We start from the raw sequence: 144,179 nt of genomic DNA, 5'->3' as shown, positions 1-144,179 counted from the left end.
AAGTACGATGACCATGACTTCTGTGTGTTGAGAAAAGCTGTTGATAAAACTGTTGAATGGGCCATTTTCAAAGGAACAGAATTCCAAAACATGTTGCTTGAGACCTTATCACAGTAGACAATGATCCATTAATCAGCAATCAGCTGTCTTTCAATCCACAGTCCTTTACTAGCATTCTGTGTGTTTCTGCATTTTATCCACAAAGATATGGTGACAGGGCTGTGAAGCTGTTGAGCTGTAACCATCCTATCTACTGTCAGAATCAGTTCTGTTGCTTTAATAGACACTAGAGATATTTCCTGTCCTCCCTGCTCTCTGTGTGTTCTTTCCAAAGCTGTGTATACACTTAGTGGAAGAGGAAAATCTTTCAAATGCTCACAAATTATCATGTTAAATGCATTGCTCACATTCATATTTATTATGTATAGCTTCCCTTAAACTACCAATCAGAAATGAAAATAAGATTAGTCTATAATGAACTCACAAACTATTTCTTTACTAATGATTGAATGGTCCTTTGATTTTTACCACTGATTACAAATTTGGATGTTACTGTCTATTAACATATCCCAAACCTTGTCAAGTTCATGGTATTTTTTGTTTTAATTTCATAGTTTTATTTATTAACTGAAAAATGTTTAACTGCCTGATTGGAATCCAAACTACCACATCACAGTTCATTCACCAAATTGGCAATTATTTTTTCAATTTACTAGAATTATTTGTGATGAAATGCAATTTGTTTAATCTAGGTTTTCCCCAAAGTGTTAGCTTCTTTTGTCCTAGTCTTATAAATGTTATATTATACCATCAAAATACATGACATATACCCAGAATTCAAGAAAATATGCCCAGAATAAAGGCAGGGCATTGCTGGGACTAGACCCAGGCTTGTAGGGACTCAGGCTAAGCAAGATCATTTTCACTCAGGACTGGATATCTGGATGCAAGACAAGTAGGGACAGTTAAGTGGCCTGATCAGACTGATAAAAGACTGAACACCCAGCTAAGAGGAAAACAACCAAACAAAATTTACCAAGAGGGCTAAAACAGAAGAGTACAGGACATGTGCAAGCCCCCAGAGCCAGACCTGTATGACTGAACTATCTACTCAGAAATCTATAAAGATTTTTTGTAGTTCTATTTCATGTTGATGTGAGCTATTCTCATTCATTTAGGAAATGTTCTTTTTATAGGAAAATGAAGCCTATTTCCTAGGACTAAGCACAATGGTAATCAATTACTTTTGGTTTCTTTTTTATATGTAAATGTATTTATTGATTTTTGGTTGTGCTAGGTCTTTGCTGCTGCATGTGGGCTTTCTCTAGACGCCATGAAAGGCAGCTACTCTAGTTGCAGTGCATGAAGGCTTCTCACTGTAACGACTTCTCTTGTTGCAGAGCACAGGCTCTAGGGTGCGCATACTTCAGTAGTCGAGGTGAGTGGGCTCAGTTGTTGCCACACATGGGCTTAGCTGCCCTGGGGCATGTGGGATCTTCCTGAATCAGGGATCAAGCTGGTGTCCCCTGCACTGCAAGGTGGATTTTTAAACAGTGGATCACCAGTGAAGCCCTACTTCTGATTTCTGAGGACACGACCTACTTAGGGTTGGAATAATTTACTTTCCCCTTTCTCTCTCTTAAAATTCCCTTTTTTAGATTCCCGTGCTGACTGTGACCTGCCTAAAACTCAGACTTTTATAGAACAAATGTTACATCTTTGCATGATAACTAAATTACTAATTTTTTTTCATTCCTTACAAGCAATTCCTTCACAAATATAAGGCTTATATTTTGATTTGCCTTAATATTTAACTATTAATTGTTTTCCAAATATATATTTATTATACATTTATATATTATTTAATATAATACACTGAAATATATATGTATATAGATGTATAAATATATATGTGTATATACATATATATAGTGTGTACATATATATATACACACATATCTGAGTGGCATTACACTCTTCAGATATATTATTGCATTTCTATTAAGTGACTATGTTCATTAGTGTACTTTAACTAATTTATTGTAAAGATGGGAAATGGATGCTCAGAGCATTTTTAATGTATTCAGTCTTACACTTAGTATTAATACCTATGAAATGCCTATTATATCACAGTCCACAGCTTTTTTCACAAAAGCAAAATCTTTTAAAACTATTAGACTTTCAGATATCATTCACTTTTACATTCCACTGATAGAAATGTATAACATTTCTTGAGAGTCATTTGGCAATATGTAGAAAAAGATATAAAAAATTTGGTGAAGCTGTGACAAACTGTCAAATTATATGTCAAGTATTTGACAAAATCTCATGGAGAAAAGTTAAGGAAAAAGAAGCTGACCTCAGTAATCATTAAAGTCTCTACTTTCAAATGTCTTATAAAAAAAAAAAACACAATGGAGTTCAAATGAAATAAGCAAGATTTTTTAAAAGCATTTTTCATAGAAATAGAATGATCAATCCTAAAATTTGTATGGACCATAAAGACCTTGAATACAACCCTGAGAAAGAATGACAAAGCTGTAGGCATAGATTTCAAACTATATTACAAAAGTATAGTAATCAAAATAGTAAGGTATTGGTATAAAAACATATATTTCAATAGAATAGGATATACCACATCATTAATCAGGGAAATGTAAATCCAAGCCACAATGAGATTATGACCTCAAACCTGTTAGAATGGTTGTTATTAAAAAGACAAATGCTGGCGAGGATGTAGAGAAAAGAAAACACCTGTGCACTATTGGTAGAAATGTAAATTCATAGAGCCAGTGTGGAAAACAGTGTGGAGTTTTCTCAAAAAATTAAAAATGGAGCTATCATATGATCCAATTTTACTTCTGAGTATTAATCTGAAGAAAACAAAAACACTACCTCGAAAAGATGTATGTACCCCAATGTTTATTGTAATGGTATTTACATAGCCAAGATATGGAAACAATTTAAGTATCCACCAGTGAATGAAAGGATAAGGAAAATGTGATATACACACACACAGGAATATTATTCAGCCATAAGAAATGAAACCTTGCCATTTGTAACAATATGGATGAACTTCAAAGGTATTATACTGAGTGAAACATGTCAGAGAGAGAAAAAAAATATTGTATGATCTCTCTTGCATGTAGAATTTATAAATAAATAGACTAAAAAATAAATGAACAGTAAACAAACCAAGCTGATACAGAGAATAGATTGTTAGATGCCAGAAGTTGGGGATAGAGGGTAAAAGAAATGCATGAATTGTGTTTGTTTTAGTTTAAATAGGCTGAATAAATAAACAAAAGTAATTAATTTTGTAACATAGCTAATGCAAGAAAAAATCTGGAAGGTAACTAAGAGCAACCTCACAAATATTGGGAGGAATTTTTTATGGAGCTAGAATTTATAGTCTATGGAAGCTAGCAACCAACTGAGCTATACTTATTAGCATATGTAGGATTGGGGGACTTTCCTGGCAGCTTAGCTGGTACAGAATCTACCTTTTATGCAGAAAATGGCAGTTCAATTCCTGGGTCTGGAAGATCCCCTGAAGAAGGGATGGGCTACCCACTTCAGTATTCAAGGGCTTCCCTGGTGGCCCAGATGGTAAAGAATCTGCATACAGTGCAGACCTGAGTTCAATCCCTGGGTTGGGAATCTCTAATGGAGGAGGGCATGACAACCCACTCCAGTATTCTTGCCTGGAAAATCTCCATAGGCAAAGGAGCCTGGCAGGCTACAGTCCATGTGGTCACAAAGAGTTAGACATTACTGAGCAATTAAGCAGAGCACAGCATATGTTGGATTGTTATCCCATTTCTATAACCCAGTCTTTCAACTATACCATATTAAATTTACATAGCAGACACAAAAGTATGATATTAAGAGGCAAAGGGTAAATACAAAGAACAATCATTCACTGAACTTACTCTGTGTCATGCCCAGAGCTAAGCACATTGATGATATTAACACCTTAATTCTACAGAAAATAAGGCAAACTCTAATAGGTGTACACCGATCACATCCTCTTTTCATTCAAGAGGGCACCAAGTTCACCGAATTCAAACAGAAATACATTGGAAAACTGAGATTTGAATCCAGGTCTGCCTCACTCAAAAGCTCAAATTCTTAATTGCTATGCTGTGAATAATTTCCTATTAATCATGATTTATCTCTTATTAATGATAAAAGAGTCATTATATATTTTGGCTCTATGATATTTTAATCTTAAATGTCATTCTGGAAAACAAAATGCCTTTAAAAGCGAAAAAGTGGCTACTTTTTCTAGACTCCAAGGGTATTTTCCTCACTAAACCCCATTTTTTTATATATATATTTGATTATATTGCAATGTCAATTTGATGGACATATGTTTAATTTAAATTATGTGATTGATAACTGTACTACTAAAAAACTAAAAGGATTTAATCATAATTATAACCAAATCCAATCACTCTGCCATTAAAATCTATAATACATTCATGTTATGGTCATCATATTTTATTTTTCCTTGTTTCTTTTTTTCCATTTCTTTCTCTAATTTAAGGCTGAGTGCTTGTCACTTTACCGGCTGGTGTCCAGAACTGATCAACAGTATGGTAACAAACTCTAAATGATACGCAGATTGGACATTGAAATGATGGCTATGTAAATATGGTGCTTTTATTCCTACGTAAGTATAATCTTACACATTTATGAAACGTAAGTTGTACACATCCAACCAAATACAGAAATACATGTTCTTTTAGTATTGTCATTCATACCAATGCTCAGGTAAAGAACACTGCCTGCCTTCCTTTCCATTTATCTAAGTTCTTTTCTTTCTTATGGGTCAAATTCTTATCTCATTCACAAATCTTTTCTAGACCTCTTCTAGTCTAATTAATTGGCACTTAACATTGACTATCTTATATTCTTTCTTAAGTGTTAATAATGATGCTGCTAACTATGCATTACCTTTTGTGAAGTAATTACTGATTACATGTAAGGGCAATTGTTTAATCCCCTTGAGAGATTTGAGAACATCTGCCATTGCTACTTGCCTTTCTTCCTTTTTTAATATTTCTACATATACCAATCTTCCTTTTAATTATCATGACATAAGTTGCAAAAATCAGTGGATATAATTAACATCAAAATAAATTTAGAAATAGATGAGCATTCCTTTCATACATGCTAATCTCATCTTCCTATTTGGCTAACATTTTATAATAAAATCTAATATATAGATTCTACAAATCTTAATTCTACTTAGTCTTCATATCAAGAAATATGAAGTTAGCAACATTCCTCACTTTTCAATATATTATTTATATTTGTGTATATATATTTTTGGACTAATAGAATGTTTATTAATCCAAAATTTTAAATTACTCATTTCTTTGTTTTTGGTTAGTGTAAAAATGTAGGAAAGATTTTTTTCTCAGATGAAAAGCATGCCAGAAAGAATTTCAACAAATATGATTAACAGTTTGAAATATTGGTGTTTAAAGTAGTAAGATTTAGAATTTACAAAATTGTCAATGTTTATTACCTTAGTGGTTGGAAGAGGGTGTTTGCTATGACCAGTGCATTCTCTTGGCAGAACACTGTTAGCCTTTGCCTTGCTTCATTCTGTACTCCAAGGTCAAATTTGCCTGTTACTCCAGGTGTTTCTTGACATAGGACATCACCAGATGGTCAACACCGAAATCAGATTGATTATATCCTTTGCAGCCAAAGATGGAGAAGCTCTATACTGTCAGCAAAAACAAGACTGGGAGCCAACAATGGCTCAGAGTATGAACACCTTCTTGCCAAATTCAGATTTAAATTGAAGAAGGTGGGGGAAACCACTAGACCATTCAGTTCAATTCAGTTCAGTCGCTCAATCATGTCTGACTCTTTGCAACCCCATGAATCACAGCATGCCAGGCCTCCCTGTCCATCACCAACTTCCAGAGTTCACTTAGACTCACATCCATCGAGTCAGTGACACCATCCAGCCATCTCATCCTCTGTCGTCCCCTTCTCCTCCTGCCCCCAATCCCTCCCAGCATCAGAGTCTTTTCCAATGAGTCAACTCTTTGCATGAGGTAGCCAAAGTACTGGAGTTTCAGCTTTAGCATCATTCCTTCCAAAGAAATCCCAGGGCTGATCTCCTTCAGAATGGACTGGCTGGATCTCCTGGCAGTCCAAGGGACTCTCAAGAGTCTTCTCCAACACCACAGTTCAAAAGCATCAATTCTTCAGTGCTCAGCCTGCTTCACAGTCCAACTCTCACATCCATACATGACCACAGGAAAAACCACAGCCTTGACTAGATGGACCTTAGTCGGCAAAGTAATATCTCTGCTTTTCAATATGCTGTCTAAGTTGGTCATAACTTTTCTTCCAAGGAGTAAGCAAGCATCTTTTAATTTCATGGCTGCAATCACCATCTGCAGTGATTTTGGAGCCACAAAAAATAAAGTCTGACACTGTTTCCACTCTTTCCCCATCTATTTCCCATGAAGTGATGGGACCGGATGCCATGATCTTCGTTTTCTGAATGTTGAGCTTTAAGCCAACTTTTTCACTCTCCACTTTAACTTTCATCAAGAGGCTTTTTAGTTCCTCTTCACTTTCTGTCATAAGGGTGATGTCATCTGCGTATCTGAGGTTATTGATATTTCTCCCAGCAATCTTGATTCCAGCTTGTGTTTCTTCCAGTCCAGCCTTTCTCATGATGTACTCTGCATATAGGTTAAATAAGCAGGGTGACAATATACAGCCTTGATGTACTCCTTTTCCTATTTGAAACCAGTCTGTTGTTCCATGTCCAGTTCTAACTGTTGCTTCCTGACCTGCATACAGATTTCACAAGAGGCAGGTCAGGTGGTCTGGTATTGTACTCTCATAAATTCAGCACATTAATAAAAATAAGCTTATTAATAAGCCATAAATAGTGAACTCCCTGGTGGCTCAGACAGTAAAGCATCTGTCTACAATGCGGGAGACATAGGTTCCATCCCTGGGTCAGGAAGATCCGGTGGAGAAGGAAACGGCAATCCACTCCAGTACTCTTACCTGGAAAATTCCATGGACAGAGGAGCCTGGTAGGCTACAGTCCATGGGGTCACAGAGTTGAAAACGACTGAACGATTTCACTTTCATACCTACTTAGCAACATGTTACCTGCTCCAAATATGTTTATATAGTGATGTCCAGTGATCTTATATACTGTATGAGACAAGTTATCCAATAATAACATATTAATTGAAAAGTATCTCTGAAGATTCATTCTGATCAAACTTTCAAAAAGTATTGCATTTTAGAGACTAGTTACCTCACAAGTAATGACAATAGAAGACATGGACCTGCCTTGGGTAAGTTTTTATGTTGGTGGAGAAAACAGATAAATACAAATTTATTCATTTCAATATCTTTATATGACACAATAAAATGTTATTTATTTATATCATTATTAAGTTCTAGTGATTCAGATAATCAGGACCCAGATGAAGTAAGCAGGGAAGTTTCATGTGATGGTGATACTTAACTAAATTTGGTTGTAGAGGAAAAATACATTTTTTCCCCCATACTGTTTTTCCCCCACACTATATTTCCTCCACTATGTAGAGGAAATACACTGCTTCAAATTCCCCAGGCAACAAACTTTGTTTTTTTTTAAATGGCTGTGTTTACTAAGCATCATTTATGAAGCATATATTTTCTGTAAACTAGGTTAGTCAAAATCAGTAAGAAGGATTTCTGATTTCTAGTCCAGTATGAAAGAAGTTTGGAAGTTTCAACTAAATCCTCATAATGAGTAAGATGACAAGCTGAAAAAGCAACAACTTTTCTTAGATTCATAAGAGGAGTGAGTTCACATGGAAAAATATTTCCCCTAAACTGGAGAGACCAGTAAGCGAATATAGAAAATTGCCACTTATAAGAGCAAAAGCTTATTAGAAAAGATTTCTGCAGAATCACTGACAGGTAGATCAGGCCTGGCTATCAAGACAAAATTCAAGACATATTAAAAGGCAAAAACACAGCATGGAGAGACCCCAAGCATCAGAACAAGACTGTAATATCAAAGGGATATTGGGATTACAAGACTAGATACTTAAAGCAATTATGATTTATTTTGCAGGGCAGCTGCAACGATTTGCAGGGCAGCAATAGAAATGCAGACATAGAGAACAACCTGTGGAAACAGTGAAGGAAGACGAGGGTGAGACAAATAGAGTAGCATTGAAACGTATACCTTACATATGTAAAATAGATAGTTGTGTGAATTTGCTGTATGATACAGGGTGCTCAAATTTGGTGCCCCGGGATAACTTAGAGGAGAAAGATTATGTGGGAGCTGGGAGAGAGGTTCAAAAGACAGGAAATCTATATATGCTTTTGGCTGATTCATGGTGATGTATGGCAGAAACCAACACAATATTGTAAAACAAGTATCCTCCAATTAAAAATAAAAAAAATTTTAAAAGGAAAATAAGAGAAGAAATAACAACAACAAACTGATGATCAATGTAAGTGAGAAATCAAAATTCTAAGAATTGTAAAGAAGTGCTAGTATCAAAACCATTGTAACAAAAATTTTAAAAATGCTTTTTATGGGTTTATCAGTAAACTGGACATGGCTGAAAAAAGAATAATGTCTAAGCTTAAATACATTTCAATTAAAAAATGAAAAGAGAAAAAAGACCAAAGGAACACAACAAAATATCCAGGAATTATGGGGCAACAACTAGAGGTATAATATATGCATAATGGGAATATCAGGAGGAGAAAGAGAGGAACAGAAAATAATTTGAAACAATAATCATAGATAATTTCCCCAAATTAATGTCAGACACCACACCAGAAATCTAGGAAGTTCAGATAAGAGAAAACCTACATATCGACATATCATTTAATACAATATATCTTACAATTTTGTCAGTTATACCTGAATACCACTGGATTTTTCTTTTAAGTCCACCTTCACAGTCAATGCCTTCCTGGTGTCTCAGACAGTAAAATAATCTGCCTACAATGTGGGAGACCTGGATTCGATCCCTGAGTCAGGAATATCCCCTGGAGAGGGAAATGGCAACCCACTCCAGTACACCTGCCTGGAAAGTCCCATAGACGGGAGAGCCTGGTAGGCTACTGTCCTTGGGGTCGCAAGGAGTCAGACATGACTGAGCAAATTCACTTTGTTCTTTCTTTCTTTCTTCGAGGTCAATAGGAAATGATCATTTATCATATAACCAAAAACATATGTATATATACAAACATACACATATGGATGTATATATATATGTATATATATACATATATACATATATATATGTTCAAACTACTGCACAATGCACTCATTTCACACACTAGCAAAGTAACACTCAACATTCTCCAACCTAGGATTCAACAGTAAGTGAGCTGAGAACGTACAGATGTTCAAGCTGGATTCAGAAAAGGCAGAGAACCAGAGATCAAATTACCAGCATCTGTTGGATCATAGGAAAAGCAAGAGAATTCCAGAAAAACATCTACTTTTGTTTCATTGATTATGCTAAAGACTTTGACTGCGTGGATCATAGCAAACTGTGGAAAATTCTTAAAGAGATGGGAATACCAGACTGCCTGACCTGCCTCCTATGAAACCTGTGTGCAGGTCAAGAAGCAACAGTTAGAATCAGACATGGAAGAACAGACTGGTTCTAAGTTGGGGAAGGAGTACTCAAGGCTCTATATTGTCACCCTGCTTATTTAACTTATATGCAAACTACATCATGCAAAATGCCAGGCATATGAAGCACAATCTGGAATCAAGATTGCCAGGAGAAATATCAATAATCTCAGATATGCAGATAACACCAACTTTGTGGCAGAAAGTGAAGGGGAACTAAACCCTCTTGATGAAGGTGAAAGAGGAGAGTGAAAAAGCTGGCTTTAAAGTAATACATAGATCAAAGAATATCAAGAGGAACCTTTAAATATTTTATACTAAAGAACGGTGAAGACACAGCTTATAATTTGTGGGATTCAATGAAAGCAATGCAGAGAGAGGATGTTCACAGCATTGAATGCATATATCAGAAAAGAAGAAAGATCTAAAATCAGTGATCCAATAATCCACCCTAAAAATTAGAAAAAGAAGAGAAAATTAAATCCAAAGAGAACAGAAAAAAAAAAAGAAATAATTTTAAAAATTGATTTATGCCTTAATGAAACTCATAAAATCAGTTGAGAAATCAATGAAAGTGAGAGGTAGTTCTAGGAAATAGTCAATAAATAATAATAAAGAAAGAAAACATAAATTATTATTAATAATATCAGAAATGAAAGAGAAAACATCACTACATTTCCCATGAACAAGAAAAAATGATAAAGGTATACTATGAACAAATCTATGTCCACAAATTTCATAACCTAGATGAAATGGACCAATTCCTTGAAAGACATAATCCACAAAATTTAAACAGGAATAAATACATAATCTCAATGGATCTATATCTATCTATTGACTTAATTAATTCAACAATTAAGAACCTTTGAAAACAAAAAAAATCTAACAAATATTTAAGGAAAAATATTATATCAATTCTCTACAATCTGAGACAACTGAATCAGAGATTACTTCCTCATTTATTCTAGGAGCCCAGCGTTATCCTAATACAAAAACAAAAGAAACATCATAAAAAATAGAAAAACTATAAACCCGTATCTCTCATGAAATAGGATGAGAAATGATGCATGAAATAGATGCAGAAATCCTCAGTAAAATATGAGAAAAATTGGATTCGACAATGTACAAAAAGAATTATACACCGTGATCAACTGAGATCCTTGGTATGCAAGACTGAACATTTTTAAAAATCAATTAAAATAATGTATGAGTTCAGTTCAGTTCAGTCGCTCAGTCTTGTCCAACTCCTTGTGACCCCATGACCGCAGCACTCCAGACCTCCCTGTCCATCACCAATTCCCAGAGTTTACCCAGACTCATGTCTATTGAATCGGTGATGCCATCTAACTATTTCATCCTCTGTCGTCCCCTTTTCATCCTGCCTTAAATCTTTCCCAACATAAGGGTCTTTTTAAATGAGTCACTTCTTCGCATCAGGTGGCCAAAATATTGGAGTTTCAGCTTTAACATCAGTCCTTCCAATGAAAACTCAGGACTGATTTTCCCTAGGATGCACTGGTTGAATCTCCTTTCAGTCCAAGGGACTCTCAAGAGTCTTCTCCAACACCACAGTTCAAAAACATCAATTCTGCCATCTATGGGGTCCCATAGAGTCAGACACAACTGAAGCGACTTAGCAGCAGCAGCAGCAGCAGCAGCAGCAGGAGTCTTCTTCACAGTCCAACTCCCACATCCATACATGACCACTGGAAAAACCATAACCTTGACTAGATGAACTTTCATTGGCAAAGTAATGTATGTCTCTGCTTCTTAATATGCTGTCTAGGTTGGTCATAACTTTCCTTCCAAGGAGCAAGCATCTTTTAATTTCATGGCTGCAATCACCATCTGCAGTGATTCGGGAGCCCCCCAAAATAAAGTCAGTCATTGTTTCCCCATCTATTTGCCAGGAAGTGATGGGGCCAGATGCCATAATCTTCGTTTTCTGAATGTTGAGCTTTAAGCCAACTTTTTCACTCTCCTCTTTCACTTTCCTCAAGAGGCTCTTTAGTTTTTCTTCACTTTCTGTCATAAGGGTGGTGTCATCTGCATATCTGAGGATATTGACATTTCTCCCAGCAATGTTGATTATGGCTTGTGTTTCATCCAGCCCAGTGTTCCTCATGATGTACTCTGCATATAAGTTAAATAAGCAGGGTGACAATATACAGCCTTGATGTACTCCTTTTCCTATTTGGAACCAGTCTGTTGTTCCATGTCCAGTTCTAACTGTTGCTTCCTGACCTGCATACAGATTTCTCAAGAGGCAGGTCAGGTGGTCTGGTATTCCCATCTCTTTCAGAATTTTCCACAGTTTATTGTGATCCACACAGTCAAAGGCTTTGGCGTAGTCAATAAAGTAGAAATAGATGTTTTTCTGGAACTCTCTTGCTTTTTCCATGATCCAGAGGATGTTGGAAATTTGATTGTTCCTCTGCCTTTTCTAAAACCAGTTCACATATTGTTGAAGCCAGATTTGCAGAATTTTGAACAATACTTTACTAGTGTGTGAGATGAGTGCAATTGTGTGGTAATTTGAGCATTCTTTGGCATAGCCTTTCTTTGGGATTGGAATGAAAACTGACCTTTTTCAGTCATGTGGCCATTGTTGAGTTTTCCAAATTTGCTGGCATATTGAGTGCAGCACTTTCATAGCATCATCTTTCAGGATTTGAAATAGCTCATCTGTCATTCCATCACCTCCACTAGCTTTGTTCGTAGTGATGCTTTCTAAGGCCTACTTGACTTCACATTCCAGGATGTCTGACTCTAGGTGGGTGATCACACCATTGTGATTATCTGGGTCATGAAGATCTTTTTTGTACAGTTCTTCTATGTATTCTTGCCACCTCTTCTTAATATCTTCTGCTTCTGTTAGGTCCATACCATTTCTGTCCTTTATCGAGCCCATCTTTGCATGAAATGTTCCCTTGGTATCTAATTTTCTTGAAGAGATCTCTAGTCTTTCCCATTCTATTGTTCTCCTCTATTTCTTTGCATTGATTGCTGAGGAAGGCTTTCTTATCTCTTCTTGCTATTTTTTGCAACTCTGCACTCAAATGGATATATTTTTCCTTTTCTCATTTGCTTTTCACTTCCCTTCTTTTCACAGCTATTTGTAAGGCCTCCTCAGACAGCCATTTTGTTTTTTTGGCATTTCTTTTTCTTGGGATAGTCTTGATTCCTGTCTCCTGTACAAAGTCATGAAGATCTGTCCATAGTTCATCAGGCACTCTGTCTATGAGATCCAGTCCCTTAAATCTATTTCTTACTTCTTAAATCTATTGCTTCTTAAATCTTACTTCTTAAATCTATTACTTACTTTCTATACTTCCACTGTATAATCATAAGGGATTTGATTCAGGTCATACGTAAATGCTCTAGTGGTTTTCCCCATTTTCTTCAATTTAATTCTGAATTTGTCAATAAGAAGTTCATGATCTGAGTCACAGTCAGCTCCTGGTCTTGTTTTTGCTGACTGTATACAGCTTCTCCATCTTTGCCTGCAAAGAATAGTATAGTATAGTGAAGTCACTCAGTCGTGTCTGACTCTGGCAACCCATGGACTGTAGCCTACCATGCTTCTCTGTCCATGGGATTCTAAAGGCAAGAATATTGGAGTGGGTTACCAGTTTCTTCTCCAGGGGATCATCCCGACCCAGGGATCGAACCCAGGTCTCCCACATTGGAGACAGATGCTTCAACCTCTGAGCCACCAGGGAAGCCCCAATATAATCAATCTGATTTCAGTGTTGACCCTCTGGTGATGTCCACGTGTAGAGTCTTCTCTTGTGTTGTTGAAAGAGGGTGTTTGCTATGACCAATGCATTCTCTTTCCAAAACTCTATTAGCCTTTACCCTGCTTCATTCTGTACTCCAAGGCTAAATTTGCCCGTTACTCCAGGTGTTTCCTGACTTCCTGCTTTTGCATTCCAGTCCCCTATAATGAAAAGGACATCTTTTTTGGGTGTTAGTTCTAAAAGGTCTTGTAGGTCTTCATAGAACCATTCAACTTCAGCTTCTTCAGCATTACTGTTTGGGGCATAGACTTCGATTACCATGATATTGAATGGGTTGCCTTGGAAATGAACAGAGATCATTCTGTCGTTTTTGAGATTGCATCCAAGTACTGCATTTCAGACTCTTTTGTTGACCATGATGTCTACTCCATTTCTTCTAAGGGATTCCTGCCCACAGTAGTAGATATAATGGTCATCTGAGTTAAATTCACCCATTCCAGTCCAAGTTCACTGATTCCTAAAATATCAGTGTTCACTCTTGCCGTCTCCTGTTTGATCACTTCCAATTTGCCTTGATTCATGGGCCTAACATTCCAGGTTCCTCTTTACAGCATCAGACTTTGCTTCTATCACCAGTAACATCCACAACTTGGATCACCAGTAACATCCACAACTTGGTGTTGTCTTTGCTTTGGCTCCATCCCTTCATTCTTTCCTGAGTTATTTCTCTACTGACCTTCTGTAGCATATTGGCACCTACTGATCTGGTAGGTCAGTGTCCTATCTTTTTGCCTTTTCATACTGTTTGTGGCGTCTCAAGGCAAGGATAGTGATGTGGTTTGCCATTCCCTTCTCCAGTGGACCACATTCTGTCAGACCTCTCACCATGACCTGTCTCTCTTGAGTGGCCCCACACAGCATAGCTTAGTTTCATTGAGTTAGACAAGCTGTGGTCCATGTGATCAGATTGGCCAACTAGCCAATATAATGTATCACAACAGATTAAAGAAAAAAAGTACATGATTATATCAGTAGACACAGAAAAAGTATTTGTCAAAATCCAATACTTATTCACAATAACAATCTCAGTAACCTAGGAATAGAGGGAAACTTTTTCCACATGATAAAGAATATCTAGGATAATGTACAGCTGACATCACACTTAAATGTTGAGAAACTAACAGCTTTTTCACTAAAATAAAGAACGCAGCAGGATGTTCCCTTTTTCTGTCATTTTTCACCATCATACTGGAAGTACTAGTGAATTCAATAAGATAAAAAAAAAGAAAGTAAACAGATTGGGAAGAAGAAATAAAATTGTCTTTCTCTGCATATGATATTATCATACATGTAAAAAGTCCAAAACAATTTATTTTTTTTTATTTTTTTATTTTTATTTTTATTTTATTTAACTTTACAATACTGTATTGGTTTTGCCATACATTGACATGAATCCACCACGGGTGTACATGCGTTCCCAAACATGAACCCCTCCCCCACCTCCCTCCCCATAACATCTCTCTGGGTCATCCCCGTGCACCAGCCCCAAGCATGCTGTATCCTACATCAGACATAGACTGGCAATTCGTTTCTTACATGATAGTATACACGTTTCAATGCCATTCTCCCAAATCATCCCACCCTCTCCCTCTCCCTCTGAGTCCAAAAGTCTGCTCTACACATCTGTGTCTCTTTTGCTGTCTTGCATACAGGGTCATCATTGCCATCTTTCTAAATTCCATATATATGTGTTATATACTGTATTGGTGTTTTTCTTTCTGGCTTACTTCACTCTGTATAATCGGCTCCAGTTTCACCCATCAAATTCTGGAACTAGTAAGCAATTACAGAAATGTTGCAGGATGTAAGGTTGATATAGAAACATCAGTTGCTTTCCTATATATCAGCAATGAACAAGTTAATTTGAAATTTAACACACAATATCGTTTACATTATTACCTTCTGTGCAATTCTTAGTCACTTAGTCGTGTCCGATTCTTTGCGACCGCATAGACTGTAGCCCGCCAGATTCCTTTGTCCTTGGTGATTCTCCAGGCAAGAATACTGGAGTGGTTTGCCATGCCCTCCTCCAGCAGAACTTCCCAACCCAGAGACTGAACCCAGGTCTCTTGAGCCACCGGGGAAGTCCAAGAATACTGGAGTGGGTAGCCTATCCCTTCTTCAGGGGATCTTCCCAACCCAGGAAAAAAATCGAGGTCTCCTGCATTGCTGGCAGATTCTTTACCAGCTGAGCTACCAGGGAAGCCCATGAACATGTTAATTTGAAATCAAAAACAGAATACTGTTTACGTTGGTACCCTCAGAAAGGTATAAGTCTAACAAGACACGTACATGGTTAATATAAGGAAAGCTACAAAACTCTGATGAAGGAAATAAAGTAAGAACAATAATCAGAGAGATATTTTATGATCATGGATAGAAAGAGTCAAAATTGTTAAAGTGTAAGTTTTTAACTTGATGCATAAATTCAATACAATTCTAGTTAAAACCCCAGCAAGTTATTGCTTATATCAACAAACCAACTGTAAAGCATATGCGTGCTAAGTCACTTCTGACTTTTTGAGACCCCATGGACTGTACCCTGCCAGGTTCCTTGGTCCATAGGCTTCTCCAGGTAAGAATACTGGAGTGGGTTGCCACATCTTCCTCCAGGAGATCTTCCTGACCCTGGGATCAAACCTCTGTCTCTTGTGTCTCCTGCATTGAAGGGGAATTCTTTACTTCAAAACCACTGGGGAAGGCTATGAAAAGTGAAAGTGAAGTCGCTCAGTCATGTCCGACTCTTAGCAACTCCATGGACTGCAGCCTACCAGGCTCCTCTGTCCATGGGATTTTCCAGGCAAGAGTACTGGAGTGGGGTGCCATTGCCTTCTCTGGAAAATATTCTACTTAATGTTAAACTCTAAGACATGTCTATATTAGATAGGTCAACAAACAAACATTAATATCAGGTATTTAATACTGAATATTCCCTAGTTCACATGAACCTGGAATTTATTGTTTAATTTAGAATTATTTGATTTGTAAGTGCTTACCTTTTTTTAAAGCCAATTAAATAGAGCTCATTTTCAAATTAACCTCAAAAATATTACCCAGAGACAAAGACATACCAAGACATATTTAGACAGACACAGTGCAAGATCTAGCCTCATTCTCTAAGTTTAGTCATGAATTAGATATTATAATATAAAATTTACTAGTTTACAAAAAAACAGTTGAAATAAATAAAATTTGTAAAGTCTTTTTCCCCTTTTCCCTCAGTCTCAGGACTTAGAGATGGTCTAGATAAGTGTTCCTGAGAGCCCTGGTCTCAAGGCACAGGGAAAGAAAATCAAGTTCTAACAAAATGGCGGCAGGTCTAAGCCAAATGGTGGCCAGACAAAGCAAAATGGCCATCAAAAATCACAACACAGAACACAGAGTTAAAACACACACATATAAAACCTGGCGGTCATCATCAGACACTCCCTTAAATACAAGAATACAGTATCTCAAAAAACCTCCTATAGAAACACAGAACTTCAGATCCAAGTACTAACAGCTTCAAAGACTTCAAAAGGAGGAAAGGAAGCCAGGTTGAAAGAAGAAGGGGGAGGAGGCGGGAAAGGGGGCAAAAGGGGTGGCCTTACAGATGTCTCCTGCCACCTGCAGATACCCAGGCTTTATGGGACTTTACCCTGGGCCTCCAGAGAAGGGAGAACTGGAACTCGGCCCTACCAGAAATCAGACCAGACAAGAACCAGAATTTGAGTTCTCTGCCAAGAGGAGGTGATCAGTCTCCAATCCTCAGCTCAGGCTGAGGCCCTTTGACCAGATTCCTGAATCCAGGACTGGGGGACTAGAAAAATGGGGAAGGATAGGAAGAGTTAGAGAGGAAAGAGAGAGGGAAGGAGAGAGAGGTCAATAAAGTCTCTTGTTCCTTACAGGTCGGGGCACTCTGGCCAGTTGTCCAAAAGGGTCCCAGTTGTGGCCACTGTGTCTGGTCCATTGGCAGGAGAGCTGGCCCCTGAGTGCCCCAAGTGGTCAGGATGTCAGTTGCAATGAAGAAGAGTCCCACCAGGGTCGCCATTTGTTGCAGGAAGGGGAACCCCTTCCAGGGCCCAAAACTGGGCTCTTGTCTAACACTTGAAAATGAATTGTCTGAAGAGACACATCTGCTGACAAAGCAAGATATTTTACTGGGAAAGGGCACCCAGGTGGAGAGAAGTAGGGTAAGAGAACCCAGGAGAACAGCTCTGGGGAAGCCTATAGGGAGAGGCAAAATAATATCAGCCAATGCAATGCTGAAGGAGAACAACAAAGTTGAAGAATTGACATTCCCCAAATTTCAGACTTATTATAAAACTACAGTAATGAAAACAGTATAGTATTGACTGAAGAATAAACAAATAGATCCATAGAACAGAACAGAGAGCCCAGAAGGAGACCTGCATATAGTCAACTGATATTTGACAAAGGAGAAAAACACAAAATGAAACAAAGTCTTTTCAACAAATAGTATGGGAACAGCTGAACATCCAAATTAAAAAAAAAAAAATCTAGGTACAGACCCTATACCCTTCACAAAAACTAGTTCAAAATGAATCACAGACCTGAAATGTAGAAAACAAAACTATAAAACTCCTACAAGATAACAGGAGAAAATCTGTATGACTTTGGCATGGTGATGACTTTATAGATACTAACATGAAAGCCAAAAGATATGAATGAAATAAATGATAAGCTGGATTTCTTTAAAATTAGAAATTTCTTCTCTGTAAGAGACATTATAAAGAGAATGAAAAGATAAGCCATAGTCTGTAAGAAAATATTTGCAAAAGATATATCTGCTTAAACGTTGTTTTCCAAAATGTATAAAGAACTCTTTAAATTCAACAGTAACAAACAATATGATTGAAAAATGGGCCAAGACCTCTGTAGATACAAAAGATATACAGTTGCCAAATAATATGAAAAGATATTCCATATCATATGTCATCAGGGAAATGGAAATTGAAACAACAAAACTTTACTACACACCTATTAGAATGGCCAAAATCAGCAACACTGACAACATGAAATGTGAATGAGACTGCGAAGGAACAGAAACGCATTCATTTCCAGTGGGAATATTAAATGCTTCAGCCAGTTTGAAAGGCAGTTTGGCTGTTTTTTTTTTTTTTTTTCTAATAAAAATACATGTATTCTTGCTATGTGCATGTGTGCTAAGTCACTTCAGTTGTGTTCAACTCTGTGAGACCCTATATGACCCAGAAATCATATTATTTGATATTTACCCAAGACAGGTAAAATCTTATGTTGAACCTGCACATGAATGTTTATAGCAGCTTTATTCATAATCCATCAAAAGCTAGAAACAATCAATATGTCCTTCAGTAAATGAGTGAATAACCAAATTGTGGTATTTCTAAACAATGGAATACTATTGAGTGTTAAACTATCTATCAAGGCACAAAAAGACATGCACATGCATGCCCAGTCATGTCTGACACTGCTACTCCATGCACTGTAGCCTGCCAAGCTCCTCTGTCCGTGGGATTTTCCAGGCAAGAATACTGAGTGGGTTGCCATTTCCTCCTCCAGGGGATCTTCTGGATCCAGGGACTGAACCTGCATCTCCTGTGTCTCCTGCATTGCAGGCAGATCTTTACCACTTGAACCATCAGGGAAGCCCTTCTACGTAACATGTCAAAATATAATTCCACCTATTCATTTTGTGTTAGAAATGGGAATTCCATCCATTTCATTACAGACTTAATTGGATTAAATAGAATGACAACTGGCACATCGCAAATATTAGGTATTCTCTTCTCCCTTACATGGAGGAAACGTAAACGCACATTCAGTTCAGTTCAGTTCAATCGCTCAGTCGTGTCCGACTTTGCGACCTGATGAATCGCAGCACGCCAGGCCTCCCTGCCCATCACCAACTTCCGGTGTTCATTGAGACTCGCGCCCATCGAGTCAGTGATGCCATCCAGCCATCTCATCCTTGGTTGTCCCCTTCTCCTCCTGCCCCCAATCCCTCCCAGTATCAAAGTCTAAGTGAAAAACAAAAGTCCATCTAGTCAAAGCTATGGTTTTTCCAGTGGTCATGTATGGATGTGAGAGTTGGACTATAAAGAAAGCGGAGCGCTGAAGAATTTATGCTTTTGAACTGTGGTGTTGGAGAAGACTTGAGAGTCCCCTGGACTGCAAGGAAATCCAACTACTCCATCCTAAAGGAAATCAGTCCTGAATATCCATTGGAAGGACTGATGTTAAAGCTGAAACTCCAACACTTTGGCCACCTGATGCAAAGAACTGACTCATTGGAAAAGACCCTGATGCTGGTAAAGATTGAAGGTGGGAGTAGAAGTGAATGACAGAGGATGAGATGGTTGGATGGTATCACTGATTTGATAGACATGAGTTTGAGTAGACTCCAGAAATTGGGGATGGACAGGGAAGCCTGTTGTGCTGCAGTCCATGGAGTCACAAAGAGTCAGACATGACTGAGTGACTGGACTGACTGACTAAAGTGAAAGAAGCCTATCTGAAAAATCTATTACTGTATAATTACATTACATGACATTCTATAAAATGCAAACCTATGAAGGCAGTAAAATAAATCAGTGGTACCCAGAGACTGGGGTGGGGGAGGAATGAATAGGTGGAACAAGAAGATTTTTTAGACAGTGAAACTTTTCTGTGTAATGTTACAATAGAGGATATTATAAATTATTATAAATTCATGCAAACCCACAGAATGTAACATACTAAGAATGAATCCCAGTGTAAACTATGGAATTTGAATAATAATGACAAGTCAGTGTAGGCTTATAGATTATGCCAAATGCACCACTCTGGTGAAGGATGCTAATAGAGACATGCATTTGTAAGAGACAGGCTTATGGGAAATCTCTGTGCCTTCTGCTCAATTTTGCTCTGATCCCAAAATTGCTCTAAAAAATAAAGTCTACTAAAAAAATTCAGTAAGATATGATACCTATACTTTAAAAAAGAAATAGCTTTCTATAATCTATAATAGAATGAAACTTGTTTACATATTAGGGGAATAAATTGAAAGCAGTACTATTGTTTTGATGCTATAGATCAAGTCAATTCAGATTAACAATAATATTTGCATTTATATAATTTCATATTTTATTATTATTCTTATGATAATACTTAGAAGTTTTTGACTTAAATTATTATCATCTTCATCTTACAGGTGAAATGAAGCTGAAATGAGCTTCAATAGTGAAGCTCAGAGTATTCAGAGGAAACTAGAAATTTTAAGAGTTTGAATTTAAGTTTTTTGATTCCTGATTTTGTTGTTTTAGCACATATGCCCTGGCCATGAGAAGAGAAGAGTCTAGAAATACCTCTTTAATTTGATCGAGCAATCAAATGAACTCTTAAAAACCAGAGGGCCCAATGGAAATCTATTAATGCACATAATTAGTCAAGCAGCCAACTAGCTTTCTTCTCCCTTGGGGATCCCTTATTCTGTCTGATTGTTTCAAATTCTACTGATATGTTATTGTATGCCATTTTATATGGTCCCTTTGTTTCTTTCACAAATTTTTTGTTAGATGATTGAAAGTAGTTGAAAAAATTAGGCATAACCAAGAAGATCGTGCTGTGAATTTTCACCTTAAAGAATCCCTTTCCTGTTCCCTGGGGGAAAAAAAGTTTTTGAAATATATTCTTGCTGAAATGCAGAGTTGATTTAGTATGCACATGAGTTTCAAAGTGACATCCTGATACCTGGGTGAGAAAAAACATATTCTAAGCCTATCACTCATAAAAATAAATACCTCACTGCTACCGCAGAGGTATGTAATTATTTTGCTACCACCACTCATATTCAGAGGGAGTTAGTTGACCTAAACCTAAAATGTCAAAACACATTCTGTTTTAGCATCAGCATGAACCTGGCATTACACTGCTGAAAGATATAATGTGTTGTTTGGGAGGAATCAGGAAAGAGTAATGCATTATTGCTAATCATGTTTTCTATTTAATCTCATGTTGAAGAGAAACTTGACTGCTGCTTTTGAGCTTCACACACTAGGGGACAAGACCTTGGTAGAAGTTGGAAGCACAATGTGAAAGTCTGTCAAGCATATTCTAGCTTATTTTAATGCATTAATTTGTAATTCATACATCATTACAAAATTTAAAAATCAGAACAATTTCTAGAAAAAAAGAACACAGCAAGAGCACAGGCAAACCAGGGTATGTGGTTTATTCTGACCATAAAAAACACTTTATGATAATATTTTTGGCAAGAGAAAGACTCAGAAAGAAATAGTGACATGATATGCCAACAAAGGTCTGTCTAGTCAAGGTTATAGTTTTTCCAGTGGTCATGTATGGATATGAAAGTTGGACTGTGAAGAAAGCTGAGCACCAAAGAATTGATGCTTTTGAACTGTGGTGTTAGAGAAGACTCTTGAGAGTCCCTTGGACTGCAAGGAGATCCAACCAGTCCATCCTAAAGGAGATCAGTCCTGGGTGTTCTTTGGAAGGACTGATGCTAAAGCTGAAACTCCAATATTTGGCCACCTCATGCGAAGAGTTGACTCATTGGAAAAGACTCTGATGCTGGGAGGGATTGGGAGCAGGAGGAGAAGGGGAGGACAGAGGATGAGATGGCTGGATGGCATCACCGACTCGATGGACGTGAGTTTGAGTGAACTCCGGGAGTTGGTGATGGACAGGGAGGTCTGGTATGCTGCAATTCACGGGGCCACAAAGAGTCAGACAAGACTGAGTGACTGAACTGAACTGATACTTTGGGTAAGCACAGTAACGGGGGGTTCCAGGCTTGTCATAAATTCCTGGAGACCATGCTGGGCATGATCACTATCTCAATCTAAAAATGATTTGTGGCAGCTTAAAGATAATCACATTTTATGTATAATTAGAAAAGTATACAATATAAATAATCTATTTTTCCAACAAAATACAAAGTGCTCTGGATAAGTTATGAAAACCAGATGGTCTTTCTCTGGAAGTCTTTACAAAGTTTGGTTGATAGCTATCTAAAGTATTTCTGTGCAGGCAATTCTGAATTCAGCTGTATCGCTGCATGCATAGGTTTCCAAAAATTAGAATCTGTAGTCAGTTTTAAGTGTCACATCTTGGCCTAGTTTTGTTTAATAGAAATCTATCATACCTCACACATTGCCTAAATTAAGAAAGATGACTTTTCAACATGTACATGGCTTTTATTTATTTATTCACTAACATCTTGCCTTGTTCTGTAAAATATCTGAGGCAACCACATGCACGTACATAATTTTTTTAGTATTAGTATATTATCAGGTTAGTGGAGCAGATTGGTCAGAACTAAAATCAGGCCTATTCCCTTTGTTTCTTATAAATGTAGAATATCAGAGATAATAGTTATTCATTCAGAATTGGAATTGAAATTGGAAAGACAAATTAATCTGGCCCATTTAATAGCACCTTCATGTTTTTACTATATTGATAAATGTATCAAATATATTCAATTTTAAATGAGTTTTCGGAAATCATATCAAACTTGTTTAATGTAATAATCAGAAAACTGAATTAGTGAGACAGGTTAAACTTAGATTTAGTAATGTAGACTAATTTTTGACCTGTTAAAAAGTAAGATAGAACCCATATTGACTTTAGATTGATCATCTCTTTAAGTCTCATAGGTGAATCAGTCTTTTTACATAATACAGTTATTATGGGTTGAACAGTATCCCCCTCAGTGAGAGATGCTCAAATCCTAACTTCCAGTACCTTAGAAGGCGAACTTGTTTGGCAATAGAATCATCACAAATGTAATTAGTTAGGATGAAGTCGCATAGGAGTAGAATGGGTTGTTAATTCAATCTGACTGGTATCCTTGTAAGAAGAGAAGACAGGCACATAGAAAGAAAATGACCATGTAAAGACAGATGCATAAATTAGAGTTATCCCAGTCCAAGGATTGCCTGGACTGCCAGGAGCCAGAAGAGGAAGGTAGAGCATTTCCCTAGAGGCTTCAAAGGGGGCATGGCCTCCAGGGGAGGGACATTATTTAATATGTCTAACTGAATCGATCTTGTGCTTTCATAGACTGTTTTTTTCTTCATGAATTTATCCATTTTCAACAATTTCAGACAACCATAGATGTCCCATCTGTATTAGGGATTATCACCTGTGTTCACTTGAGTTGCATAACTTCTCTTTCAAAATAGTCTTTGCTTTCTAATAGTTACATAAAAGAGAAGACAAACAAATTCAAGAAATTCTGCTCTTGAGAAAATTTATAAATTTACATGCCCCATTTTGTGGAGCCTTGTGTTTCTATATGCACAAATATTAAATATATATTCATGTATAAATTGTTAGTCATATAGTCATTTAGATTGACCAAATTTTATTATTAAAATCTTAAAATTGTGTCACATATATCTCCCTTTGAATTTATCTTTGAAGTAATCTTTGGATTAAAATTTACAGATTTTCCCAAGATCTAAGGAAGCTCCATTCATTGATTATTGCTTTCATTCAACTGTGTCAGCATGCAGCTTTTGGGGGTGGGGGGTTTGCATGTGCATTCAGAATTCCAGCTCTAATTAAAGAAACTAATAGCAGAGTTATTGAAACACACCTGAGCCACATGTATGGGCTTGTGCAGGAAAATTTTTTTAAGCAATTACAAAATTAATTTCTAGCCAGACAATAGGCATCTGGCCACTGTGAGTGGAAGTTTCAAGATATTACAAAATGAAGAAATTGTCAAAATTGGATCGTGTATCTAGCTATAGATTTTTTGATGATATGTGAGAAAGTAGTACTCAATGTTTGCAAAAAAAAAAAGCATATCAACACATTCATTTGTGATTGTCCTAAAAATTATTCCAAGTTTTGGTCATTTTTTTTCTATCCCTTCAAAGCAATGACATAATGAACTCTAGATCTTCTCTTATAAACACAGTATATTCTTTGCTGAGAAATATCACCTTTTGTAGTAGGCAGAATAATATACCCCATGTCCAGACCCTACACACAAAATGATCACCAGGAATCTAAGCGTATGTTACCTTCCATAGCAAAAGGACCTTGCAGATATGATTAGGTTAGAAACTTCAGATAGGGCGATTATCCTGAATTTTCCAGTTGTATCCTTAAAATGAGTCCTTAAAATCAGTAAACCTTTCAAGAGCATGGTCACAGAGAAGGAGAGGTGACTACAGAAGGATGACCAGAGAGATGCAACATCACTGTCTTTGAAGCTGGAGGAAGGGGCCCACAGGCCAAGGAATGCAGGTAGCCTCTAGAAGCTGAAAAAGGCAAGCTAACAATATCTCCCAGAAATCTGTATGAAGCCCTGCTGATACCTTGACTTTAGCCCATTGAGACATTGGTATTTTGGGAGGTGATTAGACTATGAGGGTGGAGTCCTTATGAACTGGATTCTGTTCAGTCACTCAGTCATGTCCAAGTCTTCATGACCCCATGGACTGTAGCACGCCAGGCTTACCTGACCATCACCAATTTCTGGAGCTTACTCAAACTCATGTCCACTGAGTCAGTGATGCCATCCAAATATCTCATCCTCTGTAACCCATTTCTACTCCTGCCTTCAATCTTTCCTAGCATTGGGGTGTTTTCCAATGAGTCAGTTCTTCCCATCAGGTGGCCAAAGTATTGGACTTTCAGCTTCAGCATCAGTCCTTTCAATGACTATTCAGGACTGATTTCCTTTAGGATGGACTGGTTGGATCTCCTTGCAGTCCAAGGAGCTCTCAAGAGTCTTCTCCAACACCACAGTTCAAAAGCATCAATTCTTCTGTGCTCAGCTTTCTTTATAGTCCCACTCTCACTATACATGACTACTGGAAAAACCATAGCTTTTACTAGACAGACCTTTGTCAGCAAAGTAATATGTCTGCTTTTCAATATGCTGTCTAGATTGGGCATAGTGTTTCTTCCAAGGAGCAAGTGTCTTTTAATTTCATGGCTGCAGTCACCATCTGCAGTGATTTTGGAGCCCCCAAAATTAAAGTCTCTCACTGACTTTAAAGTCTCTCACTCATTGTTTTCCCATCTATTTGCCATGAAGTGATGGAACCGGATGCCATGATATTAAATTTGTGAATGTTGAGTTTTAAGCCAACTTTTTCACTCTCCTTTCTCACTTTCATCAAGAGGCTCTTTAGTTATTATTTGCTTTCTGCCATAAGGGTGTTGTCACCTGCATATCTGAGGTTATTGATATATTGGTCCTATGAAAGAGACGAAGAGTTCTTTCTTGGTCATGTGAGGACACAGCAATAAGACAGCCATCTATGAACTAGGAATGGGTCATCAGAGATCAAATCTGCACCTTGATCTTGGACTTCCCAGACTTCAGAACTATGACAAATAACTATTTTCCGTTTAAGCCATCTAGTCTATGATATTTTATTACAACAGCCAAAATGATCTTAGACAACAGATCACCAAAAATCTCCCATTGTAAAATTTTTAGTAAACTGAAATTACTGAACAAAATCTTACAAGTAGACAGACAGTACAATTTACCCCTGTGAAATCGTGGAAGGAACTGAACACATTAAAAGATGAAAATACAGAGTATATATAATTTTGAAAATTCTGTATTTATGATTCAGAATATATCTTATAATTCATGAAAGTGATTTTTTGATGGAGCTTCATTTGAAAATTTATATGAGGGATAAAACAGAATAAAAATTAGTTTCCTAAAAAACTGTGTATGTGAATTTGACAAATCATTTAGATGAACAGTAAATAAGTAAAAACTTAATCTGACAAGTTTTATCTTCAAAAATGTATTTCAAAGAAAGATTTTTCATTGGATTTAAAAGACACTACCTATGAAAATACTTGGTCTGCAATAAGCACAAATTTCAATGTGAAAAAGCTTAGAGTTTGAGAATAGCTTCTACTGAGCAAAATGTTCATCAATCTTGCATGCACCTCTGTACCAGTAGAAAGAGTATTTCCTCAATTCAACATAATCTGATTTATAGAGAAATCACTTAAAGATATAAATATGGGGAATTATAATTAAGCAAGTTATAGGAAAATTAAAGTGATTTTCAGAAAAATGTTAATAACTAAGGATTAGAGATAGAAATGAATTAAAATATATGTATACCAAAAATAATCATGTTATTTCTGATGTACAGATAATCAATATAAAGGAGATTTTTTTTTAACTTGACTTTAATGTACCTGGTACATATAATTTTCATTTTTTAGAAAAAATTTCAATATGAATTCTTTTTAATAAAACTACTTGTAGAGTCAATCTTGTGAACTGGTTAATCTATAGGTACATATTTCAAAACAAATTATTTTTTTCTTACCAGGTTTTACTCTCACAATCATCAACTGGCATGATGTATAGTGTTTTCTGTGACTTTTAGATATGCTGACCTATAACACTTTCACCTAAGATAGTCTCCCATTCCTCCTTTGGTAATCCTAAAAGCAGTCACGAATTTGCTAGACTGTATCCTCCTCTCCTCCCAGACCCAGCCTCTCCACTATCAACCCCATTATGTCCCTGAGCATTAGTTCCCCAATGGAGTCTGAATTTACAAAATTATAGAGAGAATTATTGACCTCAGGGAGCTTCTGCATTTAAGTTAACAGAGTGACCACATGGTTCATTGGTTTAAAAGAGGAAGAATGAAATGTAGTGAGAGAGTAAATTCTTAGATGGGTTGATAAGGAGTCTGGGGCCCTCAAGGAGTAAGGGGTCCAGGGCCCTCGAGGAGGAGAAAGGGACCAACTTTTTATCTACATTGTTCTGTCTTCAGTTCAGTCACTTATTCGTGTCCAACTCTTTGCAACCCCATGAATCACAGCACGCCAGGCCTCCCTGTCCATCACCAACTCCCAAAGTTCACTCAGACTCAGGTCCATCGAGTGAGTGATGTCATCCAGCCATCTCATCCTCTGTTGTCCCCGTCTCCTCTTGCCCTCAATCCTTCCCAGGATCAGACTCTTTTCCAATGAGTCAACTCTTCGCATGAGGTGGCCAGAGTACTGGAGTTTCAGCTTTAGCATCATTCCTTCCAAAGAAATCCCAGGGTTGATCCCCTTCAGAATGGACTGGTTGGATCTCCTTGCAGTCCAAGGGACCCTCAAGAGTCTTCCCCAACACCACAGTTCAAATGCATCAATTCTTCAGCACTCAGCCTTCTTCACAGTTGAATTCTCACATTCATATATGACCACAGGAAAAACCATAGCCTTGACTAGACGGACCTTAGTCAGCAAAGGAATGTCTCTGCTTTTGAATATGCTGTCTAGGTTGCTCATAACTTTTCTTCCAAGGAGTAAGCGTCTTTTAATTTCATGGCTGCAGTCACCATCTGCAGTGATTTTGGAGCCCCCCAAAATAAAGGCTGACACTGTTTCCACTGTTTCCCCATCTATTTCCCGTGAAGTGATGGGACCGGATGCCATGATCTTCGTTTTCTGAATGTTAAGCTTTAAGCCAACTTTTTCACTCTCCACTTTCACTTTCATCAAGAGGCTTTTTAGTTCCTCTTCACTTTCTGCCATAAGGGTGGTGTCATCTGCATATCTGAGGTTATTGATATTTCTGCCAGCTATCTTGATTCCAGCTTGTGTTTCTTCCAACCCAGCATTTGTCATGATGTACTCTGCATAGAAGTTAAATAAGCAGGGTGACAATATACAGCCTTGATGTACTCCTTTTCCTATTTGGAAACAGTCTGTTGTTCCATGTCCAGTTCTAACTGTTGCTTCCTGACTTGCATACAGATTTCTCAAGAGGCTGGTCAGGTGGTCTAGTATGCACATCTCTTTCAGAATTTTCCACAGTGTATTGTGATCCACACAGTCAAAAGCTTTGGCATAGTCAATAAAGCAGAAATAGATGTTTTTCCAGAACTCTCTTGCTTTTTCCCTGATCCAGCAGATGTTGGCAATTTGATCTCTGGTTCCTCTGCCTTTTCTAAAACCAGCTTGAACATCAGGGAGTTCACGGTTCACGTATTGCTGAAGCCTAGCTTGGAGAATTTTGAGCATTACTTTACTAGAGTGTGAGAAGAGTGCAATTGTGCAGTAGTTTGAGCATTCTTTGGCATTGCCTTTCTTTGGGATTGGAATGAAAACTGACCTTTTCCAGTCATGTGGCCACTGCTGAGTTTTCCAAATTTGCTGGCATATTGAGTTCAGCACTTTCACAGCATCATCTTTCAGGATTTGAAGCAGCTCAACTGGAATTCCATCACCTCCACTAGCTTTGTTCGTAGTGATGCTTTCTAAGGCCCACTTGACTTCACATTCCAGGATGTCTGGCTCTAGATGAGTGATCACACCATCGTGATTATCTGGGTCATGAAGCTCTTTTTTGTACAGTTCTTCTATGTATTCTTACCACCTCTTTTTAATATCTTCTGCTTCTGTTAAGTCCATACCATTTCTGTCCTTTATCGAGCTCATCTTTGCATGAAATGTTCCCTTGGTATCTCTAATTTCCTTGATGGGATCTCTAGTCTTTCCCATTCTGTTCTTTTCCTCTATTTTTTGCACTGATCACTGAAGAAGGCTTTCTTATCTCTTCTTGCTATTCTTTGGAACTCTGCATTCAGATGCTTATATCTTTCCTTTTCTCCTTTGCTTTTCACTTCTCTTCTTTTCACAGCTATTTGTAAGGCCTCCTCAGATAGCCATTTTGCTTTTTTGGATTTCTTTTCCATGGGGATGGTCTTGATCCCTGTCTCCTGTACAATGTCACGAACCTCATTCCATAGTTCATCAGGCACTCTATCTATCAGATCTAGGCCCTTAAATCTATTTCTCACTTCTACTGTATAATCATTAGGGATTTGATTTAGGTCATATCTGAAAGGTCTAGCAGTTTTCCTTACTTTCTTTAATTTGAGTCTGAATTTGGTAATAAGGAGTTCATGATCTGAGCCACAGTCAGCTCCTGGTGTTGTTTTTGTTGATTGTATAGAGCTTCTCCATCTTTGGCTGCAAATAATATAATCAATCTGATTTCAGTGTTGACCATCTGGTGATGTCCATGTGTAGAGTCTTCTCTTATGTTGTTGGAAGAGGGTGTTTGTTATGACCAGTGCATTTTCTTGGCAAAACTCTATTAGTCTTTGCCCTGCTTCATTCCACATTCCAAGGCCAAATTTGCCTATTACTCCAGGTGTTTCTTGACTTCCTACTTTTGCATTCCAGTCCCCTATAAGGAAAAGAACATCTTTTGGGGGTGTTATCTCTAAAAGGTCTTGTAGGTCTTCATAGAACCACTCAACTTCAGCTCTTCTCCAGCGTTACTGTTTGGGGCATAGACTTGGATTACTGTGATATTGAATGGTTTGCCTTGGAAACGAACAACGATCATTTTGTCACTTTTGAGATTGCATCCAAGTACTGCATTTTGGACTCTTTTGTTGACCATGACGGCTACTCCATTTCTTCTGAGGGATTCCTGCCCGCAGCAGTAGATATAATGGTCATCTGAGTTAAATTTACCCATTCCGGTCTGTTTTAGTTCGCTGATTTCTAGAATTTCTCTTGCCATCTCTTGTTTGACCACTTCCAATTTGCCTTGATTCATAGACCTGACATTCCAGGTTCCTATGCAATTTTGCTCTTTACAGCATCGGACTTAACTTCTATCACCAGTCACATCTACAGCTGGGTATTTTTTTTTTTTTTTTTGCTTTGGCTCTATCCCTTCATTCTTTCTGGAGTTATTTTTCCACTGATCTCCAGTAGCATATTGGGCACCTACTGACCTGGGGAGTTCCTCTTTCAGTATCCTATCATTTTGCCTTTTCATACTGTTCATGGGGTTCTCAAGGCAAGAATACTGAAGTGGTTTGCCATTCCCTTCTTTAGTGGACCACATTCTGTCAGACCTCTCCACCATGACCTGCTTGTCTTGGGTTGCCCTGTGGGCATGGCTTAATATCATTGAGTTAGACAAGGCTGTGGTCCTAGTGTAATTAGATGACTAGTTTTCTGTGATTATGGTTTCAGTGTTCTGTCTTAGTCACATAGATTTTTCTTAAACTCTGAGTTGTTATGACAACAATCTTTAAAACTAACTTTCTTTAAGCCCAGAGCTAATGATTACACAACAAAACAACTCATCTTGCTCAAGGGTATGTTTTCCTTAAGCTCTGTACTACTGATTGAAGGCAGGAGAAGGGGATGACAGAGGATGAAATGGTTGGATGGCATCACTGACTCAATGGACATGAATCTGAGTAAGCTCCAGGAGTTGGTGATGAACAGGGAAGTCTGGCGTGCTGCAGTCCATGGGGTCACAAAGGGTTGGACCAGACTGAAGGACTGAACTGAATGATTATATAACTACAATGTATATTGCTTGAGGACATGTTTCTCTTTCTTAACAAGAACCTTCTGACTAATCTTGTTATCTTAAGACTTGTTTGAGTGGGTTTGGTGAGATCTTTCTATTGTTAGTTCTAATCTTGTTAATTTAAGATCTGTGTTGTGGGAGTGGGTCTAGTTAAAGTATATAAGGCCCCTTCTGATGTCTGTCAGAAGCTTTCTCTGTCCTTTTTCACTGTAATGAAACTTCTGCCACACAAAAGCTCTGAGTGATCAAGCCTGGTCCCTGATCCCAAAGCTAAATATTCTTCAGAGATCATGACTCTGACATTATTCACTCCAAAGTATCAGTAGGATAGGTGTAGAAATTAATGTCATATATTATGCTATTTGTACCCATAAAACAATTCCTTACTTGCTTTGCAGCCTTTCCCCCCACCCAATAGCTTACTCTTTCCCTTCATTTCTGCAACCTTTCCCCTCTGCCACCTTGAGGTCCTTGGGAGTAGCCCAGATTGGAGTCATAACTCTAATTTAAGAAATTCTATTTTCAATTTACAGTCTTCCCTTTTTTCCCAGTAAGAATTCTTTCTGTGGTATTTAGATTAAAATAGATGTTAAATAAGATCTCCTGAAAGAAAAGGGGTTTATGATATCCCAGAAGAACTGTGGAGCTGATGTAAATAGCTACAGCAATTGTTGATTTTAAGGAAGTGCCTTGCTGACTTATGATAGAATGATGGGAATCACCTTTGTTATAATGCAGATATACTCAAACTGAATGACAGGCAGTCTTTGTAGTAGAAATGCATCTTGTCCACATAAGGTCATTACCAAATTCATCAGCAGCATTCTGTTTATACTCTATTATACCAAATCTTTTGCATCATAATATTTATGTATATGTCTGTCTTTCCTAGTAGACTCTGAGCTGTTTAAGAATTGAGATTTTATCTTATTAATTTCTATGTCGCTAGGGCCCAATGTAGTCTGGACACAAAATAAGCACTCAGTGAGTAATTGCTGAATGAAGAAATTATGAATTAAATCATGTCTACAAATTCTCATATCACAAATATTGCAAAGGCTTGAAGAATGTAATGAATTATTCACATCATTGTTACATGGTCTGTTGCAAATCATCTGTCATGAGGAAGCCTTTCTTTGGTTTTATTAGCATTATTAAACAATGTTCATACAACCTGCACCTATTTTCCGAGTGACCAAGATCCTTCCTTATAAGATTCAAACATTCCTTTAGTACTTTTTCTTCCTATCCAGTAACCTTGTAACCCAAGTTGCAACGTCATTTAATGTATAAAAACATAGTGACAAGGAAAATATTTAACTTCCCAAGTTTCAAGATGCTTTAAAGATCAATCACCTAGTATAACCCCCTCAAGTAACAGATGAATCAACTCTTATCTCCGGGAAACTTAAGTCATTCACTTTCACACAGTTGGTTAGTGATAACAGTTTACCTTTACCCAGTGTATTGTTACCCAAGAAAATGTCGCTTTGTGTAAGGACTTTGAGCTTCCCTGGTGGTTCAGTGGTATAGAATCTGCCTGCGATGCAGGAGACACAGACATGGGTTCTATTCCTTGGCAGGGACGATCCCCTGAAGGAAAAAATGGCAACCTCCTTCAGCTTTCTTGGCTGGGAAATCAGCCAAGGAGGAGCCTGGTGGGCTACAGTCCATGCATTGCAAAGGGTTGGACATGACTGAGCAGGCATGCTTGTAAGGACTTCATATCTTTATCGCATTGTACATTTGCTTTCCAAGTTCCTTCTCCAGGAAAACTGGCTGTTCCAATGTTAACTGGTCAATGTTATCTGGAACTTAACTGGACATGGAACAAGAGACTGGTTCCAAATATGAAAAGGAGTATGTCAAGGCTGTATATTGTCACCCTGCTTATTTAACTTATATGCAGAGTAGATCACGAGCAACGCTGGGCTGGAAGAAGCACAAGCTGGAATCAAGATTGCCCAGAGAAATATCAATAACCTCAGATATGCAGATGACACCACCCTAATGGCAGAAAGTGAAGAGGAACTAAAAAGCCTCTTGATGAAAGTGGAAGTGGAGAGTGAAAAAGCTGGCTTACAGCTCAACATTCAGAAAACTAAGATCATGGCATCTGGTCCCATCACTTCATGGGAAATAGATGGGGAAACAGTGTCAGACTTAATTTTTTGGGCTCCAAAATCACTGCAGATGGTGATTGCAGCCATGAGATTAAAAGACATTTACTCCTTGGAAGGAAAGTTATGACCAACCTAGATAGCGTATTCAAAAACAGAGACATTACTTTGCCAACTAAGGTCCGTCTAGTCAAGGCTATGGTTTTTCCAGTGGTCATGTATGGATGTGAGAGTTGGACTGTCAAGAAAGCTGAGTACCAAAGAATTGATGTTTTTGAACTTTGGTGTTGTAGAAGACTCTTGAGAGTCCCTTGGACAGCAAAGAGATACAACCAGTCCATTCTAAAGAAGATCAGTCCTGGATGTTCATTGGAAGGACTGATGCTAATGCTGAAACTCCAATACTTTGGCCACCTGATGCGAAGAGCTGACTCATTGGAAAAGACTCTGATGCTTTGGGAGGGATTGGGGGCAGGAGGAGAAGGGGACGACAGAGGATGAGATGGCTGGATGGCATCACTGTCTCGATGGACATGAGTTTGGGTAAACTCTGGGAGTTGGTGATGGACAGGGAGGCCTGGCGTGCTGCAATTCATGGAGTCGCAAAGAGTCGGACACGACTGAGCAATTGAATTGAACTGAACTGACAGAGGCAAAAACCTTCAGCCTCTTAATCATCCATCTTTGAATTCCTTTGATTAAAATTAAAAAAAAAAATCTTTGTCAGCTACTCATTTATGTTTACCAAGCTTACCATGTTCTAACAAGTATCTCAATGTTTTTACATGAGTCAGCCCCTGGCTGCCACTCTGACCTTGCTGCACTGACACCTCCCTTATATTATTTCAGAATTCTGTATTTTCCATTTTGTCAGACATATTCCAGGTCCTTAGATGTTAATGTCAACACTTTTTTTCTTTCTAATGTCATGTAGTGTCATGTACTGGCCATCAGTTCTGGACTTCAGAGGACAGTCAACACTGATCTTCGTAACAAAGTGGGAAACTTTCAACTTACTGAAGAAAGCAGAATGTCCTTCAGGCTCCTGCAGAACATAGTCAGCTAGTGAGTTTGCAGGCCTTATGCAGTTTATCTACTCCAGTAGACAATTCTTTGCCTCTTTATTTTTATCTTTTCTTCCACTATATGCCATTTTAGTTTTGGTATTTATATCTCACTTAGTGAGATCTATCACTTTCTCCAACTTCCAAAAGCCCATCTAGCAGTGTGTTAGTACTGTCTTCTCTCATCCTCGTCAAAATATGTAACCTGTATTATTATGGGAGAGTGCTTGCAATTGGTCTAGCTCCTTCAAGCTCCAATCCCAGGCACACACAATTCCTATCACTACTATCAAATTAGTAAATCCTTTCTTTCCTTTGGTATGTCATCCTCTTTCTTTTTTAGCAAGCTTAGCACATATCTGTCCAGACTCTACTGTCACTTAATCTTAGTTTTTAGTTTCTGGCCAGGACTGAGATTAGAGTAAATCTAAGAAGGTGAAACATACATTGTCTTTCAAGACAGAAAATAGCATTGTCTTCAAGAAATAGAAAAAGACTGACTTTTAATATGAGCAAGAATTAATCAATACAGAAACATCTCTGGTTGAAATTTTCCAAGTTTACTGACATTGATTTTTTCATCTCAAGATTTTGGGGAGAGGAGGACAGTGATGTCATATGGATGACAAAATAGGTCATTCCCAATTACAGTCCCCTTCATGAGAAGACAAACTAGAAACTATTTATACACAAAACACCTTTGTGAAAATCCCAGAACCCAGTGATAAGGCTGAAGCATACCCCTGGACCACAGAGACCCAGACAGACCAATGAAAAGGGTAAGAGGATTAGTTGCACTCTGACATAGCATTCCTTTTCCATGCTTGCACAGGATTCACATTGTGTCATTGCTTCATACTTAGAGGGAACAGAGCCAATTCAGACCTGATCCTTAGGGTTTTTGCTGTAACAGCTTGGAACCCAAACTTACTCTTGATAAGGTGGTGATAGCCACAGAGCATAGGAAAAACCCCAGCTCACACTTGGCTTTGGTTCCAGCTCCTACATTTCCAGCCCCACCTCCCACCAAGGTGACAGCTGCCAGCACACAGGGGGAAGATGTAGCCAATGATTATTTCAGATTCAGCTCTCCCACCAAGGCCACTGGACACATATAGACTTCATAGGGAAGCTTCCCACAAAGCTACCCCTTCAAGGCCAGGATATGTAACTGTTTCATCTAATTTCACAAAGTCAGAGAAAGTAAGTTAAGCAAAAATGGGAACACAGAAGAATTTGTTCAAGTGAATAAACAAGAAAAAAACCTAAAGAAACAAGTAATGAAATAAAGGTAGTAATTTGCCAAAGAAAAAGTTCAAAGCATTAGTAATAAAACTGCTAATTGAATTATGGAAAAATAATAGATGAGTATAGTGAGAGTTTTAACAAGGAACTAGAAAATATAAAAAAGACCAGTCATAGATGAGGAATACAAGAATTGGAGTAAAAAACCCACTAGAAGGAATGAATAGAAGACTAGGGGATTTAAAAAGAAAAAGAAAGCATAAGGTCTTTTCATGATCTGGAAGATAAGACAGTAGAAATCAACTAATCAGAACTGCAAAAAGAAAAACAAATTTTAAAAAAGTGAGAAGAGTCTAAGGAATCACCAAAACAACTTCTTTATAAGGATCCCAGAAGGAGAAGGGAGAGACAGAGGAGGGTGAAATGTATGTGATGAAATTATGGCTGAAAACTTTTTGAACCTAAAGAATGAAAATGACATTAAGGTACAGGAATCACCAAGAGTCCCAAAGAAGATTAACCCAAAGAGACCTACGCCACAGAGGTCTATCATAGTTAAAATAGCAAAAGTTAAAGATAAAGAGAGAATTCTAAATACAGCAAGAGAAAGACATAGTCACATACAAGAGAACTAAATATGGCTATCAGCTGCTTTTTCTGCAGAAACTCAGCAGGCAAGAAAAGAATGTCATTATATATTTAAAGTACTGAAAGAGAAAAATCTACAACCTAGGATTCTCTCCTCAGCAAGACTATTCAGAATTGAAGAAGAGATAAAGAACTTCTCAGACAAATGTAAACAAAGAGAATCCATAAATACTAAACTGACACTAAAATAAACATTAAAGGATTTTTTTTAATGAAAAAGACAAGGCCACAACAAAGAAGAATTTATAGAAGGGGAAAAAAACCTCACTAGTGAAAGCAAATATATATAGTAAAGTCTGTGGATCAACCACTTAAATAAGTTTATACAAAGATTAAAACACAAAAAATTGCAAAATCAACTATAATAGATAGCTAAAGAATAAGCATGAAGATGTAAAGTATGACATCAAAAGCACAAAATGTGAGGGAGTGAAAACTCATAGATCTTTTAGAAAATGTTTGAAATTAAATGACTATCAGTTTAAAATAAGTAGATATAGATCAATATATATGACCCCCATGGTAATGATAAATCAGATATCTACAATAGGTACACAAAATTAGGGAGAAAGGAAAACAACCATACCAATAAAGAAAATCAAGCACAAGTGAAGAAACTATAAGAAGACTAGAGCAGAAAACAACTACAAAAACAACCAGGAAACAAGTAACAAATGGAAATGAATACATTCCTATCAATAATCATTTCAAATGTCAATTGATGGAGTGAATGTTTCAATCAAAAGACAGAGTTCATGAATAAAAACAAAACACAACAAGACTCATCTGTCCCTATGCTGCTTACAAGAGACTCACTTCAGAGGTAAAGTGAGGGGATGGATAAAGATATTCTCTGCAAATGGAAATGACAAGAAAGCTGGGGTAGCAATACTTGTATCAGACAAAGCAGACTTTAAAAACAAAGCCTATAGCCAAAGACAAAGAAGGGCTTTACATTATGATAAATAGGTCAAAGCAAAAGAGGAACATATGTCAATAAATATATAAAGCAAATATTAATAGACATAAAAGGAGATATTGATAGTAACACGATAATGATAAGGGACTTTAATATCCCACTTACATCAATGCACAGGTCATCCAAACAGAAAACATCAATAAGGTAACAGAGATCCTAATGGACACAATATACCAGCTAGACTCAAAAGTTATAGGACATACCATCTAAAAACTATAGAATACACATTCTTTTCAAGTGTACATGGAACATTTTCCAGAATAGATCACATGCTGAGCCATAAAACAAGTCCCAACAAATTTCAACAAACTTAAGAGGCTATAAATTATATCAAAAGATCTTCACAACCCAGATAATCATGATGATGTGATCACTAATCTAGAGCCAGACATCCTGGAATGTAAAGTCAAGTGGGCCTTAGAAAGCATCACTACAAACAAAGCTAGTGGAGGTGATGGAATTCCAGTTGAGCTGTTTCAAATCCTGAAAGATGATGCTGTGAAAGTGCTGCAAGTTTGGAAAACTCAGCAGTGGCCACAGGACTGGAAAAGGTCAGTTTTCATTCCAATTCCAAAGAAAGGCAATGCCAAAGAATGCTCAAACTACCGCACAATTGCACTCATCTCACATGCTAGTAAATTAATGCTCAAAATTCTTCAAGCCAGACTTCAGCAATACATGAACCGTGAACTCCCTGATGTTCAAGCTGGTTTTAGAAAAGGCAGAGGAACCAGAGATCAAACTGCCAACATCCGCTGGATCATGGAAAAAGCAAGAGAGTTCCAGAAAAACATCTCTTTCTGCTTTATTGACTATGCCAAAGCCTTTGACTGTGTGGATCACAATACACTGTGGAAAATTCTGAAAGAGATGGGAATACAGAGCACCTAACCTGCCTCTTGAGAAATCTGTATGCAAGTCAGGAAGCAACAGTTAGAACTGGACATGGAACAACAGGCTGCTTCCAAATAGGAAAAGGAGTACGTCAAGGCTGTATATTGTCACCCTGCTTATTTAACTTCTATACAGAGTACATCATGAGAAACGCTGGGCTGGAAGAAACACAAGCTGGAATCAAGATTGCCGGGAGAAACATCAATAACCTCAGATATGCAGATGACACCACCCTTATGGCAGAAAGTGAAGAGGAGCTAAAAAGCCTCTTGATGAAAGTGAAAGAGGAGAGTGAAAAAGCTGGCTTAAAGCTCAACATTCAGAAAACGAAGATCATGGCATCTGGTCCCATCACTTCACGGGAAATAGATGGGGAAACAGTGGAAACAGTGTCAGCCTTTATTTTGGGGGGCTCCAAAATCACTGCAGATGGTGACTGCAGCCATGAAATTAAAAGACGCTTACTCCTTGGAAGAAAAGTTATGAGCCACCTAGATAGCATATTCAAAAGCAGAGACATTACTTTGCCGACTAAGGTTCGTCTAGTCAAGGCTATGGTTTTTCCTGTGGTCATGTATGGATGTGAGAGTTGGACTGTCAAGAAAGATGAGCACCAAAGAATTGATGCATTTGAACTGTGGTGTTGGAGAAGACTCTTGAGGGTCCCTTGGACTGCAAGGAGATCCAACCAGTCCATTCTGAAGGAGATCAACCCTGGGATTTCTTTGGAAGGAATGATGCTAAAGCTGAAACTCCAGTACTTTAGCCACCTCATGGGAAGAGTTGACTGATTGGAAAAGACTGATGCTGGGAGGGATTGGGGGCAGGAGGAGAAGGGGACGACCCAGGGTAAGATGGCTGGATGGCATCACAGACTCGATGGACGTGAGTCTGAGTGAACTCCGGGAGTTGGTGATGGACAGGGAGGCCTGGTGTGCTGTGATTCATGGGGTCACAAGGAGTCGGACATGACTGAGCGACTGAACTAAACTGAAAATCAATTGCAGGAAAAATACAAGCAGATGGAGACTAAACACCATGCTACTGAAACACCAATGGGTCAATGAAGAAATCAAATATAAAAAAGATGAAGGAAATTCTGTCATGTGTTGAATCTTGAATGCAAAATGTTAGGCAAAATAAATTATATAGAAAAATATGAATACTCTATGATCTTGTATATTTATATATGTGGAGTCCTGGGAAAAAAATGAATTCAAAGAAACAGAGAGTATTTTGGTGATTGCTTGGGGGTGGGAAAATGGGGAGATGTTGGCCAAAGGGTATGAGCTTCCAGTTAAAAGAGGAATAAGTAATGGGGATCTAACTATAATTAGCAATACTGTATGGTATACCTGGAAGTTGCTAAGAAGTAGGTCTTAAAAATTCTTACCATAAAAACAAATAACTGTGTGATGTGATGGCTGTATTAACTTATTGTGGAAATCATTTTGTAATATATATGTATATCAAAATCATCATGCTGTACACCTTAAACTCACATAAATGCTGTATGCAATTCTATCGCAATAAAGCTAGAGGAGACAAGAGGGGTCTCACTCTTTCCCAATCAACACCCTAACCTTGGCATAGCATATTTGCTGAAGCTGATAATCCAGTCTTCTCTAAAGCTCTGATCTTCTTATAATTAAGTTCTGGTCTGGTCTTCTGCTTTTTACATCTGGCTGTAGGGGATGAAAGTCCCTCTTCAGGTCTACAGAGGAAATCCTCTGGTTTTCACATTTCACTTTAAATTGGTGATTGATAGCCTACTCCTTTGTCTTTCCCTGTAAATTGATGACATTCAACAGCAGCCATTCAATTATATTGCCCCATAGTTACTGCCAGCTCTGAGCTTCTCTGATGTCTTTTAGGATTAGCTGGTTTGATCTCCAGTCCTGAATATTCATTGGAAAGACTAATGCTGTAGTTGAAGCTCCAATACCTAGGCCACCTAATGCGAAGAACTGACTCATTAGAAAAGACCCTGATGCTGGGAAACAGTGAAGGCGAGAGGAGAAGGGGATGACAGAGGATGATATGGTTGGATGGCATCACTGACTCGATGAACATGAGTTTGAGCAAACTCCAGAAGTTGATGATGCACCAGGGAAGCCTGGGTAGTGCGGTCCATGGGGTCGCAAAGAGTCAGACACAACTAAGTGACTGAACTGACTGACTGACTGAGTTTCTCAATCATCAGAGTTATTGCACCCATCAATGCTTTCCCTTCTACTGGTATGTATCTTAGTTCATCATTGGTAAAAATTTGACAAATCACACAATTACATCATATCAAGGTATATGTCTTGATATATATCATCATACATAATGAAGTATGCATCGCCATCTGACTGGCAGATGATCAAGCTCCAAAATCTTTCAGAATCTGTTTCCTTAGACCACCCAAATTTGGGTACCAACTCTTAGATTTCATTTACTGTGGAGCAGAACCTGGGATAGAGATTTGAATTCAAGAAATTGAATGTGATTGAGAGTAACACCCATGGAGGAGTAAAGCAAGTAGGCAGGGACCAAGGGAAAAATCTAAGCTACAGTGCTGTTTTAACAAGAGACAAGCAATTCTATGAGACTTCTGAAGTTGCAATGGTTCACAGTGATATCCAAAAAACACAAGGGGACCACATAGTTTATTCCCAACATGATTCAGTCAAGATATATGCCTCAGGGAAGATAAGCATGTGTGAGGCAAATTCCTTTGTCTGAGAGCAATTCTTGAGGGTAGAATTAGCTATGAATAGTAACTCTTGTGTCATTAGGGGAACTGATCCCTGAAGTGAGATCTAGGTGACACACTACAGCATTTAATATAAATACCTTGGTGAAAACTTTTTATAAATATGTGATAATCTCCAAATTTATTATATCTCTAAATGCTGAATTTTTTTAAAGGATATCTATTTTAAACTTCTTTGTAAAGTTATATAAACTCTGATCAAATGAAAATCACTTTTAGTTTATCATATAGTCCTTCTAAGACATATTAAACTTGTTTATGACTCATAATAATAATTTTTACTCTTATTAGGAGTAAAGAACCAAAGAATGGCACTCTTATCTATGAAAACACTATGAATTCTTCAAGAAATAGTGTGAAACTCAGCTTCTCTATTAATTAGTATATTTTCACTGATATTTTCAAACATAAAAACATTCAAAATTGAGAAATCCCTCTCTTTATTGGGATTTAAAATATATCTGTATGGAACATAATAAAGTTTTAAATAGAACAATAGATTGATTTTTTTTCTAAACACCTCCTTTTTCAATGAAAAACATTTTCTAAGATTAACCACTGTAGTTATTAGGCCTTTTGAGAGCACTCTGAGGGCTGAGAAAAGTTAAACAGGAAGGTGGGAAAAAGGAAAATAAAGATTTCCCATTAGAAACTTTAGTTTCTGAATTCTAATTAAAAAAAATGTGAGTATATATAAGTTTAGGATCCATTTCCCATGACAGATGATATATGTCTCACACCACTGTAAAACCACTCTCACATGACCCTTTTATCATGAAGTCAGATAATTGCCTGTAGTATATCTTCATGGTTTTCTGCCTTCTCCAGAGTTTGGAGTCTCTTAATGCTGTAGGAGTGTTTTGTCTTTGTTAGTGACTGTATTTGCAAGATTCAGTCTAAGTCTCCCATTAAAAAAAAAAAAAAAAGTTCTGACCTTTTCCAGTTTTCATACGTTAACTGGAGAAGTTCAAATCCAGTGTCATAAGTCAGGTAAGAATAGACACCATTCCATCCTTTTTTTTTTTTTTTTTTTTTTTTTAAGAAGCTCCCATAGATGTAGACATCAACAAATGCAAAATGATAATGGAGGAAAAAGAACACCCACCAAAAAATGTGAAACCTAAAGAAGACAGAGCCCACTCTGTTTTGCTCTCCCCAATAAATTTATGTGCAAAAAATTCTGACTGTATATAGATGCATAGACATAGAATTTCTCAGATAGAAGACAGATGAAGATGTTCCCTGCCCTTAATTAGGGGCCACCAGGGAACCCCCTAAGAGTGGTGACAAGACAAACCTAAACTAAACTAACCTAAACTCAGTACACCCCAGGGAAATAGCCAATGCTGTCAAAATTCTGAGACCTCATGAAAAGTGAAAGCATTAGTCGCTCAGTCGTGTCCTACACTTTGCCATCCCATGGACTGTAGCCTGCCAGGCTTCTCTGTCCATGGAATTCTGCACACAAGAATACTGGAATGGGTAGCCATTCACTTCTTCAGGGGATTTTCCCAACCCAGGAATCAAACCCAGGTCTCCTGCATTTCAGGTAGATTCTTCACCCTCTGAGCCCTGAGGGAAGTCCCCATGCTCAGGAGTAATAAGTCTCAGGGCCCCATGCTTAGCAGTAATAAAGAAGCATGTGACCCAATTCCATCAAAGTATCATATAAACATTAGTGAAACAGACCACTCCACCCCAACCCAGGCAGCAGTGAGCCAATCTCTCTACCCACAGAATGGCTGGGGTTGAGGATTTAGGTTAGGGTGCTTTTAAAGGGAGCCTTACAACCAACCAACATACAAGCAAGCTCAGGCTATTCTGCGAGGCTATAAAAGACAGAGGAGAGAGACTCCAGTCATTCCAGCCATTCCAAACAAGGCAAGTAAACCAAGCAACTACAAGGAACATTGTCTTAAAGATATGTGAGTTCAGATAAACCCAGTTCATTGGAAAATGACACTCAAAGTTTCTAATCCATAAAATCATAAATTAAATAAACTGTTACTGTTTTAAGCCATTAAGTTTTGGGTTAGCTTGCTATATCGCAAGATATAACTAATATGTCTACAATGCAATTGTTTTGTTATATATTTTATTGAATTTTAGGCATAGTTACTAGTTACCTAGTGCCCTATCATCAGAAGAGGAAATCACTGAAGAATGCTAATATTTAAAATGTTTAAGCTTGCAAGTCTAAAACAACTTTGAGTGGAAAGCTTTTGTAAGGTTAAAGTTAAAATAACTAGGTACAGAACATATATATTTACAACAAATTGTGCTCTTGTCCATAAATTCCTGAACCTTGATGACTGTTGATTTCAAATCCTCTAAATCACTAAATAAAAAACTTCAAATATACATTCTACATAAGTACATGTACAGTGTACTAATTGTTATTCCCCTTTACCCATTCCAGTATTCTTGGGCTCCCCTTGTGGCTCAGCTGGTAAAAAATCTGCCTGCAATGCAAGAGACCTGGGTTCGATCCCTGGGTTGGGAAGATCCCCTGGAGAAGGGACAGGCTACCCACTCTAGTATTCTGGCCTAGAGAATTCCTTGGACGTCGACAGGGTCACAAAGAGTCGGACTCTACTGAACGACTTTCACTTTCACTTTGAGTTTCAAAGTCTTTGTTAAAATGTTGAGAAATATGCACTGCAGGCAGATCCTTTACTGTCTGAGCCACCAGGGAAGACCATATATATTTTTATTTTACTTTAGAAAGTTAAGAAAAAATCATACAATAGAAAAGGTACCTAGTGAGAAATTTTCTTCACTATTTCCACAAAGGACTGCAATGTTAAATGTCCAGAAAAATCAATAAACATGCTTCTCTCTCTGAACTAAGGAACATCCTCATGAAAAAAGATGTAGGGAAGAATCTACTGGAAGAGAAAATTAAAATAAGTAGTTTTTGAAACACAGAAAAAAATTATTCCAAATGACTGGTACCTCTTATTTTATGATATATCATGCAATATTCTAATACTGCAGGTTCAATCTGACACATCAACGTCTTAGGCTTTAAATAGTTAGGGACAAAAAGCAGTAATAATTAACAGTATAGCTAACTTGCCTATGGGAGGCAAAATAAAAACCCATAACTTTGACTCATTTCAATGCTAATAAAAATGGCTAGTATTATTATACATTAGTTTATGTTAGAAATATGAATCTCATCACCACTGGATAACCTGTTATTGGCAGGAATAAGATATATCTAGTACACATTTTTTAACACCATATCAGAAGCAGTAATTCATTGACTACGCATATCATTTATAAGCTCTAATTTAGGTTGTGAGAACAATTGCTTCCATTGTAATTAATTCTAGCCAGGGAGTTAATCAGGCATTCATCTTTATTGGTTCACTACATGATTAACATGTTCTTGTTTGTTAGGGTGAAAGAAGACAGCATGTCTGATTTGGACAGGTCAGATCTTATGGCTCTTATGTCAAGCTTTAACACAGACCAATAAAAAGGGTTATTTTTGTTTTATGTGAAAATTATGGGGGAAATATTTCCTAAAAGTATATGAAAAGAAGAGGTCACCAAAAATATACTTCAGATTTCAAGTGAAGGATTAAAAAGAAAGATATTCCCCATAAATTATATGATGAAAGGAAAGAAAAGTGACATTGGTGTGTAGATGAGTTTGAATCTTTTATAACTGCCATATCTGAAAACATAGCTTTGTTCATAGAAATAATTAGGTCTAAAATATGAAGTTGGGGTGGGAGAGGGGTAAAGGCACTCTAATGGGTCCTAATAGTTTTTAATGTTTGAAGGATGCCAACAAAGTCATGTTGAAAGGTGAGTTATTCCATTCATCCTACTAGCTAACTCACATGTGGGCTTCACTAAGGAATCCTGCTGAATATATCTAGAAGTTTTCAAGTGAAATCAAAGCAAATTAATTCTCACAGGGTGGTAATTTTTCTTTGCATTTATTTTCCCCAGCATAACACTCTTCCCATCAAACACTTTGGAGGCATGCCTATTGAGGGCTATAATGTATTCTCACATCACAAGACAGTCAGTACATGTAGATAGATATGAGTTCACAGAGATCATTTATTTATTTCACTAATGATCTGTCAACTCCTCTCCCTATTGTAATAAATGGCTAAGTGGTTACCCAAGCAACAGACTAAAGATTTTTCAGGAAGGGTGTGACCACCTTGTCCATTTTAAAGATATCTGGAAGCAAATATATTACTCCAGGTTTAATATAATCCTAATAACAGATCAATTAACAAGTGATTACCTGCTTTACATAGCTCTTATTGCCTCATTAATTTTTTGAAAAATGTTCAGGCAATGTAATATCTTTTTCCATTTGTTACTGTTATAAAAGTAGTCAATTAACTTTTAAATCACTCATTAGAATAATTTAATGTTATCATCCAGGAGTTATATTATACTTGCTAGTATTTTCAATGTTTTAATCAAGGTATCCATATAATCCCAGAAATCTATTTGTGTTTTATACTGTATCCAACAAATGCCAACAACATACAGGTGAAACATAATTTTCTTAAATATCCTTTTTCAGATTAATTATTAGGAATATATGTTAATATGCAAGAAGGCATTAAAAGAATTCTGCATCATTTAAAATCCAGGTAATTTTTTTAGCATCAGTTATGAATAAAAATCTAACAACTCTTGGGGAAAGAAGATTGATCAGGTCCAGAAAAGCTTTAAAAGAGCCACACAATTAGAGGGCATTTAAGACTAACTTTAGACAATTAGACTAATAAATACTGGAATTTCAGACTTATAAATACAGCAGTTGAAAGGTAAGATAGTGCATAAGGAACTGGAGAAACAGAAAACCAAAAAAAAAAAAAAGAAGAAGAAAACAAACTGGTGAGTAGCAGTCTAATCCAAAACTGTATCTGAGTCTCACTATTTTTGTATAATTTTAAATTGTTCTTGATGCAGGGACTTTTAATCTTTTATCCTAGTTTAGTCATATATTTTGCCTACCAAGATAGAATTTAAGCTATACAATGCTGTTCCTCACTCCAGTATTTTGGTCATCTAATGCAAACAGCTGACTCATTGGAAAAGTCCCTGATGCTGGGAAAGATTGAGGGAAGATGGAGAAGAGGGCGTCAAAGGATGAAATGGCTGGATAACATCACCAGTGCAATGGACACGAACTTGGGCAAACTTTGGGAGATGGTGAGGGACAAGGAGGTCTGGCGTGCTGCAGTCCATGGGGTCACAAAGAGTTGGACAAAACTGGGTGATTGAACAACAAATGCTGTTCCTTGATCTAGTCAATATTCCATGCAAAATTCAAATAGCAACATATTGTCTTTATGGAATAAGTTTACATCATATCAAGCTGTGGGTAATATTTTAGAAAAAATAGAACTTCAATCTGTGAGGAAACTATATCTGCACTCTTATCTTGGAATATTTGCTAATAGTTTGGTAAATAAGCTGTGTTAGTGAATCATTACTAACAAATCATGTTGTTTCCTATCTAGCCTTAGGTCAAATTAGTACAATAAATCCTCTAACCTATGCCAGCCAAGAACATGTATCTATTACATGGTAAGATGTTTGTTTTTCACTTTCTTTTCAAATGTATTGAACAACTGGACAACAAAAAAAAATTGTTTGTTAAGCCTGTAGGAATAGAATATACTTTTTATGTAATTGCCTTGTATAAAAATGGCAACATATATGAAAATCTCAAATGAAAATTACTTTTAGTAATCTTAGTTACAGATGCCAAGTCTCAGTTGAACTATTCCTTTGCAGAGCCACACATTTTCCAGGGATTTAATGAAAAACCAAGCTTAGAAATGGCTGCAAAGTGGTGTTCTTTGGCTTTATGATGCTTAAAATCAAGACTATGAAAAAAATAAAGTAAAATCTTAGAGTAATAAAATTAATGTAATTAGTTGCACTATTTCAAGTAATTTTCAAAACAAAATTCTTTCATACTTGGAATTGGGAGAAATGTTAAGAGCATATTCAAGAAAATGTCTTTTTTTTTTAAATTATATTTGTAAGTCAGATTTTACAAAGTGAGAGCAACCATGGTTAAACTGTCACTTAAAATAACTTTAAAAAGTGGGTTGTGTTGATTTTTTGTTTTGTTTTATTTTTATTTATTTATTTTTCTTTTACTTTACAGTACTGTATTGGTTTTGCCATACATTGACATGAATCTGCCACGGGTGTACATGAGTTCCCAATCCTGAACCCCACTTTCACCTCTCTCCCCATATCATCTCTCCAGCCCCTGCGAGACAGTTAAAGAGACACAGATGTATAGAACAGACTTTTGGACTCTGTGGAAGAGGGAGAGGGTGGGATGATTTGGTTGTGTTGATTTTTGCATGGCATCTGTTAAATGTTTTATTTGAGAATATTCCAAAATGTATTGTTTTATGAATTGATATGTGAAGAATCTCTTCTTTTGGAATAAATAACCAGGTATTGAGCAAAAATTTATTTGACAAATATTTAATGATATTATCACATCTTTCTAGAATTAAGACTATTGACAAAATTTTTTTGTTACTTGCTAAAACGTGAAAAAATATTTTTTGGGACAAATCACTTCCTGTTTAATCTACTTCTTTTGTTATAAATAAAGTCACCTCTACCTATCTTATACTCAGAAGTTGCATCTGTTTTGACAGAGACATTAGAGAAAAATAAGCATCAAAAAGAGAATTGATAATGGATTTGTCAATACATGGAAGAACAAAAAAGTAACCTAGTTCCATGTTCAAACTCAAAGAAAAGGATAGACCTTTAATAGCAAAATTTCATGGATTTCTTCAATCATGAAATATCCTGTTCTCATAAAAGACGGCACAAAGAATTCCATTATATCGTATGCACATCTTTAACTTTTCCATTTTCAAAGTAGGCTTAGAAAGAACAAAGGACTTAGAACTGTTCAATGACATTATGCTAGAGGAAGTACTGTACTCGGGGTTCCATTCTGCCATCTCAAAGAGGTTTTTTTTTTTAGCTGTCAGAGTGCTTTTTAGCCTGTAGATAGTGTATGAGCAGGGAGAATTCTGTTTGTTCTTTTAAAAATAGTCCAAAACATTTCAGTCTTTGTGAAAATTTCTTGAAGCTTAAATAGGAAATAAATTCAAAGTCAAATTCCCTATTAAGCCATCCATGTTACTTGTTTCTTATTCCACTGAGAACAGTAAATCATAGTTCTACTGAGACTAAAATAAGCTCAATATAAAAATGGGAATAAAATATAGAAAAGTCTTTGATTTTACCTGAAAGTCAAACAGATCTTGAAGTTATACAAGGACACTTCTAGTTTTTTCTTTTGTTTTTAAGGTTATAAAAATATTACAGTCGCCTATTTTAGTGGCCATGTCTGTCTTAAAATCACCTTATAGGAAAAAAATAAAAATTGCCTACACACGTTTGTATACATTTATATATAGATATGTGTGTGTGTATAAATTTGGAGAGCTATGAAAATATACACAAAAATGTGCCATTCATTTATGAAATATTTCATTAAAAATCATTTTTTAATTGTTGGGAAAAATCAGTGGGAAAATAGAATTGCTGAGTCAGTGGAGTTGACTTCAAATAACAAAAGTTTTATTTTGACATTCTTAATGTATCAAAGACTCAAATTTACTTTATTTTACTTTACAATACTGTATTGGTTGTGCCATACATTGACATGAATCCACCACGGGTGTATATAAGCTCCCAACCCTGAAACCCCCTCCCACCTCCCACCCCATATCATCTCTCTGGATCATCCCCATGCACCAGCCCCATGCATCCTGTATCCTGTATTGAACATAGACTGGCACTTCGTTTCTTACATGATAGTATACATGTTTCAATGCCATTCTCCCAAATCATCCCACCCTCTCCCTCTCCCTCAGAGTCCAAAAGTCCGTTCTATACATCTCTGTCTCTTTTGCTGTCTTGCATCCAGGGTCATCATTACCATCTTTCTAAATTCCATATATATGTGTCAGTATACTGTATTGGTGTTTTTCTTTCTGGCTTACTTCACTCTGTATAATCAGCTCCAGTTTCATCCATCTCATTAGAACTGATTCAAATGTATTCTTTTTAATGGCTGAGTAATACTCCATTGTGTATATGTACCACAGCTTTCTTATCCATTCATCTGCTGATGGACATCTAGGTTGTTTCCATGTCCTGGCTATTATAAACAGTGCTGCAATGAACATTGGGCTACATGGGAAAGACTCAATATTAATATTTAATGTGATCAATTCTAAGGTTCTGTGTATGACTGGATTTTTGGAATTCTGAAATATTTCATTATCATATACTACACAAAGAAAATAAAATTAAAAGATTAACTTGATAAAAATGTGTTATATCATTTCTGGTCACACAATATTTCATTCTACTTAATAGTGATAATATTAAGATTCATATCATCTACTTCTGAGTAGCATTGAATGTTCTTATGAAAAAAAGTAAATTAATATATTTTCTGCAGGTCATCTGACACAATTTTTAAAAAATAGTAAATGACACTTTTTCAGATCTTAGATGATTGTCATGGTATTTATCTCCAAGGGAGTATTAGCATACAATTCTGAGGTGCAAAGAGCCCAGTGACTATCAAACTTCAAATATAGGAAAGTAAATATCATCTGAAATTAGAAAAAGAGTCTTAATTTTATTGCATAAATATATACATTCTGAGAAAGGTGGTATTAGAATATTTTCAGGGTATCATTCATACTTCATCACAATTTTGCTGATTTCTAATACTTTCTCTTTCTCATCCTCTCACAAACACACACACACGTGCATACACATTGACAGCAGGGGTCGGTATTTTTTGATATTTTTCCAACAGCAAACGTTGTCTCTTTCTAAAAATCTCTTTAAATTTTAAAATACTTTAAAGGATTTCTTTATTAGTACTGCACTTCATAATTTTTACATCATATAACATTTAAAACATTCATAAAATATTCAAAATACGTATAACATAAGAAATTATGAATATAATAACAAAACGAACACTTGTCAGTTGCCACTCAGCACAAGCATAAGAACTTTCATTACCTATGTATTCTTTCCCTAGTCTCATGTATGTCCTCTTTTCCTAGTCCAGCCCCCTTATCCTTCCATTTTAGGAAAAAATCCACTGCTCAACTATTCAAGAAAATTTCAAACTGATTTTCTAAGTGATTGAACAACTTTAAATATCCAAAGAAAATGAATTCTACTTTACTCTATATCAGCACTTGTTATTTTCAGATGTTTACATTTTTTCAATATACTGATTTGCAATTTTCTGATAACTAAGTAGATTAAGTATATTTGTTTGGGCCATATGCTTTTCTTTTTTAATATAAATTTATTTATTTTAATTAGAGGTTAATTACTTTACAATACTGTATTGGTTTTGCCATACATCAACATGAATCCGCCACAGGTATACACGGGTTCCCCATCCTGAACCCTCCTCCCTCCTCCCTCCTCCCTCCCCGTACCATCCCTCTGGGTCGTCCCAGTGCACGAGCCCCAAGCATCCAGTATCATGCATCAAACCTGGACTGGTGATTCGTTTCATATATGATATTATACATGTTTCAATGCCATTCTCCCAAATCATCCCACCCTCTCCCTCTCCCAGAGTCCAAAAGCCTGTTCTATGCTTTTCAAGTTCAGTAAAATACATGTTGTATTAGTTACCTATAGCTGTGTAACAACTCACCACAAATTTAAGTCATTTAAAAAAAAATTTATCTCAGCATTCCCATGGGTCACAAGTCTAGGCAAGGCTTAGCTAGTTCCCCTGCTTAGAGTTTCACAATGCAAAGTGAGGCCAACCTGCATTTTCACCTGGATACTTAAAATTGGGGAAGAATTCATTTCCAAGTTCATCCACACTATTGGCATTCTTCATCTTGTATGACTATTGGACCAAGGGCTTCGGTTCCTTGACAACTGTCAAGTGAAGACACCTATAGTCCCTAGAAGTTATCCTAGTTACTAAAGTATGCCAACATTTCTTTGCCATAAGGACTTTCTCAGAAAGGTAGTTTACTTCATTAAGTATGCAAGAAGTCTCCAGCACGTCTGCTAGCAATCTTATGTAAAATAATCCTGAGACTGACATTTCATCACCTTTGCCATATGCTGTTGGTTAGAAGTAATTCATGGGCCCTGCCCATACTCAAAAGGAGGTGATTATGCAATGCTTGAATACAAGGAGGCAGGAATGTTGGCAGAGGCCACCCTAGCATAGGTCTGCCATAACTGTTCATGTTTTTAGCCTATTATTTTATATGATATTTTTATTCTTGGCAGTTCATTTATTTTTGTACCTATTGCTATTTTGTCAGTTATTTATGTTGCACATATCCACTGCTAGCATGTGACTTATCTTTCTACTTTTTGATGAAGAAACATTCTTAATCTTAATCAAATTCATCAATTCTTTTTCTATAATTATTGCTCTTTAAAAAGGAAAGATAACCAAAATATTTCTTTAAAAGTGAAGTTTTGAATTTTAGTTTGAATTGATGTTTCTAAATTATATCATGTGTTCTGTGTGTTAGTATACACAGCCATTGGCTTAATGTTATACTATATTAGCTTTATAAGAAGCTTTGATAACAGATAAGGAAAATCTTTAATTCTTTTTCAAGAGTGACTAGGCTATTGTTAGCAGTTTCCTCTGTAATACACATTTTAGAACTTGTTTTTCATTCGCTAAATCCTGTCCAACTCTCTGAAACCCCATGAACTGTAGCACACCAGGCTTCCCTGTCCTTTACTATCTCCTGGAGTCTGCTCTAACTTATGTCCATCAGGTTGGTGATCCCATCCAACCATCTCATCCTCTGTTGTCCCCTTCTCCTCCTGCTTTCAATCTTTCCCAGCATCAGGGTCTTTTCCAATGAGTCTATTCTTCACATTAGGTGGTCAAAGGATTGGAGCTTCAGCATCAGTTCTTCCAGCGAGTAAAAGGGTTGATTTCCTTTATTGACTGATTTGAACTCCTTGCTGCCCAAGGGACTCTCAAGAGTGTTCTGCTACATCACAACTAGAAGACATCGATTCTTTGATGCTCAGCCTTCTTTAAAGTCCAACTCTTACAACTCTTAATCTTAGAATTAATATCTTGTTACTATCTACCATCTTTTAACATTTCAGTTATGTCAAATATATAGGCCAAACAGGAAGACATAAAAATTTTGTTATGGGGTTTTTTCATGAACATATAATATCACTTAATTTAAATCTCCTTTCATGTTTTTTGATATAATTTTATAATTCTTATTCAGTTTCAGGCATATGCTTTAGTTTTAATTCAAGTTAACATAATTTTGTTACCATCGTAAACTTTATTTATTTTTTTTATGGATTGTGATATCTGAAGCAAAATGATAAAAGACATTGAGGCTTCTGTCTTGTTATCTTGAATTACTTGCTCTGGGGCAAACCAACTTCAATACTATGAAGACACTTAAGCTAGCCTGTGGAGAAGTCCACCTTGAGAGGAACTAAAGCCTCTTGCCAACAGCCACCAGCAAAGAATGCTGTCTGCTAATAATCCCATGAGTGAGTCATCATGGAAATGGATCCTCCAGGCCCAGTCAAGCCTTCTATCCCAAGGCAACATCTTGACTACAGCATTTTAAGAGTATTTGATCCAGAATCACCCAATGAAGCTACCTCTGAATTCTTTACCCAGAAAAACTCTAAGCTCATAAATGTTTATTGTTTTAAGCTACTAAATTTGGGGGTAATTCATTATACATCTTTCAAATAGGTTCAGTTCAGTTCAGTCACTCAGTCGTGTCTGACTCTTTGCAACCCCATGAACTGCAGCACACCAGGCCTCCCTGTCCCTCAACAACTCCCGGAGTTCACTCAAACTCATATCCATCTAGTCAGTGATGCCATCCAGCCATCTCATCCTCTATCATCCCCTTCTCCTCCTGCCCCCAGTCCCTCCCAGCATCAGAGTCTTTTCCAATGAGTCAACTCTTTGCATCAGGTGGCCAAAGTACTTGAGTTTCAGTTTCAGCATCATTCCTCTCAAACACCCAGGACTGATCTCCTTTAGAATGGACTGGTTGGATCTCCTTGCAGTCCAAGGGACTCTCAAAAGTCTTCTCCAACACCACAGTTCAAAAGCATCAATTCTTCAGTGCTCAGCTTTCTTCACAGTCCAACTTTCACATCCATACATGACCACTGGAAAACCATAGCCTTGACTAGACAGAACCTTTGTCGGCAAAGTAATGTCTCTGCTTTTCAATATGCCATCTAGGTTGGTCATAACTTTTCTTCCAAAGAGTAAGGGTCTTTTAATTTCATGGCTGCAATCACCATCTGCAGCGATTTCGGAGCCCCCCAAAATAAAGTCTGACACTGTTTCCACTGTTTCCCCATCTATTTCCCATGAAGTGATGGACCGTATGCCATGATCTTCGTTTTCTGAATGTTGAACTTTAAGCCAACTTTTTCACTCTCCTCTTTCACTTTCATCAAGAAGCTTTTTATTTCCTCTTCACTTTCTGCCATAAGGGTGGTGTCATCTGCATATCTGAGGTTATTGATATTTCTCTGGTTAGCAAATATTAAAGGAAAAAAATAAGAAAAATTATATGAGAAATTAATCACATTCATTCAATGAAATTAAATTTATACAACAATAACATAAAAGTTTTAGCTATCATATTACACATTGAAATATGTAGGGGTATACACATTTTCATGCATTGCTGATGGTGATATAAATCATAGAATGCTCTGAACAAAAAGCCTTAACACATGTATACTGATTTCTGGTTCAACTGTTCAATTTCTGATTCAACTTAGTACATCTGTTAAATTTTCTCCCTTTATAATCAAGATGCCAATCAGCGAACGGGGCACAGTGATCAAACTAATTTCAGCCGACTGAAAAAAAAAAAAAAAACAAGAGAGAGAGAGAAAGAAAACCTTCAGAACAGCAATGAAGATTCCTTCCAGATAGACACTGACAGCTGTCAAGCTCCTTCCTTGCTTCCCTTAGTCAACCAGATTTTTAGTGTGGCAAATTCAGACTCCAGCAAATCTCAACTTTCTCTTCTCCTTTCATCATGGAAACACTTGAACAGGGACTCATACAGTCATGGAATCAATTTATTTTGACTCCATTTCTGAACACAGGCCTTCTCTGCTCTATTATATATAAGCAAACAGAGACCAACTCGGATACATGAATGGAGGCAATCTGAGAAGCAAAACAAACATTTCCCTATGAGATAACCCTGTTTTACTTGAAGAAGAAGAAGAAAACTTTATAAAATCTATAGTAAATCCCAATCTTCTTGGGAACATCCCAGGTTTAATCTGAAATAGGCCCACAAATGTGGAAGGCAGAGAGAGAGAGAAGAAAGAGAAAGTCATTCCATACTGGCAGGTGGCAGGTTAAATAAACAAGGGAATTTAAATGTGACATTTGTTTTGGGTAGTTGCAAGATGAGTTGATCTCTACACCTGCCCACCAAATCTCAGAAATTTACGCAGAGGCCTTAAGTGGATTCTATTGTGCATGCCATCCAGATATCCAGTGTGTATACACAATGTTGTGTGTCTCAACACTACATTGTTACCTCAAAGCTGTATCCTTGGGGTAACTTCTGGGGATGAAAGGGCAAGAAGAACACACATTCCAAGAGGTATCTCCTATTCTCCAGGTCCAGGTAGAAGGTCAGTTAGCAGCTATGTGTTCTCAAAGATTTCTCCCAACACTATATTAACTATGACTTCACAGACTTTAACATCTTTTAGCAATCAAAGAAACTGCCATATCCGGGCCTTTCAAATTACCAAATGATTTTAAATGTTATTGTCCTGTGTTGGGACAAAAGAAACTCTTTGTCAATGTCATTTGGAGAAAAAAATGGCATGTTCTAAAATTTATAATGTATAAAATAATATTTCTTGATCCAGCAGCTATACTGTTAGGAATTTATCATTATAGACTCATCAGTAAGACACACTAAAATATAAATGCAATATTTATTATATAAATAAAGTGTCTAACATTAGCACATCAGTAAATATATGACAGTATTGATTTGCCACCCATATAATTTTCATTTGATTGAAATTACCCATGCTCCCATCCCAGCTTCTGAACTCATAGTCCCTTTTCTCTGAGTCTGCCTAATCACAATTCCAATCCTCTACTAGTTGGCTGACCCCTTAGCATTTTCTCCTCCCTTCCTAATATGAGATTCAAGGGGTCTCAACTGTTTTCCCTGAAATTTTCAAGACTTTATACATAGATCCCTCTCTTACTATGGCTCAAGTAGTGTCAGGTACTGGGATACATATGAAAACTCACAGCCCTGGAGCCCTCATAATTCTGCCTTGGCAAGCCTTCTGCTCAGGGTCCTATCACACTCACATGCAGAGATTTAATGCTAGAAGAGGGCAGCAGCAAGATCACTGTCTGCTCCGCTGTCACGCTCTTAGATATCCTGTCCCTTGCCAATCAGCTGTAGTTATATTATATCAGAAGGGAAAGAACTCTTAAAGAAATTACTCTATGATTTATTTCATAAAATCTCACTTTATGTCTTACAGACACTGCCTTTTTGGAACCTAGGAATCCTATTCTGCATTATCAAAGCCTGGTACTTACAAATAAAAGCTTCATCCTCAATATTGTAATACATTTCAAATCTCATTTTGCACTTAAGAAAACATTTAGGCTGTATATAACCTCACATTCAGGGCAGGGGGCATTTAAAGCTAATCCTATCATCTGAAAGGTGCTGTGGGATAAAGTGATAAAGAAAGACGGCGGAGAAGCAATCTTTTATTATTTCATTCATGTAAACTCATACAGAAATGAGAATGAAAATGTGCTAAAACATTCATAATGGTTGTCTGTGTGTCTATACAGTCTATTTTCATTTTCTGGTTTTCTATAGTAAATATGTTTTCCATGTGATCTGATAAAATTATCATCAAAGATACTTATTTATTTCATATAACAGTTCTGAGGAATATCTTAGCTTCACTCTTTCTGATATTGTTATTGTTCATCATTAGAATTCTTAGTTCCTTTTTCAAGATCATTTCTTGCTCCTTTCTTCATCATTTGTACCTGATTGTTTTGGGGCCTGGATCCTACCTGATATACTCTTACCGGGAGCTAGGTTTCTAGTTAAGACTTTTTCCCATCAACTATATGCTTTTAGTTTTTTCATGCTCTTATTCTTTTTTAATCAAGTAGAATGCCCGATCTCAGTGATTTTATCATTTGAGCCTGTACAACCAAGATCCACCATGAAAAGAAGATACAGGCTATTAAAATCCCTATTCCCTATTTCAACAGAGGCTGAACATAAAAACATTCAGGAAGAAATTCAATACCTCTTTCTTTGAAGTATGTTTTTGTTTCTCTTAAAATACTCTATTTCCCTGGGGTCCCCAGAGTTTCTTGGACAATGCCCAAGAGAGTATTTTTAAGTAACCAGTGTGTTTCTTATTTGTTGACTGCTGTTGGAGCTTTCCTTTTTAAATTCAAGATGGCTAAGAACAACTTTCTTCAAGACAACAAGGAATTTGCTTTATTTGAAAGGAGAATATCGAATTTTAGTGTATGATTTTGATGGAAAAACCAAAGTAAGGAAATTCTAATACATACTGAAAATATGTTCGGATCTGCTACCTTGCAACAGAATGATGCTTCATCTTACTGAGGCTGAAATTGGCTGCCTTCTTTCTCTTTAAAATAGTATAGTTTGTGTTAATCATTTAAGTTAACTAAAATGTTTTCAAAATATTGGATGGAACTTGTATTGCAAATATTTAAGTGTGACATAATACGTAGGGCACATGGTAGACATTTTTCCGTCTATCATGCTACAAATATATCTTATTTTCCAAAGACTCTTTTGGAAGATAGATATTTTATTTCTATTTCTTTTTTTAAAAATCTTGGTAAATAAAGGGAAAAGCATATTTTAGAGATTGTAGTGTTGTTTTTCAGATGAAGTTATCCCAACCCTCTTGTTAAAATTTAGTGAAAGCTATATCTAGAGAAGCATCTTGATATTTGTATCATTGACCGAAAACTGATTTCTGGAACTGCCAAGACTGTTTATGTTATACAAACACCTATTCTTCATCTTTTTTTTTTTTTCTAATGAACAATGGAAGCTCTTTATTCTCCCCCATTCCATGTTTTGTAGCTGATTCACATTTTTTTTATTTACAAGACACCTGCCTCCTACTTTACACATCTTTGAAGCAAAAATCAGGGAATAAGAAAGTTCAATTTTAAATTCAATCAGCACACAAGCCATTTGATGCAATGGATTCCATTTCAGCCACTGTCTCTGCCTGAATACCCCATGTGGTTAAAATAAAAACAAAAACCACAAAACTTTCTCTCAGAGTTGAGCATGTACACAGATGGCTAAAATTCAATTTAAGTCTGTCCAGGTATAGGATTACTGGCAGTAGTGTGGTCTCAGGGAAGAGCTTAACCCCTCACAGCCTCCTCTGTGTCCTCAAGAATGCTGATAGGTGATATTTTAACTTCCCTGAGCTCCAAATTTTAGATACCAAAGGGCTTTACAGAGAGACTACTACACAATTACAAATATATGAAATCTCTGCATGGCTCTTGGAAATTAAACTGTGCTGTGAGCTTTCCATGAAAACATAATTTTATAGAGATCTCTAGAGAAAACAGGATAGAAATGGGGACAAATAAAGCAGTCACTTCCTAGAAGAGAGAAATTATGCTTAGATATATGATTACCTCTAAAGTCAGAGTTGATTTAAGTTTTTCATTTTTATAACTCTAAATCTAACTCAAATGTGTTACACAGTAGTCACAATCTAAATTGGCTTTTTAAAGAAGATACAGGTTTGCAGACCTGTTATTGGCACATAAACTGACATTCTGTCTTCTATTTTGAATAACTCAGAAGGGCAGAATCTCTCACTAAGAATGGAGCTGATTGGAGAAATTCCACAAAGTGAGTAGAAATTACAACTCATGTTGCCTTTCCACAGGTGAAAACTTTAATTACTATCAGTTCAGTTCAGTCGCTCAGTCACATCCCACCCTTGGTGACCCCATGAATCACAGCACACCAGGACTCCCTGTCCATCACCAACTCCCGGAGTTCACTCAAACTCATGTTCATCAATTCGGTGATGCCCCCCAGCCATCTCATTCTCTGTTGTCCCCTTCTCCTGCAACCAATCCCTCCCAGCATCAGGGCCTTTTCCAATGAGTCCACACTTCACATGAAGTGGCCAAAGTATTGGAGTTTCAGGTTCAACATCATACCTTTCAAGGAACACCCAGGACTGATCTCCTTTAGGATGGACTGGTTGGATCTTCTTGCAGTCCAAGGGACTCTCGAGAGTCTTCTCCAACACCACAGTTCAAAAGCATCACTTCTTTGGCACTCAGCTTTCTTCACAGTCCAACTCTCACATTCATACATGACCACAGGAAAAACCATAGCCTTGACTAGACGGACCTTAGTCGGCAAAGTAATGTTTGTTTTTCAATATACTATCTAGGTTGGTCATAACTTTTCTTCCAAGGAGTAAGAGTCTTTTAATTTCATGGCTGCAGTCACCATCTGCAGTGATTTTGGAGCCCAAAAAATAAAGCCTGCCACTGTTTCCACTGTTTCCCCATCTATTTCCCATGAAGTGATTGGACCAGATGCCATGATCTTCGTTTTCTGAATGTTGAGCTTTAAGCCAACCCTTTCACTCTCCTCTTTCACTTTCATCAAGAGGCTCTTTATTTCCTCTTCACTTTCTGCCAAGGGTGGTGTCTTCTGCATATCTGAGGTTATTGATATTTCTCCCACCAACCTTGATTCCAGCTTGTGCTTCCGCCAGCCCAGCGTTTCTCATGATGTACTTTGCATATAAGTTAAATAAGCAGGGTACAATATACAGCCTTGATATACTCCTTTTCCTATTTGGAACTAGTCTGTTGTTCCATGTCCAGTTCTAACTGTTGTTTCCTAACCTGCATACAGGTTTCTCAAGAGGTAGGTCTGATGGTCTGGTATTCCCATCTCTTTCAGAATTTTCCACAGTTTATTGTGATCCACACAGTCAAAGGCTTTGGCATAGTCAATAAAGCAGAAAGAGATGTTTTTCTGGAACTCTCTTGCTTTTTCGATGATCCAGCAGATGTTGGCAATTTGATCTCTGATTCCTCTGCCTTTTCTAAAATCAGCTTGAACATCTGAAATTTCACAGTTCACATATTGCTGAAGCCTGGCTTGGAGAATTTTGAGCATTACTTTACTAGCGTGTGAGATGAGTGCAGTTGTGCAGTAGTTTGAGCATTCTTTGGCATTGCCTTTCTTTGGGATTGGAATGAAAACTGACCTTTTCCAGTCCTGCGGCCTCTGCTGAGTTTTCCAAATTTGCTGGCATATTGAGTGCAGCACTTTCACAGCATCATCTTTCAGGATTTGTAATAGCTCATCTGGAATTCCATCACCTCCACTAGCTTTGTTCATAGTGATGCTTTCTAAGGCCCACTTGACTTCACATTCCAGATGTCTGGCTCTAGTTGAGTGATCACACCATCATGATTATCTTGGTCATGAAGATCTCTTTTGTACAGTTCTTCTGTGTATTTTTGCCACCTCTTCTTAATATCTTCTGCTTTTGTTAGGTCCCGACAATTTCTGTCCTTTATTGAGCCCATCTTTGCATGAAATGTTCCTTTGGTATCTCTAGTTTTCTTGAAAAGATCTCTAATCTTTCCCATTCTGTTGTTTTCCTCTATTTCTTTGCATTGATTGCTGAGGAAGGCTTTCATATCTCTTCTTGCTATTCTTTGGAACTCTGCATTCAGATGCTTATATCTTTCCTTTTCTCCTTTGCTTTTCACTTTTCTTCTTTCACAGCTATTTGTTAGACCTCCTCAGACAGCCATTTTGCTTTTTTGCATTTATTTCCCATTGCTCACAGAGGAGCCTAAGAAGAACTTGATCCTCGCCTTTCCCTCAGTCTCTAAGCCATTTCTGCACCTGCCTCTGTGTTCCCAGATATTTCTGAAGTCAGTTCATAGTGCAACTCAATAGAAGGCAAATTGGGATTAAAAAAAAAAAAAAACAAACATCCTCTTTCAGGGATTCAGCTGGGTCATTATTTAAATTTCAAGGAATATATCAAGTCAAATACTGACTGTAAAACTTCATCTTTTTGATTTTATAATGTTCCATGTCAATCTAGAAATTTATTAAGTCAAGCTGAAATAACTATAAAGGAGAAAAAGTTTCACCAGGTAATGTTCAGAGAGGGAGAGGGTTGGGATAAATTCCTCAGCAACTAGTTTGGTATATTGAATAAAATATATCACTTTTCCTATATATAAACACATCAGCAAAATCATTTCATAAACCATATTGATGAATGACCATAGTGATCTGGAAATTCTCACTTTATATATAATTTTAGAACTTTAATAAAAATTAGTCTTGAAATATCTGTAATCTAGTAACAAATTAGTTTATATTATATTAATAATTTAACCCCAATCATAAAATCTATTACAAAGTGTAATCTGTGGCAGCCTGTAATTAAAAAGCTAAGACAGGTAGTAATATCCTCTAGTACAGAGTCAGCATTTAACCACCCACAACAGAATTATTTTCAACAGTGCATTTTTTTCTTCTCATAGTTTTCAAGATTTTATCAGAATGGTAAATTTAGGGGAAAAAAACAATTAGACATCTATTTAAGACTGTGAAACTACAGAAGAATGTAAGAAACAGCAACAAATTTTTCCAAAGGTTTGTACAGCATTCAGTAGAAGCAAACAAACTATCATATTTTTTGCCTCACTGATTTGTAGTTTAAATAACTAAAGAAAAAAATTGAGGTGGGGTGGACTTGAATTATATTTAACCTTCAATAACTATGGTTTAAAAAGCAACTGTCTTATGCTTGCATCCTGATGCAAGAACTGACTCATTGGAAAAGAGCCTGATGCTGGGAAAGATTGAAGGCAGGAGGAAAAGGGGACGGCAGAGGATGAGATGGTTGGAACGCATCACTGGCTCGATGTACATGAGCATTAGCAAGCTCCAGAAGTTGGTGATGGACAGGGAGGCCTGGCAGGCTGCATTCCATGGGGTCGCAGAGAATCTGACACTACTGAACTGAACTTGCATGGTTGGTGGTTTAGTCGCTATGTCCTGTGCAACTCTGTGACCCCATGGAGAGCAGCACTCCATGCTCCTCTTTCCATGGATTTTCCAGGCAAGAATACTGGAGTGGGTAGCCATTCCCTTCTCCAGGAGATCCCCACCCAGGGTTCAAACTTGGATTTCCTACATTGCAAGTGAAATCTTTACCAACTGAGCCACATCAGGGAAGCCCTATACTTGCATACCAAACGCATTTAAAAATTTTATTTTAAAAAACGAATCTTGGTTCAATATAATCTTTCTAAATAACAAGATCTTACAGCCATCAGTGATTTGCACCTTCAGAAAGCAGGGACTTGTGCCAGAGAAGATATTAATTTAGATGGATAAATAGATGATCTTTAACTCTTTATTTTCTCAGAGTTATTGATATATTGAGCTGTGGTTTTCAACCAAACACAGAAAATTTCAGATGGAAAGAAATCCCTTGGTTCAGCAATGGTGTGCAATGACTCCTGGCAGTTATGCCAATTGCCTTTTTTTTTTTTTTTGACTGATTTTATTTTTTATTTTTATTTTTTGGCTGCACTGAGTCTTCACTGTTGCTAGAGGGCTTTCTCTAGTTGCTGGTGAGCAGGGGCTACTCTTTCACTACACTACACAAGCTTCTCTTTGTGGTGGCTTCTCTTATTGTGGAGCATGGGCTCTAGAGTGCTGGCTCAGTAGTGGCACACAGGCTTAGCTACTCTATGGCATGTGAGATCATCCTGGACCACGGATCAAGCTGGTGCCTCTTGCATTGCAAGGAAGATTCTTAGGACCACCAGGAAAGCCCTCCCATTTCTTCTAGACTTATTGTATTTATATATATCCAGCTTCTATTTACCATACTTTGAACATTGGTGGTGGTTTAGTCGCTAAGTCATGTCCAACTCTTGTGACCCCATGGACTGTGGCCTACCAGGCTCCTCTGTCCATAGAATTCTCCAAGCAAGAGTACTGGAGTGGGTTGCCATTTCCTTCTCCATGGGATCTTCCAGGAATTGAACCCAGGTCTCCTGCCTTGCAGGTAGATTCTTTACTGTCTAAGAGGGAACTTTGAACATGAAATGTTTTCAACTCTAAGCCTTCTCTTCACTAAACTAAATGATTCCCATTGTATCTAGTGTTTATAAAACCTATTTCCTCAAATCTTCATTACTTGGGTCAGCAATGAAATTTTACTTTAACAGTAAAATATATTAGAGTATTAGAATAAGCATTGCTGTTTGTCAACACTTGATCATCTGGTTTGCATAAAATTATATTAAAATATTTGATATTTATCAGGGTAATTACATCAGAGCAGACACCTGTCCAATCAGCCATAATCAGGCCCTGCACAAGAGCATGGCAGATAAACATGAATCTGATGTTGAATACTAAATTATATATATATGCACACATGTAATTATGAACACACATGAACACATATCTTGATAAATTGTAGAATGCTTCTTGCAGTGTCATGTAACTCTTATTTTTGAGTTTTGTGTATTATACATTGGCTTGATGAAAAGCCAATCAAGAAAGACCATTAAATTATATAAGTATCATTAGCACCCTTCTAAAAATTGATACCTTTATTTGTAAAAATTAGTGTTGTGTACACATGGAGGGTTAATTCATTCTGAAGACTTTTTGCATGTTCTCCAGATGATTCATGGAATTGGTTCATTTAATATGTGATATGTAGATCTTTCAACACCTGGCAGGTATCTTCAACCACATTTTAAGTATAATACATTTGGATTTATGTGACCATACCAATATTATGACTACCATTTTCTTTTTTAAATTCATTCAAAGACATAATTCATTCATTGAGATTCCATGAGGTATTTATTTCAGATCCTGATGCTCTACCAGTTATAAACCATTAATCTTACTGATAAGAGACATAACATAATCATTCTATACAATTTGTCACAGTCTAGAATCTTGAGTTTTAAAGTTGACATTTATAAACTTAAGCAAAGATATTAAGAAGAGGTGCAAGAATACACAGAAGAACTGTACAAAAAAGATCTTCATGATGAAGATAATCATGATAGTGCAATCAGTCACCTAGAGCCAGACATCCTGGAATGTGAAGTCAAGTGGGCCTTAGAAACCATCACTATGAACAAAGCTAGTGGAGGTGATGGAATTCCAGTTGAGCTGTTTCAAATTCTGAAAGATGATGCTGTGAAAGTGCTGCACTCAATATGCCAGCAAATTTGGAAAACTCAGCAGTGGCCACAGGACTGGAAAAGGACAGTTTTCATTCCAATCCCAAAGAAAGGCAATGCCAAAGAATGCTCAAACTACCACACAATTGCACTCATCTCACACGCTAGTAAAATAATGCTCAAAATTCTCCAAGCCAGGCTTCAGCAATATGTGAACCATGAAATTCCAGATGTTCAAGCTGGTTTTAGAAAAGGCAGAGGAGCCAGAGATCAAATTACCAACATCTGCTGGATCATGGAAAAAGCAAGAGAGTTCCAGAAAAACATCTCTTTCTGCTTTATTGACTATGCCAATGCCATTGACTGTGTGGATCACAATAAACTGTGGAAAATTCTGAAAGAGATGGGCATAGAAGACCACCTGACCTGCCTCTTGAAAAACCTATATCCAGGTCAGGAAGCAACAGTTAGAACTGGACATGGAACAACAGACTGGTTCCAAATAGGAAAAGGAGTATGTCAAGGCTGTATATTGTACCCTGCTTATTTAACTTATATGCAAAGTACATCATGTGAAACGCTGGGCTGGAGGAAGCACAAGCTAGAATAAAGACTGCCCAGAGAAATATCAATAACCTCAGATATGCAGAAGACACCACCCTTATGGCAGAAAGTGAAGAGGAACTAAAAAGCCTCTTGATGAAAGTGAAAGAGGAGAATGAAAAAGTTGGCTTAAAGCTCAACATTCAGAAAACGAAGATCATGGCATCTGGTCCCATCACTTCATGGGAAATAGATGAGGAAACAGTGGAAACAGTGTCAGACTTAATTTTGCGGGGCTCCAAAATCACTGCAGATGGTGACTGCAGCCATGAAATTAAAAGACTCTTACTCCTTGGAAGAAAAGTTATGACCAACCTAGATAGTATATTGAAAAACAAACATTACTTTGCTAACAAATGTCTGTCTAGTCAAGGCTATGGTTTTCCCTGTGGTCATGTATGGATGTGAGAGTTGGACTGTGAAGAAAGCTGAGTGCCGAAGAATTGATGCTTTTGAACTGTGGTGTTGGAGAAGGCTCTTGAGAGTCCCTTGGACTGCAAGGAGATCCAACTAGTGCATTCTGAAGGAGATCAGCCCTGGGATTTCTTCGAAGTAATGATGCTAAAGCTGAAACTCCAGTACTTTGGCCACCTCATGCGAAGAGTTGCCTCTTTGGAAAAGACTCTGATGTTGGGAGGGATTGGGGGCAGGAGGAAAAGGGGACGACAGAGGATGAGATGGCTGGATGGCAATACTGACTCGATGGACGTGAGTCTGAGTGAACTCCAGGAGCTGGTGATGGACAGGGAGGCCTGGCGTGCTGCGATTCATGGGGTCGCAAAGAATTGGACATGACTGAGCAACTGAACTGAACTCAACTGAAAAGCCATTTCTAAATGGCCATTGGTAACACATGAAAGCCCACTAAAGTTTTTTCTCTACAATTATGTTGTTCAAAGCAAGTTTGCCACCAGCTATTTCTGCAGAAGAACCTTGAATGTTTTAGATCTATAGCTTCGTCCTATACATGTGATCATTTCAAGTCCCATAATTGTTTGAAGGAAGGTTTTTGCTTTAAAAAAAAGAAACAGTGGTACTGCCTTGGCCAGGTTGCAATTGATTAAAACTGGGCTCTTAATTGAGTGCTTTTGTTAAAGTTTTCTATTTAAAATAATTGAGATATGGCCCTGTAAGCAGTGGGCCATATCATCTATGTCATATTATAAAGGGAATGAAGCTCATGTCACGGTTGCTTTGGGATAATTTGTGCAATTGTCTGTGAAGTGCTGCTAGACAATTTCTGTGTGACTATTTTTGTCTTTTCATTCAAATATGCTTCATAATAGGCTATTAAGCTTGTTTTTTTGAAGATAGATACACATCAATAATTTAAATAGAATCTTCATCAAAACTGACCCATCACTTGTTGTTACAATACATCTTTCTAAAAATTTAATTTTTAATAAATTCACTGGATGAGATCAACTAAATATAGAAAAACCCACAATCCCTGTCCCAGAAGAACTGAAGCACATTTACTAATGAAAGGGAAAGTTACAATAAAAGGCTACCTAACAAAAGATGGAGCAAAAGTTACCACACACACTGAAATAAAAAAAGGCAACTATTTTCACCAGGAAAAAAAAAAGTTTTTAAAGGTTCTTCAAATTTGAAATAATTGGGGTTTTACCATGTTCTGATCTTCACTGCTCATATTCCAAAATCCCACATTTTTTTTTCCCCACCCCACTGAGAGCTGCCCTTCCCTGTTTTTAGTCAGAGGTAATTTTCCACTGGGGCTATGAAACCTTTAAAACAGCTTTTTATTATTTATGATCCACAGATGTGCATCAGAGGTATTGTTCAGTGTGGCACATTGACACCTCAGATAACAATGCCTCGGATTACCCTGAGATCATCAATGCTCTCCTAAGAGCTGGCTTCAAATCATTCTGGAAGCATGTGCAGTAAATATTTCACTATTGACCTAACTGTGATTAAAGAGATTGCTATTATTGAACAGAGTAGTCAGCTGCTCTGAAGTCTGAATTCTTCCCCAAATAATGAGGTGCCCTTGATTGCCTTTGACCAGCTCCGTTTTTTACGAATGGTCTTAGGGTCATCAATGAACAAATAAAGTTTTTGGAACAGGGATATGGATAAATTGTCTTCTCTATCATTAGGACAATTTCTGTTTTGATAGGATGAGCATATTGAAAGCTAATTGATAGCCTTGGCAAGGCTATCAGTTAACTTGGAGTTTCGTGTTCCATCAGATGGATTTTCTGAGCTCCCTACAGAGGTACAAAAGCCACCAAGCTGAACTGTTAGAGGTGGAGCACTGGAGACGCAATGGCATAGACGCTGTCATGGAACACAGCTTTCATCTTACCACAAGCGTGACTGAGGAAATTTTAAAGCTTTGTGAGACTTGGTGATTTCACTTCACAGAACTTTAAGATAAACTTTGTATTTTACTACAAATGAGGCTTTTCATGTAATTTGGGGGTTCTAATAAATTTAAACCTTCAAAAGAAAATTTGGCAGCCATATGCCGGTTTGTGGGAGATGTCTACTGACTTTAATACAATTTAGCCTTGAACATGTGTAACTGAGCAGGGCCTGGTGGGGCCTTCCCAGAACACAGTCACCTCTCACCCCCTACCCTCTGCTTATCTTTCGTCTGTAGAAAAACTGTAGTCATTGAATGAATTTAATCAGAGAAGTTAAAAAATGCAGAAAGTAAAACAGTCAAGAAAGATAAAATAATAATAGTTTTATCATTAAACAATGTCAAGGACCTTCAGTTTCCCCTTCAGGGCTATAGATAATATTCTGAGCTGTTACACAAATACTGAAAACCCCACCAGCTAGAAGAAGTTAACTGTATACTGCCCACAAGCACATAGATCCCAGGCCAGTTGGAACCAGAAGGTTGATGATGTTGTTGAGTCCTGATTACCTCACCATCAACCAATCAAAAGAATGTCCACGAGCTGATTACAGGCTCCATAATCCCCTTCCCTCTTACCTTGTCCTTAAAACCCTTTCCCTAAAAGCTTTCAAAGAGTTCATGCCTTTCAAGCACTAGCTGCCAGACTCCTTGCTTGTGCCCTGCAATAAACACTGCACTTCACCACGACCCAGCGTCAGTGGACTGACTTTACTGTGCGTGGGCAAGCAGACCCAAGTTTGGCTCAGGAATGCATGTACATCAGATAAATTATGGGGCTATTATTTTCAAAAACTATCAGTGAATTATATCAGTGATACTCCCCCAAAATGCTTTTTTTTTTTTTTTTGCCAATCATAAATATTCAGTAATTAAGAGTCCGCTGAGCCTAAGCTGATTTTCAAAAGATGATCAATTTCCTTTTTCTGTTAGCAAATTATTTCTGTCCATCCACTTCATGTGAAGTAAAGGTCAGTTTATAGGGGGCTGGGGGGAGCAAGAGATTAAAATTCTTGTGTGTTTTTTTTTAATATTATTTTGCTTTAGGTGCTAGATAATTCAGTAAACAGACATTGGGTTCTCTTTAACAACTGCCTACATTATCTTTGGAAGAAATTACACTAGTTAAGTGTCATGTCAGGAAATGTAGAAGAAATTTGGATGAAAATTAGATTTTCCTTGTATACTCTCAAAGGAAGCAATTACCCGCCTCCCCCTCCTCCACCCCAACACACTTTTGGTGACTATAGAGAATCCTGTGGACCGAGGAGCCTGGTGGGCTGCCGTCTACGGGGTCGCACAGAGTCGGACACGACTGAAACGACTTAGCAGCAGCAGCAGCAAGGTGAACACAATCTTGATCAGTATGTTGATGGACTGATTCATTACAAACTCACCTGCCTCAGAAAATGGTCATGAGATTCGATGGTGAAAAACTTGTGCTTAGAAACTATTAGGGTTTCTTATGCAGATAGATGCCCTGCATATGACCCTAAAACAAATTGCCCCTTCTTCCAGAAGGGAAACTGCCCTGAGATAGATTGCGCACTTACTCACACACTCTCTAAACTGCTGTGCACCAGCTGAAAATTCCAGGGCATGACTTTTCCCGGAGCTGTCCTCTGTCTTAATTTTAGCTGTCCAGAAAAAGACAAGGCATCTAAGGTTTCCCATTCCCTCCTCTGTGGTCCCATAGAAACTGCTGTCATTGTGTTACTTTCTGCTGGCCAGGCAGGTATGAGACTTCCACTGAGGGGTATGTTAAAACAGCCACATGGGTCAGCAGGCAGATGGAGAAAAGGAGTGGGGATAGCAAAACAGAGCATGCTTTTTAAAAGGATAGCATACCATGGGGTCACACGTGTGGTGCTGGTGATCTGACACTGCAGCACTGACAGTTGTTGGAGAAAATTTAAAAGCTGGATGTTTTTTCTAAGTTATTTTGGCCAGTTTGGGGCTTCCAGATTATGTTATAGGGTACTCTGACGTATTATTTAAACATCTTAACTGAAATTTCCTTTGATGACCTGATGAAGATAGAGAAAGTTTTTAACAAACCAGTTGATCCCATTTTTATTAGAATAATTTCTGACTTGAGAATTCCTTGCTGAATCATTAAGTGAAACTACAAAAATAGGGAGTGAGTGAGTGAAGTCGCTCAGTCGTGTCGGACTCTTTGCGACCCCGTGGACTGTAGCCTGCCAGGCTCCTCTGTCTATGGGATTCTCCAGGCAAGAATACTGGAGTGGGTTGCCATTTCCTTCTCTAAGGGATCTTCCCAACCCAGGGATCGAACCCGGGTCTCCTGAATTGCAGGCAGATGCTTTATCCTCTGAGACACCAGGGAAGTGAGGAAGAAATATAGGAGAAGAAAAAGTTGCACATACAAGGAAATTATTGGGTAACCGGTCTCATACTGAAGTCAGTAAATGTGGTCCTTAAGCTCTAAAGGAACAGTAAGTCTCAGAGGATCAGGAGAATACTTGTCTCTTTGGCAATTCAGGCTTGCTTATGCTGTTCTATAATGTCAGAATTAGACATCCAATTTCCAATACCCAATCCTCTTCCATACTCTAGGGCCTCTGAAAGATAACATGCTTTTAGGAACTCAACTATGTAACCTCAATGACAGCAATTCTTTATGAGCAAGGCTCATCCTTTATCTGCTACAGTTTTTCCAACAGATAGATTCAAAAATATGCTCTCAGACCTGGGTGACTCAGGGCTGCTTTTATGTATAGGTAGAAGATAAAGCAATTGGAGATTCACTCCCTGTGGACCAAAACTCCAAGATGAGGATAGCAGAACAAAGGGAAGGAGGCTGGACCCTGCCCAAACCATATATTTCTTTTCTCAAAGTCAAGAGACCTCCCGACCCCACACACACAGAAAAGGCTCCTTGGAGGTTAAAGGGAAGCTATGTCAAGGGATGTTCCCTATCCATAAGCCTTTTTGGTAAAATCCATCTAGGCTAAGAGATTTGTGTACACACATGGACAGATATAGAGATGTTCTAAATATGAACTGTGAACCAGAAAAATCAAAATGACTACCCAAAGGAAAAGTGGAAGAAATGCCCCATAAGAGTAATTCAAACTGCCATGAGGGCACAACTCAGTGACTCTCCCTGAGTTCACCCATGTGTCTATCCTACAGGTACTGCACTCTTTTTCCCTCTTTATAAGCACTTTGCTTCACTACTTTCTGTCTTTGTGGAAATTCTTTTCTGCAAAGCCATAGGGCCATGCTCCTTATCACTGACCACTGGTCTAGTAGCTAGGATCTGGTGCTTTCACTGCCACGATCCAGCCGACTCTGGCTGGGAACCCAAAGCCCGCTCCAAGCTGCTGCAGGCTGAGGCCACCCAAGATCAACAAGAAGACAATATATTACACCATAATCCCCCATCAACTCATTTCCCTGTGTCAGTCAGGTCCAACCAGAGAAACAGAACCAGCAGGTACTTTACATTAAGAGTTATATTGAAAAGAATTGACTTACATGGTTGTGGTGAATGTCAAGGCAACTCTGAAATCTAGAGGACAGTTCCTTAGGAGGGACAGGCTGGAAATTCTCAGGCACAAGCAGAAGCTGCTCACAGGTAGAATGTCTTCTTCAGGGAAGTGTCAGTTCGACTCTGAACACCTTTCCCCTGATTCAATCAGGCCTCAGGTCTGCTTATAAGACCTTTCACCTGATTCAATCAGGCCTACCCAGCCTACAATAATCTTCCTTATTTAAAGTCAGATAATTATGGACTTTCGGAGAAAGCAATGGCACCCCACTCCAGTAGTCTTGCCTGGAAAATCCCATGGATGGAGGAGCCTGGTAGGCTGCAGTCCATGGGGTTGTGAAGAGTTGGACATGACTGAGCGACTTCCTTTCACTTTTCACTTTCATGCATTGGAGAAGGAAATGGCAACCCACTCCAGCATTCTTGCCTGGAGAATCCCAGGGACCGCTGAGCCTGGTGGGCTGCCATCTATGGGGTCGCACAGAGTCAGACACGACTGAAGCGACTTAGCAGCAGCAGCAGCAATTATGGACTTTACACACATCTCCAAAATACTTTCACAGTAATATTTTGATTAACATTTGATTAAAATAATTACCGACTAGACTATAGCTTACTCAAGGTGATACATAAAACTGACCATCAGAGTTCTCTACCAAGAAAGCAAAAATAATTACTGGTTTAGTTTTTTGATTAAAGAACAAAGCTAAATGCTAGGAAAGAAGAGTCAGTCACATCCTGTGATATTTGATTTTATGCATCAACTTGAGTGGACCATGGGATGTCTAGATATTTGGTTAAAGATTGTTTATGGCATGTCTGTAAGCATGTTCTTGAAGAATATTAACATTTGAATTGGTTGACTAAGGAAGGCAGATGGCTCTCATTTAGGTCCTGAATAGAACGACAAGTCAGAGGAAGGGTGAATTCATTCTGCCTGAGTGTTGAACTGAGAAATTGATCTTCCTTTCTCATTGCTCCAGATTCTCAAGCCTTCCAATTCCTACTGGAAACTACCCATCATCTCTCAGGTTTTCAGGCTCTGGAACTAAACTACACTGCCAATTTTCTGAGTCTACAGCTTACAGATGGCAGTTCATGGAACTTCTAAACCTGCATGTATCCCAATGTCTTATAATAGATCTTTTCACAGATAAATAGGTAAATAAAAGATTATCTATCCGTCCATCTCTCTATATCTCCTATGGGTTCTATTTTTCTGGAGAATTCTGACCAGTACACACCCCCATGTATTATGAGTAAGCTTATTCAGAAATAGAAAATAGACATAATAAAAATAGTGCGAATGTAGCTAAAAGATGAAATGACTCAAAATCTAAAGTGGATACACCACTTCTATGGTCAGGCCACTCAAGATGGCTGATCTTTTGCTCTTTGTACATCCCCTGCTCCACCAGTTCCTGCTCCACCTACACCCTTCTGCACACTAATCACATGAACGTGCTTGGCCCCTGCCCCAGCTAATGACTGTTCTAATCCTTAGGCCAGAATGGTTCCACCTGCTAGTTTATTAAAGGGAAACATTTGCCCTTGTGATGGTCGTTAACATGAGGCCTGTAACAGACATGCCCTAGCTGCTGGTTTCCCTGGTAATGGATAAGCGAGCCTGAAATCAATTCCCCCTTTAAATGGTAGTCTCCTCCTCCCCCCTACCCCACAGTAGGGAAGACTGTTGTTTTATCCTATCTGCCTTCTCCTTTATACAGTGGGGTGTTTTTACAGAACCTTTTGCTTCAGACCTATAAGATCTCCCTTCCAATAAACGACTGATGTCTCTGTCACTGTCTCCCAGCTCTTTCTTTGGTCTCAAAGTTGGGCAATCACAAAGCTTGCAGGCCTGCGGGGTGCAGCCCAGCACCAGTATATTTGATAAAGCAGGAAAACAATGTTAATATAGTTGAGTGATTTTGTTCCCCATCATTTTCATTTCCACTAATTCCTTTCTGTTCTCTGTCCCTCCAAATGAGAAATTTGGAAGAAAAACAATCTGCTAAGGGACCGTTTCCTCTCATCTACTTCCCAAATTCCAAAGTTAATTAAAGTTTTTTAGAGATACTAAGGAAAAGCTTAGAAGAGGAAGAGAGAAAGGAGAGAAAAAGAAGTTAAACCTTGGTAGGACTATGACTAACACCCCAATACCCTCTCTGTTGAGTTCTGAGTCAAGAGGGATTGAAGTCACTCAGTTGTGCCTGACTCTCTGTGACCCCATGGACTGTAGCCTACAAGGCTACTCTGTCCATTGGATTTTCCAGGCAAGCATACTGGAATGGGTTGCCATTTCCTTCTCCAGGGGATCTTCCCCACCCAGGGATCGAACCCAGGTCTCCCGCATTGCAGGCAGGCAGACACTTTACCATCTGAGCCACCAGGGAAGCCCTGGAGGTCAAGAGGGAAAGGATGATAAATAGTTTAGAGGATCTAAAAGTATAAAGACCTGTCTTATCCACTTTATCATATCTATCCACAGAAACCCCATACTCTTTCTGTATCTGACACAAAAAGGATCAGAAGAAACACGTGAAGAACAGGACTGAGACCACCCTGGAGTCTGCTGTAGAAGAGAACAGCATTCTCATAAAGATATTTCATTTGGTTAGATAATTTAATGATTTTTAGGAAAACTGGCTCTTGCCTTGTAGATTGCTTTGTCATTTATTGTCCTGGAACTAGCTTAACTTCAAAAACATGTTAAATCAGTGCTCCTGCTACCAACAGTTTCCACAGAACATCTATGGCTGATGTGTCTTCACCTATAACTTACTCTTATTGTATCTGACTGTGTCTTAATCTATAACTAAAAAAAAAAAAAAGTATTTACCATTGACTAATCATATCAAAGTCTGATCCTGGGACTTATTAGATCCCCTAATCACTCCATTCTGTATTTCCATGGTTTAAACCTCACAAAAAATGGTTATATTATGGAATTTCAATAAGCTAAATTCATGCCACACTTTTGTTCTGGAGAAAGGAGTAGGTGTAAGAACTCTCAGACTGCATATGCTATCAGTAAAATGCAGGTCTCAAAGTCATAAAGGCCTGACAACACATAGGCCTTGGAGTGTGAACTGTAATTTGATGACATGTTACTGCCATCCTCTACCTGTTCATTTTCTAGCTGATGCTCTGACTTAACAAGACCTGTTATATCCTGGTCCAAGTTTGCATCACTAGGAACTCACTACCAAGGAAACCCAACCTTGTTGAAACTCTCAGTTCTTCACCATTAATGGCAGATTCAGATTGCCTGTGGAGTTGCAGCTGATGTGTAACCTCTGCCTCACTCAAGCATATTGTTAGTCCATAGCCCTGAGTGCAAAAATAATTGACAACCTGCTCCATCTCCTTCCGTATACGCCTGCAGGGCATAGTCTTCCACATTAAACAACTGCTAGGTGACTGCTTCAAATATTGCAGGCTTCTACTGAATCCTGCTCAAGGGCAAGAACTTTCTGGAGGAGGAAAAGGAAATCTTTATACCAATGTTCAAGTTGCTGGTTGCATCACTGATTGGACCTACAGAAAGATGGGATATCCTAAAGTCAAGAGCAAAGCTGTTTAAATCCACTGGACATAGAGACGGTGGGGCTATGCACATCTCAACATATAATGTTGAACAGTCTTTCATCCATGTATTATAGATATTTGGTGTTTCTTTTGAATGAATTCATGTATAAGGAGAACCAGATGATAGACCAAAATTAACCTTTTCATTTTTAATAATTTAAATATTTTCCCTTTTCAAGTTTTTCCAATGTTGTAGAAATATTTTGCCAGGGATATAGCATTATTTTGTTTATTTTTGGTCCCTATTCTGGTTATGTATTAGTCCATAACAAGCCATCCCAATACTTAGATGATAAGAAAGACTTATCAGTGAAAATAAACCTTCCCAGAAGCCTCTGGTGAAGCAGTCCCCAAAATTTTTGCACCAGGGACTGGTTTTGTGGAAGACAATTTTTCTATAGTTGGGGATAGGGGAGATGTTTCAGGATGATTCAAGCACTTTACAGTTATTGTGCACTTTATTTCTATTACTATTACATCAGCTCCCCCTCAGATCATCAGGCATTATATCCCAGGGATTGGGGACCCCTGTGAATGTCCACTTACATTTTATAGGCCAAAGGCTAGGACAGACACTCACCCCAAACCAGGGCCAGACTCCATTTTTACTCAATTCAAGAGGCCTCTATTTGATACAATATCTTAAATGAGAGAAAAATGAGAGACTAACTTTTGTAGGCAATAAATAATATCTATACAATGAATTCTCCACATATTTCTATTAGAAAATGACACTTCTTAATCATAGTTTGCAATGAAGATAGTAGTCTTCTATATAAGACCCTAAATGACCTAGTGCTGTTTCTGAGTGGTTAGTGCTTCTTGATTTCCAAACTGCAAGTTGCCAACTTTCCTTTATAGGAGGCATTTATTTGTCAGACTTCTGAAATTTACTGATGTGTAATTTCTGAGAGGGCTTTAATTAATTTTTCCCCACAATAGGTGTGGGCTAAAAAATGAGGGTAATCCACCAATACAATACTCATAGCCCTCCAAAGTGGCAAACCTTTGGTCTTTATGTCCTTAGGAACTCTATTGCTGCTGTCCTCTCCCCCTAACATATGAAATTGGGATCCAGAGTTCCCTAACTTGTGTAGAATCTATCAGAAAGGCTCTAGTATGGCCTGATTACCTCTGGCCAACACAATCACATGCTTAAACTACAAACTCATACAATGTCCATCAAGAGCCAATCCCTACATCTGCGAGTGAGTTCCCCATGCAATAATGAAGGCAAATTTGGTAGCTAAGAAAAAGATCCTAGGCTACTTTTGCAGAATGATTTATTCAGTAAATTCAAAGTAACAACTTTGATAAATATCCTTAACTCTCATCTCCTGGGCCACACTTTCTGTAGGATTGTTAAAGAAGGTTGAAAGTCTAAGGTTTTTATAACTGGCTTAAATGCTCAACTAGGACTTTCAAACTCTACACTGTTTTAGAGTTCCTGGAAAATAATTATTATTCTTCTTGGTGAATTCCATATTAAGAAAATTTTTTATCTTCCTCTGTTGACTTGAATTAGAATCGGAAAGTACTGAAGTTTCCTATTTACTGATGACCCATTTTTCACCCAACAAGCATGTTCTGACCATTAACTCTGTGTAGAGACCTTGCTCAGCCCCCAGACAGATATGGTCTTTCCCCTCACAGAATAGGGAATCAATGAAATCAGGTCTGAAAACTGTAACAATATGGAAAAAAAAAAAAAAAAAAAAACTCTAAGGGAGGGAAGAGTCTGTTAAAATATATATCATGTGTACATATTTTATATAGTATAATTATAGAGTATATATTTATATATACACTATATATACATATATATACTATATGTATTTATATATAATATATAGTGTGCATTTATATATTATATATTCAAAATATAAAGTCAAGGCAGAAATTTGGGAATGTTAAGTAAATGTTGACGTGGGGACTGAATGACTAGGAAACATCAAGGTCCTTAGGTGAAGGGCCATTTAAACAGATAGAAGACAAAATATTTTAATGTGGCATACAGGTCTTTACGAGTTGAAATAAAAATTGAAACCAGAATTTGTTTTCAAAAATGCAAGTAAAACTAATAACTATCAAAATGGTAGTGAGATGATTAGATTAAAAAGGAAAAATTAAAAGATTAACATCTACATACCATACAAGAGACTTTCTGATAGGTTCTATATAAGTTAGGAAACTCTGGATCCCAATTTCATATGTTAGGAATTGATGAAGTTATTTTAAAATAATTAATGGACAGGAACACAGAAGAAATGTATATTTTAACAGAGATATTAAATTAAATTTGAACCAAGTAAATTGTACTTTGCACTTTAGAAAACATGTTTAGATTGGTACCAAAACAAAAACAAAAACTAGCTTACAGAAATTGCTGAAAGCCCCATAAACTATTTCTCAGAAAATTGATTAGGTGGTAGATGGAGGGGACCTTCGATGTCAAAGGATTAAACTCTTTATATTGATCTTAGTTTCCTCCTTTTCTCCCTCTCCTTATTCCTGATCCTAAGAGCCGTGGCCTTATTTACGTAAAACTTCAAGCAGTACAAAGGTTTTAAGAAGGCAGACATTTGACAGCAGTTAATGAAGCCAAACTCCTTCCCTAGAGATAATTCTCAGAGTTTTGATTGCCCAGCCCTGAGCATCTGCATCTTTGCTTTACTTAGGGGTTTGAAAAAGGCCTTACACAGGATCTGTTGACCAGGAGGCTGACAGAATGCTAAATATGCAGAGAGAGCACAATTCATTTTTTCTCTGCAAGTTCTACCTGGCTTGCTTAATCCCCAATTCTCTTCCCTGCCACCACGTGCATGCAGCAGAAGAGGCTCATAATTAACGTCTGCAGCCCTCCAGACACAATGCTGCCCTAGATACCCCAAGGCAACTGCACGTGCACTTTGCAAAGCTTAGCGACCTTCCTGAGCTGCCTAAGAAGGAAATGCAGATGAGGGGCTGCTTTCAAACACTACAGGGACCATCTAGCCTCAAGACCTCCACAGATGACATTTGAACAGTAGTGACTGATTACGTTCCAGGGCAGCAGCCATCTGGAATGGACCGCAGGTGTTTCTACAGAGATGAAAGGAAGGTAACAAAATGGTGGAACACATTGAACCCTGATAATGCACTATCATTAGTAAATTGGTGTCTTTAATGGTAAGTACATAATCTCCCATGTCAAAACCCCTGGATAATAAATATAACTACCTATGCTTCATCTTTAAACAATTTACATAATTCAATAACTCAGTTTAGGCTAAACTGTGTCACAGAAGAAATAACTTTGGTTCACAAATAAAAGCAAATTTTACAAATACCTGAATAACAAGCAGCTAGCTACATTTTAAAAAAATTGCTTCAGTGAGTTCTGTGATTACTTCAAAACTTCTCAAATAATTTAACCATTTGATATATAGATATATGTAGAGTTTTAAATTTCCCTTAAAACAGCATTTGTTGTTTATATGGCTTATAAAGGAACATGACAAATGTTATATATACATATTAGCAGCTGTTCCTGCTAGAAGACAGCTGCTGGAAGGCAAAACAAAAGTTTTTAGTGACTAAAAAATTCAAAGAATTGTTCATTTTTAATAAAATATCACAATTGGCTTTGCAGATTTATGTGTTTGGCCAAACTGTAAGAAAATCTGTTTTATTTGGGTACTAAATGGTGAAGATGTTAAGACCCATAGAGTAATGAGATTATTTGGTAATTTTAACTTAAATAGAAAAAAAATGACAATAGGTAAAGAACAAAATTAAATTTATGCAAACATTTACCATCCAATATTTGCCAGTATTAGAACTGACCAGAAAAAATTTGAATTAGCTATTTTTGAAATAATGTTTCATTTTCCAAGTTCAGGAAACTGTTGTTAATATGAATTTGTCTTTAACACAGAGTCAATAAGTTGTACAGTTGTGTGCTTTTGTCAGAAGAGGAAAGAGCTTAGAACTCAAATTTACCTGATAATGCCCAAAGAACTGGGAAAATGAAGCCTTCAAAATGAAACTGTGTACAAAGAAAAATAAAATAAAATAAAATAATGTTTGATACGTTTTAAAGCAAATAATTTAAATGTGCAGCTATACTCTTTAAAACTAATTTGCTGATGCTGTTCTTCCTGCAGACACAAATGTGACTGTAAGTAGCAAATTAAAATCTGAAAACTGAGAGAGAAAATCTTCTTTCCCAGCAAATAAACATCATAAGTGTCTAATTAAATGAACCCTGACCTGGTTTCCATGATACATCACTTCTACGTCTGGCATTTTGAATAATTTGGTGATCCAGGAAAAATCAATTAACCTTTTGGAACTCAGGTTCCTCGTCAGTTTTTAAAAGAAGGAAAATGGAATAGCTAATCTCTTACCGTATTCAGTCACTGTGGCAAGGAATTTCCGCTTAATACCTATAACAAATCTGTCATGTAGGTACTATTTCTATCCTCAGTACACAAGTGAATAAACTAAGGTTTAGAAAGTTTCAATAAATTCTCCAAGAAGACAAAATTCAAGTCACACAGTTGGGATGACCTTTAACTTCCCTTACACATCTGTCATTAAAATGGAAGAATAGTACTTAAATAAAGAGTTAAAATATTGAATTTAAATACTAGAATTAAATTCAGTTTTAAAATTTGAACTTAAATATTAATTGAATTTAAATGGAGCTATTTAATCCCAATGTATGCATAACACTGTTTTCACAGCAAAGCATCGTTTTCAGAATCTTGGCTTTGAAACTCTTGGTTTCCATAATTTCCAAGACAGACCCATATTATACCAAATGGCACCAAATTGGTGCACGTTGGAGCTATGCCAAATCCCCAACCATGAACTGATTTTCATTCTACTGGTTCTCACTCAAAGTAATTTTAAGTATCATCATTTAATTAACATCTAGTTTTAAACTATAGAATGCCCAAATATCACTAAGATATGGGATTCCAAAATTGCATCTCACTTTGATGACCCAAGACCATGAGGAAAATAAAAACAATATCACTTATTGGAAGATTAAAGAGGTAGATTTAAAGGCAACACAGACTGGATGGGATGAGAAAGTGTTAGTCGCTCAGTCCTGTCCAACTCTTTGTGACCCCATGAACCGTAGTCCACCAGGCTCCTGTGTTCATGGAATTCTCCAGGCAAGAATAACCAGAGTGGGTAGCCATTCCCTTCTTCAAGGGATCTTCCCAACCCAGGAATCAAATCCGGGTCTCCTACACTGCAGGCGGGTTCTTTACCATCTGGGCCACCAGGGAAAGCCAGGGGCGAAGGCGACAGAGAAAGAAAATCTATACACACTGGTGGTTGTTTTCTGCCAAAGATTCTCAAGCCCTTTAAAGAAACTATGGTTCAGAGCAAACTGATCAAATTGCAGATCAATGGACAGGATAAGAATGTTTCCCAGAGTCCCAAAAAAACCAACGACAGACCTGTACTTTCAGGTTGTTGTCCAATATTAGATACAATTCTTTCATAAAGCATTGTATATGATGTTCTTATTAAATAAGAATTTTATTTATTTAGCTTTGGCTTTACTTCCACTTCTAGGCAGCAAGAATACTAGAAAATGCCACTATTATAAATGATACTTTAATATAACAAAACAAGAAAATCTAGTTTTCTGAACATTTGGTATGCAATATCCTATATATAATTGCTTAACTGTCATGTTTTTTTCTCATAAAAAGATTAGAATATGTTATGGGAATGGTAATGATACATAATACATATTTAAGTGTTTAATAATTTACATTTTGTTAATTATTTTGACTGATTTGGGGTAAAGATTGTTACAACACACAAGCAAACCATCTGCTGCTGTTAGAATTATTAATAAATACTCCCTGAACTAAGTATTTTAATTAAAAATAAAATGCTGCATTCATTAAGGCCCATCTTAAGTGGCATGCTCCAAAGGAATTAATAGTGTACCCAGCTGCCAATCTCTAAATAGTTTGAAAATATTATACACTTTTATTCATGAGAAACTACATGGATTTGGATAATTAGGGAACAATCTGTTGAGTCCTCTAAAGCCTTCTGCTGTGTGGGATCCAAGAGTATATGAATCAATGAAAATGACACCCTCTATTCTATACTCTTCCACAAATTTACCAAGGAGTCAGGCTAGTGCAAATGCTTTCTTCTTAACTATATCTTTTTGATCTTTATTCTGGAAAGGGGAGCAATAGGCACGCCTCATCTGATAAACTTACTTAAGATTGTGTTCTATTAAAGCGGGTCTCTGGAGCCAGATGGCCTAGGCTTAAATCCTATTTCCTATTTTCTAGCTGTGTGACCCTGAGCAATTTACTCAACATTTCCGTGCCTTCATACTCACATTAGTAAAATGAGGATAGTGGTGGTATCACTTTCATACAGCTATTATGAGAATTAATGTTAGTATTAATATTAAAATCTGCATTAAGCACAAGAAGAGTGCTTAATACAGTGTTAATTAATGATGACTCTTAGAATTATGACTTCAGTATTGTTGTTAATACTAAAATGCATCTTGGTGACTTTTCTGTGAAGATTACCTTCAAAGGTTATTCATTTTTTTTTTTTCACATTTTTCTAAGAATGTTGTATCTTCAGTTTTTGAAATTTGAATAGATTTTTCCCTTGAAATTAAATGTTGATTGGGGCAATGACAGAGGGAAGTCAGGAAACTTGGTAATGCCATTTTTCATCAAAAAGGACACCTGACAAAAGGAAATATGTGTACAGTTTCTAAATATCCAGTAAAGAATGCTATACACATGCATGAGCACCAATTTCCTTCCAAATACAAGTTCAACATGTGGAGTGAGGAAGCAAATGATAAGGAAAAGTGGGAATGAAGGGAAACAGAGAGAAATTAAGAAAAGAATAAATATAAAGGAGATTCAAGAAGATTACTGAAATGTTCAGAATTCTAAATAAAATCTCTAAAAGGAAAAATAAGAAGAGTTTACCATCTTTTATGTTAGTCCTTTTGCTGTGAAGATCAGGGACTGGAAATTTAAGGGATATACTTGGTAGTGCTGTGAACACATATGGACTCCAACCTCTCGCACACTTCAGCAAGTTCCTGCTCATGATTACATGACTTCACTAGAACATGGTGCTTATTTTTCACTCTTCTCGTTCACTCACCTAGGAACAACCAGGTTTCAGGGAGCTACTGAACTTGAGATACTCAATCCTCAAGATACTCAAGGCAATGGTTTCTGCAGCCACAGTCCCCCTGAAGCACAGGGATAACAGGAGAGGTTCTCTCTTAAACTGCACAAGGCACATTCACTCATATTAACTGATTAGATCATCAGAATCACTTTTTTTTTTAAATTGCTATTATGTCCCAGTTGCATAGATTAGACAACTGAGCCTCAAGAAATAAGTGGTGTTTCTTCAGCTCATGGGACCAGAAAGTGCAAGAGTCAAGAGTCAACATGGAATTCAAAGTGAACTACGTTTTGTCAACCCCAGTGGTTTTCAAACTGTGATATGTAGATCCTTGGGTTCCATTTTAGAATCTTAAGGAGTAGCACAGAGGGGAGGAGTTTTCTAAGCAGACCACAGTGTCTCTCCAATCCCTCCCCTTCTCCTGCTTCCATAGACAGCTCTAGTGGTGGGTTTTGGACATCATAGTTCACAGTAAGACTTTAAAAAAAAAAAAAAAAGCATTTTACTTTTAAGAATTTTATTTTTCAAAGTTAATCATGAAATCCTCTCATTAAAAAGAGTCCCTAAGTCCTTATCTTTAAATTACATTTATCTGTATATGTCTAATTCATTCCCTAATGTCAATTGTATGTAGACAAAATATGTGTTATTTTGTCTGACTCTTTGTAACTCCTTGGACTGTAGCCTGCCAGGCTCCTCTGTCCATGGGGTTCTCCAGTCAAGAATACTGTAGTGGGTTGCCATTCCCTTCTCCAGAGGATCTTTCTGACCCAGAAATCAAACCCGGATCTCCTGTATTGCAGGCAGATTCTTTACCATCTAATTGAATAAATGTCAATTATTCATATCTAAAATTCCATACAACAATTCAGATTAAAATCTATCTGTAGTTCCTATGATGTGTACCATGTACTGATGATCTCAGCAGAGGGATCAGTGCTAGCGCAAGCCTGCTCTAAGTGTGATTAGAGAACTATTGCTGAGTCTAAGAAGCCTGTGCTAGGAGGTAAATCATCATGTCTCTCCCTCCACATGGACAAAGTTTGGTTAGGAAAAGAAAACAAAAGCAAAAGCTAGCTGAATTAAAGTGTGCCTCACTGGTTTACACTCTAGGACAGCTGTTCATGTTGTTACCACCCAGAAACAATTTTCCTGGGGGCACTTTTAGAGAAGAAAATGGGAACCCACTCCAGTATTTCTTGTCTGAAAAACCCCATGAACAGAGGAGCTTGGAGGGCTATAGTCTCTGGGGTGGCAAAGAGTCAGACACAACTGAGCAACTAAGCATAGGAGCACTCTGGGTAGCACTGTTCTAGATTTCAGTATGCTCTGGCATTAGAAACTTGCTTCCCCCCACTTCCAATTACGTCCAAAACTTTCTCAACTGTCCACCACTCTGGCTACTCCTTCTCTATCTCTTCTGCCTGCCCTGTGGCGTGGCTTCTAAATATTGAGTTTCCTGAGACTTTGTTGGGGGAGGGGCGGCGGGGGGCGTTGCATCAATTCTTGCTTTCTATGCCTATCCTGGATGAATTTTCTGTATCCATGACTTCAAAAGTCTTTTCTCTTTTATCTCTGACCCTAATTTCTCTTCTGAACCCAGACTCTTTAGTTGTAATTGGCCACTCATCACCTCTATTGTATTTTATTTTACTTTTAGACATCTCAGTTCAGTTCAGTTCAGTTGCTCAGTTGTGTCTGACTCTTTGCGACCCCATGAACTGCAGCACGCCAGGCCTCCCTGTCCATCACCAACTCCCGGAGTTCACCCAAACTCATGTCCATTGAGCCAATGATGCCATCCAGCCATCTCATCCTCTGTCGTCCCCTTCTCCTCCTACTCTCAGTCTTTCCCGGAATCAGGGTCTTTTCAAATAAGTCAGCTCTTCACATCAGGTGTCCAAAGTATTGGAGTTTCAGCTTCAACATCAGTCCTTCCAATGAACACCCAGGACTGATCTCCTTTAGGATGGATTAGTTGGATCTCCTTTCAGTCCAAGGGACTCTCAAGAGTCTTCTCCAACACCACAGTTCAAAAGCATCAGTTTTTCAGTGTTCAGCTTTCTTTATAGTCCAACCCTCACATCCATACATGACGACTGGAAAAACCATAGCCTTGACTAGATGGACCTTTGTTGACATCTAGAAGCATTTATTTTTAGATATGGATATTTGTACACAAAAAGTACACATATTGCCTATGCTGAACAATGCCAAGAAACAATATACTGATGCAACAGTTGTCTTTAAAAATAAACATAAAAACAGAGCCCAGACTGGCAAACAAAAGCAAAACACTTATTTCCCAATAACACAATGCTGAAAATTGTCAGTAACCCTAAAGCACCTCCCATTTTTCTTATAAAGCTACCAAAGTTACCTATTTCAAAAACTTACTTTTTTTTAAATCAATAATAAAAATCTGATCACAACATTATAAAGCCAAATGCCGGAGTCTTTACTCCTTTAAAATTCCGAACATTCCAACATAATCACAGCTGTAAAATTTGCTGTATTTTAGTTTGGGCACCTCTAATTTAGCATTTTTAATGGAAACACATCTTTTCCTATACTCTCTCCTCAGCTAATACTAGTCAAGACTCTGTATTGTTAACATAGCAAAAAGGTAAAAAAAAAAAAAAAAAAAAGGCAATTTTAAGAAGAAAGAAAAGAAAGAGAAATGGAAGGGAAGAGAAAATGTTGTGTCTGTGTTTCAGAAAGCTCCAAGGATTCGTCAGTTTTAGAAGCTTTAGATATAATTGCATTTGGGATCTCAGAAAAAATTTACCATAATTTCTCTTTTCCTATCTCAGATCTCAGCTGTCTTCTGTTCAGTCTCCATTCATTAGAGTGGCCAGCAGGTTTACATCACTTCTCGGTAGCTCAGAACCCAAAGAGAGTTTCTCCCTTACCAATACTTCTATTAATATGCGGAAGGATATCCCACATTGCCATTGGCCATCTCTAGTACTGGCAGTGGAGTTAACTACATTTAAATCATGAACCATAAAAAGGATGCAGGATCCTTCTTCAAGAAACATATGGAATTGTCTTAGATAAAAGACAATGGATGTTGAGGAAACATGAAAAAATACAGCCCCAAATATCCAAACTAAATATGCACTGTCTCAGCTGGTATCTTTAGTTAATCATCTTGCTTGGCATCCACTCAGATGTCTAATCTGGAAACTAGGTAAATCTCAAATACTTACTCTCTCTGTCTATATCTAATCCTATATCTGAAACCAAGAATAAATCTTGTTGATTCTAATTTTTTTTTATGAATCCACAGGTGTACATGAGTTCCCAATCCTGAACCCCCCTCTCACCTCCCTCCCCATACCATCTCTCTGATTCTGCGTCTAAAGCACCTGTTAAACCTGATCTCTCCTTCCATCTCAACTATCATTGTCTTTGTCTTCTCTTATATAAATTATTTTTACTTATTATTCCAACTGATTTTCCTGCAATCAAACTTTCTCCTTTAGCTTCATTTATTCTTCTGATTAAAACCTTGTTTTTTTCATACAGAATAAAATTCAAACTTCTGAGATCAGTGCATTCACTCTGTCATGAACGATTCTGATCACTACACTTGGCATACCTAGGGACAAGATATGCAATCCTCAGGACATCTACCAGAATCAATTTTCCAAGGAATTTCTGGGTCTAATTATTTTTAAATCCCTGAAATCTACGAATACCACTTTACCTCACAAACACCCTTCTCCTTGTCTATCTGCCCTACGGTCTCTCTATCTGCAGGACTTCTTCTCTGAGGTGACTAACTCCGACTGCTCTATCTCTTCCAAACATTTTAACTCTACCAGAAGCAACACCAGTCATCCTCAGTGGCTTCCCATTACATTCCTGCCTAACAGAAACTTGGCTTTTCCTGAGGATACAATTTCTCATATAACTCTTTCAATTGGAAGACACTCACTCTCAGAGATTCCACGCATTCCAAAGCTGTTAAATAAAAAGAGCACCTTTCTAGCTTTTCACCATTTCTGGGACATTACTCAGTCATGATGAGTCAAAATCACTGCTACATGATGTATGACATCTGACAAAAACACCCACTTCATCTCCTCAGCTAAAAATCCTTGTTCTTTTAATCACTGGGGACATTAGTACCAGAATCTTTCATTTTCTTCCCACTTATGCTGTGTCATGGTCCTGAATTATTTCAATGTCTGTGAGTAAGACCCAGCCAGGGCCCTAGTCTTTCAATTACCTCCCTTAATTCTAGTGACTTCATCTCAACTCCTCTGAAATCCCCCACTCTTATAGCAATGACTTGAATTACTCATGCACCCAAAATTTACATTCAAATAACTTTACTCTGCAACCAAATTCCACCATCTTTTTTACTCTCTCTAAATCCTGTTGCACTTTTCTTTGTTCTTATATGGATTACCAGTTGCTAAGACTTTCTATTTTATTCCTATCAGAACTTTTTTTCTGTTAACCTTCTTAACTAGGTACTTAGATGCCATTAAAACTACACTTCCTTCAATATCAACTTTTTCTTTCCCCTGTTGTTCTGTAATTTTATTGTTGCAAAAAACTGTAAGCAGATTGAATCCAACACAGTCTTTTTTGGGCCTCTATCCAATTCCCTGAAAATTGCCAGGAAATTGAAGTTTTCCACCAAATTTAATCCAGCTCACTGGTCACCATACCACCAAACTCTAGACTATTATGTTTATTTCACAGAGGAGTATATCATTTCATTTTGTGTTTGGTCTGTTTATACATATTTCCCTCTCTCTAGACATGTTGAGAGCAGAGAACAGGTCTTAGTTACTTTTTCATTCCTGGTGTCTAGAACATTATAATTGTTGAATAAAAGTTAAATAAATGCTATATTGTGGCATATTAATCTTTCTTGCATTGGGGTATACTTTTCATATTTAAATGAAAAGCAATAGAAGTTGTTATCATTCAAAGTGTTAAATTTGAATTTATAGTAACATAATTAGAACTATTATTTTTATTAAGGAAAACTATTGTGGTTTTGTCAAGTGATTAAAATTATTTTAATAAAAATGTATTTGGTTAATTAATACAGAGTAGATTTGGTGCAAGAATAAACATACTAGAATGTCAAAAACAGACCTATAAAGAATAGTCACCAGATTCAAGGCAAAGCTGACACTGTGTTACAGTAGAGAAAGGATGCTCACTTTAATAAATGATGTGTGCTCAATTGGACTTCCATCCCACAAAGCACAATAATTAATTCCACATAGTCATTAGATCAATGTCCAGAAGTATAAACTAAATCATTTAGAGGAAAATAGAATGTCTTCAAAGTTGACTTAAGACACAGAAAAAGCTAATTGTAAAAGGAAAAAAAATATTAAATTGGACTGTATTAAATTGAATAACCTCTATTCATTTAAAGACTATTAAGAGACTAATCACTTCAGTTCAGTTCAGTTGCTCAGTTGTGTCCAAGTCTTTGTGACCCCATAGACTGCAGCATGCCAGGCTTCCCTGCCCATCACCAACTCCTGGAGTTTACTCAAACTAATGTTCACTGAGTCAGTGATGCCATCCAACCATCTAATCCTCTGTTGTCCCCTTCTTTTCCCGCCTTCAATCTTTCCTAATATCAGGGTCTTTTCCAATCAGTCAATTTTTTGTATTAGGTGGCCAAAGTATTGGAATTTCATCTTAAACGTCAGCACTTTAAATGAATATTCCAGACTGATTTCCTTTAGGATTGACTGGTTTGATCTCCTTGCAGTCCAAGGGACTCTCAGGAGTCTTCTCCAACAACACAGTTCAAAAGACTTCAAAGGAATTCAAAGAATTCACAGGTCAATTCTTTGGCTCTCAGTTTTCTTTATAGTCCAACTCTCACATCCATACATAACTACTGAAAAGCCATAACTTTGATTAGATGGACCTTTGTTGGCAAAGTAATGTCTCTGCTTTTTCACATGCTCTCTAAGTTGGTCATAGGTTTTCTTCCAAGGAGCAAGCATCTTTTAATTTCATGGTTGCCATAACCATCTGCAGTGATTTTGGAGCCTCCCCAAAATAAAGTCTGTCACTGTTTCCATTGTTTTTCAACTATTTGCCATGAAGTGATGGGACCGGAGGTCATGATCTTAGTTTGCTGAATGTTGAGTTTTAAGCCAACTTTTTCACTCTCTACATTTGCTTTCATCAAGAGGCTCTTTAGTTCTTCTTCACTTTCTGCCATAAGGGTGATGTCATCTGCTTATCTGAGGCTATTGGTATTTCTCTCAGAAATCTTGATTCTAGCCTGTGTTTCATCCAGCCCGGCATTTCTCATGATGTATTGTGTATATAAGTTGAATATGCAGGGTGACAGTATACAGCCTTGATGTACTCCTTTCACGATTTGGAACCAATCTGTTGTTCCATATCCAGTTCTAACTGTTACTTCTCAACCTACGTACAGATTTCTCAGGAGGCAAGTCAGGTGGTCTGGTATTCCCATCTCTTTAAGAATTTTCCACACTTTGCTGTGATCCACACAGTTAAAGGCTTTGGCTTAGTCAATAAAGCAGAAGTAGAGGTTTTTTCTGGAACCCTCTTGCTTTTTTGATGATCCAAGAGATGTTGGCAATTTGATCTCTGGCGACTCTGCCTTTTCTAAATCCACCTTGAACATCTAGAAGTTCACCATTCAGGTACTGTTGAAGCCTGGCTTGGAGAATTTTTTGAGCGTTACTTTGCTAGCACATGAGATGAGTGCAATTGTGCGGTAGTTTAAACATTCTTTGGCATTGCCTTTCCTTGGAATTGAAATAGAAACTGACCTTTTCCAGTCCTGTGGTCTCTGCTGAATTTTCCAAATTTGCTGGCATACTGAGTGCAGCACTCTAACAGCACCATCTTTTAGAATTTGAAATAGCTCAGATGGAACTCCATCATCTCTACTAGCTTTGTTCTTAATGATGCCCACTTGACTTCACACTACAGATATTTGGCTCTAGGTGAGGGATCACACCACTGTGGTTATCTGGGTCAGGATGATTGTTTTGTACAGTTCTTCTATGTATTCTTGCCACCTCTTCTTAATATCTTCTGCTTCTGTTAGGTCCATACTATTTCTGTCATTTACGGTGCCTATCTTTGCCAAAAATATTCCCTTGGTATCTCTAATTTTCTTGACAAGATCTCTATAGTCTTTCACATTCTACTGTTTTTTGTTTTGTTTTGTTTTTTTCTATTTCTTTGCATTCATAGCTAACAAAGGCTTTCTTATCTCTCCTTGTTATTCTTTGGAACTCTGCATTCAAATGGATATATCTTTCCTTTTCTCCTTTGCCTTTAGCGTCTTTTCTTTCTCAGCTATTTGTAAGTCTTCCTCAGACAGCCATTTTGCCTTTTTGCATTTCTTTTTCTTGGGGATGGTCTTGATCACTGCCTCCTGTACAATGTCACAAACCTCCATCCATAGTTCTTCCGGCACTCTGTTTATCACATCTAATCCCTTGAATCTATTTTTCACTTCCACTGTATAATTGTAAGGGATTTTATTTAGATCATACCTGAATGGTCTAGTGGTTTTCCCTACTTTCTTCAATTTAAGTTTTAGTAAAATTATAATGAAACAACCCAAACTGTGGGAGAAGATATTCATCATACATATAACTATGAAAATATTAATATTTAGGTTATATTTTTTAATGTTATAAATCAATATAGATTCCCACAAATCAATTTTTAAATACACTTATTCTTCTTATGAAGGTCAGGAAACAACAGTTAGAGCTGGATATGGAACAACAGACTGGTTCCAAATAGGAAAAGGAGTACGTCAATGCTGTATATTGTCACTGTGCTTATTCACTTATATGCAGAGTACATCATGATAAATGCTGGGCTGGATGAAGCACAAGTTGGAATCAAGATTGCTGGGAGAAATATCAAACCTCAGATACGCAGATGACACCACCCTTTGGGCAGCAAGTGAAGAAGATTAAAGAGCCTCTTGATGTAAGTGAAAGAGGAGAGTGAAAAAGTTGGCTTAAAGCTCAACATTCAGAAAACTAAGATTATAGCATCTGGTCCCATCACTTCATGGCAAATAGATGGGGAAACAGTGGAAACAGTGGCTGACTTTATGTTGGGGCTCCAAAATCCCTGCAGATGGTGATTACAGCCATGAAATAAAAAGACGCTTGATCCTTGGAAGAAAAGGTATGACCAACCTAGATGGCATATTAACAATCAGAAACATTGATTTGCCAACAAAGGTCCATCTACTCAAAGCCATGGCTTTTCCAGTAGTCATGTATGGATGTGACAGTTGGACCATTAAGAAAGCTGAGAGCTGAATAATTGATGCTTTTGAACTTTGGTGTTGGAGAAGACTCTTGAGAGTTCCTTGGACTGCAAGGAGGTTCAACCAGTCCATCCTAAAGGAAATCAGTCCTGGGTGTTCATTGGAAAGACTGATGTTGAAGAGAAACTCCAATACTTTGGACACCTAATGTGCAGAGCTGACTCATTTGAAAAGACCCTGATGCTGGGAAAGATTGAAGGTGAGAGGAGAAGGGAACGACAGAGGATGAGATGGTTGGATGGCATCACTGACTCAATGGACATGAGTTTGAGTGAACTCTGGGAGTTGGTGATGGACAGGGAGGCCTGGTGTGCTGCAGTCCATGGGGTCGCAAAGAGTCGGACATGACTGAGTGACTGAACTGAACTGAACTGTATTCTTAATAATTATACTCCTTATATTTATATGATCAAATCACTTGAACTCACAGACACACTTTACCAAGTAAGATAAACAAATGGCCAAAAACATATTGAATGGTGCTTAACCTCATTAGTCATCTGTGTTACATACTGACCTAAAAGATTTAAATCAAAGAGACAAAACTCTAAGATTTCAAAGATGTAGAGCCACTGGAATAATTGTAAATTATTAGTGGAAGTCTTAATTGGCACAGCCATTGTAAAATTTTTAGTACCTATTAAAACTAAACTGCTTATTTAACTTAATATGCAGAGTACACCATGAGAAACGCTGGGCTGGAAGACGCACAGCTGGAATAAAGACTGCCCAGAGAAATATCAATAACCTCAGATATGCAGAAGACACCACCTTTATGGCAGAAAGTGAAGAGGAACTAAAAAGCCCCTCTTGATGAAAGTGAAAGAGGAGAGTGAAAAAGTTGGCTTAAAGCTCAATATTCAGAAAACGAAGATCATGGCATATGGTCCCATCACTTCATGGGAAATAGATGGGGAAACAGTGGCAGACTTTATTTTTTGGGGCTCCAAAATCACTACAGATGGTGACTGCAGCCGTGAAATTAAAAGACGCTTATTCCTCGGAAGGAAAGTTATGACCAACCTAGATAGCATATTAAAGAGCAGAAACTTTATGTTGCGAACAAAGGTCCATCTAGTCAAGGCTATGGTTTTTACAGTGGTCATGTATGGATGTGAGAGTTGGACTGTGAAGAAAGCTGAGCACCGAAGAATTGATGTGTTTTAACTGTGGTGTTGGAGAAGACTCTTGAGAGTCCCTTGGACTGCAAGGAGATCCAGCCAGTCCATCCTAAAGGAGATCAGTCCTGGGTGTTCTTTGGAAGGAATGATGCTAAAGCCGAAACTCCAGTACTTTGGCCACCTCATGTGAAGAGTTGACTCATTGGAAAAGACCCTGATGTTTGGAGGGATTGGGGGCAGGAGGAGAAGGGGACGACAGAGGATGAGATGGCTGGATGGCATCGCCAACTTGATGGTCATGAGTCTGAGTGAACTCCGGGAGTTGGTGATGGACAGGGAGGCCTGACATGCTGCAGTTCATGGGGTCGCAAAGAGTTGGACATGACTGAGTGACTGAACTTAACTGAAAACTAAACAGACTCATATCATATGACTCAGCACTGCCAATACTAAAATTGTCTTTTGATGTTCACCAAGTTATGTAAGAGAATGTTTTTAGTCGTACTAGTTATAAAAGACTTAAATTGAATAGATACTTAGTAACAATGGAATTGATAAATGAGTCACAGTGTATTTACACAACAGACTACACAGCAACTAGAACAAATGATATTACAATATTCAACAATGTGGATGAATCTCCCAAATATAAAATCGAGTGAAAGAAGCCACACAAAGGAATCCATGTATGATTCCATTTATATAAAATATACAAACAGGGAATATACAATATACCAATATACATGGGTACAAATCAGGCCAGTGGTTGGCATTGTTGGGAAAGAGAATACTTTAATCTCTGGAAGGAGTATGAGGATGACTTCAGCAATGCTAAATATGTTCAGAATTTCACCAAAGTGTGCAATTATGTTACATACAATTTATGTTTATTATGCTGGTACTTATGGTATTTTTCAGAAGAGATAGAATATGAAAAAGTAATAAAAGTGAAAATCCAGTGAGTACAAATTCAGAAAGAGTGTGCTCTTGTAAATTGAATATGAAGGTCGGTAGCTTAATCACTCATGGAAATATAAACTACTTGAAATTAAATCATAGATTTCTGTAGATTCTGCTCTATGACCTCCTTCAACACCGGTTGACATTATTGTGTAGTGACTTCTAAATTTTTTTTTTCCTCAGTGCATTTTAAGGGCCTTTCACAGTAGAATAAACATAGTTTTGTAATTTACTATATTCTTTTGTCTTTACCTCAACGGTATAAACTGTTCTGTGTTGTCCTGGGTGATCATTTAGCAGTTCTTTTTGCTTATAATTATCTTTATACACAAGGTTTCCTGGAATATTGTTAGTACTCATAAACAGAATTTGGATGTCAGAAGCAGCATTTCATTTCTAAAAGTATATTTGCTTCCTAATTGAAAAATTATATTGCTTTTGGCACAAACTGCAAAGAAAAGCCATCAAATGAGATGTCGGTAGTGTTAAATGACTAAAGATTATAAAAAGCTTTTATAACCTGGAATCCCAAGTTACACACTAGCTAAGATGCATTCAAGGAATGTGGCACTTTATGGTAAAATGTGAGAGAAGAGTATTATATTAAAGCAATTTATTTTCTGTTTCTTTTTGTTCTGCACTCATCTGTGATAAATGCAGGAAGACAATAGACTACAGGTTGCACATGGTTATTTAATAGACAGAAAAGTCAAAACTAAACCATCCACTTCTACAAAACACCTTTAGGTAAAAGAAAAGTCTTATTATCATTGAGACTAACATTAAACTCATTAATAATTACCTTAATGATGTGCCTTAGTCATTATAGATTCTAACAGCAGTGACTGTTAGCTTTTCCAACATTTCTGCAAAGCAGATTCCATAGAAGAAGAAGATAAAATTTTTAATATGTACATTTTACACTCAGATATATAGCAGATATACAAAATCATGGATGTTAGTTTTTGACCAAGTTTATAATCTAGGATAATAACAAGAGTTATTATATAAGCATTTTTACAGGACAGACACTCTGCTAACTATATAATATGAATTGTCACCTTTCAAAATTATAAAAAGTTCTTCAAGTTCATGTGGTAATAATCTCCAAGAACAGATACCATCATTTTTTCTGTCCCTATACAAACCTATTGCCCGACCAAAGAGATGTGATCTAATTCTTTCTTATTAAACCTGGCTTGGCTTTGTGATGTACCTTTGATAAATAGAAATGTGACTGACAAGGCCATAAGAAGCCTTGCAACTTCTTTCTGGGTCTTTTAGATTATATGTTCTTGGGATGTTTCTTCTCAGAATCTACCTATTTTTATTTTGAGAAGCCCTAGCCTAGGAATAGGTTCATAAACATGCAAACTCTGCTGTCATTGTTTTGAAATTCTTTATATATACATATATATACATTTTAACAAGACATCCTGTACTTTCGTTTTGCACTGAATCTTGCAAATACTGGAACTGGTCTTGCCCAAGCCATGTAGGCAAGTTTAGCCCCTATACTCATCATTACCCACCAGTCATGTCCCAAGCCATGTAGACAAGTTTAGCCCCTAGACTCAACATTACCCACCAGTCATGTGAGTGAGCTATATTAGACATTCAGCATACTTGAGTGTTTAATGGTCATAGTCCCAGTCAATATGAGAGATCCCAAATGAGAAATGTTCAACTAAGCCCAGACAACCCCCAGAACTATGAGAAAAATAAATTACTTCTTAAGTCGTTGAGTTGTGGCATGGTTTGTGTATTACCCAACAACAGATAAGTGAGACAAGTAGTTATTATTATTATCTCACATCTTCCTTTTATTAAGCCTATGAAGGAATTACTAATAATCATCTTTGGAAGCATGTATTATAGAAGCAACTTTTCTAAGATCACACAATTAAGTGGTGAGAGAACAAAAAGAGAAATTCAAGGATCATCGAAATGCATAGCTTAAGATCTAGATTGCTATTCTTTATAATAAATATCTAGTACACAGCAATATTCCTTGGTATTCCCATTTTCAATGGAATTTTTTTCTATTTTTGTTCTACTAGAATAGTTTCACAGATTTCATCTCTAACAATTTTGTTTATATATGATTCCAAAGTATCACTGATGAGATTTCAAGAGTAATTTCTAGGGTTGCACCTTCCTGTACTTCCTCCTTTCCTCGAGAAACCTCCAAAGCACAATAATTATAGATATCTCCATTTTAATGTTAGCCAATTATTCTAATGGAAGTTCATTACTCATTCCTACTGATGTATGTTCAACTTTTATGATTATGTCCTCTTCTATACCCTGCAAGGTCATCATTAATTCCTAATTGCTCAAAATTATTTTCCCACACGTATACACCCATGAGGTCCTTGTAATGGGAATTCATTTCTCAAAAGGGAATTTAAGACTAATCTCAGATGTTCAAAAACTGATGAACCAGGTAGTTGACCTGAATCAGTTAATTAAGCTATAGAAAGTCACAAGGGAAAGAAAAGGCACATCATTAGGTTCATTTTGTTGAAAAGTAACAATTTCAGAGCTCCTGGGAAAGCAAAGAAATATCTTAAAAATAATTTCTTGAAATTTTGTTCCAATCTATGATTCAACTTTTCTGTTCTGGTATTAACCTAAAGCACTTGAGTGAGACACTCAATAAACCACTTCTTTATTAAAATTGCTAATTAACTCTTAGCCTGAAAGTGAACTCCAAATTATTATTTTGTTTGAGTTTGAATTTTTTCAAATTAAGTTGGATGAGTGTTAAAGAAAAAAGAAAAATTTTTTGGAAGCAATTTCACTTTTAACCAAGACTCTTCAGATAACATAATTCATGTTTGAAACCTATCTGTACTCAAATACAAAGCACAATCCATAGCTGACTTCAGTTCAGTTCAGTCGCTCAGTCATGTCCGACTCTGCAATCCCATGAATTGCAGCACGCCAGGCCTCCTGTCCATCACCAACTCACAGAGTTCACTTAAACTCATGTCCATCTAGTCAGTGATGCCATCCAGCCATCTCATCCTCTGTCGTCCCTGTCTCCTCCTGCCCCCAATCCCTCCCAGCATCAAACTCTTTTCCAATGAGTTAACTCTTTGCATGAGGTGGCCAAAGTACTGGAGTTTCAGCTTTAGCATCAGTCCTTCCAAAGAACACCCAGGACTGATCTCCTTAAGGATGGACTGGTTGGATCTCCTTGCAGTCCAAGGGACGCTCAAGAGTCTTCTCCAACACCACAGTTCAAAAGCATCAATTCTTCAGCGCTCAGCTTTCTTCACAGTCCAACTCTCACATCCATACATGACTACTGGAAAAACCATAGCCTAAGGCAAATGCATATACAGTTTTGTAAACAACAACCAGAAATCTATAATATCAATTTATGTAATAATTTTAATTGAGGTAAATACTGAGTCCTATTTATAAAGCCAAAATTAATTAATAAAATTTATTAATGACTGACCAGTATATTCTAGGCTTTTCAATATTCCTTATTTAACTATTCTTTTATAGATAGTAAACTATTGACCCTCAAAATACTTCTAATCTACCTTATTTTCTCCTTCAGTGAATATACATTTTAAAATAAAAGAACATAGTAGCATCTCATTTCTCATAGATTCCTCTTGTGAACTCATTAAATGCTAAAATTTAAAATATATATTTTTTCAACAAAAATATTTAATTGCATTTTCTGTCACAAGTTTATAAAGTATAATTAAAATATTTTAAACTTTTTAAATGATAAGGAACTGCCAGTTTAAGTCATTTTTGCATCTTCTAATATAATAATGTTAAAAGAGTATAGAAGTATGTAGGTGATATTTGATAAATGCTTCAAGAATGAATGAATGAATGAAAGTCTAGTTATAACTCCACAATTCTCCTAAATCAAAGGAATTTTGAAATTTTTACTCAGTTTTCTTCTCCCCATACTGAGAAAGCAGCCAGCTCCTTGTCAGAACCTGAGAGAGAACTGATCAATAGAAAAGACTACAGAAAATATAATTTTTGTATGGTATGTAAGTAGATAAAAATAAAAATAAGCAATGCTATTTAACTTTAATTGAACATTAAAATTCATTGATATGTAGAGTAAATTTTGTGGAGAAATGTATCATTTGTTTTTGTATCTCTAGTTCTTAATACAGTGGCCAGCACATTTATTTGCTCAATTAATATTTGTTAACTTTAATAAGCACACAAGTGAGTCATTTTCTTATTGTAAGACTTAAAAAAATATAGTCTAAAATACTATTCTATCTATCAAATTACGAGGAGCTTTCAGAATGTCATGGTATCTCTGTTCTCTGATCATTGTTAGCTACTATATACAGTAATCATTGTCAATTATCATTCTTAGAGAAAACCATTATACATTATTTAAACCATGGCTTTTGGGCAAACAGGAAATTGAGATGTTTTCCTCTTTTTGCCTTGTTGGTGTATCAACTTATTCAATTGTATTAATTGTCCATTGCTCCCTAAGAAATCATCTCAAACTTCGTGTTTTAAAATTATAATATTTATTGTCTCTGACAGTTCATGCAGGTCAAGAATTCAGAAAGGAATCAGTGTCTCAATCAAGTCTGAAGTTAATTAGTGCTGTAGTCATCTGAAGGTTTGTCTGGGGCTGGCAGAGTCACTTCCAACATGTTTTACTCTCAAAACTACTGGGTTGGTTCCTCTTCATGTGGGCTACTCTGGTGTCTTCATGACAAGGCAGCTGGCTTGTCCCAGAGTGAGCAAAAGAGGCCGAGGAGGAAACTACAGTGCCTCTTATAATCTAGCCTTGAAAGGCATATGCTGTTACTTCTGCAGTCTTCTCTTGGCCATTTAATCATCCTTGATTCAACTGGTATGAAGAGATAAGCATGAACACTCAGAGACAAGTTTATTTAGGAAATACCTTGGAGACTGCCCACCATACCAGCTGCATATGTACAAATATAAAGCCAGGTAAGCATTTAAATTATTTGACCTAGCACCAAAAAGCATTTGCCTAAAGCCAGGTAAGCATTTAAATTACTTGACCTAGCACCGAAAAGCATTTGCCATTAACTCTAGTAATTGCTTCTTCATCTATATTGCCACATACTTGACACTTTTGGCTTTAAGACAGTCTTAAAAGGTTTGCCATGTACTTTTAGTTTCATGGTATTGAAATAACAGTTTAATCAGTTAATGTATTATTTGCAGTTTCTTTATTTTCATCTCTTCTCTCATTGATTCAATTCCAATAAATTTACATTTGACATATACAAAATAAAACTATTGAATTTTTAATAGAAATCACTTGGGTATGAATAAGGTCATTTCTCTTTAAAGTACATTACCCAAATTGTTTCCACTTAACCTTTTGATTGGAGCAGAGGCAGACTAAATTCCTATACTACTTTCATAGAAAGAGAAGGCAAATCTAACATAGAGGAGAGGAAAGGAATATGGAAATGGGACACCAAGGAGAATTATATATTGTTGGAATGTGAGGGTAAAGAAACAATATAAGAAAAGCTGGAAGGTATGGGAGGAACTAGTGAGGTTTCAACACTTTAAGGAGGAAGAACTTCAAGACTCATCCTCAGTTGCCCTTAGCAGACCCAAATGCAGTGTCTTGAGCCTAGTCTCTGAGAATAATGTCTATATGTGTGGACTTGCCATTTCAATTATACATTAAAACAAAGATGTTGCTATAACTTAGTTGTAATTTCTCATCAACATCATCAAGTAAAGTATATTATTCCAAGTAATTTGCCACACTAATGTGCCATTTTGGTTTTTGTTGTTGCATGGCCAAGTCATGTCCAACACTTTGCAAACCCATTTGCTGTGCTTAGTAGCTATGTCTGACTCTTTGTGACCCGAAGGACTGTAGCCCGCCAGGCTCCTTTGTCCATGGTGATTCTCCATAGACAAGAATTCTAGGCAAGAATACTAGACTGGGTTGCTGAGCCCTCCCCCAGGGGATCTTCCCAACCCAAGGATCAAACCCAGATCTCCCACATTGCAGGCAGATTCTTTACCAGGTGAGCCACCAGGGAAGTCGTTGAAACCCCATGTACTGAAGCAAGCCAAGCTCCTCTGTCCTCCATTATCTCCAAGAGTTTCCTCAAATTCATGTCCATTTGGTCAGTAATGCTAACCAATCACCTCATCCTCTGTCATCCCCTCCTCCTCCTGCTTTCAAAACTTTTTCAGCATCAGGACCTTTTCCAATAAGTCTCCTCTTTGCATCAGGTGGCCAAAGTATTGGACCTTCAGCTTCAACATAAGTCCTTCCAATGAATATTCAGGACTGATTTTCTTTATGATTGAATGGCTTGATCTCCTTGCAATCCAAGGGACTCTCAAGTGTCTTCTTCAGCACCACAATTTGAAAACATTAATTCTTCAGCACCCAGCCTGCTTATGGTCAAAATCTCACACCTATACATGACCATAGGAAAAATCATAGCTTTAACTATATGGACCTTTGTCAGCAAACTGATGTCTCTGCTTTTTAATGTACTATCTAGGTTTGTCATACATTTCCTTCCAAGAAGCAAGTATCTTTTAATTTCATGGCTGCAGTCACCATCTACAGTGATTATGAAGCAGAATAAAATCCATCACTGTTTCCATTTTTCCCCTTATATTTGCCATGAAGTGAGAAATAGATTTAAGGGCCTAGATCGAGTGCCTGATGAACTATGGAATGAGGTTGGTGACGTTGTACAGGAGACAGGGATCAAGACCATCCCCATGGAAAAGAAATGCAAAAAAGCAAAATGGCTGTCTGGGGAGGCCTTACAAATCGCTGTGAAAAGGAGAGAAGTGAAAAGCAAAGGAGAAAAGGAAAGATATAAGCATCTGAATGCAGAGTTCCAAAGAATAGCAAGAAGAGATAAGAAAACCTTCTTCAGTGATCAGTGCAAAGAAATAGAGGAAAACAACAGAATGGGAAAGACTAGAGATCTCTTCAAGGAAATTAGAGATACCAAGGGAATATTTCATCCAAAGATGAGCTCGATAAAGGACAGAAATGGTATGGACCTAACAGAAGCAGAAGATATTAAGAAGAGGTGGCAAGAATACATGGGAGAACTGCACAAAAAAGATCTTCATGACCCAGATAATCACAATGGTGTGATCATTCACTTAAGCCAGACATCCTGGAATGTGAAGTCTAGTGGGCCTTAGAAAGCATCACTACAAAGTTAGTGGAGGTGGTGGAATTCCAGTTGAGCTATTTCAAATCCTAAAAGATGATGCTGTCAAAGTGCTGCACTCAATATGCCAGCAAATTTGGAAAACTCAGCAGTGGCCACAGGACTGGAAAAGGTCAATTTTCATTCCAATTCCAAAGAAAGGCAATGCCAAAGAATGCTCAAACTACCACACAATTGCATTCATCTCACATGCTAGTAAAGTAATGCTCAAAATTCTCCAAGCCAGGCTTCAGCAATACGTGAACCGTGAAATTCCTGATGTTCAAGCTGGTTTTAGAAAAGGCAGAGGAACCAGAGATCATGGAAAAAACAGGAGAGTTCCAGAAAAAACATCTATTTCTGCTTTATTGACTATGCCAAAGCCTTTGACTGTGTGGATCACAATAAACTGGAAAATTCTGAAAGAGTTGAGAATACCAGAGCATCTGACCTGCCTCTTGAGAAACCTGTATGCAGGTCAAGAAGCAACAGTTAGAACTGGACATGGAACAACATACTGGTTCCAAATAGGAAAGGGAATATGTCAAGGCTGTGTATTGTCACCCTGCTTATTTAACTTTTATGTAGAGTACATCATGAGAAATGCTGGACTAGAAGAAGCACAAGCTGGAATCAAGATTGCCGGGAGAAATATCAATAACCTCAGATATGCAGATGACACCACCCTTATGGCAGAAAGTGAAGAGGAACTAAAAAGCCTCTTGATGAAAGTGAAAGAGGAGAGTGAAAAAGTTGGCTTAAAGCTTCACATTCAGAAAACGAAGATCATGGCATCTGGTCCCATCACTTCATGGCAAATAGATGGGGAAACAGTGGAAACAGTGGCTGACTTTATTTTTCTGGGCTCCAAAATCACTGCAGATGGTGATTGCAGACATGAAATTAAAAGATGCCTACTCCTTGGAAGGAAAGTTATGACCAACCTAGACAGCATATTCAAAAGCAGAGACATTACCTTGCCAACAAAGGTCCATCTAGTCAAGGCAAACTGTGGTGTTGGAGAAGATTCCTGAGAGTCCCTTGGAGTGCAAGGAGATCCAACCAGTCCATCCTAAAGGAAATCAGTCCTGGATGTTCATTGGAAGGACTGATGCTGAAGCTCAATCTCCAATACTTTAGCCACCTGATGTGAAGAGCTGACTCATTTGAAAAGACCCTGATGCTGAGAAAGATTGAGGGCAGAAGGAGAAGGGGACAACAGAGGATGAGATGGTTGAATGGCATCACTGACTCAATGGACATGGGTTTGAATGGACTCTGGTAGTTGGTGATGGACAGGGAGGCCTGGTGTTCTACGGTTCATGGGGTTGCGAAGAGTTGGACACTACTGAGTGGTTGAACTGAACTTAACTGAAGGACTTCTTGTCTCTACTTGCTATTTCTGCAACTCTGCATTCAGTTGGGAATATGTTTTGTTTTCCTTTGACTTTCACTTTCCTCAACTATTTGCAAAGCCTCCTCAGAAAAATAATTTTGCCTTCTGCATTTCTTTTAAATTGGGATGGTTTCGGTTACTGCCTCTTGTACAGTGTTAAAAACCTCCATCCATAGTTCTTCAGGCACTCTATCTACCAAATCTAATCACTTGCATATATTCATAATCTCCACTGTGTAATCAAGGAATTTGATTTAGGTCATATATGAATGGCTTAGTGGTTTTCACTACTTTGTTCAATTTAAGCCTGAATTTTGCAAGAAGGAGCTCATAGTTTGAGCCAGTGTCATCTCCAGGTCTTGTTTTTGCTGACTGTATAGAGCTTCTCCGCTTTTGGCTGCAAAGAACAAATCAATCTGACTTCAGTATTGATCACCTGGTGATGTTCATTTGTAGAGTCTTCTCTTGGGTTTTTTGAAAAGATCGTTTGCTATGACCAGCACACTCTCTTGACATATTATCATTTGCACTGCTTTAGTTTGTACTTTGAGATCAAACTTGCCTGTCATTCCAGGTATCTCTTGACTTCCTACTTTTGCATTCCTATCCCCTATGATGAAAAAGATATCATTTTTTGGTGTTAGGTCTAAGAGGTGTTATAGGTCTTCATAGAACTGGTCAACTTCTGCTCCTTTGACATCAATGGTTGAGGCATAGATTTGGATTATTGTGATGCTGAATGGTTTGCCTTGGAAATGACTGAGATCATTCTATGGTTTTTTTTGAGGTTGCACCCAAGTATTGCATTTTGGATTCTTTTGTTAACTATGAGGACCGCTCCATTTCTTCTACGGGATTCTTGCCCACAGTAGTAGATGTAATGATCATCTGAATTAAATTTGCCCATTCCCATCCATTTTCACTATTCCTGAGATGTCGATGTTCAATCTTACCATCTACTGCTTGACTACATCCAGTCTACCTTGACTTGTGGATCTAACATTCCAGGTTCCTATGTAATACTATTCTTCACAGCATCGGATCTTACTTTCACCACCAGACACATCTACAACTGAGCGTCATTTCCACTTTTGCCCAGCCACTTCATTCTTTCTGGAGCTATTAGTAATTTCCCTTAGCTCTTCCCCAGTAGCATATGGAACACTTTCCAACATGAGGGGTTCGTCTTCCTGTATCATACCTTTTCGTCTTTTCATATTGTTCGTGAGGTTCTCCTGTCAAGAATACTAGGGTGGTTTGCAATTTCCTCCTCCAGTGGACCATGTTTTGTCAGAATCTTCACTATGTCTCATCTGTCTTGGGTATCCTTGCTTTATTCCAAAGACATGTACCATCATTTACTAAAACAAATAAATGTTGTCTTGGGGAATAGTTGGCAAAAGTCACCTAGACCTTCAGAAATTCGACTGAATGAAAATGTGACATCATTTTCTATAAATTTTCAAAAAAATAATTTTGGTTCCTGGGAGCTGTTTATGTTATAGTGGGTAAAACTTGACTCTGACAAAATATATGGATGTTTTCCTACTCACTAGTTATACAACCATGGGCTGGTTACTTATGCTTTCTTTGCCTATATATATAGGCTACTTATGCTTTCTTTGCCTAATATATCAAATGGAAATAATATTAATCTCACAGAATTCTTATAAAGATCAATATGATAATAGATATAAACTGCCTCATATAAATATATAAACTATTATAGTAGATGGGCTTCCCAGGTGACACTAGTGGTAAAGAACCCACTGCCAATGCAGGAGTCACAAGAGATGTGGGTTCAATCTCTGAATCAAGAAGATCCCTCAGAGGAAGGCATGGCAACCCACTCCAGTTTTATCGCCTGGAGAATCCTATGGACAGAGGAGACTGCCAGGCTCCACAGAGTCGCAAAGTGTTGGACATTACTGAAGCAACTTAACACTCACATATGCATGTGTGCTAAGTCACTTCAGTCATGTCCAACTCTATTTGACCCTATGGACTGTAGCCTAGCATGTTCCTCTGTCCATGAAATTCTCCATGCAAGAGTACTGGAGTGGAGTGCCATGCCCTTCTCCAAGCACTCACATATAGTAGATACTTATTAAATTTTTGTTACCTTTTCTCCTTTGCCTTTTATTTGTTCTCAATATGAACACTATTTCCTGATAATATCAAGTCAATTTGCTGGCAGCCAATATTTAATCCTTCAGTGAAAGATTTTCCTAAAGTCCATATCCTGAGGATTGCATGTTTTGCTTATAACTTTATTTTATGTTTAGAAAAGCAAGGCCCATGTCTAATCCTTTTCATGCAATATTTTTTAAAAATCATAATTTTTAATCATAAAATAATCATAATCATAAACCATCATAATTCTTCAGATAATCCTTAACATAAGTTTTTAATAATTTGTAAAAAAAAATTCCTGTTAATTATTAATTGACCATCTTTGGGGTTGCTTATTTTACATTAAATAATATTGGAAACTTATGTGATAAAACTGTCATTAATATTTTCATTTTCAATGCTTTACCTTTCTCTCTTAAGTTAAAAAAAATCAATATAGTGTGACTGTAGTGTAGTATAAGAAGAAAATAAATCTGCTCATTTAGGTTCTTTAATCCTTTTGCACTTACCACTCCCATTTGTGAAAATATTTTTCAATGATTCTATTATCCCTACTTGCATATCCTAATAAAATCTAAAACATAATTATTTCCCTTCTTATTCTATAAAACTTTTAAGTTCAAAAGTGAGAATTTTGTCTAATATATTTTTAGGTACACAGGTGTTAAGTATCATTATAAAATTTATTTTTCCAATTTCCAGCTACTGTTTTCCTCCTCCAATTTCATCAATGGAATTTTAAAGAAAGTAATGTGTATATGAATTTACAAGTACTATTACATCATTTGAGAGTCCTTTGTACTGCAAGGAGATCCAACCAGTCCATTCTAAAGGAGATCGGTCCTGGGTGTTCTTTGGAAGGAATGATGCTAAAGCTGAAACTCCAGTACTCTGGCCACCACATGCGAAGTGTTGACTCATTGGAAAAGACTCTGATGCTGGGAGGGATTAGGGGCAGGAGGAGAAGGGGACGACAGAGGATGAGATGGCTCTGACTGACTTGATAGACGTGAGTTTGAGTGAACTCCGGGAGTTGTTGATGGACAGGGAAGCCTGGCGTGCTGCAATTCATGAGGTCGCAAAGAGTTGGACACGACTGAGTGACTTAACTGACTAACTAACTGACTACATCATTATTTTCTATGAGAGAATGTGTTGAATGTATGACCCACCCATTCTTTCCTAATGTATTATATTAGGTGAAAACATGTTTCTTTTGATAAAGCAGCTCACAAGTTTAATTCTTTGAAAGCACAAGTTGTTTTTGAGAATTCTCATACTAATTTCACATTTAATATTTTCCCTATCATCATGTTTTGTTTTGCTTCATTTTTGTCTCTATCAATTGACATTTGAAAATCCTATGTCAGTATTCTGGTTTCACTGATATTTGAATGATAAATCACAAATTAAATTTATGGCTTTTTTTGATAAGAAAAAATAAAATAATATAAATTAATTTTCTTTACTCCTTCCTTATTTAAAACATTTTGCACTGTTTGCTAATTTTAGGATGATGGCCTAATAAAGCCCATGTTAATAAAACCATGCACAATTTTGGTTAATGATAATCCTTTTTATTTACTAAAACTCAAGTTCAATGGTGAGATTTTAGAAATGTTTATATTTTACTATAATTGCAGAAGGGATGTTATGGATTGAATTATGGTCTCACCAAAAAAAGATATGTTGAGGTCTTAATTGCCAGTAATTCAGAGTGTGATCCTATTTAGAAAAGGGTCTTTGTGGATGAACTCAAGTTAAGATGAGTTCATTACAATGTACCCTAATCCAGTATGACGTGTCCTCATGGAAAGGGAATGAAGTAGGAATTTGGACACATAGAGAGGGCCATCAATGCCAAAAGACATAGGGAGAATGCTATGGGAAGGCTAGAGTTATACTTCCACAAGCCAAGGTATATCTAGAGCAAAAGCTGAAAGAGGCAAAGAAGGATTCTTCTACAGTTTTGAGAGGGAGCATGGCCCTCCTAACATGTTGATTTCAGACTTTCATTTTCCAGAACAGTGAGAGAATCCATTTCTGTTCTCCTAAACTAGGGTCTTTAACTTCCAGGATCTAATGCCTGATAATCTGAGGTGGAGCTGATATAATAAAAATAGAAATAAAATGCATAATAAATGTAATGGACTTGGATCATCTTGAAACTATCCTCACCTTGGTTCTTGGAAAAATTGTCTTCCATGAAACTAGTGCATGAGCCAAAATGGTTGGGGACCACTGTTCTAGGACATCCAGTTTTTGGTCACCCTAGCAAAGGAATACAAATTTAAAGCTAATAGCTACTTTATTGAAAGTGAAGGTGAAAGTCACTCAGTCATGTCTGACTCTTGGCAACCCCATGGACTATACAGTCAATTACTACATAAATATAGCTTTGGAGGATTTATTTTAAAAATAAATTTTTTTACCACCATAGACTTTTATCATCATTGGCTGTTTTGGTAATATAATAAAGGAATAGTTTTGGACACTTCTATGTGTCTAATACTAAATGCTTTACTGTTATTAACTCATTTACTCCTGAGCAACTATACTTCAGAACAAGTATTACCATTATAATCTCTATTTTGAGGAACAAAGAAGTAAAGTATCCCTATTATATGAGGGAATCAATTCAAACCCACAGAGTCCATGTTCTCAATTGCTACATGAGATAGCCTTCTGACTTCATCCTCACCAGTTAATGTCTTACTTTGTCAACCTCCTAAAACATAGCCATTGTAACTTTATTCAAATACTCCTTGTTTTGCCATTGTCTATAAGAAGGCTGCCAAACTCTTCAGCATGGCACATGACATTCGTAGGGCCCCATAACCTAGCATTAACCTACATTTAAAATCATAGCTCTAGTCCCATACCTATATACAGACATTGAATGAAAGGAAATTGCATAAGGGATGTTAGAAAACCACAGAGGGAGTGTAGAAACGTCAGGACTAAGTTCAGTGCAGAAAACACACCTGACAATGAATGAGTCCTTCATATAAGACACACATGCATGCAAATCTTGACATGGGCTCTACTTACCTGTCTAGTTTTATCTCTTCCTACTATAATTTTTTCACAGCATGCACTTCTGCAGTTTTAATAATCATGTTCCCTCTTTCATTCTGACATTTATATTTGTTAATCACCCTTCATGTGCTCCTTTCTCCCTTACATCAGCCTCACTTCCACACCTGCACCCTCCCATCACACCACTTTCATGGATAGTTCCTACCTGAACTATGTGAATCAGTTATTTAATCTCTTGTCCTGATAAGCCTTCCCTGGCCAGTTCAAAATATGTACTCAACCTGAATGCTTTCCTTAATCTTTACCATTCATTGCACAATTTTGTAATAGTCAGTTGGCTCATCTGTATTTCCACTCTAAACTCCTTGAAAATAGAAATTTCACGTTAATCTCTGGACTCTCCAGAGTACACAAAATGACTGAATGAAACAACAACTCAGTATGTGTTTGATGAGTGAATGAATGAGTGCATGAATAATATCTGAAACCTAGAAAAACCTGGGAGTATATGATGAAGAACAAGCAGAGGAAAATGCCAGGCCAATGGAAAGACCCTAAATAGGTCTTTTCTATTTCGCTTAGCTGCATGTGATTTTGAAGCTCTGGAATCAGTGAAAAATGGTAGAAACTGAGCTGTACCTCCCAACCAGGTAGCCAAAGGCAGGAACAAGAGCATAAGGTTGGGAGTAAAGGATTGGATAAATTGCATAGCATAGGCCAAAGCAGGTTTGTATTTAATCTCACTAGCTAGGAGGAAAAATGAGACATGCAACTGAGAAAAATGCATCATAGTAGGGTCAGAATTCAGGTAGATAGCAAGAAAGAAGGGAAATGCAGAAAATAAAGGTTAGGTGATGCAGCAGACAATTTCATAGTCAGATGAATTATAATTATAAAATTACCACATCAAAAGATTATATAATCTTTGCTTAGAAAAATATTGATGCCAGAGAATTAAGAGCCAGAGATTTAACAGAAAAGCAGGTGCAGTTGCAATTTTATAAAACATCAATGACTATAGTAGGTGTATGATTTAGACTCTAAAATTTATGGAATTCCTACTAAAGCAGAAATAACTCCTATGTGACTAGCCAAGGTCATAAGCTCCAGGAGGACAGGCCTGTAACTGTGTGCCTACCTGCTTTATCTATAGCCTAGCACCTTGTAGATACAAATCCGACATTTGGATAATAAAATGATGGGTCCTTCACTCCAAAGACATATCAACTTTTCTTCACTTTCCCTTCTCAGTGTTGCCATTCATCCACTTGCCCAAGCAAGAAGCCATGAATCATCATAAACTTTCTCTACCTTACCCACTCTCCCAACATAATTATCAATAGGCAACTCTTGTGGATTCTGCTCCCAAACTCAATTTAGTGTATCTGTGAATTTTCAATGAATTTTTTTCTCCTAATTCTAACCATTCTTCTGCTTCTAATTATTTTGCTAGAATCAGTTCTCCAAATCACCACCAAACTAATAAGTATTGTGGGTTGTAATATGTTCCTTCAAAAGGTATGTTTAAGTGCTGACCCCCAATACCTATGGATGTAACTTTATTTAGAAATAAAGTTATAAAGCTATACCATGTTTTGGCCACCTGATGTGAAGAGCTGACTCATTTGAAAAGACCCTGATGTTGGGAAAGATTGAAGGCAGGAGAAGGGGACAACAGAGGATGAGATGGTTAGATGGCATCACCGACTCGATGGACATGAGTTTGGGTGGACTCTGGGAGTTGGTGATGGATGGAGCGGCCCGGTGTGCTGTGGTTCATGGGGTCACAAAAAGTCGGACATGACTGAATGATTGAACTGAACTGAATTTCAATAACTCATGTTCTTATGAAAAATGGTAAGCGCAGGCAGCTACGAGCCGGCTCACTAAGCGAAGGTGGATCAAATCCCTTATGATTATACAGTGGAAGTGAGAAATAGATTTAAGGGTCTAGATCTGATAGATAGAGTGCCTGATGAACTGTGGAATGAGGTTCGTGACATTGTATAGGAGACAGGGATCAAGACCATCCCCATGGAAAAGAAATGCAAAAAAGCAAAATGGCTGTCTGGGGAGGCCTTAAAAATAGCTGTGAAAAGAAGAGAGGCAAAAAGGAAAGATATAAGCATCTGAATGCAGAGTTCCAAAGAATAGCAAAAAGAGATAAAAAAAGCCTTGTTCAGCGATCAATGCAAAGAAATAGAGGAAAAGAACAGAATGGGAAAGACTAGAGATCTCTTCAAGAAAATTAGACATACCAAGGGAACATTTCATGCAAAGATGGGCTCGATAAAGGACAGACATGGTATGGACCTAACAGAAGCAGAAGATATTAAGAAGAGGTGGCAAGAATACACGGAAGAACTGTACAAAAAAGATCTTTACGACCCAGATAATCATGATGATGTGATCACTAATCTAGAGCCAGACATCTTGGAATGTGAAGTCAAGTGGGCCTTAGAAAGCATCACTACCAACAAAGCTAGTGGAGGTGATAGAATTCGAGTTGAGCTATTTCAAATCCTGACAGATGATGCTATGAAAGTGCTGCACTCAATTTGCCAGCAAATTTGGAAAACTCAGCAGTGGCTACAGGACTGGAAAAGGTCAATTTTCATTCCAATTCCAAAGAAAGGCAATGCCAAAGAATGCTCAAACTACTGCAGAGTTGCACTCATCTCACATGCTAGTAAAGTAATGCTCAAAATTCTCCAAGCCAGGCTTCAGCAATATGTGAACCGTGAACTTCCAGATGTTCAAGCTGGTTTTAGAAAAGGCAGAGGAACCAGAGATCAAATTGCCTACATCCACTGGCTCATGGAAAAAGCAAGAAAGTTCCAGAAAAACATCTATTTCTGCTTTATTGACTATGCCAAAGCCTTTGACTGTGTGGATCACAATACACTGTGGAAAATTCTGAAAGAGATGGGAATACCAGACCACTTAACCTGCCTCTTGAGAAATCTGTATGCAGGTCAGGAAGCAACAGTTAGAACTGGACATGGAACAACAGACTTGTTCCAAATAGGAAAAGGAGTACGTCAAGGCTCTATATTGTCACCCTGCTTCTTTAACTTATATGCAGAGTACATCATGAGAAATGCTGGACTGGAAGAAGCACAAGCTGGAATCAAGATTGCCAGGAGAAATCTCAGTAACCTCAGATATGCAGATCACACCACCCTTATGGCAGAAAGTGAAGAGGAACTCAAAAGCCTCTTGATGAAAGTGAAAGAGGAGAGTGAAAAAGTTGGCTTAAAGCTCAACATTCAGAAAATGAAGATCATGGCATCCGGTCCCATCACTTAATGGGAAATAGATGGGGAAACAGTAGAAACAGTGTCAGACTTTATTTTGGGGGACTCCAAAATCACTGCAGATGGTGGCTGCAGCCATGAAATTAAAAGATGCTTACTCCTTAGAAGAAAAGTTATGACAAACCTAGATAGTATATTCAAAAGCAGAGACATTACTTTGCCGACTAAGGTCCGTCTAGTCAAGGCTATGGTTTTTCCAGTGTTCATGTATGGATGTGAGAGCTGGACTGTGAAGAAGGCTGAGCGCCGAAGAATTGATGCATTTGAACTGTGGTGTTGGAGAAGACTCTTGAGAGTCTCTTGGCCTGCAAGGAGATCCAACCAGTCCATTCTGAAGGAGATCAACCCTGGGATTTCTTTGGAAAGAATGATGCTAAAGCTAAAGCTCCAGTACTTCAAACACCTCATGCGAAGAGTTGACTCATTGGAAAAGACTCTGATGCTGGGAGGGATTGGGTGCAGGAGGAGAAGGGGACGACCCAGGATGAGACGGCTGGATGGCATCACGGACTTGATGGATGTGAGTCTGAATGAACTCTGGGAGATGGTGACGGACAGGGAGGCCTGGTGTGCTGCGATTCATGGGGTTGCAAAGAGTCAGACACGACTGAGTGACTGATCTGAACTTATGAAAAATGGAAAATTTAGCCACAGGAACAAAAAAGAATATGGAGAATACAACAACAAGACAATGGAGAGATGATAGAGGCAGAGACTGGATACATCTACAAGCCAAGGGACACGAAGCATTTCCAGAAACCAAGAGGAGATGGGAAGAGACAAGGAAGGATCCTCTCCTAGAGCCTTCACAGAGAGCATGGCCCTGCCTGCTGACACCTTGGTTTCAGAACTTTAGCCTCCAGAACTTTAAGAATACATTTTGTTGTCTTAAGTCACCCAGTTTATAGGTACCTATTACAGCAGTCCTTGGAAACAAATACAATATTAAAAAAAAAATTCAATCAAGTCACCTTATTGCTTAACACCCTTCTTTATATTCTTCCTATAAAATACAAATTCTTTCATAAATCCTACAGAAGCCCATAGTCTGAATCCTTCTAACTCTCTGATTACTCTGTTGACAATTTCATTTTCCAGGTTTACCATGCTTCAGAGAGGCAGAACTTTCTTACTTTCATCCAATATGCCTCAACTTTCAGGCCTTCACACACACTTGGCCTTTTGCCTAAGCCTCCCCTTTCTTCCCACTCCCCTTCTCCAATTATCATGACTTTTTTATTTTCTTACCTCACAGCCTCATTTCATTGGGAAGGCCTCTCAAGATGCTGAAATTAATTTAGGCTTAACTGCTGTGTTGGTACAGACTATTCTAAGTATTGAATTAACTGCCTTTTTTCCCTCTGTAAGCTATAGATTCCTTAAAATAAGAGCAACATCTTTCTTGGGTATTTCCTATATGTAGTATAATGCATTGCATATTACTATGATTACTTTACTGTTACTATCAGATCACAATTACCACTGCTATTACTACTAGTAACAATAAAGATCTGACACTGAGAACTTGTTTATACCAGGAATTTTGCAAATAGTTAAAAATATGTCACAGCATTTATTATTATCATCTAATGGTGATTACATAATAAACACCATTATTTTTAAGCTATAGCTGAGAAAAGTGAATTGTATAGCAGTTGAATTACTAATGGAAGGTCATATCACTCTGAAGTGATAGAATGAGAGCTCATCTCAGTTGTTTTTTACTTCAAAAGACCATATTCTCAATGATTTTGCTCAATAAAGATTTGTTGACATTCCAACAGAGAGCAATACAAATAAAGACCAGGTGTTGAAATTAGCACAACTGTGTTTGAGGAAAAATGAGACAGAGATTTAACTTTTAGTAATAAACAAAAAAGTAGGTTTGTTGTACATAAAGTCCAGATTAAGAAAATATTTTGAAGAAGATAACTGAGATGCTATGATGAGGTATAAAATGGTTTTTAGCAAGCTAGAGTAGGAAGAAGCAAAGGTGTATTAATTGGTAAATCAATTATGACAATATCTCCTCCAAAGTTGCCAATTCATTCAAAACAGCACTGTTTAAAAAAAAAAAAAAAAGGTAAATTAATTCAGTCTCATCAAGAATTTTTTTTTTTTAAGTTACAGGAAATTGAGCAAAGGACAGGAATGAAAAATATAGGTCTTGGTGGGGGGAGCAGCTAGAAGGAATTTTATATGTTAGACTAGAAAGGAAGGAGTAACAAGAATCACCTTGCAATCATAGTAGGAGAACATGCTAAGCAGCAATGAAATACTTTTGGAAGACGTAATTCGGGACAATTAATGAAATCTTGAATGGTTTTAAGTAGGTTTGAGGGGCCTACATTTATGGGGGCCTACTAATCATGTCAAACTAAGGGGCCAACATTATTTGATTAAACTGAAATACAGATATGGTGAAATGATGAAATAGAAAAGTTTACTGGAGATCATGTATCTTCTGTGCTTTGCTTAAAAAAAGTATGTGGATGTTTTAAGTGAAGAGAATTTAGAGTCCTGGTGCTCAAATATCCATGTGCATGAGGATCTCAAAAAATTATTGTCAAAAATGCAAATTCTGGGCCCCAACCTCCAACCTTCTGTGACCACATGTAGATGGTGGTGCCACCTTTATTTTTAAAGGCAACATAGGTTGCCTTTAGCCTCTCAAGTGATAGAGGAAAATCCTTGCCACTCTGAAAATATTGTGTGTGTGCATGCTCAGTCGTGTCCAACTCTTTGCATCCCCATGGACTGTGGCCCACCAGACTCCTCTGTCCACGGGATTTCCCAAGCAAGAATACTGGAGTGGGTTGCCATTTCCTTTTACAGGGGATCTTCCCGAGCCAGGGATCAAACCCGCATCTCCTGCGTCTCCTGCATTGTTAGGTGAGTTCTTTACCACTCTGTCACTTCGGAAGACAAAAATTTAAACAACATTTTAAAAGATGGATATTAATTTCAGTGAGAAAGATTAAAGAAGTTAACTTCAGTTTATGGCACAGAAGACAAGGGAATGATTTAATAACAATCTCCAAGTATATTAAGTGTATATATGAGGGTAGCTGAGCAATTTTTCTCCATTTCCATTGTTGCCTACACAAGAGGAGACTGACAGAATCAAGTAAAAACTCATTTACAAGGAAAGATTTTTTTGACCTAAATAATGATTATAGGCTAGAACTGTCATGAAGGGTGTTTTGGAGAATCTATATTCCTGTTTTGCTCTGTCTTGCTTAAAAAAAAAAAAAAAAAACTTCCCTCTCATCCTCATTATCTATCAATTCTGGCTATTTTAGGGTGTGTCCTTCACCAATATTGGAAATAGGGTCATTGACAACAGGATATTGTAAGGTCTTTCCTGGTTCTATGCTCAAACATTTAATAAGGATATATTGCTTTTTAAGGTGGCTATGTGAGAGTCATTAACTGTGACTAATATGCTATCCTCAAGATGTACCAGAGCAGCCTCATTAATCACGTCAAATTGCTGCTAAAGACATTTTGCGTGAATATGTGTGTGAGCACGTGCATGAGTATGTGTGTGTGTGTGTGTTTGTGTGTATGGTCATTTATTAAATTCCTTTGGAGTTCCAGAATAAAGATAATGACTTAATTGAAACCCTAACCCTGTTTTTTTTTTTACCTCTCCCCTAATGCCTAAGGATCAGTCCTGTAACCAGGCGGGTCTTTTCCTTAGCCAGCATTTGTACGTGCTAAGTGGTGCAGAGTTGCTCAAGCAAACAGAGGATGGACTTCCACCTGGTTCTCTGTCTCTCTGCTACAATAAGAGAGCAGTTTGGTTTCAGCAGCCCTCCCATGCTGCAATAAGCCACAAAAAAAAAAAAAAAAAAAAAAAAGACAGATAGACTGACTACAGATGTTGTGTGAAATAGCCAGTATGTTTTCCACCTGTCTGTATTTGCCTAAGGGGTCAGGGACAATCAAATTAAAGCAATATGCAAGACGTGACAGATGTTTCTCCTATTGAGATAAATCTGAGCAAGTTGCAGAAAGGTAGAATAAATGTAATACATAAAACAAAACATAGAAACCACTTTGGAAGGTGTCCTGAGAATAACAACATTTCTAAATAAAGGCCCATTACCTTACATCCTTCCCTCCTAATTAGACCCATAATTGGACACTTTATAGTACCTAGTGGAAACATAATTAGTCATTCTTTTTATAGCAGTGTAATTTGTTGGGAGTTAGATTGTTGAAGTGGAAGAAGGGTCATTTTTGAAGATTTTTTATCTCCTTTTCAGCAACAGGTAATAACATGGTGCATTGCCCATTTTGTTGGAAGAACTTGGGTGCTGTGTTTCTCCATCAGATTAATGTCCTCCGATCTATCTTATGTTCCTCTCAAAATATAGGATGATGGTCTGTATCTCTGAGGCTAATGCCAGGTAATGAAATAGCCTTTCAATAATTTATTGACTAGAACGTTGGTAACATGTCAAGATCAGGGAAAAGGGAGTTAGATGTGACATTATGATTATATATGTCTTGAAACAAAACACTAATATGGAGCATTTTTCTTTTGTGTCACACTGGCTAGATGTCTCTGGTCAAATAGACAATATATGTTTTTGGCAAAGTTCTTTTTTGGTCTTTATCTTTCTTTTCCTATCTTAAAATACTTTACGCTCTGAAATTCCAGCAACTGCTCCTGAAAATTATTAGACTTAAAAAATATGAGTGGGCCAGCAAAAGCATAAAACCAATCAACCATTGGATATTAACTATTTTGAAGGTTGTAAAACCTTACCAGAAGTGATGAAAAAGCATTCATTGCATTTTGTGAAACGAATAATCGGTTCCAATTCAAGTCATTTGTAAATACTTTCAGGGACATAATGGGGGGTTGTGTGTTTTTAGCTTTAAGGCAAAAGACTATTATGATTACTGGTGTATATTATTCCCTAATTTCATTGTCATAAACTGATACATGAGTCTGAACACAGGTAATCTAATTCTGGTCTCAGTTGCTGCCAACCATAAGTTGATTTAGAAGACAACCTATGTAGCTGTAGTGAAGGCCAATGGAAATTACATAAACCATACTTTCTTTCTTTACTGAGATTTCCGAACTCTCAATCACAAGGCAAGCAAGGAAGCCTAATTGAGATTTAAATGCCTGTTAAAAGGAAATTGTTGCAACTTCCTCTTCGTCCACACAGAAGGACTATTCTCTGTGAACCTTGGACAGTTTTGTTGGAGTCATACCATATTGGGTAGTGAAGCAGTGTTAGTACTGATGGGGTCTTTCTCAAGAGAACACCAATATATTTTTAAATTGACCTAATGTATCTGTGATTTATCAATGTAATTGTGAAGTGCACAATCGCAACCCACTCCAGTACTCTTGCCTGGAAAATCCCCTGGATGGAGGAACCTGGCAGGCTGCAGTCCATGGGGTCGCACAGAGTCGGACACGACTGAGCGACTTAGCAGCAGCAGCAGTACTATGACTAGGCTTTCTCTTTACCAAGCTCTTTCTGTTGCTGAGACTATAATACTGGAATTACCTTATCAATGGTGGTATGGAATACAAAGCATTACATTTTGTCATTCAGTCTTTGCAGGAACAAGATGTATAGATCATCAGAACTTTCATGAGAGAAGGAAATGCACCCAGAGGATTCTAAGCTTCTCTAGGTATTATTAGTGAACATCATGAGCATTTAAGGAAGCCAAAATATGTGCCCCCCCGCAAAAGAAAAAAACTACAAAGACGGTAAATGAGGATGCCTCAGGCTAAGAGATGTCAAGATGAGTGATTGCTCATTGTTTCATCAACCAACTTTGTCAGTCACATGGCACACAGGAAAATGTGCTTGCCAACACAAATGAAATAGCTGGACTAATTGAACAAACACTAATCAACTAACTCAGGTGGAAATTTCAGTTAAAGATTGCACTGATGAGTATATATTGACAATAGGTTAATTTCTAGGGCAGTTCGGGCATTAGAAAATTCCTTGGCTAATGAAAGCAACTGATTTGTGTTTTGTGTGTTCCTCATGTTTTAAAATAGCCTCAAAATCCACTTTGAAAAAATTAAAAAAGTATTGTTTTTCCCCCTAAGAAAAAACTATTGCAATTTTTGGAATCATTTAACTCATATTAGATGGACTGCTTCACTCACAGTTTAGACCATAACATTTTTACAATTCATGTTTGGGAACACATGTAAGAATTAAAGATTTTAAAATTTAATAAAAAATAAATAAATAAATAAATAAATAAATAAAAAATACAATTGTATTCTATGTATATAAATTTATTTTTTACTGTGCAATTAATGATTTATTTGCATAATTGTTGAGGGTTACGTATGCTGCTGCTGCTGCTGCTAAGTCGCGTCAGTCGTGTCCAACTCTGTGTGACCCCATAGACGGAAGCCCACCAGGCTCCTCTGTCCCTGGGATTCTCCAGGCAAGAACACTGGAGTGGGTTGCCATTTCCTAGTTGACACTTATCTACACTATTAAAAGGAAGAATTTTTAAGACATGGAGTGAACTTAAATGTGTATTACTAAGTGAAAGAAGCCTATCTGCAAAAGCTCCGTTACTGTATGATTTCAATTATATGACATTCTGAAAAAGGCAAAAGTCGATAATTTAAAAAAGGTCAGTTGCTGCTAGAGGTATGTTTATGTAGTGGTGGTTAGAGGGAAGATAAATAGGTAGATCATAGAGGATTTTAGGGTGGTGAAAATACTTTGCATTATAGTATAATGAAGGGTATGTCATTATGTGGGTGTGTATATGTGTGTGTGTCTGTTAGTTGCTCAGTCGTATCCAACTCCTTGTGACACCATGGACTGTAGCCCACACGGCTCCTCTGTCCATGGAATTCTCCAGGCAAGAATACTGGAGTGGGTTGCCATTCCCTTCTCCAGAAGATCTTCCCGACCCAGGAATTGAACCTGGGTCTCCTGCATTGCAGGCAGATTCTTTACCATCTGAGCCACCAGGGAAACCCCATGTGTCATTATACATTTGTCTAAACCCATAGAAGGTACAAGCCAAGAGTGAATCTTAATGTAAACTATAGACTTTGAGTGATCATAATGTTTCAATGCAGGTTCATTCGCTGTAACAAATGTACCATTCTGGTGAGTGATGTTGATAATGGGAGAAGTTATGTAACTATGGGGCGGTATATGAAAAATCTCTGTATCATCCTCTCAATTTTGTTGTAAATATAAAATTTCTATAAAAAATAAAATTAAAAGAACCTCACCCCCACAAAAAAGGAAAAATTCTTATGATTCAACTAAGACATGTTATGTAATTGGTCTTTGGAAAATCTATGTAAAAGTTTTTATAACCTCAAGTCAATTTATTTACTAAATAATGTAGATAGTTTATACAAATCATGAAATTATAGAAGTTTATACCTCAAAGAGATCCTAAAATTCATTTGAAAATTGGAATAAAATTGTAGAATAAGGAAATTCAAATGTATCAAACTAAAGTTAGAGATCCATATGATTATATTTCCCTTGAATGCAAAGGTAGTAATATATTTTCCTGTATATAACTAGTCCCACATATATCACCATGCCCTACCTACCTACAGCCCTCATCGTAGTTTTCTAAAACAAAGGCAAGCAAAATACATGAGCAATTTAAAAATTATTTTGTAGGTTATAAGTGAAGTTGACTGCAAGATGTTTCTCTTAAAAATGTAAATAATATATTAATAAATAATATAAATAAGCTATACCATATTAGTTTTATTTTATAAATGAGAGGTATGTATTGTCAAATCAATTTTTAGCGAATAAATTGTTCCTAGACATCATGATAACCAGATGGGTGACATTTTAATATCCAAATAAGAATGTGCTCACTTTTGCTTTTTTTTAATTGGTTTCCAAAGACCAAAAAAAAAAAAAAAAAATATTTTTTAAAGGAAACTGTCAGTGTCCTGTTTACTGTGTTCATGAGAGAAGATTCCTTAGTAGATTGATCCTTAACGTCTAGTGTCCAAGATCAGTATTTAACAAGTGATTGAATAAGTTTGGGGATATAAAGTACAGCATGGTGACTATAGTTAAATATTACTGTAATGGATACTTGAGCTTTCCTAAGAAAGGAGCTATTACATATTTTTACCACACACACACAAAATGATAATTATGTGAGGTGATGGATATGTTAAATGGATTTTGGTATTCATTTTACAATGTATACACATATCAAATAATCACATTGCAGGCTTTAAATATATAATTTTTATTTGTTATTATATGTTGTTTTTTTTAAAAAAGTGGTTGAGAAGTGGACTCCTTGAGGCCAATGGCTCTAAACCTTACCAGACCTAGAAATTGCTTTTCATAACAAAATTTTGTCTATAACAAAATTTGAAATGAAATTTTTAGATAATATAACTACCCTGTGCACATTCACTTACATATGTGTATGCATATAACAATCTCCCTACAAAATAAAGAGAAAAGTTACTAATAAGTACAACTACATCAACAGATTTCATAAAGTTGACAAATGCTTGTACCTACTTACAATGATTATCTATATTTAAGAGAAGAAAGATCAGGAGCCATTTCATACATAAAGGACAAGAAAATGAAAGATCTGAATATAGTTGAGACTCTGGTGTAAAGGGCAAAAAAGACAAAAATATTAAAAATGACTATAATAAATTATTAATGGATACACAAGGTGAAATGTAAATTATGACATCAAAATCATAAATGTGGAGGAAGTAGAGATAAAAAATATACAGCTTTAGAAGGCATTCAAAGTTAAGTTGTTAATAGTTTTAAACATACTTAATTGGAAGCATGCAACATATATAGTTTGTCTTCTTAAAGAGTAAAGAATTAATGCCCTTTGGTAGAAGGTTGCGTAGAGTAAATAAAAATGGAATTTTAATGGAAAAAATTAGCTAGAACCTATGAGGTTTTTCATTGCATGATCTCTGGCTTGTGTTAACTATTCAATGAAGTAAAGACAGTCTCTTCAGCAAGTGGTGCTGGGAAAGTTTGACAACCACATATAAATGCATGAAATTAGAACACATCTTCATGCCGTATATAAAAAGAAACTCAAAAAGGCTTAAAGTCATAAAATAAAGACATGACACCATAAAACTAGAAGAGAGCATAGGCAAAACATTCTCTGACATAAATCCTACCAATATCATCTTAGGTCAGTCTCCCAAGGCAATAGAAATAAAAGCAAAAATAAATAAATGAGACCTAAACAAACTTACAAGCTTTGTACAGGAAAAACATAAGGGGAAAAAAAGCCATAAACAAAATGAAAGACAACTTGGGAGAAAACGTTTGCTAAATGATGTGACCAATAGGGCTTAATATCCCAAATACACAAACAGCTCATACAACTCAGTAACAAATAAACCCACACAATTCATCTGAAAAATGTACAGAAGACCTAAACAGACATTACTCCAACAAAGTTATTCAAATGGCCAATAGGCACATAAGAAGTTGCTCAACATTGCTGAGAAATACAAATCAAACTACGAGGTACCACCTCACACTGTTCAGAATGGTCATCATCAAAAAGTCTACAAATAAGAAATGTTGGAGAGGATGTGGAAAAAAGAGAACCCTCCTACACTGTGGGTAGGAATGTAGATTGGTAGAGCCTCTATGGGAAACAGAATGGAGGTTCCTTAACAAACTGAAAATAGAGTTGTCTTATGATTCAGCAAGGGCTTCCCAGGTGGTGTTCATGGTAAGGAACCTGCTGGTCAATACAGGAGACATAAGAGATGCAGGTTCAATCCCGAGAGCAGAAAAGACCCCCTGGAAGAGGGCCTGGCAACCCATTCCAGTATTTTTTGCCTGGAGAAGTACATGGACAGAGGAGCCTGGTGGACTATTATAGTCCATAGGGTCGCATAGAATCGGACATAACAGAAGCAACTGAGCATGCATGCACACATGATCCAGTAATTCCGCTCCTGGACATATATCCATACAAAACTATAATTGAAAAAGATACATGCACCCCTATGTCCAAAGCAGCAAGATCCACAACAGAACACATGAAAACAACTTAGTGTCCATGAACAAATGAATGGTTAAAGCAGGTGTGGTACAATTTTAAAAATGTTAAACTTCCAGAAATAATATTTATATGTGATTATAATACAAATTTTGAATCCAATATTCTGTTGATACAATTAAAACTGTTCTTGCTAAATTAAAGATTGCTGTGAACTTTATGTATTCATAATTTTATACTATTTTTGGTTCTAAAATTTTATGCTTTTAGAAATAAAACATCTCCATAGTGATTTTTTAACTACAGAAGCCCAGTTCTCAGAGAAACGGCAGAATGAAGTGAGTGAGCACATAGAAACAGCTTTGTTACAGCTTGGGGATATTTCCCTAAATGGTCAAGGGAATGACCCACGTGTCCACCAGTTGTGGTGATAAAAATCTTGCTGTTACATTACTTCTAGAAGGTGTGAAAATATGAGTTCAAATAAAAATAGCAATTAAAAAATATGTAAGACAGTTAGCCAGACAAAATTGGCACAGAAAAAATCATTTGCTGCCACAAAAAAAGAAAATAATCAAATGTTCCGGATTCTAGTGTCAGCTCTCATCTGAGGCTGTTTAATAGAAAGCATGAGTCTATAAAGCAGATATCCAAGTTGTAGCAAACAGTCGCCAGTGAGGATGTGGCCAATAACTTCAGGCTATAGACAGAACCGGGTATATCCTGTTTCACTTTTTTTATATTTTGTGCTTTTTAAAATTTTAATGATTTACAGTTTGAAGTTAAAGGCTCTGGATGTCTTTGTACCTGGAGAGACATAAGGATCAGAAATTATTTGGAAATTCTTGACAAAGCTTAAGAATCAGAAAAATAAAATTTGATGTTCTTCTCTCAGTTAGGAGGGCAAAATATTCTTACAGTTAGGATAGAATATATTGCAAAATGTTATGGCATTTTTTTATGATCCAAAAGAAGAAAAAGTTTATAGAAGTTACTCTGTTTCAACCAAAACAGTTTGAATAGTTCACATACAGATCAAAAACTCAAGAAGAACATAAATCTTGTCTGCTGTGTTCACAAAAGGCAGTTAGTAACTACTTGATATATATTTTTCAAATTAATAAATAGGGTATATAAAAATTTTACAACTGAATATAGTGGATTATTTTACATGCTTTTGTTTTAAAATTTCTAAAGAGTTGTAGTCTAGCATTGAAACTTTATTTTAAAAAATGAGAATATTAGATTAGAACTTAGGTTGAATTAAAAAAAAATTCTGAGTTTTCTTATTCATATGGTAATACTGTGGGTTGACTGACTGAAACTCCTCTGTCATCCTCTCTCTCTCATGCCTTTATTTTAAAGCCCATAAAATTTAAAAACTCAGCTACTCAAGCTCCAGCTTTCCAAATTTCCTTGCTGCTAAAGGTTTCCATGTTCTCACTCTTCCTATTGACAAATATAGATAGATGCCTGCTGATTCTGCCTTTTCTCCTCAATATTTCTCTTGACTGGAAAATGATGCTAGGCCTAGAAATATAGCAGACTTTTTGTGACACGAGGCAATAGGCTGTGTATGTGAAGACCTAGCTATGTATGTGAAGGGTCCCTGTTGGCATAATTGAGAGACTATATCAACCTTGGACTGAAGACCTTCAAATTTGTTATTATGTTAGACAACTATGTAGTTGAACTTTTTTTTTTTTTTTTTTGGTAGGATTTTCTATTACTTGCAGCTGAACACATACCTAACTGATAGAGGTCACACATTATTTAGTTATATATATATTTTTAAGTCAGCTGTGTTTCTTGGTTTGGAATTTCACAGAGGCAGATTCCAGGACCCAGATTTAACTGTAAGTAATTTATTTCTGATGTGATCCCAGGAAATATCAATGGGGAGTGAAGGAAAAGAAGGGAAAGAAGTCAGTAGAAGGACATTATCCATTATCAGAGATATGGATAGAATTTTGGACTAGCTTCTTAAAGGCTCAGTTTAAGTTCTACCATGCTGCAAATTTCTGAAAAATACTTTATGATAGGATCAGTAAACACCATAGTCAGTGCCCATTGTCATAAACTGAAGGCAATATTATGTGTGATTGCAAATCGTTGAACATTGGTTCTATTTGAGTCTTTGCAGGCAGAAAAGTAAAACTATATTGGAGATACTTTTCAATGTCAGCAAGGATGACTTGTCTCTTCCTTTAGTATGTAAGCGTTTCAATAAAATCATCCTGCCATTAAGTGACTGATGGGTCTCTAGTGGACAGCATTGTATTGAGAACTATCACTTCCAGTTATGTACCTAGGAATTGGTGCTTTCCCCTTCCTGTTACTTCAGTGAATTAGATGCCCTGTATTTACTAAAGATCAAGGCCTTCTGGTTGTTACTCTGACCTTACTGCCTACTACAAGAATTATATCTATATATCTGATAACAAAGTACCATTACATGGCCTCTACAATTATGAATTACCATCATACTCATTCCTTACCATAATCTTGTCTACAGAAGACAGCTCCTACTTCCCAACAATATTGATGTGTCCTTTACTATCACATTCCCTATTGTTTTAGATAAAGGAGCATCCTCTGAACCCCACCAGAGAACAGAATTAATTTCTTGATTCTATAGTATTACATAGTAAAGCCCTTCTAACAACCCACATTACTGAAACAGTTAATCCCTTCTTTAATGCTTTTCAAGGAAGTTCTGGCAAATCCACCTTATTTACCATGTCATTTCTTCCAAATGCTAAAGAGCCACTGCAAAAGATTATCAGAACTAGTTTGCAGAGTTTCTTCCATGACCTTAGCTTTGAATCTCAGGAGACCACATGTCAATAAACTCTGCCTTTTCCTGCCTTATAATCCACTCCCCATCCTTTATCACAGCCTAGCATTTTAGCCTTCAACCTCAAGCACGTGCTCCCAGTTCCTACTATACATATTACCTACATTCTGTAGCCTATTTGGTGGATATTTTCCCCCTAATCTTCATCCCAAGTCTCAATATCCATTCTTTCCCTAACAGGCCCCTGACACCAAGGTAGGAACCTTGCCAGGGCTATGAATTCAGCTCACTTTGTATTGCTATCAGCCATTTGCCTTCTCACTGTTAGAGGATAGGGTCTTTGCATCATACCAAGCCTGGGGTTGTTAGTTATCTGCCTCAGATCTGTCACCTTTGTCCTATAAGATTCTATCACAGCTATCACATACCAATCAATGTCATATCCTCATAATTATCATAACCCTCTATTTCCCAAGGAATTGCCTGAATTAAGGCATCTCCCTCCTCTTTAACCCAACCCAATACACCTCAAGTAAGGATCTGAACCTCACTGCCATCTGGCTGATGACTAATCAAGTTCCAAAATTTTGCCATGAGAGTTGGCTCTTATGACCATTTTTGGGACCAATTGTCTGTTTAGATTACCTCAGAAGTGACTGCTAAAACAAGGATTCAAGGGTAGGTAAATTACGAGGTGATCCCAGGAAGCACCCCAAGGAGAGTGAAACAGTATGACGGGAAGGGGAAGAAAACCAATAAAAGGTAGGCTATCAGTCTAGGTACCAATTTGGGGAAGTGGGCTCAATCCTATTAGGGCATTCAGAAGAGATGGTATTATCCCAATCAAGGGGTGAGAAAGCTAAGGTATTTACCCACTAAGTCTCACTCTGTCATTCATTGGAGCATTAACTCCAGCCCTTTCGGGTTGCCTTGTGTACAGAGCATAGCAACAATGAAGCCCTCAGAGAGTTCATAAGCATTCACATTAAGCAGCCTTCAGGGTGTAGGTGTGCAGAGAGGATGTGGGAGGGGCACTGGATACATCTGTTCCAACAAGGAACATCTTTCTCTCTAAAAAGGCTAGGAAGGGTACCATCATGCCTGGTAGAGAAATCTACCACTAGCCACATGTCTAAGCAAAACAGGGAATTGTATACATACAGTGTGATAAAAAGTGCCTCAAGACTGCTTTCTCTAAATATATTGTATCAACTAGCTCCTTGTTCTGGTATCTGAAATTTCTCCATTTTTAAAAATTCCTATAGCCTAGAGTCTTGATATCCTTTGTTCAAGAGTAGATTACATCTAGAAAGCATCATGTATTAAACCATTATATCAATACAATATGATGTATAAATAGAAAAATGATAGTGCCATTTAGCTACTAAACTGAAGGTAGGTTGGCAGAATCTGGCACTGAGGCACAAAAATCACAGTATCTTTTTGAAAGCCAAACATATGAACACCTTCCTAAGTCTATGTGGATTCGTATCCCAAGGCCAAAGGTGGGAGGCCTTGCATCACGACCACTGATGCAAAGCCCAGAACCAAGGTCACCTCTGAAGCTAAGCCCTTTGTAACTGTTGCCAAGAGGCCCCCTGATACTTACCAGCCAGCTTCTTGACCTCTTATTAGGCAAAAATGCCCACACTTGTGCTCACCCTATCCCACCCTATCCCACTCTAACCAATCACCTAATGCTACCCTCCCAGCAGGATTTTTCTTTGTCTTGAGTCTATAAAGAAAAATGTCAATTCACCCTGGCCTGTCAGGAGGTCAGCCCGCTGTGCTCATAGCACCCACATTATCTCTGCTCTTTGATCTTAATAGACTCACTCCTTTCTGTAATACTCTGTGTCTGGAAAGTCTTTTCTAACCTGCGTTAGGACTGTCATGACAGTCTATACATTTTTAAATATGTTGATTTTTTATATAGATGCCAATCAGTCTGTTAAGCTAACTGACTACATGACTCATTCCAATATAATGAGCCTGTGCACAGAAGCAACATACACACTATTTCATTTAACACTGAACAACAGATGATGGCCAATACTCTGTTCTCACCCAGCTTCCAGAGTCCAGAGTCACACCCAAGAACAAGGTACTGTGCTATGAGTAAAGCACATTATGTAATGTTTGGGTATGAACAGTCTGTCTTTCTGGAGAGGTTCCCAGAGTGAAAACTCTTCTCTCTTCTATAACACTTCCCCCAGTTTCTCTGTTTCATATTGGTTTGCTTCAGGTTATCTTTTCTTTAAGTCCTTTCATGCATCTATTACAGTAAAATCGTCCTGAGACTAACTCTTTTTCATGAAGAGTGTCCAATTTCACAAGGCAGAAAAGGACCACCCTGGGGAAAAGAGAAGAGGTACGTGGCGGTTCTCCTAGGAACCATGGGGAGACAATATCCTTTAAAGAGGACATTTGCCATTTTTGAGAATGTCTGTATCATTGGGGGTCCCAGCCAGAAACAGATGGCAAATTCAAACTAGGATGATTTGAGGAGGATTTCATTAAGGAGCAATTTGAGGGTACAAAAATGAGAGTACTGGATCAGGAAACCACTAGGGAGAGCACAGACTTCATGCCATCACCACCCACATCTTTGAAGGAGCAAAGGGAAGAAGCAATTATAGGATCCCAGTGACCCAGAAAGCTGGAGAAAGCTGGAGAGGAACCCCTGCAGAAGCTAATGTTTCATTCAAGGTTGCAACAAGTCTATGGAGATCCTGCTGGGAGGAAGACAAGGGAATAAAAATCCTGATCTCACTCTTCTTTCCTACTTATCTCCCACCTGGGCTTTCTGTTGGCTGACCTCAGCTAAAGCCAGATAATAAGAGCTGGGTTGATGGTGGCCATAGAGCAGGTGTAAAAAGGTGGCAAGTGGATCTGAAAGAACAGAGGACAACTTCCAGCCCACTGACCTTGTGTATCTTTGAGGGAAAACACCAAGATATTCATTTGGGAAAATGTAGGGACCACCTTCCAATAAAGCAGCTAAAAAAACAGACATTTTTTTGCTCTCTGATTCCTGGAATCTAGGCTTCTTCAATCGGGTGTGCATGCCAGGGAAACAGAACAATTTTAGAACTGATTCTGGCTGCGTGAGGGAAGTGGCCAGGTGGTGCCAGCAACAGCCTCATGGAGCCCGTGACAGAATCCAAGGTCCAGCAGTCGCAGCCTTGGCCTTCTGTCCATGAGTGTTTCCTTAGATTACCTGGCCTGTGTTTGTAGCAAGTCAGGTTTTTAAGTCTTTTTGAGCCTAGTTCTCTAGATTTTCTATTACAGCTGCTTTTTTTTATTCCCCCAAATCACTTGCTTGGCAGATTAAATTCACCAGAGACCATTTGTGGTTTCTGAAATAAAGAATTCTGTGGGAGAAAAAATAACACCATGAAGATATTGTGAAGGGAACGCTGGAGTAGCTACCATGCTTCACAGGGAGTGCAGGGTTATATTCCCCATGGTTTAACCTTTAGCAGTCTTGGTAAGTACGAAGAAATCTGAAATTAATCATCTTGCTTAATTGGGACTGAAAACAAACCAAAAGTTTATCCACTATTCTAAGAGAAGAATCTCAACATCCTGCAAGAAGACACAGCACATATACAATTCATATTTCATCTATAGTAATCTGGAACAAAAATGCTCATTGAAGGCACTGGGAAACTGAGTTCCTGCCACAGAACAGTACACCAGGAAAGAGGCGTTCAAGGACTGGAGGGTGAGCTGATGCTTCTAATGGCACTGGATATTTAAAGGAAAACAAGAAGCCGCAGCCCAAATCCTCAAATTCTTGGCTTAAGTAAAAGACTGAAACCCAGGAAATTTCCACAATTAAGCTAAAGCATAGTTGATCCTTTCAATGGCAGAGCTGAGCCAGGGAGGGAAATGCACAGCTGAGATTGCAGCTAATATATCCTTTTCATGGTTGCCTGTCCCAGATTTCCTAAACTCTTTACCGTCCCTCTTCCCAACCCTTTCTTTCTTTAAGTAAAAATCTGACAATAAGGGGTATAATCAAAAAAAGAGCAATGAGGATAGGCTTTATGCATGTGTGTGCGCTAAATTGCTTCAGTGGTGTCCAACTCTATGTGACCCTATGGACTGTAGCCTGCCAGGCTCCTTGGTCCATGGGATTCTCCAGCAAAGAATACTGGAGTGAATTAGTGAGTTGCCATGCTCTCCTCCAGGGGATCTAGGCTTTAAGGGCAGGGTGTAAAGTACAGAGGAGGGGTCACAGGCCCTTAGGTGAAGGTGGCAGGGATCAGGACAGGACCAAAAAGAAAGCTGGAAGTATCTATTGCCAAGGATGACTGAAAAGAGGGCCACTTGTATGTATGCAGGAAATTGTTTTATGTGAATAAGGAATTTCATAAAAGGAATAAGAGAAAAAAAATGGAAAAGAAGATAAATATTTCCTCACCATTAGATTTTCTCCCTGAATTTATCTAAATATACCATAGTATTTCTATAAGCTTCTTATAAGATTTTTAAATGGCTACTGTAGACAAAATGTTTTATTTATGGAGATTTCAGAAAATAATCTTTTCATTTATTTGTCAGTTTCTCCATAAAATCAAGCTGTATTTTGTTCTTTAATAAAATGATGCCCCTAAAATGATATTCTTCTAAAATTTAGGTGTCCCGGTGTTATTGTCTTTTACAGGTTCCTCATTTTCAAATGTTTTTCTTTAAAATGAGTACTGATTTTATAGTATTACAAAAACACTCATGGACAAATTCTATTGTAGCCAGTTGTCAAGAGATAATCCCAGAATAGTATAATCACTAAATTTATGTGGTAGAAAATTATATGTACATGTATCTCTAAAATTGGCATGAACAAAATTAAAATATAAAATGCTTGTATGTATAACTTCAACTCCTAGTAAAAAGGCAAGAGGGAAGTCAATCCTTCAATAAGGGTAATGTTATAATCGAATATTCAATATTAGTTCTTAAATGTGTAGTTGATTTGAAATAGCAGCGATATGTCAACAAAATTCAGATGTTGTGAAACTGAACTTTTTTCAACTTAATCCAAGCCCCTGACCACCCTACTTCATAACAGACATTTTCACTGAATCTACTTGACGTTTTCATTCTCTCTGGCTCCAGTTTGTTTAAAGCAGTCATGATCTCTTTAAAGTCCATCCCAAGGTGTTTACAAGGCCATCTTAATTGCTTCAGTTGGGCCCTGACTGGGCTCTCCTAGGAGCTCGTCTGGCTGCTGAGGACCTACAATTAGAACTAGACACTACTCTTACCTTTCTGCCCTGAGCTGTTCCTAGTGGAAGAGTCTTTGTTTAGATATGGGATGATCATTTATGGCAGAAGAGAGTTCCTGGGTTTGTGAGAGCACGGGTCCCTTGCTTCCCACATGCTTTCCTGTTGGTGGCTTTACCTGTTAATTTCTGGAGATTTCAATGATATTCTCTGTCCGTGTTGCTTTTAGTTACCAAACAGCACATCCCCCTTACGCTCAGCACTCTGGGATTTAACAAACTTCTAGAAACTCCAGGGGTGATCTTGAATCCCTCTTATGTCCAGACCCCCTGACCATGCTGCCATCTTTCTTGCTCTCTCATCCATGTCGGTGTGGTAGAACATCTTTGTGGGTTGCCATTCTCAAACTCCAGTTTCTTCTTGTTCTGGAACCCCACAACTATATGAGGAACTCCAGAATATCTCCTCTTTCTTCAGAGAAATCATTGAGTGAAGGCAGGATACATGTCTCTTGCACTTCCTTTTCCTTCCTCGGAAGTCTACATCAGAATTTCTCAAGAGCTTCACCATTGACATTTTGGGCTGGATAACACTGCTGTGAGTACAAAACTCCTGTGACTTAGTGGATGCTTAGTAGCATTCTGGGCTTTTGCCCACTAGATGATAGGACATGTTCCCAGTTTGACAATCAAATGTTCCCAGACATTGACAAATGTCCCCTGGGGGAAGAAAAACCATCCTCCCCTGAGAACCGCAGCTCAACACTGAATCCACCAGTATACAGATCTTTTGTATATCAGTAGTATGGATTGAGGGGGGAAGGTGGAAATATGCTTTGTCTATTAAGAATCTCTGCACACTGGACTGTCTCATTGCTCAGTGGTATCAGTTGAAACCTAGTGCTTAAAAAGATCTGGGGATTCTCTTTTCTCAGCAGTGGACTGTGTCCACAGAAATATACTTCCATTTAACTTCAGTAAGGGACAACACATGGTCCAGAAAACCAGGTTAAGAGCACCATCAATTAATACTTCACATCCTATCCTGCCCTGGAGCTAGCATATGCACTTTGTGACTCAAGAGAAAGAAATAAACACTGTAGTAGCTGTTTATGCCTCACTGAGGATTATAACAACTTTATTTAGGCTGGATGTTGCTGCCTTCCTAAAGTATGAACCTTAAATTCCCAAGTCTAAAATTATAGCAATAAGTTGTTAGATAATAGGTGTATCTTTTGAAAATTTCCTCAAAGAATACACATCCTGTCAATGACTCTAGCCACCACTCTTTTGTAACTTAAATCACAAAACTTTGAAAAGGAGGCTAGGCTCACTGTTTCCCCTTCCTCACTTCCTTTCACTCCTTGACCCACTGCAGTATAATTCTTTTAATCCCACCCACCAAAAGTGCTGTTATTAAGATCAACACCTGCAATCACCAACACACATTCTACAGGCTTTATCTTTGTGTTTGTTGGCCTCTCCATGATATTTTATATTATGACCTGTCTGATCTTCCGGGAGGGATCCAACACCAAGCTCTTCTCTAATAATAACTGTATTAATTCCTTCTCATTATCTTTCCAGGGCTGATGGTGCCCAGTTTTCTACTTCCAAAGACTCTCTCTTGTCTTGTTTGGAGCCCTCTGCCTGTGGCAGGCATCCCTTGATGCTTCTCTGATGAATATCTTCACTCCATCTTCCAGGTTGACTCCTACTCTACCTTGTCCTGTGCCCTAAGAAGCAGATGTATAGGGACTATATCATTGAGCTTCCAAGTACTTTGGCTTCTTGTGACCAGGTTTGGCTAATGGGAATCACTAGCAACTAGCAACAGTAAAGGAGAGAGAAGAGAATCAGGTCACATAAGAGAGCCTGTGAGGTCTCCACAAGTTGGCTCTGTCTCTCAACAGATGCTCACTATTTCTCCCTGGTGATCTGCTCTCCTTGTATCTGCACGTCTAGCTTTAGGTGACCTTTAACTTCTTTTATCCACTTGTCTGAAGTTGTGACAGCTTTATTGCTGTTAGTCACCAATTACCACAATATCCGAAGAATTGATGCTTTTGAACTGTGCTGTTGGAGAAGACTCTTGAGAGTCCCTTGGACTGCAAGGAGACCCAACCAGTCCATTCTGAAGGAGATCAACCCTGGGATTTCTTTGGAAAGACTGATGCTAAAGCTGAAGCTCCAGTACTTTGGCCACCTCATGTGAAGAGTTGACTCATTGGAAAAGACTCTGATGCTGGGAGGGATTGGGGGCAGGAGGAAAAGGGGAAGAGAGGATGAGATGGCTGGATGTCATCACCGACTCGATGGACATGAGTTTGGGTGAACTCCGGGAGGTGGTGTTGGACAGGGAGGCCTGGCGTGCTGCAATTCATGGGGTCGCAAAGAGTTGGACATGACTGAGCGACTGAACTGAACTGAACTGAACCACAATATTCTTTTGGTTTTCTTTTATCCTCCCCACACTTCTGTAAATCCATCTCATTGTAATACACCCTACAGGAATTATTCTAATTATTACTGAGTGTGCCTTTGGTTTCCTGTTGGGACCCTGAATATGTTCACCAACATATTATCATGGTTTTGTCCTTTTTTCCAAGGTCACAACATATACACATGATTTTCTCCTGGACTTACACAGGCTGTGTGTCTGTTGTTTTAGTCACTATATCATATCCAAAACTTTGTGACTCTACCGACTGTAGCTCGCCAGGCTCCTCAGTCCATGGGATTTCCCAGGCAAGAATACTGAAGTCAGTTGCCATTTTTTTCTCCAGGGGATCTTCCTGACTCAGAGGTCAAACCCATATCTCTTACACTGGCAGGCAGATTCTTTACTGCTGAGCCACCAGGGAAGCCCCATAGACTGTATACTTGACAGGAACTTCAAAGTCACACTCTTGGAAGTCAATTGACTCATTCTCACTGGTCATATTAATTTAATCACTAGATCTTACTGAAATGGCCCTCAACCTGTCCTACTTTCCATCTTTACCACCTCTCACTCTTAGGTTAAGTATTATAGCATTTCTCACTTAAACTGTGAAACTAATCTTTTAAATATTAATGATTTCCCAGTCATCTGCCTCACTACTACTAAATTTGTTTTCCGCTCTAGTAGTGTGAACTACTATCCTATCTTGCAAAGCTGACCCCAAAACATTGCTGAGGAGCTCTTTCATCAAAGGAATAAAATTCCAATTATCTTTACAAGTATCTTTCTCATTAACTTCAATTATCTCACTACTCATCTCTTGACATGATTGCCCTGTAGTGTTATAACCATCCACCAAATCCTTCCCTCTTTAATTTCTCAAGTGCCATATTCACATTCCTCTGAACATGTCATATTAGTTTACTTCTCCATGCCTTTGTATATGTTGTTTTCATATGTTGTATTTATTATAGAGCAATATCTCCTTATGGTCTATTTATTCATGTATCGACTTTCTTTATAAAATCTTCCTGATTCCAAATCAACTTTACTACGCATTCCTTTGAATGCCTGCAATCCAGAGACCCAGGTTCCATATCTGGGTTGGAAAGAGTCCCTGGAGGAGGAAATAGCTACCAACTCCATTATTCTTGCCTGGAGAATTCCAAGGGCAAATATGACTATATATGTAGAATGTAATAAACAAGATAATATACTTAAATTACTTACATTATTTTTACTTGTTGCTAAACTTAAACTCCTCAAAAGTAGAGACTATTTAAAAATATCACTTCAGGTTTAATGGAATTGGAACTACCATATCAGTAAGTATTGATCCATCACATTATTTACTCTTTTCACATAAAGAATATATTTTAAAAGTAAAAGTTCTACATTTAATTTTTAAATATCAATAAATCATATTTAAGTGTATTGCCTTTAAACAATTCTCCAGGCTACGTAATAATAACCAAAATGGCAACCTTATTTTCCTCTTAGACAAAGAGAAATTTTTGACTGCAAGCCAGAGAAAAAATTAGTATCATAGATACAATGGTTCCTTAAAATTTTTTTCTCTCTCTATTCTGGCTGTTCCTATAGTATACAATGTTACATGTAAGTAATTATAATTTACTTTCCTAGGGGCATCTATTCCAATAAAATTAAGGGTTACATTTCTATATATTCAAGTTCTTATTAAATTAAAACCAGGATCAGTACTATTTAGACACATTTTTGTCTGTTTTTAGTTACTGGATTAAACTTAACTCCCATCCACTATTGATTATCAATAAATGAAAGCTTTTCACTGTTTTAAAGTCTTTTCACTGTTTTAAAGTATTCCTGAATTTCATACATCTTGCATACTTTGTTATCTCTTTCGCAGAGACACAGTGATAATCAAGATATTGAACATAATTGATTCAAGCTAGACTTTGTCTTTGCAGTTGAAGGATAAACATACAATAATTTGTGAGTAGCAAGCACACATTGGGCTTCCCAGTTGTGCTAGTGATAAAGAAGCGGCCTACCAATGCAGGAGACCCAGGAGACATGGGTTTGATCCCTGAGTCAGGAAGATCTCCTGGAGGAGGGCATGGCAACCCACTCTGGTATTCTTGTCTGAAGAGTCTCATGGACAGAGAAGCCTGCCAGGCTACAGTCCATGGGGTCACAAAGAATTGGACACAACTGAAGCAATTTTGCCTGCATGCAAGCACATATTATAAAATTAATATAATAATTTACAACTAAAATACAATACTGTTCTCTACAGTAGCAAATAAATTTAAACAGAATGTAATCCTGTGTTATACAGATATTTAAAACTATTTAGATATCCTTTATTAATTTCAAAGACCTCTTTCAAGTGACTCTAAACTTGAAGTTTAGAAATCCATTTGTAAGTTTTCTTCCGAGAAGATTCATGATTCCTCATGACCAGTATTTAACTATAAATCATAAACTGGAAAACTGGAAAATTTCAAGAAAGTATTATACAAAGGTATCCTGTTATCACAAAACCTTAATTAATAACTGCATGAAACTGTGAATATAGCAAATGTTAGAAGTGATTATGCAAACATTGAAGGAAGAGCATCAGACTTCCTATTTCTTTTTGTGAATAAAGCATCAAGAGTCTTGGCTAGGAATTATATAGTGAAAAGCACCGTCAAACAAGCAAATTAAAAACTGCTCAAAGCTCTCTCAAGGTTGCATTCTAATATCCTTGAAAGGAGACACTTGAAAAATATAAGATCTTCTGAAATTGACAGTCTGTGTTATGCTATTAACCTACTAAATAGACAGATGAAAATACTTTCACAGAAAGTGTTTTGAAACTTGTTATATCAAAACAAATGTATATATTATGAAGTGCAATTCAACATTTTCATGATTTAAAAAAATAATAATAAAACAAGAGAGCTCCAAAGATTGCACACCCAGAACCAAATCCCCAGAAACAGGATATAGAGTAGTTTTAGAGGGCAGGCCCTGCAGTCTCATGCTCAAGAGTCTCAGTTTCACCACCACTAATTCATTCATTGTGAGCCTCACTTTCCACATCTCATGCCAAAATAACTCATGAAGACTGTGACAATCGGCTGAGATAGTTAATGTAAAGCATAGAGCTCAGTCAATTCTAATCAGTTGATAAATGTTTATTATTATTATAGCAATGATAGATATGATTGTGGTGGTATTCCTTTCTCTAGAGTCAGAGATTCCCCTGTGCCCTTGAGGTCTTTTGGTGAAAAGTTTAAGAAGTTTCGATACACAGAAGCATAAGATATCTCTCCAAATATCTTATTCACTTTTCTGGTAATCATGTTATATTTTCACACTGATGAATCCATTATTTAAGAAGCATTTCCTACCATCTCAATCTTTGAAACCCTACATGTTCTATCGTTAGGTTCTCTTTCTTTTTCAGCTTCTTCCCTGATTATATGAAGGCAATGGCACCCCACTCCAGTACTCTTGCCTGGAAAATCCCATGGAGGGAGGAGCTTGGTGGGCTGCAGTCCACGGGGTCGCTCAGTCAGACACGACTGAGCAACTTCACTTTGACTTTTCACTTTCATGCATTGGAGAAGGAAATGGCAACCCACTCCAGTGTTCTTGCCTGGAGAATCCCAGGGACGGGGGAGCCTGGTGGGTTGCCATCTCTGGGGTCGCACAAAGTCGGACACGACTTAGCAGCTGATTATATGAGGTAAAAGTAACTTCTCCTTCCTCTACTGCAGGCATGGTGTTTCATTGTTAAATGCTTATAATTATCTAGAAATAAGCACTGTCTCCTTTTCTCCTAACAAACAGTCCAATGAAATGAATATTATTATCAGTACCATTTTTCAGGTGAAGAAAATTAGGGTTGTATATGGTATATTTATTGCCCAAAGTCACCAGAAAGGAAGTAGCTAAAAAGTGGCTGAGACAATAATAACCTCCTACCATATCCACTTTCCAAAATCACTCTTCCCTAATTGCTGTCTCAGATATGCCACTAAGAGATCATCTTGTGTTGCCACTGTTCCTATCCATGGCTTTTTTTCCCTTATTATGAGCTCCAAGAATTCCAAAATTCTTTTGCTGATTGTTATCTAAAACAATAGGCCAATCAGGAACCAGAGATAGGGGAAAAAATTGCTTTTTATCTGACCTTGCTAAACATAAGAAATACTAACATTCTCAAGGGAAATGTGCATGGAGAGATTTAAAAATGATAAAAATTCAGAGAACTGTCTTAACTTTCAGAAGCTATGCCGAAGAAATTTGAATCTTTGGCATGTCACTCTTGATGACACGTGTCAACTTTCACAGGGTCACGAGATAAATCGTAACCTGAACCACTTGTTTCCAAAGCTTTTGTTTCCTCTGAAGGCTGACATGGTGTATTGTATGAAATCACAGGTCCCGTTATACCTACTGCAATCAATACTGCAATTAAAGGGAACTAGTACCTGAAGGGATTGATCAGACAGATGCAAGTCTATTTTCTCCACTTTCTATAAATTTAAAACAACAAAATAGCAAAGAAAATGTATTTCACACACACAAAAAAAAAACCCTGATGCTTCCTAACAGAAAGAGTTCATTAGATATAAATCAAAAAATAGTTTTATACAAATGACAAACATTTAAGTAGCCATTTGCAAGAACAGAAAAAAAGCAAACATTACTTTTAGTCAACAGTGTCTACTTCTTTCATATTTTACACATTCAGTAGTTCAACAAAAAACTGACATAGTGCTTTGCACTTTTAGATTTGTCAATAAGATTAAGATATCAATGTCAAGTTAACGTACAGTTGAGATCAGCTTTTACTAGCTACATGAGAGGAGGTCTTTGATTTGCCTGGGCAAATTCAATAACAACTCATTAGGTGTAACTATGACTTATTATTTTGTTTCTTAGAACATAATGCCTCAATATTTTGCCCTCTGAAATAAGGCAAATGATTTCATGTAGTCTTAGAACTGAAGTGCATTTCAAATATCATTGTAGAAAGTGCCGTAGGGGTTCTAGTAAAGGATTCACAGAGTTTGAAGACAAAGTCAAATAAAGGTTACCTTCTGAAACTAAAAGTTATAAAGACCATAACATTTTAATATCATGTTTAATTAAAAATATTAAGTGCATTCTATATGATTTACATGTGTCCTCATATTGATTGCCCTTACTAATGGATTATATTATTATTTAGTGAGATATCTTTGTTGTAAGCAACAGAAACAACTCAAGCTTAAGAAAAAAAAAAAGAAAGAAAGAAAATTATTGTGAAAAAAATGGAAAGAAACAGTGTTATGAAAATCATGTAGGATTACAGATGGACCTCACACACTGACTATTAGTCAGAAAAGTAAACTATTAAGTATTTTTCTTTCTGTCAGTGACATTTCTTTTGCACAACTTCATTATTCTTATTTTTTATCCATATAGGATATTATGGCCATATCCCAGCTCCTAATTCATGTTAAATGTTGTCATAAGCAATACTCACTTGCTATCTTATTCCAATTCTAAAGTGCAAGAAAAAAAGAGAGAATCTAGTTAGTATCAATAGTTTCATGTGTCCAGTCCAAACTAATCATCAATGCCTCAGAGGCAACATTGCCTGCCCTGTATGGCTACTTGAATTACTTGTGGTAAATAGAGTCAATACTATTGTTAGTTGGAAAGACAACCCAAATCATATTAAACTATATTAACCCATCTACAGTAGTAACCTATCCAAAGAGCCAAGGCATTCTACCCAATCCAATTAAAGACATCAACCACACCTAAATTTCCTGGAAAACTATAAACCACTCAATTCTTTAGCAGTGTGTCTGAGGCAGTTTCCCTATTTCAAAACAAAATAGCTGTGGCCTCCATTAAACTTAATAGCTTATTCATTAAAAATGAGAACATGCTAGGCAGCTTTATCTAAGAGAGAAAGTTATTTAGTTGCTAGGTCATGTGACCCCAGAGACTGCAGTACAACATGCTTCCCTGTCCTTCACTATTTCCCAGAGCTTGCTCAAACTCATGTGCATTGAGTCACTGATGCCATCCAACCATACCATCCTCTGTCAACCCCTTCTCCTCCTGCCCTCAATCTTTCCCAACATCAGAGTCTTTTCCAGTGAATTGGCTCTTTGCACCAGGTGACCAAAGTATTGGAGCTTCAGCATCAGTCCTTTCAGTGAATATTCAGGGTTGATTTCCTTTAGGATTGATGAGTATGATCTCCTTGCTGTCCAAAGGACTCTCAAGAGTCTTCTCCAGCATCACAATTCAAAAGCATCAATTCTTCAGCACTCAGCCTTCTTTATGGTCCAAATCTCACAACCGTACATGATTACTGCAAAAACCATAGCTTTGACTACATGGACCTTTGCTGATGTCTCTGCTTTTTAATATGTGATGTAGATTTGTTATATCTTTTGTTCCAAGGAGCAAGTGTCTTTTAATTACATGGCTTTAGAGAATGGCCATCATGAACATTCAAGCAACTAAACAGATATCTTTTATAGTGTAATGTATAAAATGAGAATTTACCCCATCCTGGATTAAATATTATTTAAGACCACTCAGCTCTTTACTTTCATGAACACCTGACAGTCATTTAACATACAAGTTCAATGTCCCTGGTAGCTTCATATAAGGAAAATATTGACCTGAAACACAGACACAAGATTTCTCATCACTAGCAAAGCATTATCCAAACTGTAAACAAATCTCTATCTATTTTACAAATGAGTAATATACTGTTTATTGTAACCCAGTACTTTTAAAAAATGATCACCTTTGAACGAACCAATCCCCAAACCATTGCTGTTTTAAGTAAAAGAAAATATGCAATCACAGAAAAAGGAAAACACATTCTCAAGAAATGTCTCTTATCTAGCTGATCCAGACCAATCACAATTACTTAGCATTTACTGAAGTTGGAAAAATTACTCTCTTATAATGACACTCTCACTCAAAAACAAACAAACAAACAAACAAAAACAGGTTTTAGTAGATCATTTAAGACATTATATTTCAAAAGGTGATTGAGTCTAATATTTATTGACAAGATATCTAAGTGAAAATTCTTATAGCAAGAGTGCTCATACAAGTAAGGTACCACGTGTGTGTTATAATGAAAGCTCTATAACGGCATTAAAAATGACTAACTCAAAACTGCACCACACCTACTTGAAATGTTAATAAATTACTTTTGAAAAAACAATTACTTTGAAACTATACAAGTGCATATACATTATATGAAATCTACTTTTGAGCAAGGGAAGAAGAAAGACATAAGTTGTGATTGAAATCGTAGCTCCAATTTATTCTCTTCACTAATGTTGAGATTTGACTTTAGTATGACTAATGATGATTATAAAAAAGGAATTTAAATGGTCATCAGGTAAAAAAGTCCAATCAGGGGACTTCAGAATACTTTAAATTACTGGTTTCTACTTCTGTGGTTACTTGAAGAACCCCCTCCTCTCTCTCTCTCTCTTTTTTTTTTTTTTTTTTTTGGCTTAAATATAGGTCAAACCCAAAATGTAAAACTAATATAACCAGGGTATGTTCTGACTAATATTAAACATGAGAAGCATGGGTCCACCCTGTTAAATCCTTCTGTCTTGGTGTAAGCTGACTTTTATTTACCTCTTTATAACTCTAAAGCCCTGTGGAGCACAGTTTACAAACCATTGTTGAAATTATGTTTCTTCTTATGGCTTCCATTATTTTTCACAATAAATTTGAAACACATCAATACCAACATTTACAGCATCTGCAGCATTTAAAGGAATTGCATCCTACTTTCTGGAGTACATTTTTTCTAAACTATTCCTTTATCTGTAATCATTTAGTTTCCTCTCATGAGATGGTTTATAGTTATCTGGTGAGCGCCATCTTTTCATAATACCTTCCACTATCGTGAACAAACAGATACAAGCTAGAGCTTCTTTTTCTTCACTTGTAGCTGAGAAGAGTGTATACATTAGTTGAGGAAGATAAAAGTGACTTACCAATATGCCTGTTTACTGTTTCTTGTTCCTGAAACACGTTTTCATCCTTTCAGGAAGTCATGCAAAACATCGCTATTGATCTTCAACTTACTACATTCAAATGATAGAGTATTTGGAGCCATGAAATAATGGCAGTATCTTTAGCATAATAGCAATGTTGTGCTCTATCTTTCCTGTATTTTATTTGAAAAATAATGTTATCAAATAAGATAATAATGCCTCATTTATTATAGTTACTGACTTACCTAAATTCTTATTAACAATACTCATAAATATTCCCCCAACATCCAGTAATAACAGTCCTGTTTATTTACTACCATTGATAAAGTATGAAATTTAACTGCATATCTTCTAGAATGTACAGGAAAAGATATATATGATAGAAGAAAATAAAAGAAGAAGGAGGAGGAACAGAAGCAGAGGATGCTGTTTATAGTCTACTTTCTTGCTTTAAAAATATATATAATTATGAAAAGAGATGACAAGTCATAGAGAAAAAATAATTGCAAAAGGTATATCTGATAAAGGACTATTATCCAAAATGTACAAATGTACTTGAAATTTGACAATAAGGTAATAAAAAAAATTTTTTTAAGGGTCAGAGACTTTAACAGAAGAAGATATAGAGATGGCAAATAAACTTATGACAAGATGTTTAACATCATAAGTCATCAGGGAAATGCAAATTAAAACAACCAAGGTACAGCTAACTATTTATTTCAATGGCCAAAATCAACAACACTGACAACACCAAATCCTGGCTAAGACGTTGAGTAAAAGGAACTCTCATTTATTATGGGTAGGAATGGAAATTGTACAGCCATTTATTCTTGAAAGCAGTTTGCCAGTTTCTTACAAAACTTAATATAACTTTACCATAATGCATTAATCACATGACAGCTAACTCTTGAACAACATGGGTTTGAAATGTGTGGGTTCACTTATACAAATATATTTTCCATAAATATATTGTAAAAAATGTTGGAGATTTTTGACAATTTGAAAAAACACAGCTGAACTGTGGACCCTCAGTCAGTCCAGTTCAGTCGCTCAGTCGTGTCCAACTCTTTGTGACTCCATGAATTACAGCACGCCAGGCCTCGCTGTCCATCACCAACTCCCAGAGTTCACTAACACTCATATCCATCGAGTCGGTGATGCCATCCAGCCACCTCATCCTCTGTCATCCCCTTCTCCTTCTGTCCCCAATCCCTCCCAGCATCAGAGTCTTTTCCAAAGAGTTAACTCTTCGCATGAGGTGGTCAAAGTGCTGGAGTTTCAGCTTTAGCATCATTCCTTCCAAACAACACCCAGGACTGATCTCCTTTAGGGTGGACTGGTTGGATCTCCTTGAAGTCTAAGGGACTCTCAAGAGTCTTCTCCAACACCACAGTTCAAAAGCATCAATTCTTCAGTGCTCAGCTTTCTTCACAGTCCAACTCTCTGTCCATACATGACTACTGGAGAAAACATAGCTTTAACTAGACAGACCTTTATTGACAAAGTAATGTCTCTGTTTTTAAATATGCTGTCTAGGTTGGTCATAAATTTCCTTCCATAAAATTAAGCGTATTTTAATTTCATGGCTGCAGTCACCATCTGCAGTGATTTTGGAGTCCAGAAAAATAAAGTCAGTCACTGTTTCTACTGTTTCCCCATCTATTTGCCGTGAAGTGATGGGACCAGATGCCATGATCTTCGTTTTCTGAATGTTGAGCTTTAAGCCAACTTTTTCATTCTCCTCTTTCACTTTCATCAAGAGGCTCTTTAGTTCCTCTTCACTTCTGCCATAAGGGTGGTGTCTTCTGCATATCTGAGGTTATTGATATTTCTCCCGGCAATCTTGATTCCAGTTGCCATTTCTTCCAGCATTTCTTATCAGTTTCTCATGATATACTCTGCATATAAGTGAAATAAGCAGGGTGACAATATACAGCCTTGATGTACTCCTTTTCCTATTTGGAACCAGTCTGTTATTCCATATCGTGTTCTAACTGTCCATATCCTGTTCTAACTGTTGCTTCCTGACCTGCATACAGGTATCTCAAGAGGCAGATCAGGTGGTCTGCTATTCCCATCTCTTTCAGAATTTTCCAGCTTTTTGTGATCCACACAGTAAAAGGCTTGGCATAGTCCATAAAGCAGATGTTTTTCTGGAACTCTCTTGCTTTTTCCATGATCTAGCAGATGTTTTCAATTTGATGTCTGGTTCCTCTCCCTTTCTAAAACCACCTTGAACATTTGGAAGTTCACGGTTCACATACTGCTGAAGCCTGGCTTGCAGAATTTTGAGCATTACTTTATGAGCGTGTGAGATGAGTGCAATTGTGTGGTAGTCTGAGCATCCTTTGGCACTGCCTTTCTTTGGGATTGGAATGAAAATGGATCTTTTCCAGTCCTGTGGTCACTGCTGAGTTTTCCAAATTTACTGACATATTGAGTGCAGCACTTTCACAGACTCATCTTTTAGAATTTGAAATAGCTCAACTGGAACTCCATCAGCTCCACTAGCTTTGTTTGTAGTGATGCTTCCTAAGGCCCACTTGACTTCGCATTCCAGGATGTCTGGTTCTAAGTGAGTGATCACACCATTGTGATTATCTGGATCATGAAGATCTTTTTAATACAGTTCTTTTGTGTATTTTTGCCACCTCTTCTTAATATCTTCTGCTTCGGTTAGAAGATGATCATTATATCTACTACTTTGGGCAGGAATTCCTTAGAAGAAATGGAGTAGCCAGCATAGTCAACAAGAGTCCAAAATGCAGTACTTTGATGCAATCTCAAAAACGATAGAATGATCTCTGTTTGTATCTAAGGCAAACCATTCAATATTACAGTAATCCAAGTCTATGCCCCAACCAGTAATGCTGAATAAGCTGAAGTTGAATGGTTCTGTGAAGGCCTACAAGACCTTTTAGAACTAACTCCCAAAAAAGATGTCCTTTTCATTATAGAGGCCTGGAATGCAAAAGTAGGAAGTCAAGAAACACCTGGAGTAACAGGCAAATTTGGCCTTGGAATACAGAATGAAGCGGGGCAAAGGCTAATAGAGTTTTGCCAAGAGAACGCACTGGTCATAGCAAACACCCTCTTCCAACAACACAAGAGAAGACTCTACACATGGACATCACCAGATGGTCAACACCGAAATCAGATTGAATATATTCTTTGCAGTCAAAGATGGAGAAGCTCTATACAGTCAACAAAAACAAGACCAGGAGCTGACTGTGGCTCAGATCATGAACTCCTTATTGCCAAATTCAGACTTAAATGGAAGAAAGTAGGGAAAACCACTAGACCATTCAGGTATGACCTAAATCAAATCCCTTATGATTATACAGTGGAAGTGAGAAATAGATTTAAGGGACTAGATTTGATAGACTGAGTGCCTGATGAGCTATGGATGGAGGTTCATGACATTGTACAGGAGACACAGTTCAAGACTATCCCTCCAAGAAAAAGAAATACAAAAATGCAAAATGGCTGTCTGGGAGGCCTTACAAATAGCTGTGAAAAGAAGAGAAGTGAAAAGTGAAGGAGAAAAGGAAAGATATACCCATTTGAGTGCAGAGTTCCAAAGAATAGCAAGGAGAGATAAGAAAGCCTTCCTAGGTGATAAATGCAAAGAAATAGTGGAAAACAATAGAATGGGAAAGACTAGAGATCTCTTCAAGGAAGTTAGAGATACCAAGGGAACATTTCATGTAAAGATGGGCTCAATAAAGGACAGAAATGTCATGGACCTAACAAATATGTGTTAATCAACTGTTTATGTTATCTTTAAGGCTCAGGGTAACAAGTTTTGGAGGAGTCAGAAATTATGCCTAAATTTTCAACTGTGTGCAGGGTCAATGCCCCTAAGCCCTTCATTGTTCAAGGGTTCACTGAACTTGGTATTTATCCAAATAATTTCAAAACTGGAAAGCGAAATTGAAAGTCACTCATTCATGTCTGACTCTTTGCAACCCCAGGGACTCTGCAGTCTATGGAATTTTCCATGCCAGAATACCGGAGTGGGTAAGCTATTCCCTTCTCCAGGGAAATCTTCCCAACCCAGGGATCGAACTAAGGTCTCCCACATTGCAGACAGATTCTTTACCAGCTGATCCACTAGGGAAGCCAAAGTTGAAATTTATGTCCATATAAAAACGTTCATGTGAAACAAACAAACAAACCTTCATGTGGACATTTATAAAAGTTTTATTCATAATTGTCAAAACTTTTAAGCAACCAAGATGTCCATCAATAGGCAAATGGAAAAACATACTGTGATGTGTCCAGAAAATATATAATATAAATACATAGCACAAAGTGAAAGAAGCCCATCTGGAAAGGCTACATACTGTGACTCCAACTATACTGTTCTGGAAAGGGAAAAACAATGGAGACATAAACAGATAAGATGGACAATGTTAAAAGATAAGAGGATGCTAGAGGCTGGGGGGTGGAGAAGGCGATGGCACCCCACTCCACTACTCTTGCCTGGCAAATCCCATGGATGAAGGAGCCTGGTAGGCTGTAGTCTATGGGGTCGCAAAGAGTCGAATACGACTGAGCGACTTCCCTTTCACTTTTCACTTTCATGCATTGGAGAAGGAAACGGAAACCCACTCCAGTGTTCTTGCCTAGAGAATCCCACGGACGGGGGAGCCTGGTGGGCTGCCGTCTATGGGGTCGCACAGAGTCGGACACGACTGAAGTGACTTAGCAGCAGCAGCAGCAGAGGCTGGGGGGAAGGAGGAATAATTAAGAAAAGCACAGGGAATTTTAGGGCAGTGAAACTATTCTGTGCTACTACTACAGTGGTGGATATATGTTATTATAAATTCCTACAAAATCATAGAGTACACCACACCAAGAAAGAATCCCAGTGTAAACTATGGACTTTGAATAGCAATGATGTGTCATCATAGGTTCCTTAATTGTAGTAAATGTACCATTCTGGAGGGGTTGTCTGTAGTGGGAAAGGGACATGTGAAGCAACATGGATACATGGGAAGCCTTTGGACCTTTTGCCCAAAATTGCTGAGAACCTAAAACCATTCTATAACATTAAGTTTATTCATTTAAAAAGTATTATGTAAACTTCATTTTACCTGATTTATCTAGCAGAGTTTACAGTGCTACCAGCAACTCAGAAACCAAGAAGGAAAGTAAAAATTACCTTTAATGCTGAAATCATTTTGTCTTTTAAATTTAGTTGGGATCCATCTTCTTCTCTCACTGTCTCCAAAAATGGTCACCTTGGGTACATACGAGAATTATCTGCAGAAACTCTTAAAGCTCCTGCTTCCTAGATATCATCCCAGTCTGATTACAACAAAACTGCTGGTGGACTCAGGCACCAGTAGCTTTTAAAGCTCCCAGGTGATTGTAATGTGGAGCCAAGGTTACAATCCACATATTTAGTCCCTAATAATCTAGACTGGACAACTTTATCCGTATCCTAATTGATGACTTCCTGTCAAATGTAAAATCCATCATCCAGAGCTTGCACTTGAAACACTCCCTATTTTTTTTTAATTTTTTTATTTTTATTTTTATCATTTCAGGATAAAGTTCACATCCTTTCTAGGAGTTATAAGAATTTTCCAGATTTGGCCTGCCAGCTTGGCTCAGTCTCACAGGCTCATTTTCCATAACAGCAAGCTGCTTACCCTTCTCCGCACACATCTCACTGACGCTATACTCCTTCCATTCAATTGTCGGCCCCTCATTATTTAACATTCATCAGAAGCTCTCCTCATCCTCATCTTTCCAGTTCCAGTCAGTGTGGATTTGTGCCCTTCATCTGGCTGCAACAAAATTTGTGTGAATTTTTCTATTTGTGTTTACTCTCCCTGGAGTCATAATTATTTCATGTCTCATGGTTCTCTTATTAGTCTGTGAGCAGTCTAAGGAAAGGATTGTCTTATCAGTGCTTGCATCTGAGCGCTTGGTTCAATGCTTTCACAAGGAGGCAACCCAGTTCAGTTCAGTCACTCAGTCATGTCCGACTCTTTGCAACCCCATGGACTGCAGCACACCAGGCTTCCCATCACCAACACCCAGAGTTTACTCAAATTCGTGTCCACTGAGTCAGTGATGCCATCCATCCATCTCATCCTCTGTTGTCCCCTTTTCCTCCCATCTTCATTCTTTCCCAGCATTAGGGTCTATTCAAATGAGTCAATTCTTCCCATCAGGTGGCCAAAGTATTGGAGTTTCAGATAGCTGAAATTAAAAATAGACTGTCATATTTAGATCCTTATGTTGATTTTTTGTTCAAAATCATGAATTTTATTTTTTATTTATAACTAGTAGTTAAACTAGTCAGGATCACTCCCTTAATAGCACACTTCCCAACCTTTCTGAATATCCTCCTTGTACTCTACTCATTGCCAACCTTCAGGTCCAGTTATTACCCTAAGCCAGGGGTCAAGCCCACTTCAATTTCTATTTTTTAGCTCAGTGATTTATCAGTAGTTTTGCATCATCTATCTTGGATTACTTTTTATAAACTAAAAAATAATTTGGTTGACATTTATGATCTTATCTACTATTTATTTGGTTGAATCTTCCTTTTTGCATTGCAAGAGGAAAATAAAGAAAATTCAGGGTGATAATAAACTGCCTTTTATCTCTCAGCAATAAAGTTAAACTAACTGAGGTGAGGTGTCATTTCAACCATATTTACCAATTTTGTTTACATATAAAGTACAGCACCAGCCAAGCCTACTAGTGATTACTGCTTTAATGAATTATTTTGATTGCTTTTTCAGAAAACCTTCCTGTTTTACTCAATACATTAAATCCTCTTCAATTATTGAAATGCTGATTTAAATTCTCTCACACAGACTTTTAGATTTTTCTTAAATCATCCTCACTGTTTCCTAATAGTATGTGTTTATCTAACAGAGGAATACCTGCCTTGTCTCAGTGTAATTATTCAAGCCACTCAAGTAAATTTAAAATTATTCTCTTCTGGTTAAATTACACATTTTAAAATTTTAACTGAAAACCAGCTGTGAGAACACTCTTTCTTTATTATCATAACATTTTATTTTTTCAATTGCTTAAAAATTGTTGCTAGTGAGAAATACAGAGTCTGCCTTCTTTGAATTAAGCAACACCCATAACAAATATTCAAATATATCATCACTTCATCATTTATTAAATGCAGGATACTATAATCAGAAATGTATTCTTTCTAAAAAATAACTTTTTCTGATATAATCAGTTGTCTTATAAGTTGAGTGCTTACTTTTAGAAATTTAAGAAAGTAAATAAGAGTGTGAACATTAGCTATAATTTCACGCCAGTGATAAAATTTTCAATACTTTGATGTCTATGTTTCCATTCTATTTTTATATACACACATTTTTATGCCTATGTATTCAATCTTAGAAAGAAAGCTGGAGTCAAGTTTATAATATTGTTTTACATTCAGCTCCTCTGTCAGTATCATATCCTAAGACTACAGGAGAAGTCTTCAAGCCTCTCATGCTTGAAGTAAGATCACAGCCAACCTTAGGTGTCAAATTACTCCTTAACCTGTAAACACTCAAATACCATTCCTTAACCAAAGACCTCCCAGACCAACCTCCATCAGCCATTTCACAGAGAGGTGAATTCACATTGAATAAGAGCATCTCTAGCCAGGCTTCCATTATACCTTCTACAGAAGTCAAAAGGGGTTCTTGATCATCCTCCTCTATTGTCCCTTCCTCACTCAAAGCTTTATCATCACTGCTTGCCTTAAGATCACCAGCACAAGTCCCATTATGTCCTTCTTCCCTTTCTCTTGCTGTTGTTGTTGTTATTTAGTCACTTAGTTATGTCCAACTCTTTGTAACTCCACGGGCTGCAGCCCATCAGGTCCATGAGATATCCCAGGCAAGAATACTGGAATGGGTTGCCATTTCCTATTCCAAGGATCTTCCTGACCCAGGGATGGAACCGCGTCTCCTGCACTGGCAGGTGAATTCTTTACTGCTGAGCCACCAAGGACGTCCTTTCTCTATTTGCTGCAAAAGGAG

Source organism: Capricornis sumatraensis, chromosome 1, assembly GCF_032405125.1.
Source record: "Capricornis sumatraensis isolate serow.1 chromosome 1, serow.2, whole genome shotgun sequence".
In the NCBI taxonomy this organism is placed as follows: Eukaryota; Metazoa; Chordata; class Mammalia; order Artiodactyla; family Bovidae; genus Capricornis; species Capricornis sumatraensis.
This window is presented reverse-complemented; position numbering follows the sequence as displayed.